Source organism: Pagrus major, chromosome 22 (assembly GCF_040436345.1).
Source record: "Pagrus major chromosome 22, Pma_NU_1.0".
Lineage (NCBI taxonomy): Eukaryota > Metazoa > Chordata > Actinopteri > Spariformes > Sparidae > Pagrus > Pagrus major.
This window is the reverse complement of record NC_133236.1, coordinates 9,531,367-9,656,758: the sequence shown is the minus strand read 5'-3', so window position 1 is coordinate 9,656,758 and position 125,392 is coordinate 9,531,367. Positions and strand designations below refer to the sequence as shown.

At 39.2% G+C, this 125,392-nt stretch overlaps 12 protein-coding genes across 14 annotated transcripts; 5 read left to right on the top strand and 7 right to left on the bottom strand.

Moving 5' to 3' along the window:
• Window positions 1–17,772: 17,772 nt before the first annotated feature.
• On the bottom strand, window positions 17,773–23,510 carry LOC141017610 (uncharacterized). Its single transcript, XM_073492315.1, has 9 exons — window positions 23,362–23,510; window positions 22,254–22,574; window positions 21,835–22,116; window positions 21,544–21,645; window positions 21,352–21,441; window positions 21,221–21,249; window positions 19,857–19,913; window positions 19,501–19,566; window positions 17,773–18,618 (listed from the first exon to the last, which is right to left on the bottom strand). The coding sequence occupies exons 1-9, from the start codon at window positions 23,465–23,467 to the stop codon at window positions 18,493–18,495; spliced, it is 1,179 nt and encodes a 392-aa protein (XP_073348416.1). The 5' UTR covers window positions 23,468–23,510; the 3' UTR covers window positions 17,773–18,492.
• Window positions 23,511–25,920: 2,410 nt separating this feature from the next.
• On the top strand, window positions 25,921–32,052 carry LOC141017607 (cytochrome P450 2K1-like). 2 transcript variants are annotated; one of them, XM_073492312.1, is made up of 10 exons: window positions 25,921–26,070; window positions 26,526–26,927; window positions 27,053–27,215; window positions 27,895–28,044; window positions 28,129–28,298; window positions 28,426–28,605; window positions 29,285–29,426; window positions 29,531–29,715; window positions 30,280–30,421; window positions 30,506–32,052. In XM_073492312.1, the coding sequence occupies exons 2-10, from the start codon at window positions 26,733–26,735 to the stop codon at window positions 30,706–30,708; spliced, it is 1,530 nt and encodes a 509-aa protein (XP_073348413.1). In that variant the 5' UTR covers window positions 25,921–26,070; window positions 26,526–26,732; the 3' UTR covers window positions 30,709–32,052. The 2 variants fall into 2 exon arrangements, with proteins under 2 accessions (XP_073348413.1, XP_073348412.1); XM_073492311.1 differs by lacking the exon at window positions 25,921–26,070 and having other exon boundaries at window positions 26,357–26,927.
• Window positions 32,053–34,543: 2,491 nt separating this feature from the next.
• LOC141017609 (cytochrome P450 2K1-like) lies at window positions 34,544–40,506 on the bottom strand. Its single transcript, XM_073492314.1, has 9 exons — window positions 40,226–40,506; window positions 39,950–40,112; window positions 39,703–39,852; window positions 39,451–39,611; window positions 37,067–37,246; window positions 36,035–36,176; window positions 35,593–35,777; window positions 35,281–35,422; window positions 34,544–35,191 (listed from the first exon to the last, which is right to left on the bottom strand). The coding sequence occupies exons 1-9, from the start codon at window positions 40,430–40,432 to the stop codon at window positions 35,004–35,006; spliced, it is 1,518 nt and encodes a 505-aa protein (XP_073348415.1). The 5' UTR covers window positions 40,433–40,506; the 3' UTR covers window positions 34,544–35,003.
• An 8,298-nt stretch (window positions 40,507–48,804) lies between these two features.
• On the top strand, window positions 48,805–53,780 carry LOC141017608 (cytochrome P450 2K1-like). The gene is made up of 9 exons (XM_073492313.1): window positions 48,805–49,082; window positions 49,196–49,358; window positions 49,457–49,606; window positions 49,698–49,858; window positions 51,034–51,213; window positions 52,242–52,383; window positions 52,641–52,825; window positions 53,008–53,149; window positions 53,239–53,780. Exons 1-9 carry the CDS (start codon window positions 48,876–48,878, stop codon window positions 53,424–53,426), a joined length of 1,518 nt encoding a protein of 505 aa, XP_073348414.1. The 5' UTR covers window positions 48,805–48,875; the 3' UTR covers window positions 53,427–53,780.
• Window positions 53,781–55,342: 1,562 nt separating this feature from the next.
• On the bottom strand, window positions 55,343–65,467 carry LOC141018024 (uncharacterized). Of its 2 annotated transcripts, XM_073492874.1 has the most exons (7): window positions 65,346–65,461; window positions 64,036–64,356; window positions 63,203–63,526; window positions 58,224–58,343; window positions 57,949–57,974; window positions 57,468–57,539; window positions 55,343–56,899 (listed from the first exon to the last, which is right to left on the bottom strand). In XM_073492874.1, the coding sequence occupies exons 1-7, from the start codon at window positions 65,389–65,391 to the stop codon at window positions 56,792–56,794; spliced, it is 1,017 nt and encodes a 338-aa protein (XP_073348975.1). In that variant the 5' UTR covers window positions 65,392–65,461; the 3' UTR covers window positions 55,343–56,791. The 2 variants fall into 2 exon arrangements, with proteins under 2 accessions (XP_073348975.1, XP_073348974.1); XM_073492873.1 differs by lacking the exons at window positions 55,343–56,899; window positions 57,468–57,539; window positions 57,949–57,974; window positions 58,224–58,343 and adding exons at window positions 61,817–62,660; window positions 62,805–62,833; window positions 62,925–63,023 and having other exon boundaries at window positions 65,346–65,467.
• Window positions 65,468–68,484: 3,017 nt separating this feature from the next.
• LOC141018222 (uncharacterized) lies at window positions 68,485–73,290 on the bottom strand. Its single transcript, XM_073493143.1, has 7 exons — window positions 73,181–73,290; window positions 72,062–72,382; window positions 71,246–71,566; window positions 70,780–70,899; window positions 70,511–70,536; window positions 69,816–69,887; window positions 68,485–69,241 (listed from the first exon to the last, which is right to left on the bottom strand). Exons 1-7 carry the CDS (start codon window positions 73,224–73,226, stop codon window positions 69,134–69,136), a joined length of 1,014 nt encoding a protein of 337 aa, XP_073349244.1. The 5' UTR covers window positions 73,227–73,290; the 3' UTR covers window positions 68,485–69,133.
• A 930-nt stretch (window positions 73,291–74,220) lies between these two features.
• On the bottom strand, window positions 74,221–77,662 carry LOC141018224 (uncharacterized). The gene is made up of 6 exons (XM_073493144.1): window positions 77,565–77,662; window positions 76,439–76,759; window positions 75,607–75,930; window positions 75,328–75,426; window positions 75,208–75,236; window positions 74,221–75,063 (listed from the first exon to the last, which is right to left on the bottom strand). Exons 1-6 carry the CDS (start codon window positions 77,608–77,610, stop codon window positions 74,992–74,994), a joined length of 891 nt encoding a protein of 296 aa, XP_073349245.1. The 5' UTR covers window positions 77,611–77,662; the 3' UTR covers window positions 74,221–74,991.
• An 8,541-nt stretch (window positions 77,663–86,203) lies between these two features.
• On the bottom strand, window positions 86,204–97,761 carry flvcr1 (FLVCR choline and heme transporter 1). The gene is made up of 10 exons (XM_073493284.1): window positions 97,060–97,761; window positions 96,236–96,380; window positions 94,261–94,401; window positions 93,575–93,642; window positions 91,206–91,309; window positions 90,422–90,532; window positions 88,577–88,682; window positions 88,369–88,480; window positions 87,960–88,027; window positions 86,204–86,287 (listed from the first exon to the last, which is right to left on the bottom strand). Exons 1-10 carry the CDS (start codon window positions 97,759–97,761, stop codon window positions 86,204–86,206), a joined length of 1,641 nt encoding a protein of 546 aa, XP_073349385.1.
• Window positions 97,762–100,569: 2,808 nt separating this feature from the next.
• Window positions 100,570–101,749, top strand: spata45 (spermatogenesis associated 45). Its single transcript, XM_073492426.1, has 2 exons — window positions 100,570–100,810; window positions 101,730–101,749. Exons 1-2 carry the CDS (start codon window positions 100,570–100,572, stop codon window positions 101,747–101,749), a joined length of 261 nt encoding a protein of 86 aa, XP_073348527.1.
• Window positions 101,750–104,155: 2,406 nt separating this feature from the next.
• Window positions 104,156–108,446, bottom strand: tatdn3 (TatD DNase domain containing 3). The gene is made up of 8 exons (XM_073492425.1): window positions 108,319–108,446; window positions 108,008–108,040; window positions 107,393–107,466; window positions 106,809–106,893; window positions 105,824–105,886; window positions 104,794–104,903; window positions 104,370–104,425; window positions 104,156–104,292 (listed from the first exon to the last, which is right to left on the bottom strand). The coding sequence occupies exons 1-8, from the start codon at window positions 108,373–108,375 to the stop codon at window positions 104,156–104,158; spliced, it is 615 nt and encodes a 204-aa protein (XP_073348526.1). The 5' UTR covers window positions 108,376–108,446.
• Window positions 108,447–108,550: 104 nt separating this feature from the next.
• nsl1 (NSL1 component of MIS12 kinetochore complex) lies at window positions 108,551–112,385 on the top strand. The gene is made up of 6 exons (XM_073493219.1): window positions 108,551–108,761; window positions 109,961–110,033; window positions 110,175–110,299; window positions 110,828–110,882; window positions 111,491–111,558; window positions 111,638–112,385. The coding sequence occupies exons 1-6, from the start codon at window positions 108,573–108,575 to the stop codon at window positions 111,884–111,886; spliced, it is 759 nt and encodes a 252-aa protein (XP_073349320.1). The 5' UTR covers window positions 108,551–108,572; the 3' UTR covers window positions 111,887–112,385.
• A 917-nt stretch (window positions 112,386–113,302) lies between these two features.
• Window positions 113,303–115,752, top strand: batf3 (basic leucine zipper transcription factor, ATF-like 3). Its single transcript, XM_073493498.1, has 4 exons — window positions 113,303–113,418; window positions 114,052–114,156; window positions 115,055–115,099; window positions 115,275–115,752. Exons 1-4 carry the CDS (start codon window positions 113,350–113,352, stop codon window positions 115,416–115,418), a joined length of 363 nt encoding a protein of 120 aa, XP_073349599.1. The 5' UTR covers window positions 113,303–113,349; the 3' UTR covers window positions 115,419–115,752.
• The last annotated feature ends 9,640 nt before the right edge of the window (window positions 115,753–125,392 follow it).

Genomic DNA, 125,392 nt, shown 5'->3' with positions numbered 1-125,392 from the left:
CCCCCTCTAGTCAAAAGGCATTTGACAGCAAATCCTGGAAATGAAATGTGATAAAAGAAAACATTCTTAGTCCTTTTTAAAAATCATCAGGATAAAATGTAATATTACCTCCAAGATACGTCACATTAATACATTTCCCACAGAGATAAACAGTGTATATTACTCTTTAAAACATAATAGGTTAATTACGGTGTAAATAATTTCAATTATGTAACAATAACACTTTATAATAAGGGTAGAAATCATATTCTTGAAGGGTAATGCCACCAATTTTACACATTAAAGTGTGCTTACAGGTCTTAGGGAGCATTACTGCATATGTGAAACAAGTAGTATAAAGCCTGTTGTGGCTCCAGAGGAAGCTGCATGTAATCTGATAAATTGTCTCCAGTGATGCCGATCAGAAATTTCTTAGTTTTTATACCACAATTCTACTCTCAACTATTCCTCTTCTTTTTCAAAACCAGTTATTTCTTGGATAGCCATATTTTGATTTCATTTAGGCATGCCCTGAGACACCAGCAACCACCAGTTAGGTGGTTGCTGGTGGAATAGATAGAAAAATAAAGCAGCACAGTAAGAAAAGAAGAAAAACCATCGGAGCATTTAAAAAAACTGATTCAACACTACGACATATATACATAGTAGACTAACTCTGTGGAGCTTTAAAAAAGTAGTTAATATTGTTAGATATGTAACATACAGTATATTTAATGACATGTACTGTAACTGATCTTCTATTTGTTTGGTTTGTTGACAGTGGCGTAGAGGCTGCTGGGATCAGCAGAGCCTCCAGTTGAACAAGAGGAAGCTTTCACAGCGCTGTAGGTCACCGCATCGCCATCATTATCATCATTGCCCCGAATCTGAGAAATGAAGGGGGAACAGCAAACGGATAAACAAAAAGACAGCGTAACATGGCAGTGCTACATGATGGAAGATAACACAGTGCAAAATATCCAACTGTGATACTTAACCTAGTCTCTACACAGCAACTCAGTGCAACAAACCAACATATTTCATTCTCGTTCATTCATTCATGACCAACACCAGTATAACTAATCAGACAGCTTACCTGGACTTTATTGTCTGTCTTCCTCGTGTAGCTGATGGAGGCGTAGTGAACACCATCTTCAGGGTCAGCCTACACAGAGAAGACAACATGGCAGCTCAGTAATATGTAGATTTACACTGACTCACTCTCATGCTGTTATTCTGACCTCAGCTCGACCTTTTTGGAGATGTGATGTTTACATGGAGCATGAGACCTGGCTATTTAAATCCTTGTGTATGTGATCAGAACAGTATTGAAGTTTCTGATCATCCGCCTGCAGGTGTGTCCCGACTGTGTTCAGTATGAACCAAGACGAGGTGTTTACATGTCACAGTATCCTGGTTTCTACTCCAGGTGTCTCAAAAACTGGGAGGAGAGCTTATGCAGGTTTCTAAAAAAACAAAATATGATGTCTTACAATTGCAAAACATTATCAGAATAATCCAAAAAACACCACCATAACATCATAACAGGATACCAGTCGGCATGCTGAGAGAGTGATGACCCTCATTCTTTTCTATTCTGGTGTTCAGTTGCACCATTTCCTTCCCCTTTTTTCTCTCTAGCAGGAGGGTGAGAGTTGATCTCGTACAGTTATATTTTGGAGAACAGAGACAGATGTCAGTGATCTCTGTGCTCAGAGTGCCCTGACTGTTTTCTGGAGTCACTGCAGGGTTTGAGGTCAGCTCCTGGTCAAACACAGTCTGGTTACATTTGGTCAAAAAGCATCTTACAGTTCAGTTAATGCCAGAAAAAGCTCAAAACAAGCCACACATGTGCAATGTAATACTATGTATGCATTACAGAGTATCTGTATATGTTTTATTATCCCAGGTAAAACATGTTGTGGTGATTTTCATGACTCTTATTTTCTATTTAAGTCCAGCAGATAAATTCCTCCTTTCTTGACAAAATGCAGTCAAATACAACAATTAATACGTTGCTATGAAGCATATAACGTTCCCTATGTTTTCACTCTGTCAGAGAGAAGTTGGCTCAACTTTATTGCTCTTCTAAAAGGCTGAAATTTTTCTCATCCATGGCCTGATCAGCCTGGAGAAAATCTGGTAATCTGCACCAGCCATGTTGTATTGGTAGTCAGTGGCAATCTACTGATTCAGTCGTGTAAATATGAGGATGTTTTTGTTCAGTCATCATTATTATTTTGTTTCAACAGCTACATGGAACCACAAAACACTAGTTTGAGCTATAATTGTATAAATATTGTCTAAAATTCATTTTTCAAACTCACAGTCATGTCGTCCATCCCTTTTTCGTTTGCTGCAAAGACAAAAGAAAGACTCGACCTCAGTCTCCAGAGTGAAAACAAAATAAATAATAATAAAATTTGCATCCTGTATTCTCACCTTTAGTTCTCCTCCATCTCATGACTGCAGCAACAATTATCAGGACTGCTGCGACACCCACGAATACAATGACGTACCACCACCAATCTGGAATGAAAATCAACACGTCACAATTTTTTTCCATGCAGTTATGAAACATTCACTTGCTATTTTTCTTAATCATTACAAAAACTGCACCAACTTTTCTCCATTGTTCTAATCGTTGGCAGTTTGGTTGTTGCTGCCGTTGTGTCTTCAACTGGAACTGACGACAACAGACTGGTCAGGTGTAAAATACTTCTTCTCTTAATGTCATGCAAAAAACTTCAAATTGTAGTTTATTTTTCACAGAAGTGATTTTAAAGCTTATCATATTCTCACCTGTTTCCTTCCCTGGAGATATTCGGAAAGAAAGACAACAAGAGGAAGATCACTAGTTCAGTATTGTGTTCTCACAAGATGGTTTGAGCTGAAAGCATTATAATGTAAATACTCACCAGTTACAACATACAGAAACACAGAAGTTTCTGAACATTTTTGTCCTGCACTGAAATGTCTGCATGTGTATTGACCAACATCATTAATTGTGACCTTCTTTATGACCAGAGAACACTTCTCTGTGACACTCAGTCTGCTGGCTGATCTGGCGTCTTTCTGAATCTGCCCATATTCGAACAGCGTAACGGTGCTTTGAACACTGAAGAGCCAGGCGGTGCTGCCACAGTTATCATCCGTAGCATTTTCACAAGTCAAAGTGACTTCATCTCCATCTCTGACACTGATGGAGAGACGGAGTGGTCCAGTTACAGCTGCTGAGATGACCAGAGAGAAATATTACAGTCAGAGTCAGAAATTGTATTGCATTACAGTTACTCCCTCTAGAAGAGAAATGTCACAGTATATAGAAATTATGAGAAAATAAAAAATCGAGGATAGACAATAAGAATGTATCAGTACCTGTAATCTGGAGCACGTTTATCAGTAAAAAAGAAATTTGAATCCATCTGAATTCAACCATCGTTCTTCGTCCCTGTTTCTTGCTCACTCTCTTGACTTCAAGATCTTCCTAAGGAGATATATATAGTGTCGACTTCCTGTGATTAGTGAGGTGTCACCTCCTCATAGTGACCTTCTTCTTTCCCCTGATGTCAGTTGCTTTATTAGTCAAATGTGAGCTGTATGAACAAGTCATGGTGCAGCCGGTGACATCACCTTTGCAGCAGGAGAAACAAAGTGACTCTAAATGTATCTATATCTATATCAATATCTATATCTATATCTATATCTATATCTATATTTCACAGTTTCCACCCTGTCACTTGTTTAACAGGGCTCTCATGGTGGAGATACGAGATGTCACAACCCACTTCCTCTCTTCCTCCACTTCCCACTTCATCTTTTTTCTTTTAGTTCCAAGGAAAACTAAATGTTCAAATGACACTTTTTTAAGTGTCATTTTTTTAAAGGTGCAAAATGTAAGAATTAAAGTTGAAAACTAAAATTATCAGTAGAATGTGAAGAAATAACAGTTTTGACATTATGACATCTCTGTTTTGTGTTGCAGAGATATCTACTGAAGTTAGCATGCTAACCAGCCAGCCCCTGCCCATCCCGTGCCAGTCCAAAGCTCTTGTTCTGGTGTCTTTAACACCGACATCTCTGGTGCTCCGAGTTCCCAGTCTGGACTGCTAGCTACATGGCTAACTGAGCTAACCAGCTAATGGTAGCTACGGTTAGATGGTTAGTTAGCAGTTTCCCGAGTGAATGTCCCGACCCCCTTTTTGTTGTTGGTATGAATTCAAAAGACAATTGTTACACATAGCACCTTTAAATATATCACGATATCACGATGAAATCTCCCATGTTTATCACTTGCATTAAGACATTGTTTTTCCTCAAAAGTTATGTTTAAATATGCAAGTAAGGCATTACTAAGTTAAAATGCACCATTTTGCATAAAACTCCAGAACAGAAATCTGAACATTGGATAAAGCTGGGATAAAAATTCATGTTTAATTTGATGACATGTTAAGTAGAGTATTAGTAGAGTCAAATGTTTTTACAGAGGGAGTTTTGGATATCTCTTTTTATCACTCCATAAATCAGAAAATACTGTCAACAGCCATGTTTTTATGTATCAGAGGTTCTATAAATCTGGCTACAAATTATGTATGAACACACCTGTTTATATAAGACTTCACAATATAGATTATAAGAATATAGATAGGGCTAAAATTGGAAAGTTTGGTGTATGTGAGTGCTGCTGAGTTGGAGACTCATTTTGAGAAAGTGACTTTCAAAGATATGAATGTATTAAAAAAAATGTACAATGAAAACATATTGTAAAAAAACATCAAGCTAATGGATATCCTCATTAAACTGATTACTTACATTATGGCAGTTATTTTTTGTGTCACACGTTTTCTTGTATTTTATGTTTACATATGCAAATGAAGCTTCATAATTAAATACAGTATGTGATATTTTTCATAAACTGCAGGTGGTGTTTTCACCTGATGTGTCTTTCCTTGAACAATTGCAAGGATACAGAAAGAAGTTTTCAAATAATCTTTAAATATGAACACATTTATTGTATTTTTTTGTCAGGATAAATAAAATGTACAAAGCATAAACAATGATACAAGAACTCAACTCAATAAAAGAATGATAGCTCTTTAAATAACCCTCCCAGTAATGATCCATTTAAAGGTCCAGTGTGTAGGATTTAGAGGCAAAAACTGACATACATTAGTATAATCACCTTCACCGGCTGAGACAACAGGTGTTGAGTTGCTTACAATCGGAAACCTCACCACTAGATGCCACTAAATCCTACACACTGGGCCCTTAAGTTCAGTGGGTATGGAGTTCCACTTATTGATCCACTGAACAGAAAAACATGTGTGACCAATGGATGGTTTACAAAAGAACAATTCACAGTTCCAGGCGTTACTGAGTCAAAAACCCTGAGAGGTACAACCAGGTGCATGAGCACCTTAGGTTTCTGGTTGGACAGACAAACACCTATCACTGAGCTGAATTAGGGCTTAAAGCAAATTTGCAAAGGAAAATATATAAACATTTCCTTATATTGTTAAGAATCCAGCAATATGAATGTCAGATATTTACTTCTACTTTTTCCATTGTGCTGTTTGTTAAGCTAAGACACTCCATTCTGGGCAGAAAGGTCCAATCCTAAGAATGATCATAACAATAATTGTAACAGAAAAAATATTGTTACATGTTCAAGTAAGAGCTGGACAATTACGATATTATTAAACAAGTATTTACAACCAGACGCAGAAGTTTTTGTCTTTTCTTCATGTATCGGAGAGCATGAGGTTTATATACAAAAACATAAATAAATATTAAATGCTCTTCAGGATTTAGGCTGCATATACAACGTTCTAATACAACACAGTATGAGTGAATAATCTGACTTGAATCAATGCAATGATATGAGTTATTATTTCTTGACGGTGGCGTAGAGGCTGCTGGGGTCATCAGAGGGTTCAGCAGAAGAACAGGAAGCTTTCACGGTGCTGTAGGTCACTGCTTCATCTTCGTCATTATCACCTTTACCACAAGCCTTTGAAATAGAAAGAGAGGGAAGTACGACACATAAACTACACAATAGAGTTCAAAGAAGTGTCTCTAATTGATCATGCGCATGTCTTGAGTAGTGGTCAAAGGGGCGGCCGTAAAATACTCCCTCCCTGCAGTACTATCAAAGAACAGCAATCAATGTTGGGTTTTCACCAGCAGTAACAGCAGAACAGGGACAAAGCAGGAGAGAAACTAAACTTTAAAACACAAGGAGTCATTCAGAAGCTAGATGTCACCCCAGCTTGCTTGGAGGAGGGGCAGGTTATCTTTGGACCTACTCCAGAGAAGGTCCACCTCTGGTGTAGCTTGGCTCAATTGGTAAAACTGGCAATGGAAAACCAGATCAGTGCAGCACAGTTTGACTGGCAATGGCCAAAAGTGCCTGTGGAAAAGCCCCACTAGTGCCAGCTTCTGGTCAAATATTTCAATTTCTCTAATACTTTTGACCAAATACTAAAACTAATGACATTACCATCAGCTGCATGTGTTTCTTCCTAATTAGCAAATATTGATAAGATACTGTTTGATCATGGCAAAAATTACACCTGCTACAACAGCATGTTAGCGTCTCATGCATGTGGTTAGGATGCTGCATGATGCATTCAGCTCAAGTCCCACCAGTTTAGCCTACCTGGTGTTTACCGTTGGTCATCTTGGTGTAGCTGATGGAGGCGTAGGAAACACCATCTTCAGGTTCAACCTACACAGAGGAGATAACAGACCGCAATGACTGCTCAGTTCAGAGTGTGTAATCAACATTAGTTACATAATCTTCTCTTTTTTTCTCATACCGCTACATTTTGGAGAAGAAACTATGAATAATAGTGAGTGTAACTTTGCACTGTGTGATCTCACCATGTCCTGACTGGTTGCTACAGAAGACTGAGTCACTGCCGGGGTTAACTTCTGACCCTGGGAAAACACAGTCTATTACAGTTTTCCATTTACATCAATGGATACTTATTATAGCACATATGGTAACACTTCATAATAAGGTCCTTGTACTAAGTGTTAATGGGTAAAATAGGCAAAAGCTATGACAGATTATGAGACAACAGGCCCCTGGGCATATACATTGTTTCATTTCTCTAGTTATGTGGCCCCTTGTAGTTGTTATGTGTCTTTTTGTAGATGTGTGTCTCATTGAAGTTGTTCTGTGTCTTTTTGTAGTTGTTTTTTTTGTCTTTTTGTAGTAGTTCCATGTCTTTTTTTTAGTAGTTATGTGTTCTTTTGTAGTTGTTTTGTCTTTATATAGTAGTTATGATTTCCCTTTGTAGTTGTTTTGTGTCTTTTTGTAGTATTGTGTCTCTTTGTGGTACCTTTGTGTCTCTTTGTTGTTGTATGTCCCTCTGTAGGTATTTTGTGTCTTTCTGTAGTAGTTTCTTGTCCCTTTGCAGTAGTTGCGTGTCCCTCATAGTCCTTTTTTTGTCTCCTTGTGGTAGTTGTATCCCTCTCTATAGTACCTTCCTCTCTTTAGTTGTTTTGTGTCTCTTTGTCATCATTTTATGTCTCCATGTAGTAATATAATGGACTTTTGCAAAGATATTTTAACAGCCAGGGTCTGTAACCAGTTGGCCTGTTTAATAGTTTAATATAAATGCTATTATTATTATTTATATAAATAAGCATGTCATAAGAACTTATAATGGCCTTATTACCTAACTGATACTTATTACAAGGACCTTTATATAAAGTGTTACTGCACATACTGTGTGCTTGCTGTGAATTCACATATCAATCTTGCTGAACTTTGCTGTTGCAATAGTGTCAATTAACCTCATAACGGTATAAACATTTGGTTATTAAGGTTTCAGACTCACAGTGTTTTCGTCCATCTGTGTTTTGTTCCCTGAAAAGACAAAGTCGACTTTAGTTTCCACTCTAAAACTACAGGTTTATCCAAATGTCATGTAATAACAGTGTCATCTTAAAATGCTCTCACCCTTAGCCTTCTTCCATCTGATGACAACAACAGAGATTATTAAGAGCACTGCTAAACCCACAGCCACGATGATCCCCCACAACCAGACTGGAATGAGAATAAAAACGTTATATTTTGACTGCCAACTAACTAATAACCAGAGAGAGAGAGAGACCAGGAGAGTAACCTACCTGGGATACCAGGAGAGTCATCTTCTTGCTGTGTTTTAGTGCCATCCTCTGCAGATGAATATGGCATGAAATAATAAAACACAACATATAGTGATAAACTACCTCATGTTTAGTGCATGAAGAGTCTAAATGAGAAATGATAATATAATCTTAACACTTAAAATTCATTCAGTACACAAAGTGTAGCTACCTGCGCTAATATTCCACAGCAGCGTTTGTCCACTCTGATAATCTGTCACTTCACACTCAGGTAACTTGTAATAGTTTGACTTCTGATTAAGATGAGGAGTTTTAAATGTCACCCTGGCAGAACAGCCAAGCCGTACTGTCTCCACTCCATCCATATTATCATCATACAGCCACTTCACTGTGTGTCCACATCCAGTATATGTCAACACAGAGCAGGTCAAGATGTCTGTATCATTCGCATGTAGTTTCTCCACTGGTGAAGATGAGACAGAAAGACAACAAGAATAAAATTAACTTCATCACTGTCATCATTAGTTTTGTAATGTTTAGTATTTTGACAAAACAGTACAAAACAGTTTAATCTAAAAACATTAAGATTTAAATACTCACCGTTAACAACAGACAGATGAACCAGAGCATCTTCGCCTTGTTGTTTTCCTGATTTGTCGTACTGTCTGCAGCTGTAACGACCAACATCCTCCACTGTGACATTTTTAATAACCAGAGAACAGCTTTCTGTCACCATCAGTCTGTCTGATTTAGATTTGGGAATCTCACTTTTACTGATCCGTCCAAGATTAACCAGCTGTTTCGCTGATGCCCCGTGATAACGAGTAACAAGCCAAGAAGTACTGTCACATTTGTCCTGATGTTTGATCACATTGTCACAAGGCAGAGTGACTTCATCTCCAACTCTGGCAGTGACGGAGGTGTCAACCAGTCCAGTTACTGCTGTTGAAGATGAGAGATAAGCATGAAAAATTAACTCTGATAAGAATACATGTGAGGATAATGTTAAATATAACAAACAAATGCAAATGTTCCTTATACAAGAATCCACTCAACACACAATGTTTGAAACAGACAGAAAACGTTCCATAAACACTATTAGTGATGTTTTAGATCATTGTATTTGTTCTGTATATCCTTACCTGCAAGCAGGAGTGGCAGTATCACAAATAAAGATGTTTTAATCCATCTGAATTGAACCATGTTGCTCCTCTCTCGATCTCTTGTTCCCACGCCCTTAACTGTCAAAATGTCTGAACTAATGCTTCTTTAAGAGAGACGCAGCATTTACTTCCTCTTATAAGTAAAGTGTGACTTCCCTATAGTGACCAAAGAACCTATGAAAGAAAGATAGACCACTGTGTCACTGGTTTCTGTGCACTTATCGCAGTGGTAAAAGTGCAATTGCTTTATCTGTCCCATCTCAGTTTCACAGGCTATTATCTGGGTGATGGAGGCATCAAGCTAATGTCTTTTCAAGGTATTCAAGGTTAGATTTAGGCTAGATTAGTTATTTCCTGTTTTATTTTGTAGTTTTATCCATGTGTCATGTTTTGCCTTCCACTTCCTGACTTTGTGTTATGGCGACCGGGCATTAGGTACCACGTGTGATTTGATCACAGCAGAGATAAATGAGTCATTTGCCAATTTTCTGAAGCGTGCTCTTTCGGGCATTTACACATACAATGTAGATATGTTGGGTTTTATTCTGCTTGTCCGTGCATCTCCCATAAACTATACACAACTGGCACCAAAATCTGACTCCAAGTATGATGATGATATTATGTCCTTTCATTCTTTCAGAGGTTCCTTGACAGTGACCTTTGGCTCCCCTGCTCCAGGCCTGAAAACCTCCTCCTCCTGACGGCCCAAAGCTCTTGGGCCAGAGGTGAAATCAGCTCTCCTAGTCAGCTAGCTAATAGGACTGCTAGCTTTAGCTGCTAACTATACTAACTAGCTGTAACTGCTCACAGAGCTAGCCAGCTGTGCCACCAACTGAGCTAACTAAAGTTATTTTTGGCTATGTTCGATGCAGTGGGTGCATAAAGGTCAAGCAGGAGACAACGAGGATTTTTTTTCAGCTGTGAGTCATGCAAAGCTACTCTAGTTGAGCTCACACAAAAAAATCCCCCCCAGAGTCTGATAACTGTAGCAGTGCAGAGGTGTTGGTTCCTCATTACAGTTTGTTGTTGTTTCTAAGAAATGAAGAGGAAGTGTTTTGACGTGAATGTGGGTACGACAGCAGCAGAGCTGACCAAATTTGGCTCTGTAGAACAAACAGAGATGTCTTTGGTGCTCTCTGAACCTATGTTAAAAACATATCCTTAAAGTTTTGGGGTTTTGGTTGCTCAGCGCTGCATCTTTGTTGCTTCACCACTGTCTTCTTTCTGGCAGTTTCACTTCCTTCACCTCTTCAGACGCATTGCATTGATGTGAATTTAGCATGTTTGTTCTCATGTGTGTGATCAAATTGATTTAATTGTTTTTCAGCGGTGTAATGGTTGGCTCGGTTGGCTATGTGAGCTCTTTTCCATGTCAGTAGTCCTGCCAGAAAATAAGGACATTTTTCTATAGGCCTCACTATCATGATGTGATCTGGCTGTTCACATGTAGTTCACAGTCATACCAATGGTTCTGACTTGTTTACCCGGTCTGCAGAATAAAATGTTGTATTATCAGTATTGCATGTTTTTGCAAACCATGAATATGTTAAATTTGTACATTTCATGTGCATCATATCAACATTTCTAGAATATGGATCATAGTACCTTCAGACTACATGCATATGAGCTGACTTTTTTTATCAGTAGGAGGAGGTGATGGTGGTGATATGACAGCTACCAAGATGGCTGCCACCACTATTAGTTTCCTGCTTCAACTGACAAGACTGTGGCAACAAAACTGGGTACTTTTACCAGAACTGTGGGACGTTTGAGAGGTGAAATTTGACAACAAAACTGCATATTTTTAACATTTGGACATTTTCCAGCTGTCTTTGTTGAAAGAGAACTGGATATTTTAAGCCTAAGTCTAAATGTAAAGAAAGTCTATACGCAGAAACGTACAATACCAACATTTATTCCATTCCACTCCATTTCATACTTCTCTATTTTCTCGATCTTGCAAATGACATTTCAACCCGTTAAGGAATAAGCCAGATATTTCAACCAGGTGTAGCAGAAAGACAAAATGATAAAACTATGCATCTTCGCACTGGTGTTGTCCTACTGTCTGCATCATCAACTGTGACATTTTAAAAGAACAATTAGACTTTGCAGGACAGTTACAGAATTTAAGAAATAATGAACAAAATGATTTTTCCTCTAAAAATATATTTACCTTGCACACATGGCTTCAGTTTGACAAAACACAATGCATGAGAGGCTGCAAAGCACACTTTTATTTGCAGAATATTTCACTCTCAGTTATGATAAAGAGACAGCTCATTGAAACCCACACTATAAAATGTACAAAAGATAGTAAAAACCTCAGGCAAAGAAAAACCTTCAACAGCCATTACAAAAATCTTGTCTAAATAGTTAAGCGGGAAGAAACAGTTAAAAATGGTTTTGCCAGGGTTTATTTTCTCATTTTCTTGTTTTTTCTGACTTGATACGGAAGTTGCTGAGGGGTGAAGACAGAGGCAGAGCGGCCATCAACGTTTTCATAGCACACTGTGTCATCGTCTTCATCATGATGCACCTGTGAAGAGCAAAACAACGATTGAGTCGAAAAAGTGCCCTGAACTCCCAGATGATATTTAGAAACTGAACAACAAATCTTCAACTCACAGTGTTGTCATCAGGCGGTCTCTGGTTCCCTGGAAAATAAAGCACAGAGTAACATTTCAGCTCTAAACTGACAGTTTGTGTTCATCAGTCCAAACAAATGTTGGTGTGAATTTTCTCACCTCGAGCTCTGATGAGAAGAACAGTAATCACAGTAATTAGGACGAGTTCAGCCACACGCAGAACCAACATGATGTAGTCGACAGCAGAACAATCTGTACGAGCTGTGGAGCAGAAACATCATGTCAGAGAACAAAGTTATTAATGTGAGAGAGAGATTATACAAACAAACAACATTGTTGAGCCACTACCTCGTAGTTCTGTTGAAGCATCATCAGTTGTCGTTGGTGGTTTTGTTGTTGTTGTTGTTGTTGCTCAACAAACTGTTCAGTACAAAACTTGTGTTGTGACATGAAAACTTCAAATCCATAAAATACCAACATTTTAGCTTTAGATAAAAAAGAGCAGGCACACGTTTTCATTTTCCAGTTTGAAAGACTGTTATCGTGATGACATATATATTATATATAACATAACATATGCTGTTTTTTTTAACATAGCTGCTGTGGAGCAGGAAAAAGTGTTTCTTCAGTCTGTATAATTTTACTACGCTGCTTTCTGACTTTCTTGTGCCGTCGAGTTTGATGTTTTTGTTGTCACGTCAGGATGAATTGATTTGAAACAGCTCATTACAGCATATTCACCTGGTTTCTCACCTGAAGTCTGAGAGCTGAATGTGAACAGCTGAACTTGTTTAGTGTAAATGTCCGTCACTTTACACATGAACAACTCGAGATGGTCGGACTTGTGATCAAGATGTAAACTTGTGAGAGTCACACTGGCTGAAGCGTCGGACTGTGATGTTTTTACATCTTTGTTGTTTGTATCCACGTCATGATCCACATGCAGCCACTCGACTGTGTGTCTGTGCTTTTCATATGACGTCACAGAGCAATTTAACGTTACCTCATTGTTGTTTTTATGTTCAGTCACTGGTGAAGATGGACATATATTGAGAGAAAGACATCAAGAATGAAATGAACTTTGTCACTGTAATCATAGATATTATAATGTTTCAGTATCTTGTTTTAGCAACAGTTTGAGCTGAAAATACTATGATGTAAATACTCACTGGTAACAACGGAGAGATCAACCCCAGCAGGGTCAGCCTGTCTTTGTCCGTATTTGTATTGATGGCACACATATGTACCAACATCCTTGAGTGTGACCTTCTTTATCATCAGAGAACAGTTCTCTGTAACACTCAGTCTGTCTGATTTATCTCGGGCATATTCACCAATCTGCCCAAGTCTAACCAGCTCTACTGCTGGTGCATTTCTTAAACCCTTGAAGACCCAGGTAGTACTGTCACATCTTTCCTGATCCTGTATCACATTTGTACAACACAGAGTGGCGTCATTTCCATCTCTGACAGCGATGAAAGTTGCTTCTCCTGTAACTGCTGTGGAGGAAGTGAGAGAAGAATATTAAGAAAAAATATTGTTGTATTTGATGGACTTGCCCTCTTAATAACACATGGATTGAATTACATTTTAATAATAATAATGATTATAAACTTTATTCATCAAGTGCCTTTCAAAATCAGAGTTGAAAGGTGCTGTGCAATGCAAACATCGAGGACAAGATAGAGATTTCAACCGGAAAAAAATATTCAAACAAATAAAAACTTCACATTAAGACAGAACATAGGGCAAATACACAGTGGACATTTTTAAGCAGCTTCTTAAAACTGATCATTTTTAAAAATTGTCTTACCTGTCAAATGAAGCAGCAGCATCAGAAATGACGACAATTCAATCCATTTGAAAAAAGACATTCTCCTGCCAGTGTCCGTCAGATGTCTGTGTCTAATCGCTCCTTGGATGCAGAAGTTAAAGTTGTTTTTTTTTTTTAGATGGGCGTCACTTACTCATAATGATGACTTTGTTCCAGAGAAAGGAAGTGTTTTTTGTGTGTGTTGCTCTGCCTGTTCTCTCCTATTTGTTTTAAACTTTGGGTGCAACATCTCAGAGGTTTGAGGAAGTGCTGCAATAAGACTAAACCGAGGCTTCACTGTGGTCCAGCCGTCACCTCCTACTTCCTACGAGCTTGTAGCTCCTCAGTGATCTGCCCTGTGGTCCCTGTGACAAACGATTATGGCTTCTCACATTTAGGCTATTCTGCTAACACAGCCCGGTCCATCTCACACAACAATGCTGATCTTTTACATGATCGTGAGAAAAAATTGTGAAAGGCATCAAGACCGGCAAAAAACAGTTTGGCTGGTTGAATTTTATTTGTGCCTTGTGCTAAAACCAAATTTAGCTTATGTGCATAGCATTGGATGAATAACGCGTTGGGGCAGTGCGCTTTCACTAAAGCCTGCACGCCGCCGTGCTGTCCACTCATACAGCTTGCTCCATCGTAAGTCTGACAAATTAGTTTGTTTGTGGGGCTGTAGTTTCCGATGGCTGTCATCACAACTGATGTTATGGCTTTTGCATCTCTATCTGCGCTAACATCATAAAAGCCTAGAAAACGTTCACACACATTGCCTTTCTCATTTACACATCTGATTATGACAGTGAGTTGGCACTTGTTGGATATGTCTGACGTGTCATCCACTTGTACAGCAATAAAAGGGGACTTGTGTATTTCTTTATCAGTCTCATCTTGGATAATGTGAGTGATGCTTTCGATGATGTCATTTTGTATGGTGTTTGACATACCGCTGAAGACTGTTGACGAGCCCAAGTGCTCTGCAAGAGTGTTGTCAAACTCTGCAAAAGCATGCACCAACTCCACAAAACTGCCCATGTTTGTGCTGCCAGTGGCCTCATTGTGCCCCCTGAATGCTTGCTCTTGCCGCGCAAGGTACAGGGCTGCAACGATGAGTCTCATTAAAATATCCTGTCTTTTCTTCACCTGCTCATTGTGCTTCTTCGTGCTCAGACCTCATTAATCCTGACGCGTCCAAACAGCTTCAGTTTCACAGCACAGTCAATGTGATTTTTTGATTTGCCATGCCTTTCAATTGCCCGAGACAGGTTGGCAAGGTTGGTGAATCCTGTGGTAACCCAGGGATTGTTCAGAGAGCAGGAATCCTTGTCAAAAAGGAGACAGGGCCAGCAAAATAGCCGCTGAAGAGTGGCGCTACCAGCTAGCCACTCAGTGCGGACGTAATTCTCCTCATTGAAAGTCCGACAACCTTTCTTCCTCTCAGTACGGAGCTCTAGTTTTGGTGTTGGCCTGCTGTCTGATTTAATTCAGAGTTGCTGCTGTAGAGTCAGTTTAGTAAAATTATTTTTTACTAAATACTCCAAATCTCGACTCTCCATAATTGCGCTTAATAATTTTGCTAGCCTACCAAGATGTCAACACAAATCAACAAATCTTCCGTTATTTCGTTCAATGACATTGATGCTAACATACTGTGATTTGATTGGCGTGATGCCAACGAGTTCGCGGCTTCCCTTGACACTGTCCTGACTAATCACAGGGGAGCAGTGTTGTGACAATAGCCTCACCTGATTGGTTAATCATTCTTTTTTTTTCACCAAGGGAGGCCAACTCAGCTTGGCCTCCTCACAGACAACAGAGTGCAGTACCATGTCACATCATAAAGCGCTCAATGACTAATGAAGAGAGACGAGGAGGAGACGACAGAGACACAACACAGAAGGATTACGTAAACTGTTAAAAAAGTGGATGGAATTAAATGTGAAACCTATGTAAATGCATATGTGAAACCAATACACATGCTCATTGAAACAAAGGGGATTACATGTGAAACCTATGGGATTGTATGCAAATCCCATGTAAATACCTATGTTAAAGCCATACAAATGCCCATGTGAAACCTCATGCAACCCACTTAATGTGAAATTCATGTTGCAGTATGTGGTAACTCACTGCAACATGCAGTAACATAACTTCTCTTTATGTAATCACGTCATGTCATCACATGTGGTGGTTTTTGTGTAAGGATGCCAACAAGCCTCTCAGTGAACATCTCCGAGGCCATACGCAGCCTCAGAGAATGACGGAGGTCAGTTACTGTACCGAGGTGATTTATGGAGTGTCCTGATGGACAGATACACGGAGTACTGACTAGCACTAACTGCTACTTAATGTAGCTGCTGTTGGTTAGTCAGTTGGGTTAACCGTGCACCTTCCTATTTGCTGACTCAGCCAGAAGCCAAACTTGGTACTGTATTCCCTGTCGTCATACTGGCCTTTGTTTCCCTTCTGTAAAGCTAATTTAGTGCTATTGACAACTGTAAATGCCAATCAATATCTGTGACAAGTCCCTTTACACGTCTTGCAGACAATCCTTCCACTGCCACCTTCCACCAGGTGAATCAAGAAGCCTCCCCGAGGATCAGACTCCCACCTGGATCCAACCTGAATAAAACAGAATGACACACGAAACAATACAGTGACATTTAATATGTTGACAGGCTTTCCAACACGCAGGCTTACATTGAGAGCAAGTTCAGGCGCTCATCTATCAATAGGTTTGTGATGTTGCTGTCCATGGTGCTGAAGTGGATGTCTCTCACCTCGAGTGTTTACAGAAACATATATAAGTGTACTGTTTAGCTTTAATAAGACAAAGTAATACTATAGATGCCATGTTGCCAGCTGGAAGAAAAAGAAGCCCCACCTGTCTTTTGACCATGATGCCAAGATGACTGACCAAAACTCAGAACAAACAACAATTCCTGACCACAACTTTCAGACCAAAACCTAAAACAGTTCCATGAGAAAGTGCTTGCTGTCACTCCCCAAAACACTGAAATCTCCTTTAAAAACTCCTCTTCTAACCTTTACGAGCACATCAAAATAAGTTGCACTTGCTGTAGGTGAAACCAATGTTAACTAACATTAGTTATGTTCATTTTTCACATATAGTGATAATCTTTGATGTTATAAGTGAAGTTAACTTATATTGTAGCTGGTGGTCTGTTGGGCTTTTACACATGAGAAAGCAGTTATGGCAACTTTACGTTAACGATACTTTCATGATTCAATTCAATTGCTCAAAAATTATGAAATATTCAACTATTCAACTTGCACTTTGATTAATTAAAAAAAGTAAACCAGGGTTTATATTTACTTTTACTTTTTTTATAATAGAAATTTTAACTTTTATGGGAGTACTTGTACTTTTACTTGAGGTGTACAGATTTGCAGTACTCTAGCCACCATTGCAGATTCAGGTAGACCTTATGATCGGTTCATTTCCCAGAAAATGTTCTTGAATAAACAGCTTAAATGACTAAAGAAAGAGAGAGAAAAATATTGATTTGTTGAAAATGTATGAATTGTGTGGTCGACTGTGATTTAAAGTTTCCAGCCACCCCCACCGAAACTTCCTACCCACCTCGACTATCACAGCCAGAAAGACAATTACCGGTCGCTGCGAAGATGTCTTGCGGACGTCACAGATGACAACAGGTATGCATTTATTTCCTAAAGTGTTGTGAATTGAATTGAGTCTGAATTTTCACAATCTTTGTGTTTTTTTTCAATTATATTTTTCTGTGAAGCAGCTGATTACGTGTCTGTCATATATCATGTATGTTTTTGTGTATTTCTAACAGAAAAAATCTGAAGATGTGGAAGTTCCAACCCACAGAAGAGGTAAGATAACGCCTCATTCAATTTTTATAACCTATTTATATTCACTTTATTTCTTAGGAAATACAGATATACACTAAATTTTTTGCCACACTTTTCTAAATATTGTGTAAAGGACAAGGATAGTGTCATAGATTCAGTCTGGGGCTGCACTAGACAGTCAAAAATCATTTTGGGATTATTTTGATTTTGATTGTAAATATATTGCGATGATTTTAATTCAATTTCAGATTAATGAGAATGATCATTTTTGCAACACAATTTTAATTTTAATTGAAAAAAATGACTAAAATCACAATGATGTGACATTTGTTGGAGTTTGTACAGAGCAAACGTGTTTTCTTACATCTAAAGAAATTAGATTTGTAACCAGGGCATCTCTGCAGCAAGTCAAGCTAAAGAGCATGTGTTACGTTATCTGAATGAACTGATCATGTAGCTGTGTCATGTCAGTGTCACTGCCAACACATTAGAAGCAACATGTTGGAAAAAACTTACAGCTGATACACTTAACAATGAAAACAAATACAGAAGCATTAAAACATAAGCCAACAGTTGCACATTCATCCCTGAGCACAGTTAAGCACCTGACTGCATGCTCATCAAGCTAAATCCATCATGTTTTATTCTTATTTAAAGAAGCACAGCAACAAGACACGTGACCACTGGGTTATTACTTTGTCTACTTACACACTAGCTAACCTATTACTCCCCCTTCTGGACAAAAATATTTTTACAACAATACAGCCTGGAAATGATGATAAATATTAGACATCCAGTATCATACAAGATGTGAACGGCAGGATTTCAATATTGCAGAACTTAGAAATTTCCCAGATTGGTTAAGTTTTAAAGATCTGCTCATTATGGATTAGACTGACAGCTTCCAGATTCCAATATTCACTCCAAAACCAGTCGGTGAATATTGAAAGCTGGTAAAATGGTGCTGAGTTACTGTGGTCTCTTATTTCTGTGGTTTGTTGATGGTGGCGTAGAGGGCACTGGTATCATCAGAGGCTCCGGCAGGAGATGAGGAAGCTTTCACAGTGCTGTAGGTCACCGTATCTTCTAAATCATCGTTGTTTTTCACCTGAACATGAGAGGCAAGAGGGAAACGTCACCACAAAAATTGTAGAGTACATTTAACACAGGCTATGGTCAGACTGCAGGTAAATCAGATTCTTAAATAAATAATATACCTGGGATGATTTTTGTGACACTGTCAACGGGATATTGAAATGTATGTATTCAAACCAAAACCATGGCTTCTGAGCATGAATCTCCAGACCTGATGTTGATTCAATCAACATCACATGCAACAGGACAATGTTGACTTATATTTATTTTAAAGAAATACACCTCAGAAAAAGAGCACTTTCTTTCTCCGAGGTCAAAACGGCCAGTCCTCATGCCCCCCTTGAGGACTCCATGCACACGTATATGATGCTCTGCTAATAGCAGCGTGGTCCCTGCTCAGCTGCAGATACACTTCTGTCACTCTGGGCTTGCTGTCGTTCTTGTGTGTCATGACACATAAGACAAATCTGATGTGAGCAGCGAGAGCATCAGAACTGAGACGCAATCCAATTTGAATCCAATGTCAAACCACCTCCAAATGTTTGTTTCTCTGGATATGCCAAAAAAAAGAATTGGGCTAGTCTTTGTATTTAGCTACAGATAAAGTCAATGTGACAAAACTGAACTGGACATGAGCTCTTAAAGGTCTGATTTTGCTGCCATCTGACAACTGAAATAGTATATAGGTTGGTCGGATGGTGGCGGCAGAGGTGGGGTGAAAAGTGGTCACCGACAAAACACAGTATTCTTCCTCTGTGGACTATAAAACTGTGGATCTGTAAGATAGCAATTGCTTATTTACACATCCAGCAGTTACAGAGCAACACAGGGCTGTAATTATATTATATATTGGGGGATATACAACATCACCAGTACAACCAGTCAGACAGCTCACCCAGGCTCTACTGGTGTTCTTGGTGTAGCTGACGGAGGCGTAGGCAACACCATCTTCAGGATCAGCCTACACGGAGAAGACAACATAAAGACGGCTCAGTAACATGCAGATTTACAGGTAAACTGACTCTTAATGACTTTTTTCTGTTTTTGTTACTGATCTCTGGATGTTTTTTCTGTTTGACTGTTTCTCCACATCACCAAACATTTCACACTTATAACTTCCTGCTTCACATAGTTCTGTGTTTTTTCATGTGCATCTCCTTCCTTCCCCTTTCCTCCCTCTTTTGCTCAAGAGTTACAAACATGTATACGCACTGAGTGTGACTTTGTACAGGGTGCAGGGTGTCATCTCACCGTGTCCTGACTGGTTTCGGGAGCAGACTCAGTCACTGCAAGGTTCAAGCTCTGACCCTGAACAAACACAGGTCACATTTCCATGAATAGAAAACACAATTTGTTATATGTATATGTATAATATTATATTAATACTACTTAAAACATAATGTATTTGTTGAAAATATATGAAAAACATATATTGGAACAACATGGTATATTTGTTAATTCATATAGACGAAATTTCCTTTGATATGAGAAAATACAATGTATGTCCATTATTAGATATATATTTCAATACATACACACATTTCATACATAAGCCTGTGTCAGCTCTTCATATCAGTCATATATGTAATAACAAGGTGAAAATGAACTCCTGTTCATCAACACATAGTTATGACTAATTAAACTAACAAGATATTAGTAATATCTCTTTCACACTGGCAAAAAAACCTGCTAACACTTGCTAACATCTGGCTTTTGTCTTCAACGTGAATGTGCCCATTTCTAAAGAAAAAAACACATATACAGGTTAATTTTGGTGTAAAAGTGGTATAAGTGAGCTTTACAGAGTTGAGATAGTTTTTTCCACCTACTTACAGACATGCTAAGCTAAGCTAATCGTCTCCTGACCCAGCTCCACACTACTCATCTAACTGTCTGTGTCATGGTCGCCGGTTATCACTGTTTTCTTTTTGCTATTTGTTCATTTTAAATAAGGAAAAAGACTCCCGCACTCTGTCCACATCACTTGCAATCAAGTTTTATGACAACAACGCCTCAACACTTAGACCTTCATCAGGTCATCTTGGAGGAAGGTTTAAGTGCCGAGGCGTTGTTGTCATTAAACTTAATTGCAAGTGAAGTGCACAGTGTCTTTTCCCTGATTTTGTCGGCCTTCGGTCTTCTCCTACTTAAGGTGTGCACAAGCTGCACATTCTGTTCATTTTAAATAAAAAAGAAAGTGAAAAAGTGTATTTACCAAACTGCTGAACTTTTCATTTAAAAGATATGTTTCCACTTGCAACCTTTTTGACCTTCAGTACATCACAGTCAGTACTAAATACTCTTTTGCTCCTTTGCTCTGCAAGGTTTAAATTGTTGACCTAGAGCCTGACCCACACTGGATATCTGGGGCTGATGCCAATACTGATAATACATATAGTGGCTGATTTTCTTATATATAGAGAATATATACATAAATACACACACATTTTTTGCAATGGTTCTGCATATGTGGGTAGCAATAAAAAGTAAGAAAAAAGTTGCACATATTGGACAACATATACATATATCAACACTGACATATCTGTGAGAGACCCATAAAATCGGCCAACTGATACATTTTAATAGCAACATTTGATTATTCAGTTTTGACTCACGTTTTTTTCATCCATCTGTGTTTTGTTGCCTGAAAAGACAAAAGAGAGTCAAGTTTAGCTTCCACGGCGAAAAAAATCCAATGTGTTCAAAGCTTCTCGTTGATTAAAGCTTCATCTGTAAATGTTCTCACCTTTAGTTCTCTTGCACATGATGACCATGACAGTGATTATTAGAAGTGCAACTACTACGCCTATCGCCACAATGATGTACAACAACCAATCTGGAAAGTGAATGAAAACATTAAAAGCATTAAAAAACAGAAGAGAGTTAACTCTTATAAGAGAATATCTTCACCCACAGCCAAGTGCTGGTTCATTCATACCTTTGGCTTCAAAAGCTCTGTCACCATTGATTGCAGGATCTGTAATTTTGCTGGTTGCAGTTGTTCCTATTGATGTTGTTGGTGCTGTTGTTGCATCTTCACCTGGACGATGAAATAACAAAACCCCAAAAAAAGTGTACGGTGAGAAAAAAACATCATGATTTACAATCTGGAGTAACAAAATGTAAAGGAATGTAACCATACATCTTTAAAACTATGTATTTGGTATATTAAGACATTAGTTTAAGGTGATTATAAACAGCTCATAATAATAAATAAACATGATCTCACCTGGTTTCTCCCCTGAGGACTGACGGCTGAAGCTAAATGTCTCCACGTTTTTACTCTCAAGATTAATCACCTCACACTTGAATAACTCACGATGCTTTGACTTCAGCATGGGAGAAGAGTCAGAAAATGAATGAGTAACTGAGCACTGTGGCTGTGAATCGTCGTTGTGATCTTCGTCCACATTTTTACCCTCATACAGCCACTTCACTTTGTGTTTACACACTCCATATCTCAACAAACCACAGTTTAATTTCACATCATCCAGGTACTTCTGTTCAGTCACTGGTGAAGATGGAAATAATTGTGAGAGAAAGACAACAAGAGTTAAATTAACTTCATCACTGTGATCATAGCTGTGTTTCAGTATATTGTTCTAACAAGACAGTTTGAGCTGAAAACATTATGACATAAATACTCACTGGTAACAACAGACAGAAAAACATTAAAGTTTGTATGCTGTCCTGATTTCTGACACTGTCTGCAGGTATATTGACCAACATCCTCAGCTGTGACATTCTTCAGAACCAGAGAACAGTTCTGTGTAACACTCAGTCTGTCTGATTTAGCTCCGGTGTGTCCTCCAATCTGCCCAGAACTAATCAGCACTACTGTTGCTGTGCCTCTTAAATCTGCAAAGAGCCACTTGATATGGTCACAGCTGTCATGATCATTGTTCACATTCTCACACGACAAGGTGACTTCATCTCCAACTTTGACAATGGCATCGTGTCCAGTCACTGCTGCTGAAACAATGAGAGAGCAAAATGAAAAATTAGGTGAAATACAAAGATGGCATTTCTTCTGACAGTGTGAAGAAAGTTTAAAATGGGGCTTAAGTTTGCAAAGTTTATTCTGTTGACTTATTAGACTAAATGGGTTTACATCTCCCAGCTGAATCTACAGGGGCTATCAGAATGCTGCCTCTTGTGGTACAAAGCGGTATTACACTTCAGGGTGAGCCGGGGCTAGCTGGTTAGCATGCTTACTTCAGTAGATAACTCTGCAACACAGTACATAGACGTGTTTGACATCATGTCAGTGTTAGTCCATTTTCCCATCTTATTTTAAACTCAAATTCTGGCCATAACTTACAAATTGGCCCTTTAAAGGCCGTAACCTCAAAATTAGTTTGTTTTGCACTCTGAGCTGGAAATCTACCACTTACACACACACACACACACACACACACGCACACACACACACACACACACACACACACACACACACACACACACACACACACACACACACACACACACACACATACACTCACACACACACTAAACTTTCCAGTTGTCTTATCTATATTCTGAAGGTTTACAGAGTTTGTTCACATATCATCCATAGCCTGATTTGTAGAATGTTTGAAACAATGGCAAAAGATGTTTTAAAATGGCTTTTGGTGATTAGTTCAATCTTTTACCCCATTCAAGGATCTCCCCTAAAATCAATCTAATGTATTTATGTAGTATTACACTATAAAGTTATGTTTCCTAATCTGTCTAATATTTCTATATGCATCCTTACCTGTAAACTGAAGAAGCAGTATCAGAAAAAAAGACATGTTAATCCATCTGAATTCAGTCATCCTCTTTTTGAGAAGGGTCTCTGAACTAAAGCTGAAATGAAGCATCTTCTTCCTGTGACTGTGTCACTTCCTCATTGTGATTCTGCTTTTTCTCTCTTTTGTAGGCGGAGCATATGAGCTTTTAATTTTGCCTAATTTCTGAATTTAAAAAGCCAAAGTACTTCTTTTTTTTTAAACTAAAACTTTACTCTGAGAAACAGTGAGGGTGTCAGACGCCACAGCAGCCTGACCCACAAATATCTTGTGAAAATGGAGCATGGAGGATAGAGAAGTGGTGGGAAATGAGATGAGCAGGGAGAGTTGAGGAGATTTTTTTCTAAAGATGCAGCAGCACAGGAGGAAGCTGTGGTTTGGCCGTATCCTCAGCCCTTCCGATAATGTGGCGAGAACCAAACTATTTTTACATTTTTTTTTTTTTTTACACATTTTGAAAGTATAGTAAAGTTTTTAAAGGGATAGCATCTTGAAAATCTGACAATTTGAGTCCGAACATCTACTGTAGGTGTATTAAATACTGTAGATATGTTAAATACTGTAACTATACAGAACTTTCCCAGGTGAGCTAATTATCAGCTTTTTTATATACTATCTTTTGGTCATCATACCTTCAACAAGTAGGCTAATGTTCCAAGGTTGGATTTCTGTAAAGACACACTGCTGTTGAGTTTTTCCAAATTGATTTTTTTGTCGCTTTGAGCACCACAAGCTGAGGGCCGTCTAGTTTCATTATATCGTAGAGAAGGCAGACAACTATATGGACAATATCTCCAAAACTCTGCCACTCACAACAAAACAATCTAGATGGATAAATAGCACTGCAGGTAAGAGGGAAACTATGTATTTTTGACCTTGGGGTGAACCTTCACATTTTTAAAAAAAGATTAATGCTGTACTTCTTATATGTTTTTTATGGAAAGACAGATTAAGACACCATGGTGACATGTTATAATCAATGTACATAATGTGTTTGTTTATTAATGTATGATTTATGGTGATGGAATGTAACCAAGTACATTTACTCAAGCACTATGAGGAACTTTTAAGTGTTTATGAAACAGTCTCGTGATTCCTCTGATAATTAAAAATGATCTGCACCAGCAAACGAGACCATCAGCGAAAAGACCGCTATTTATATAGAGTTATTATTAATGCCTGTGATCTTTACGTACAGCAGCCGCTGGTGTTGTACCGCTTTTGTCAATAGGGGGCGCTAGAATTAACAGAAACTGGACGTTTCTCGAAGTCACTTTAAGTACAGTTTTGAGGTATTTGTAATTTATTTGAGTATTTCCATTTTCTGCTGCTTTAGACTTCCACTTCACTACATTTTGGAGACAAATACTGAACTTTTTATTCCACAACATTAATTTGAACTTTAGCTACTAGTTACTTTGCAGATGCAAAGGTCTTATTGGCAACTGGCTAAAAAAACTGATTTGATAATCAGCAGACCCATAGTATACCATACATACATACTGTTAATATAAGTTTAACTCACTTTTACTTGTACTTTCGATATAACATTTAATATCTCCTTAAATATTTACTCAAGTACTATTCGTATGTTACTTTTACCTTTAGCAAAATAATAATTTTTAACGATATCTTTACTTTTACTCATGTATGACCTATGGGTACTTCTGGTAACACTTGGTTTGAGGCTTTTACCAGGTGTTTATATGTCTGTCTATCCTAAATAACAAGGCAATAGTTTAAAAAAACCCGTCATGTTTTACCATCTGCAGGAAAGGCACAAGACACAAATATACTTTGTTTTTACACCCACAAACAGCTCATCATAATCTGACCTGATGTCTCATTTGAGGACTGATGGCTGAAGGTAAACTAGTCCCCTTTTCCAGCGTCTTTGTTCACAATTCATGTGTCTGCACAGAGCAGGACATCATCTTATCAGAGCCTTTCTGTTCAGAAACTAGTGAAAATGGAGATATTGTAAGAGAAAAGACAGAAGTTAATTCTTAACTCAATGTTTGATCACAAAAGACTTTGGTCATTTAGTCAACACTCTTATGCTAACTGATTTAGACCAGTGGATTATTGATTCTTCAGTATTAATGATTATCAGAAGTCTTAAACAGGGCAGAGTTCAGTGATCAGATGTCACAGTGGCCTGGAACAACGGCACTTTCCACATTTGTAGACTGCTTGCCTGTAATGTTTAGTTTCACAGAAAGATAAATTGAAGACAGTGTTTGTATAATTGGTACCAAATGATGTCGTCAGTTCCAGAAACATTCTGAAGAACTTACAGCAATTGGTTCATTTTTGGGAAGTTATAAGACCCATAAAATGAAGTAAAAATAGAGCAAAGGAGGAGGAAGCTGCGGTTCAGAGGGGAGTTAAAGGAGTTAATTTGTTAATTTTTTACTCTCCATGATTTAGTATTACGTCTGTATTTTCTTGTCTTTAAAAAGATTTATTTTATTCATGAGTAATATAATGCAAACCAAACTGGTGTGTTTGCTCAAGCAGGCGGTCATGTAATAGCAGGGGGCAGTGTGAGACCTTGTTTTGATGCCGGGATTATATTTAAAAGCACATGTTCCACTGTTTCACCTCATAACTGTGGAAGACTCAGCCGAGACAAGCCACGTCTCCCTGCGTCATCTTCTTTTCCTGTGTTTCAGGTTAGTAATGTAAAAAAATGCTAATCGTAAGATGTTAGTTTGAGCCGCACGTCTCCACAGTTTTGGTTAGAGGTACGTATTTTTCTGGCTCCTTTAGTTATTTCTGATGTAAAATACTTGTGTTTGAAACAGTGTGTGTAATTTTATTCACTATTACTGTTCCATGCAAGTCCAAGTGATGGTTTATAGTATCTGTCAGTGCATTTTAAATTAAATCATAACTTTATTTGGAGATAAAAGTCCTGATTTGAAATTGACACAAAGACAAAAAGTGTTTATTCTGGGTTTTGTAGCATGGACAATGTGTGTAGAGAGACAATACATGTGCAGTAACAGTAAATGTTGGTTAAATGAAGAATAAAACAAAGGTAAGATGTAAATAAATGATATATGCGAAAGCCTCAGCCAAGGCAAGCCGCTTCTCTCTGTGTCATCTTCTTTTCCTTCTATTTCAGGATACATTCTGCTGCAGTGCGGTAACACAAAGCTCCTCAAAGAACAAAAAGCAGCAGGGCGGTAAACATTTTTTGGGAGCACACATAGAAAAACCCTTTGTTTGTCCTTCCCTATTCTTCACTCGAACACAAAAGACATCCCTCTTTCCAAAAACACTCACAGATCCAAAGCCTTCACTAACAACTTCAGAGCAGTTTTTTAAAGTCATGGCGATAGCAGATCTTTTGCTCCAGTCCTCCAGTTCTGTCTCCCTACTGGGAGCTCTGGCGGTTCTGCTGCTTGTCTACATCATCTCCTCCTCCAGCTTTAAAAACAGGAAGGAGCCTCCAGGACCAATGTCACTGCCTATACTTGGTCACCTCCTGCCACTGCTCAGAAAAAACCGCAAAGCATTTCTGGAGGTGAGGCAGTGCTGTCAGAGAAGCTTTCTTGTTGGATAGTTTGTTGTTTCTGCTCCTTTAGGCAGCTCTATAACCTTCTCTGCTTTTTTTTCTGACTCTTCATGATGTCATGCCCTTGCTTGTAGTTGTCCAAGAAGTATGGATCAGTGTTCACCATCTATCTGGGACCCAACAAAGTGGTGTTCTTGGCAGGATACAAGACAGTGAAGGCAGCACTTGTCAACCATGCTGATGTGTTTGGAGATAGACATCAATGGCCGGTTGAACACAATATCAATCAGGGATATGGTGAGGAAAGAAGAAATAGTTCCTAAAATCATTTTCTTTTTCTGTATTCTTTTAACTACAACCCTGATTCCACAAAAACTCGGGACGCTGTGTAAAACATTAATGAAAACAGAATGTAATAATTCCTTTGCAAACAAAGTGTGTTTACTGGCAACAGTTTTACGAAGAGTTCCTGAACTCATGTAGTAACCTCCTTCATACAGTCGGGTGTTTCACAAAGTGGTGAACCTCGTCCCCCTTCATATGCAAACCAGGTAATTGGTGGTGTGTTTACAGCCATTTACAATAAATTGTGGGGATGGTCAGACGGCTTGTGCACGTGCGTAATATTTCAGGATGATTGAGATGTGTGAGGAAAAGATGCCTGGGAACACACTTTAATGGGGTTTTCTAAATCTGTTTTGTGTGTACACACATTTCCACCCTGAATATACACAGAGTTTCATACATTTGGTCCCTGGTGTTTTTAGAGCATTCTACAACTTCCCCAGTCTTTTGTGGGCCCTGTCCCTGTTAGAAACATGTTGCTGGCATCACATTCAGAATAAGCAGATATTTACAAAAAACAAAGAAGTTGATGAGGTAAAACAACAGAAATACTGTCTTTGTTACTGTCTCTGTGTCTTCAGTCTTCAGCTGTCATTTGCGTTTCTAACATATGTTGTTTATTTCAACTCAGGTATTATATGGTCCAATGGACATTCATGGAAACAGATGAGGCACCTTATCTTGAATAACCTGAGAAACTCTAGGATGGGCAAGAAGGCGTGGGAGGACAAAATCATTGAGGAATGTGACTACCTCATCGAAGTCTTTAAGAAATTCAAAGGTAAATGTCTTTGTATTATAATAAACAATATGAAGATTATCTGTAAAAAACAAACAAAAGAAGTATCTTTTTTTCTGTTTGCAGGAAATGCAGGAAAAGATTTTGATACAACCCCACCAATATACGATGCAGTCGCTAATATTCTCTCCTCCATGGTCTATGGCAGCAGATTTGAATATGGAGATCCAGTGTTCACAGCCTTGATAGAACGCACAAGGAGATACATGCATCTTTTGTTCTCCCCTTCAATGCAGGTATCATTTTATATTTTTGTGAAGACTTTAACAAACGTATGAAATAAATAACACCTACAAAAGAGAAAAAGTTCCACTGGTCACTCTCCAAGTAAAGTCTATGTTAAATGATGCCAATCCTCGACAGTTGTACAACCAGTTCCCGTGGCTCTACAAATTGTTTGCTAAAAGGACAGAATCCCACAGATTGGGTGCTGCCAATGTGAAACAGAAAATGGAGCTGTGCCGTCAATTGAAAGAGACCCTCGATCCGCAGATGTGCAGAGGCTTTGTGGACGCCTTTCTGGTCCGAAAGCAAAATCTGAAGGTATGAAAACATACAAACACAAACACTAAGTCTGAGGTTACCAAACCGGACACTTTCCTCACCGTTGCTGCTCCTTCAGATTCTGTCCGTGAAAATAAACGTTCCCAGGTAGGCTGAGCAGTGTGATACCCAGATAATTGGAGCGCACCCTCTGGTCCCTCTTTCTGAAAATGGGAGCCACCAACCCAATCTGCCATTCCTGATACTGTCCCCAATTTCCACACAGCACTGGAGAGGCGTGTCAAACAAGACAGCCCAATAATGTCCGGAGCCTTTAGCATCTCAGTGCAAATCTCATCCATACCTGGTGCCTTTCCACTGAGTAGCTTCTTGACTATCTCAGCGATCTCTGCCAGGGATATGGGCCAGACTTCCCCCAAGTATTCAGACCCTGCTTTCGTCACAGAGGATGTGTTCTGCTCTGTTCACTGCTCAACAATATTCCCAGTCTGGGTCAGTAGTTTTCCTCCCAGCTGAACACTGTCTGGGCCAAGATTTCAAATTGTGTTCTCTGCTACTGAATGATACCAAACACCATAAATGAGAAGTATAACACATATTTCTTAACAAGTGGGCAATATACATTGTGAATCCAGGTGTAAAATGTTATGAATGGCGATCATGTCAGAAATATCACCTACTTCCATGTAGAACTGCACTGATGGGTTCTTTCCCGCAGGAATCTGGGATTACCAACAGAATCTTCAGCAAAGAAAACCTTGCGCTGACAGCTATGAATCTGTTTAATGCTGGCCTTGATACAACATCAAATACACTGAGATGGGGACTTGTGTTTATGGCCAAGTATCCAAAGATACAAGGTAAGGAGCTTAAGAGATCCACAAATTCAGAAAAACAACATACAGTCCAAGCCACACATCATTAAAAATTGTCTTCATTAAAACAAAATCTTTTCATCTCCAAGACCAGGTCCAGGAGGAGCTGAGCAGGGTGATCGGACATCGTCAGGTTAAGCTCGAGGACAGGAAGAACCTGCCCTTCACTGACGCTGTCATCCATGAGACACAGAGACTGGCCAACGTCGCGCCCATGGCACTTCCTCACAAAACCAGCCAAGATGTAACCTTTCAGGGTTACTTCATTAAGAAGGTCAGACATAATAATACACACAATATCCTCTGTACGCATCTTCATGATTCAAAACAAAATGTGACATCTTTCACATGTGGGTCATTCCATGCCAACTCACTGAGGGCCTCCCAGTTCATGTCATGAACTTGGCAACATGTTTTCATTTAAATAGTTGTGGTGAGTGATTACAGTAAACAAAATAATAACTGGAAGTCTCTCATTTTCTCTCATTTTCAAATTTGCAAAGTCACTTTCTGGCAACCAAACTTTTGTCCTGTGTAGCATTAATGTAGCTCTGTCACTTCCATAAGTTATTTGGTCCTGCATAGAAAAACTGCGTGGCACAGATCTTGTTAAAAAATAGCTTCAGAGCTAAAAAAACCCACACTTGTTGGGTTGAGAATACATATACGTACAACGAATCACAAAAATGCTGAAATTTAGCTCTGACAGCCAAAGTTAAGAAATTCATAACTAAAAAAAGTACTTTGAGCACAGCTATAGGATTTTGCATTTTTTCAATAGAAGTTTCAACAAGATTTTTTTTAAGAAGAAGCTTTAAAATGTTTTTGTTGTCCATAGGGGACCACAGTGGTTCCTTTCCTGACATCTGTCCTGTATGATGAGAGTGAGTGGGAGAGCCCATACACCTTTAATCCTGCCCACTTCCTGGACAAAGATGGAAAGTTTGTCAGGCGAGACGCCTTCTTGCCTTTTTCTGCAGGTTTGTGATATGAGGCATTTCTTCATGTGAGTCTTTAGCCTTCTGGCAGATGACCTGAAGCCTTTCCTTTGTTCTGTCTCACAGGCCGCAGAATTTGTCCTGGAGAGAGTCTGGCCAGGGGGATGCTCTTCATCTTCCTCACCACCCTTCTCCAGCACTTCCGTTTTAGTCCTCCTGCTGGAGTTTCAGAGGACAAACTGAATCTGGACACATGTCTTGGCCTCAGCCTCAACCCCTTATTTCATGAACAGCCGTCCCCCGTATGTGAGGAGGGCTTGAAAGTTTAAAAAGGATTTTATCAGAAGCAAAAAATATTCAAAACCGCTGATGTAACTTTTAACTGGTTATGAACAGACTCAACTTAATACTGATCCCTGTTAATGACCTACATAAGTGAGCGAGACCATCGGCAAGAAGCTATTTCTGAATAATTTATATAGTTATTCTTAATGCCTGTAACCGAGGAAAGCATCTGCTCTGTAGTCTGGTAGTATTGTAGACAAAGACTACTTCATTCAGTCCTTGAAACGGGCTGGTATTCACCTGTATGCAGCACTGGCACTTTTTTGTGATTATGTTCTTACATATGAGCATTCCTCACAAGCTACTCAATTCTGCTCTCTTGTGGAAAAGTTGGTTAAAAAAGCATGTAATCTTATATATACACCACTGTATTACACATATGTTTGAAGGAAGCATATACTCTTTAAAAGTAGTTACAATATATACAGGAGACTGTCTGAGGAGCTGGGAAAAACAGGATTTTAATTTCTTAATTTAATCTTAATTTTGTATTTATTTAGTACAATCTTCAGGTACTTCACTTGAGTATTTTCATTTTCTGCTACTTTATACTTCCTCTCCACTACATTTATTTGATACATTTAGTTACTAGTTACTTTACAGATTCATATAATTTTATTGTTTATTTACTGTTAGTGACGTGTTACCAATCAGATATTGTTGTAGGCGGGACACTGTGTGAGAGGATGTTGCCAAAGTAACACATTTTTAAATTAGTTTATTTTATTGGCAATCTGACAGAAAAATCACTGATACCGATAATCGGAAAATGCTGCAAATGCCCTGATAATCAGTCTACGCCTAAATGTGATGGCCTCGAAAATTTCAACCACTACCCCTTGTAACTCTGTTCTGAGGGGCAAGGGGAGCATTCAAAATGGAGGGATAGGGATAAAAATTGGAAATGGGACTGGGCCTAAGAGTGTGTGACAGAAACATCTATCACTGATGTTAAGTGAAACTTAATGAAGTACTGAACTATTAGATGCTGGAAAAGCAGGATGTCAGCATGTCATGTGAGCCTCAAATGTGTGGCTAAATGTCCGAGCACGCTCCCATCAGGATAGCTCAATGCCAAAACATGGAACAAGGTAATTAAGGGAACAAATTTAAATGGGAAACTCGGAGAACAGGAAAAAACAACACCTGCTTAAAATGGTGGGACAACGGCATGTTGCAAAGAGATTCAGTGATGCACACAAGGCAGTCTTTCTGAACTATAAAAGACTTAAAACAGATGTTAGTTTTTCATTTGTTTGTTGAACATCAATTCGATTTGTTGTAATTTTGTACTTTGGGTTACAATAAACCTACAATGGTTGACTGAAGTGCCACCTCTTTCTCTTCATTGACTCTTGTGTGTCTTGACTCTAGTTTCAAGTTGCGGTCAGATCAGGAAACCAAGAAAACACCTCCATACCCTCCATATCAACAAACAGGAGCTCAAGGCATCCCAAAGTACCTACTTCCTTTTGGCGCCCATGTTAACCAGTTTGGCTGTTCTGACAGAACGTGCCATGGCACTGTGCTCTGCAGCCAGCTCACAATCTGCAGTGATGGTTTCAGCTGTTCTATTCTCTGTGTGCTGCGAGAAAATATGCCAAGTAAACCCACTGATAATTAGAAATAGTGTCACTGCTGTTTACATATTTATTCCTACGCATTGTCAGTTGTGTTGAAATGGAGAGCATGAGAGAAAAGCAGACACACTTGTACTTGCTAATGGCTAAGCCACTGCCTACAGAGACTCATACATGTAACAATATGGGAGCCTTGTCCTGTAAAGCAGAGATGTGAAATCAGAACCAGCTTGTTCAGTTGCCAGAGGAAGGGCTGACCAAAAAGATTTGAATGGGATCGAGTACACAATTATCCTTGGTCAAGAAATGTTTTTGCAAAACCAAGAACAAAAAACTATAAAAATACAAAATATGAATAAAAGTACAAACTAAAGAAGCTCTTGAAACACAGGCAGGAACAGGAAGGACACAGGAAACACAGGACTGAACGGGACTGAGACGCACAAAAACAGAACAGACGAACTGACAACGAGAGGAAGACAAAGACATAAATACACAGGGGGTGATTAACTGATGGGACACAGGTGAAAACATATTATATCACCTGTTGATTAAAGCAACGGCGTCAAAGTGAAATTGTAAAAAACACATTCTGCTCTCCCTTTTTCTCTATCCTCCTCTCTGCAACGATCAAATGTTTTTGTCATGAGATGCTAATATCACATCTTAATTGCTGCTTAATTTGTTTATTCCTTCAGCTCAAAGGTCTCTGGTCTGGAAAATAAACTGAACTCATGCAGAAAAAGAATAAAACACGACACCTTATTTGTTAATTTTCAAACATTTATTCACCTTACTGTCTATTAGGATAGCCCCATTTTATAATTATATTGTTTCCACTGTATCTATTTTTCTAATTTCTTTTTTGAATCCATCATTTTTATTTTTATATTTTATATTTCTTGTGTGTTTGTGAAACCCCCCTGGCATTCTGTATCCATGTTTGTAGCTTGCTCTGGTACTGAACATTACATTAAAAAATTAGTTTAGTTTAGTTCACCGTTCAAAAATGTGAGCCCGTTCAATGGACAACGCTGCCCGAAGACACTTACACGACATTTATTTTGATTTGATTTATGTATTGCTCTGCATGTGATGGATTATCTGTGATGTCAAACAGGGTGATGAATTCATTTTGTAAGTTAAAATAGGAAGGATGAATGTACCAAATGACACAACAGGAGCATCAGAGTACAATGCAATTCACAGTTACCAGTCAGGTTAAATGTTATGATACATGTTATATATAGTTACATTATCTACAGTATGTGTGTATTGTTATTGTTGTGCTATGATTTAAATACCATGCATTAAACACTAAAGGTTGGTGTAATAAAACTATTTCCCTAAAGATGAAGTAAGAGTCAATAGAGTGCGGTAGTAATGAGTCCTAAAACCCTGAAATCAGTTAGCATTTTAGCACTTCTGGTTCCCTTGTCTCAAAGTCATTGAGTTTTTTGAATGGGGTTTCAGTTAAATGTCTGAAATGTATTAATTATAAAGCGATACTTGGTTGCTAACAAGTGTCTAAATGAGACTACAGAGGTTGTCGGGGAAATTAAATGTCATCACAGTGAACACAGAGTCTCATCTACTCACTAGTCCATCTTTACAGTCCGACTTTAGTGACAAACTATTGTCACTAAACTAACTCTAACTTGTAGATTGATCAGTTTATAGAAAATGTGTATAGTAAGACGCTCCTCCTTTTCTTTTTGACATTTTCATCTGACCTTGCTGATGTTTATTTGCATCTATAGATTGTTAACGCAACAGGGGGCAAGCAAGGCCATTGGTCAAACAAATTTCCCAGCAAGCCTTCCTTCGTAACTTTTGGGAAGAAAATTGTGATAAAACAGTTTTCAGACATTCCCAAATAAAATAAAATATAAATAGATACAAAACAGGTTGTAACTCAAAACCAACCATAATAGTGAAGTAAAACCAGGGAATATGGTCTATATAGATGCTAGCTTGCCCCATATAAAGGGGTTGATATAACTGGAACTTTTAATCCAGTTTGTTAATGGTAATGAATAGTAGAAAGGTAGAGTGTAGGGCGGATGAAAAGGGAAATCAAGCTGGCCCAACAATGTGCTGGCCCAACAGGAATCGTCCCTGTAGGCCAGATGGCCAGCACACTATTGGCTGTGTTGAAGATATTCATGACCGTTGCAATGCAGGTGTAACCCCATCTTTCTGGTTCTATCTCAGCAGACTGAAGGGACCACTCAACAACTTCTTTCAGGTTCAAGGCATTTATTTCCAGCACAGCTGTTAGACTAACACATTAATGTGGTAGGTGGTGATGGTGAAACATACAGTGCAGCTCCAGCCCTCTAGTTCAGATCGTCAGCAGGCAAAGGGGACAAGCTGACGACCTCCAGTCTCTTTAATTACCACCACCGCCACATAAGGGCGCTCTAATCAAACAAATAAAAGGAGCCTTGCATAGATTCAGATAGGAATTAAAGCTTTCCCCAAAGGAATTAATATAGCAAAATAACTTTATTGAATATATAAGGAATACTGAATGAACATAGGGATGAATTTTGATGAACTTCAACAATCTATAATAACCCTGTTACACATGAGTATTACACTTGATGAATTACAATCTCCTCTTTTGCATATGACTACGATTAATTTAATTTAATTTAATTTAATTTAATTACAACATTTTCAAGCCCTCCTTCTCCTCACACACAGGAAACAGCACACAGTTCATGAGGTGAAGGGTTGAGGGTGAAGCCCACACGTGGTGTCAGATCCAGTTCATCCTCTGAAACTCCAGGCGGAGGAGTGAAACGAAAGCGTTGCATGATTGTGGTGAAGAAGATGAAGAGCTCCATCCTGGCCAAACCCTCTCCAAGACAAATCCTTCGACCTGCGAGATAAAAAAATGAAGAGTGTGCAGGTGAGGCTAACTGCCAGGAAACTGATCATTGACAAGAAATAATGCCTACGCTCACAAACCTGCAGAAAAAGGCATGAAGGCATCTCGCTTGACAAACTTTCCATCTTTGTCCAGGAAGTGCGCAGGATGAAAGGTGTATGGCTTCTCCCACTCACTGTCATCATATAGGACAGATGTCAGGAGAGGATACACTGTGGTCCCCTGGAGAAATGCAGGAATGTAAAGGCTTTATTAAATTATCAGCTACATTCTGTTAAAGATTAGTATGAGGAAATAAAAGCCCAGGTTAGCCCAGGATGTTCACCAAATTAAAAAAATTTAAATATTAGTTGAGTTTGATCTTCCTTATTAGTTACTTAACTCAGTCTGACCTTTTTAATGAAGTAACCCTGGAAGGTGACATCTTGGCTGGTTTTGTGAGGAAGTGCCATGGGGACGATGTTGGCCAGTCTCTGTGTCTCATGGATGACAGCGTCAGTGAAGGGCATGTTCCTCCTGTCCTCGACCTGCACCTGACGACTTCCTATCACCCTGTTTACCTCCTCCTGGACCTGCTCTGTGAAATGAAAGGAGAGTAACGGCAAAATTAAAAAGGAATTTGCCTTTCGCTAACACGCTAAACATAGCTCAACATCTGCATGGTGTCATTGTTCATGCTGGCATGAGAACATAAGCATTTAGGTCAAAGCACTGCTGCTGCTGTGAGCATTGTCTTGTTTTTTGTTTGTATTTTGATTATTTTTGTATTGGTATGGCACACAGTTTGAATCAGATGTGTCCGTATTTGAGATGTACACAACTTCTGCTCCTTACCTTGTATTTTCGGGTACTTGGCCATAAGTAGAAGTGCCCATCTGAGTGTGGTTGCTGTGGTATCAGTGCCAGCAGCAAACAGATTCAGGACTGTCTCCATTAGATTATCGTCATTGAAGTGACTGTTAGTCACCTCAGATTCCTGCAGGTAAAGATGCATAAATCAGTTTACTTTACTTACATTTAGAGCTGTAATGTTTCATGTATTTGTGCTATTTCTGCTTGTCGGAGGTCACGGTCAAATTGCAGGTCCATGCAGATTACATACTAATTTTTATTTTTGGCAGGATGGCGAAGGCATGATCCGCCCTACTCTGCCTCTGATTGGCTTATCCTGACATTCTAACCTAATCTGCCCCAGCACCCTTGAGTGGAGAGAGTCACGACAAAGGAAGGTCAAAATGCCGATCATCATATGATTCATGGAGACTTCAGATAGTCAGATACCATGGCATACCATACCAACCGAATAAACCACACAGACAGGCAACCAGGAGTGGACTGCCCAAGTACCATCATTCCACGCATGCCAAAGTTAGTCATGGGGTTTCTTCAAGGTTCTGTGCTCGGACCAATACTATATACTAGGTATAATTGTAATATACTTCCTTTTGGGAATATTATTATAAAAAAATCCATAAATCTTCATTGTGATGCAAACGATACACAATTATACTTGGCAATTAAACCAAATGACACTAATCAGTTATTTGGTTCCCTTTCAGCTGAATGGAAACACATCAAGCGTCCCTTACCCACATTCAACATCATCACTCAGACTAAAAGACATGTTTAGTTATGCATTTGTCTTTTTTTTTTAAGTTGTACCAAAAATCACAGCAAACCATGACTCACATAACAAACTTTGCCACAAAACTCCAAAAACTGTCAGAATACATTTAAAAGTTCTCATATTACCACATCTCAAACATAAACAAATACATTCAAATATGAGGTTTTAAATCCAAGTTATAAATAAAATAAACAGTAATATAAAATTTGAAGATAGATGATATGATAAGATGATAACACCTCCAGATTTTGCTTCTTAGCCAGAAAGGCGTCTGCAAAGCCTCTGCACATCTGTGGATTGAGGGTCTCTTTTAAATGACTGAAGAGCTCTAAGTTCTGTTCCTTATTGAAGGTGGTGATTTTCTGGATTTCTCTTCTGTTGCCAACCCATTGGAAGATCCATGGGAAGACGTTGTACATCTGTAAAAAACAAAACAAAAAAACAAAACAAAAACCTGCTATATACTATAAAGACAAAAATGTACTAACATTATCAACAGAATGTGAAGAAACAACAGTGTTGACGTCATGTGAAAGACCAGACATCATTCAAACTTGACAGAAAGGATATAAAACTCAGCCAAACTGTCTTTCCACAATCACGTTGTTCGAAAATAAATCCTCAATTCAAAGAGTAAGATGTCAAAATTTCCCAGCTCTACGTGCTGTTTTCACCCCGCAAGTGCCGACTCCCTCTTTCCACTACCACTTCAAACCATGATGTTTTCCAAACCCTAACCAAGTGGTTTATGTGCCTAAACCTAACCAGAGCATAAGCAGAGTGTTGTGACATGAAAGAAATAGAAAATTGAACCAAAAGAAACACAAAGAAACATTCCATTTTAACTTATCTGTGGTTATATAGAAACTTATGAAGCTAACATTTATTCTGGCGTTTGAGTTGCTTTCATCTCTATCTCCATCTTCATCGCCAGACTTATAGTCCTGGTCAGAGCCGCTGTTAATCACCTCTGTACTGTATCCCCTGTTGTCAACCTGGCTTTGGTCTGTCTGGGAGGTGTGTTCAGTCTCAGTTGGGTGCTCAGCAGTGTTCACTGGGAAGCTGCTGAGCCCAGTTGCGTTGTGTACCGTGTAAACACCAACATCCTCGTGGTCCCTTGTTGCTGGCTCCCAGCACATTAGGTAAGCTAATGGGACAAATTTGTGCATCTGACCTTATCTTGGGTGGTTTTATGAGAAGATTTCTGCTGGAAAACCTTTTGGATCATCATTTGGATTAACCTTTAGGTCATACAGTATAAAAATGCTCAATTGTTGAAGCAGTAGTGTGATGAGCTGGCCTAGGTTGGGGCAAATGACTTGTGAGGGCAACCAGGGTGTGCGTCGTGTGTATCATTAGTTTTGCTTTATGGCTTTTTATATTCGACTTAGTGGGCCCTATTTAGATGGTCCATAGCGCATTGTCTGAAGTGCATCGCACTAGTGCATTTAGGGCAAGTCCAAGTCCATTTTGCTAGTTAAACAGGCGGATAATCTGGGCGCAAAGTGCAACGCACGGCATAAAGAGGTGGTTGGGCGGAACATAAATCAAACCAATCCGAGGGTTGTCTCCCATTCCCTTTAAAAGCCAGGTGTGCCGGGGTCATTGATTATGTAAAACTCGAGACTTGTTTCCTTTAATAACTACAGCTTTTAGTTTTGCTAATTAAATTTGCCATTTTATTTGTTACAGTGACATGACTGGGTTCATGAAAATGTTTGAAATAACTAAAAGTAGCCTCTCAAATCCTAAAATCAGAGTGTATGCACGGTGTGAAACTGCCTGTATAGGCGCATCTAATGTGTCCTTTAAATAGCAGGAGGCAGACTTCACTTTTGACTTTAGACCAGTTTTTTGGTTGTCTAGGGCGCAGTCGTTTTCTGCTGCCTCAAGATAGCAATCTACCGTCAGTGCCCCTGACCGCACCTCATTTTAAGACCAACACGCCAAGGGGCGCACAATTGGGTGCAAGTACATTTGCTATTTACACAATGTGGGCCCTGGGCGTGAAAATGAGTACTGCATCAGTCTGACACTGGCAATGACACTTTGCACCGCTTTGCGTTGGGTATAAGATAGAGCCCAGTGAGTTTATTGTTTTCGGATATCTAAAAGAATACTTCCACTTTTGGTTAGGTTTAGGCACTTACACTACTTGGTTAGGTTTAGGCATTTACAATTCTTGGTTAGATTTAAGCATTAACACTACTTGGTTAGGTTTAGGCCATTAAACCAATTGGTTAGGTTTAGGCACTTAAACTACTTGGTTAGGTTTAGACATTAAACTATTCAATTAGGTTTATGGAAAAGGTCATGGTCTGGATTACGTTAATAAGTCAACGGTCACTTTTGGTTTCGCAGGTGACAGGAGCAGCAATGATCACCAAAAATAAAAATCATCTCTGTCTCAGATGAGAATGTGCATCAAGCACAACACACAAAGTTTTTAGGGAGTCCTGTCAGTTAATGGGGCCAATAAAGACAATAAAGGACCAAAAGATAGCAACAGCAAAAGTACAGTGAACATCAGTTGGCAGTTATACTGGTGATATTATCTTTACACATGGCACTTTTAATATTAAAGTCAGTGCGCTGAAGCTTCCACAAAAAGAGTCAATGATACCTGTATCGATGGGGAGCCCGCAAGTTGAATTCTTTTGTTTGTTGTATCTACCATAGATGTAAACCTTGGGTCATGGTAGTCAAATCTGTTGCCATAGACAATGGAGCAGATGATATTAGAGACCGCATAGTTTATTGACTGGGTCGTATCAAAGGCTTCTCCTTTAGAATGGGAAAACAAAAGCAAATTAGCATAACATGAAATAAAATAACAACAAAAAGGTAACTGACTTGACAAAAATAAAACATTTACCTTTGTGTTTCTTGAAGACTTCAATGAGGTAGTCACATTCCTCAATGATTTTGTCCTCACATGCCCTCTTGCCCATTCCAAAGTCTCTCAGGTTAGTCAAGGCAAAGCGCCTCATCTCTTTCCATGTATCCCCATTGGACCATAAAACCCCTGAGATTAAACAATAATCTGGGTTGAGATGACAAACATTTGCTCAAAGGTAAACAGAACAAGATAATGATTTGCTCTTTTATTTTTATTTCCTTACCATGTCCTTTACTGAGTTCATGCGCAAGCACAAAGTGATCTCTGTCTCCAAACTCTTCAGCGTAGTTGACAAGTGCCTCCTTCACTGCCTTGTATCCAGCCAGAACCACCACTTTTTGGGGTCCAAGGTAAACAGTGAACACTGACCCATATTTCTTGGAAAGCTAAAACAGTAGTACATTGTCTTTATGTTTTTTTTCATTTGACAAACTCATGTAAAGGCAGAAAATGTTGTATAAATATTGTATAAGTATTTTAATTCCAGTCTCTTCCTCACCTCCCATAATGTGTTGTAGGGCTTTTTAAGGTCCAGCTGCAGCAGGTTACCGAGCAGGGGAAAGGGTTTTGGTCCTGGAGGCTCTTTCCCATCTGCCTGGGAGCTGAAGCTGGAGGAGGAGATGATGTAGACGAGCAGCAGGACCACCAGAGCTCCCAGCAGGGACACAGAACTGAAAGACTGGAGAAACAGATCGAATATCCCCATGATTTTAAGACAAATGTTTTGACGTTGCTAATGCACCGACAAAGTGTGGTTCCCTATGAAGCATTTAGCTCTGTGAGCATTTAAAGAATGATTAGTACATTTTATGGCAGGCAGATAAGGGGAGGGTCAAAGGTCCGATCCTCCAGCGGAAACAATATGTGTTTTTCTACGTTAACACGCACATTTGCGCACGAGGAACAGATGATGGACATCATTGAACATCACCTCATTTAAAGAACAACAGTCTGAAACTAGCAATGACACTTGGCACCGCTTTGCCCCGAGCGTAAGATAGGGCCCAGTGAGTTTATTGTTTTTGGATATTTTAAATAATATTTCCACTTTTGGTTAGGTTCAGGCATTAACAGTACTTGGTTAGATTTAAGCATTAACACTACTTGGTTTGGTTTAGAGATTAAACCACTTGGTTAGGTTTAGAGATTAAACTACTTGGTTAGGTTAAGACATTAAACTACTCACTTAGGTTTATGGAAAAGGTCATGGTCTGGATTACATTGATAAGTCAACGGTCACTTTTGGTTTTGGAGGTGACAGGAGCAGCAATGATCACCAAAAATTAAAATCATCTCTGTCTCCGGCGAGAATGTGCATCAAGCACAAGAATAAGAATAAATGTTAGCTAAGTATGTTTCCGCAAAACATAGATAAGTTCAATTCATTCAGGAACACTCTCGTCATTGATTAACACCATTTATTGCAAAAAATGACATACAGTTAGGCTTGGCGCTGAAGGCTCCGCTCCAAAAGCTCCCTGGATTTGACGAGCAGCATGCTAAGTCACTCCAGGGAGCGCAATGAATGCCCCCCGCAGGAGTAGATCGAAGCAACTAGATAAATTGGAAGCCATTTTAGACTCAGACTAAGCAGGTGGAGGCTGGGGTGGTGGTGGCAAGCTTGCCGGCAGCAGAGTTGTGGTGCAGCAGTGTTGAAGGAGAGATCAGTGTATGACAGCTTAGATTTAAATAGATCGCCCTATTTCGAAAGAATGGATATGATTGGTCTGTGACTGATGCTGATCTGATCAGCTGGCTGTCAGCTGACTACAGCTGGGGCTTTATTAATTCCGTGTCCTGCATGAATTTGCGCTATGCTTCATAATTAACGTTTCTTTACGTTACAATTTTATGTTTGTTTAAGTTGAATTTTCTATTTCTCTCTTATCACAATGCTGTGCTTATGCTCTGGTTTGGTTTAGACACAAAAACCATGTGCTTGGGGTTAGAAACCATAGTTAGGTTTAAAATTCCTGTTTTGGTCACCACAAAAATGTCTCTTTGATCACTGATAAAACACCTGAAGATGGTCTGACCAGCCGTGAGAAACACCCAGCTTTGGTTACCACAAAAATGCCTGGAAATGGTCCAACTTCCTGTGAAACATAGCCAGTTTTGGTTGCCAAAAAAATACCAGGATATGGTCTGACTTCCAGTGAAAAAGAGACGGTTTTGGACGCTAATAAGAAAGCCTGGAGATGGTCTTACTTCCAGTAAAAAGAGCCAGAGTCTCCCATTTGGCAGCCTTGTAGCTTGTAATAACGGCACCACCGCCACATGCACCTCCTCATGTGAAAGTTCGCTAATAATCATATAATGTGAACATGATATGCCACGTTTGGTACAAATGTCAACATTGTACACGTGTGGTTTGTAGAAACGTCAACTGGTAACATTATATCCTGGTGACTGGGCTGGACATTAAACGTGGTGAGGTAGTAAAAGAAAAGACAATAAAACTTTGAAACCTCACAGTCCGAACTGGAAACTACTTTTGCATGGATATTAAAAGTCAAGCAGTTATTGGGTCATATGCTGTGTTTCTAAAATTTGAACAAGAGAAGAGATGTGAGGTGGTTTGGAAGCTTTAACTCCATTCAAAGTCAATTCAACTTGAGCAGTGGTCAAAAGGTCATGATGATGCAACCTGATGATGCAGAATATTTCTGCATTCAAGTGCAGACATAAAAGCTGTATGAACAATATTATTTGCAGTTTAAAATGACTAAAATCTATGATTAGGAAAAACTGAAAAATGAAAGTGGATTTTATTCCATCATTGATATTGAACCTATTCATTGCTCGCACTACATGGAACATAACTGTACAAATTATAATCTACTATCATGAATGTCATGAAGTTCTCTTCACACACAGGAAACTGCACACAGTTAATGAGGTGAAGGGTTGAGGGTGAAGGCCACACGTGGAGTCAGATCCAGTTCGTCCATGTTAATCTAAGTCTGCAGAAGCCCCAAGATCCCAAATTTGGGATCTCAGGGTTTCCAGAGTATTGGGTAACGCTGGACAAGCTGTATGGAGTCACTTCATGTTATTTTTCAGTTGTTATTCATGTTTTAAAACAAGTCCCCAGCTATTTCAATTGTTTAGCAGAATGCTGCAATGCTGTTCTGCTGTGAAGCTCCAGAAATGTTTTGTGGACTACAAAACTTCTCTTGACTTTCCATCAGCATGGGGGTGAGTATCCAAATCAAAACTCTCATAGGCTTTCTGTTGAGGGAACCAAGGCAGTGCTAACTTCGGGGTTAGCCTACAAAGATACGTCATCCTTACACGACTCTATTTGGGTCCTCTTTTGCCAAACATAACACCACATCTTACTCAACCATAGGAATCAAAACTGGGGCTTTACATGTCTACATATTCAAACAAAATTTGAGAAATCTTACTTCTTAGATCATAATATCAATGAGCATAATAGCAGTTTTTATAGATATGCTTCCTGACCTCCAGATTTTGCTGTTGGACCAGAAATGCATCCACAAAGCTTTGGCACATCTGAGGGTTGAGGGTCTCCTTCAAGCGACTGAACAGCTGTATGTTCTGTTGCCTGTTGTCAATAAACATCCTAAGTTTCTTTCTTTTAGCAATCCATTTACCATTTCAAGGGAACCAGTTGTACACTTATTAGAGATATATACATATATCAGTATGTGACACAGTTTTATCAGTTAAGTTAAGGTAAAAAAAATCTTCAACTCAGTTACTGAATTGTTGCATTACATATATTGAAATCACAATTGATCTTAATAGCTATATTAATAATGTTAATGAATATATGAAATGATATCTGTATTGACAGGGAGTCTGCAAGTTGAATATTTCTGTTATCTACCAGGGACACAAATTCTGTCATCATATTAAAATCTATATTGGAGACCGAACAGTTCATTGGCTGGGTTGTATCAAACACTTCACCTGCAAGGAGTAAAACAATAAAAAGAAAATAAAAAAAATTCACAAGGACTTATGACCTTCTTTTGAAAACCCAAACTGTTGCTTGTTACGCAGTTGGAAAATATGAGACATTAACCTTTAAACCTCTACTTTCAATACATTTAAAAAAAGATAACGACAATCCTGGTAAATGTCAAGCTTTACTGAGTCATCTATTGCTTACAGTACCTCAGCATAGGGGCAAAGATCACCACATCAAAGGTTTATATTAAACAGTCCTTTAACTTGTTGCCTGTCACCTTTCCTCCAGTAATGTCTGCTTTTATTCTTATCTAAATAACCTGTAACAGCAAACGAGACCATCAGCAAAAAGACTGCTATTTGTATATAGTTATTGCTGCACATCACCAGGGTTCCGACTCTGGCAAAAACTGCATGAGGTCTCTTATTTGCAGAAAAACGGAACAAAAAACGAGCTGAAAAACAAAGTCCAAGCAAAAGAGCTGGCAGCAAAAACGGAAGGAGCAGGCAGGCCAAAAAGGAGAACAAAAAACTATAAAAATACAAAATATAAATAAAAGTACAAACTAAAGAAGCTCTTGAAACACAGGCAGGAACAGGAAGGATACAGGACTGAACGGGACTGAGACGCATGATAAAAACAGAACAGACGAACTGACAAAGAGAGGAAGACAAAGACATAAATACACAGGGGGTGATTAACTGATGGGACACAGGTGAGAGCAGGAAAAGGTCGGGAAAAAGTCAAAGTGAAATTGTAAAACCACATTCTGCTCTCCCTTTTTCTCTATCCTCCTCTGCAATGATCGACTGTTTTTGTCATGAGATGCTAATGTCACATCTTAATTGTTGCTTAATTTGTTTTTTCCTTTAGCTCAAAGGTCTCTGGTCTGGGAAAAAAAACTGAACGCATGCAGAAAAACAATAAAACAGGGCACCTTATTTGTTCCGATTTTAAACATTTATTCACCTTACTGTCAATTATTGTTTCCAATGTATTCATTTTTATAATTTCTTTTTTTGAATTCATCATTTGTATTTTCATAGTTTATATTTCTTGTGTGTTTGTGAAACTCCCCTGACATTCTGTACCCATGCTCTGGTACTGAATACAAGAAAAATGTTTAGTTTGAAGTTCAAAAACCTGAGCACCTCTAATGCACAACGCTGCCCGAAGACACATGCAGGCATTTATTTAGATTTGATTTATGTATTGCTCTGCATGTGATAGGTTATCTGTGGTGTCAAACAGGGGGCTGAATTCATTTTGTAAGTTTTTTATGTGTTAAAATACGAAGGATGAATGCACCAAATGACACAACAGGAGCATCAGAGGACTTTAAAAATGCAATTCACAGTCCATCAGAGCTTCCAACTTTTAACATTATATGATACGTTATATATAGTTACATGATACATGTACGTGTGTATTGTTAATGCTGTGCTATAATTTAAATGTCATCACTCATGTTGCATTAAACACTAAAGGGTGGTGTAATAAAACTATTTGCTCAAAGATGAAGTAAGCATCAAGAGAGTGGTGTAGTCTGTAGTCCTAAAACCTGGAAATCAGTCAGCATTTTTGCACTTCTGGTTCCCTCGTCTCAAAGTCAGTGTTTCTTTAAATTGGTCTTCAGTTAAATATCTGAAATAAGGTCTGTGGTTACCAGATGCTGAAGATATTTACATGTTTTGTTCTACAACTTAATCTTAATCATTAAATGTCCCAACAGTTAATCATAAAGTGCTTACGTGTCTTAAAAACGGCGGTTGCTAACAAGTACCTAGAGAGACCACAGAGGTTGTCGTGGACATTAAACGTCAACGAAACGAACACAGAGTCTCATCTACTCACTAGTCCGTCTTTACAGGCCCGCTAACTAGTTACAAACTATTCTAACTGTAACTTTACAACTTGTAGATCGATCAGTTTATAGAAAACCTGTATAGTAAGATGGTTAATGAGGGTGACGTTAAAGTCATGCAACCGTGATGTAAAGCCTAACATTAGCTTTTTACTTATAGAGATTTAATTTACATTTCAGAAATCGCTGAAGTGGTGTTCATCTGTGAAGACTGTCTTGCTGAACAAAAGTATCATAAAGAGATTATTTTCCACAATAATCCAAAATCCAATTCAAAAGTCTCATAGCCTTTTTTTCACCACAGTGATGCTAACTTCTGGGTCAGCCTACAAACATACATCATACCACTCTATAGACTCCAGCATTTGATTGGCCTCTGAAGATTTTCTCAGCACTTAATGAGTTGTCAGTAAGTGTTACTTAAGATTGATATGATCTTGGTCATAAAACTGAATCAATACATATCTCTTGGATAGAAATCTGCTCCTTGACCAGATGCTTTCACACACAGAGAATAATAAAATAGGGAGTTTAGATAAGAATAAAAGCCGACATTACTGGAGGAAAGGTGACAGGCAACAGGTTAAAGGACTGTTTAATATAAAACCTTTGTTGTGCTGATCTTTGCCCCTGTGCTGAGGTACTGTAAGCAATAGATGATGACTCAGCAAAGTTAAAAATTTACCAGGATTGTCGATATGTTTTTAAATTTTTATTTAAGGTAGAGGTTTAAAGGTTTAAAGGTTAATGTCTCATATTTTCCAACTCCATGACAAGCTACAGTTTGGGTTGCAAAAGAAGGTCATAAAACCCCATGATTTTAAAAAAACAAACTGTTTTACTCCTTGCAGGTGAAGTGTTTGATACAACCCAGCCAATGAACTGTTCGGTCTCATATATAATCTGCTCCATTGTCTATGGCAGAAGATTTGAATATGATGACACAGAGTTTGTGTCCCTGGCAGATAAAACTAACAGAAATATTCAACTAGCTATGTTGTTGCCATACCATCTCCTGGTGTTTTTTTGGCAACCAAAACTGGCCATGTTTCACGGGAAGTTGGACGATTTCCAGGCATTTTTGTAGTAATCAAAACTGGGTGTTTCTCACAGATGGTCGAACCATCTTCTTGTGTTTTATCGGTGATCAAAACTGGCTCTTTTTCATGGGAAGTGGGACGTTCTCTCTCTCTGACATTTTGTGGTGAACAAAACAGGAATTTTGAACCTAACCATGTTTTCTAACCCCAACCATGTGGTTTTTGTGTCTAAACCGAACCAGAGCATAAGCACAGCATTGTGATAAGAGAGAAATGGAAAGTTCAACTTAAACAAACATCAAATTGCAACGTAAAGAAACGTTAATTTTGAACCTATCTATGTTTTGAAGAAACATACTTAGCTAACATTTATTCTGGAGATTGGGTTTACCTTTTCTTCAATTAATCCTTTAAAATTTGTACTCTCTTTTTCTGACCCAAATACAATATAAACAACTAGAAGAGTGCACTCAGATCTCTGCCAGGTGTGTCTAAGGGTGATGAACAAGGGGGTGCAGGACAGGCTGTACACTGGTCAGCCATGACAGGTGAGGTGAAAATCTTTGATCATCTCGTTACGATGCCATGTTCTGCAGGAACATTTTGGGTCCACTTTGACACACTGCATTCACCCAAACACCATCGCAGGCCAAATACACCACATCATGGTAACTGCACTGTCATGATTGGACTTTGTGGTGGCCTGTTTTTGTGGTTTTGTTTCTACTTTGTTTTTCAGAGGTGCATGGTGAGGCTGGGCATGTTTTTTTGTGCTGGCCGGAAATGTTGCCGATTCACACACCTGCAGCACATTGGATTAATCAGCACCTGCTCTTATACCCTGGTCTTCCCTCTGCACGCTGCCAGATTATTATCGCCAGCTCCAGTGGTGCTTGGTTTTTTCGCAGTGACTCTAGAGTTTGTGTGTCTGAAGTTTTCTTAGTTTCACTCGCTAGCGATCTTATTCAGCTTCTCTTCCATTCCAGTGTGATCGGACCATTTCTAGGGACCCGCTCCTCAACCACTCACCACCCAGCCTCCCGCACCTCTGCCACCCTGCTCAACCCTGATGACCTGAGCCGGCTACCTGCGTGACTGTGAGACTCCTCCGAACCACCTGCCTGCGCCTGTGCTCACCAGCCTGTTGTTTCATCGTGTTTAATAAATTCACCTTTGAATTCAGCCCGTTACATGCACTCCTTGATGGCAGTGGTACTCCTAGCAGGACAGTGCACACTGTCAAACTGCAAAAACTGCTCAGTAATGACCAGAGGAACGTGACAACAAGGTCAAGACATCACTATGGCCTTCAAGCTCCCCAGATCTCCTCCGTGGGAGGAGGTGGAACAAGTCCACCTAGCAACCCACAGGACTCAAAGTTTCCACCAACGCCCTGGTTCCAGATTGCACGAGCCCCCCTGCCTCAACTGCTTCATATAGAGCTGAAATCCTGTCCGGCGTCTCAGTTAACACAGCCCAAAGTATACTGGAGCACATGGGTCAGGACAACACATTTTTATTCAATGACTAACATTTAAATGCCATGTGTATTTTCATCAGAGTGGACATGGCAAGCAGAGAAAATTTTTAAAATGGAAAGACGTGAAAAGAGTGACCCATCCAGTTTTGTTCTCTGTGAATCATGAGTCATATCAGTCCAAATGTCTTCTTCTGTTTTGTAATTTGCAGAAATAAATCCAGCTTTCCTTTTTTTTCTGTGGTAAAAGTGACTGGCTTCTTCTTCAGGCTCCTTGTGTCAGGACTGATCTTAAGAAAACGGCTTTAAGTGTTTGTGCTGTAGTCTCATGGAATCTTTAAGAACTGAATTCTCTTGTATCACTTGCACGCTTTTGGTCTTTCCTTAATAACCGTCCACTATCGGTCTCTGGTTTGCTTTTTGTTTGTTTGCTTGATGTGTTCATGCTCGGCATCACTTAAAATAAGAGCCCCCCTGAAAAGATTTAAGCATTGCCTCTTTATGAGTAAATTAAAGTTAAAAAACAAGTCAACATTATGATATTATAGAAAAGTGTCATGAGATGACTTTTGTTGTGAATTGGCGCTATACAAATAAAGACTGATTGTGAGCACAAGTATGAACATATCCTCTCAGACTACAAACAGTGGCCTTAAAAGAGCTCAGTGCAAATATTGACTGGTGTTCATCAACCTTTGTCCCTCCCCTTAGTCTGGCTGCTATAAAATTTATTAATCATTATTCAAATGTTCACAGAGCTAAATGCTCCATAGGGAACCACACTTTGTCACACTTTGTTAGCAACGTCAAAACATTTGTCTTAAAATCATGGGGATATTCGATCTGTTTCTCCAGTCCTTCAGTTTTGTGTCCCTGCTGGGAGCTCTGGTGGTCCTGCTGCTCGTCTACATCATCTCCTCCTCCAGCTTCAGCTCCCAGGCAGACGGGAAAGAGCCTCCAGGACCAAAACCCCTTCCCCTGCTCGGTAACCTGCTGCAGCTGGACCTTAAAAAGCCCTACAACACATTATGGGAGGTGAGGAAGAGACTGGAATTAAAATACTTATATAATATTTATACAACATTTTCTGCCTTTAGATGAGGTTGTCAAATGAAAAAAAACATAAAGACAATGTATTACTGTTTTAGCTTTCCAAGAAATATGGGTCAGTGTTCACTGTTTACCTTGGACCCCAAAAAGTGGTGGTTCTGGCTGGATACAAGGCAGTGAAGGAGGCACTTGTCAACTACGCTGAAGAGTTTGGAGACAGAGATTGCCTCCAGATTGTGCATGAGCTCAATAAAGGACACGGTAAGGAAATAAAAAATAAAAGAGCAAATCATTTTCTTGTTCTGTTTACCTTTGAGCAAATGTTTGTCATCTCAACCCAGATTATTGTTTAATCTCAGGGGTTTTATGGTCCAATGGGGATACATGGAAAGAGATGAGGCGCTTTGCCTTGACTAACCTGAGAGACTTTGGAATGGGCAAGAGGGCATGTGAGGACAAAATCATTGAGGAATGTGACTACCTCATTGAAGTCTTCAAGAAACACAAAGGTAAATGTTTTATTTTTGTCAAGTCAGTTACCTTTTTGTTGTTATTTTATTTCATGTTATGTTAATTTGCTTTTGTTTTCCCATTCTAAAGGAGAAGCCTTTGATACGACCCAGTCAATAAACTATGCGGTCTCTAATATCATCTGCTCCATTGTCTATGGCAACAGATTTGACTACCATGACCCAAGGTTTACATCTATGGTAGATACAACAAACAAAAGAATTCAACTTGCGGGCTCCCCATCGATACAGGTATCATTGACTCTTTTTGTGGAAGCTTCAGCGCAGTGACTTTAATATTAAAAGTGCCATGTGTAAAGATAATATCAACAGTATACCTGCCAACTGATGTTCACTGTACTTTTGCTGTTGCTATCTTTTGGCCCTTTTATTGGCTTTATTGGCCCCATTAACTGACAGGACTCCCTAAAAACTTTGTGTGTTGTGCTTGATGCACATTCTTTTTCACATTTCACATTACACTCACACAGAAACTGCATGTATGTATTCAAGATTTTATTTCTTTTAAGTCAAAAAAATCACACCAAATAAAAACTGAAGAAAGAAACAAGTGATAAATGAAAAATACAATATAAATAAGGTATTGCACGAACATATTAAAGAATATTCTATTTACATACAAAATAAAAACAGTGAACATGAAAACAAGTGACATAAAATGAATTCAAAATGTAATATAAATAAGGTATTGCACAAACATATTAAAGAATATTGTCACTCTGCTGTGCTGAGGTAGAGGACAGGAACACCTGATGCTGTGTCACTGGGGGTGGTGGTGAAATATTTTAAAAGTGCATCTGAAGAGTAGTATCTGAGATTCATTCAACTTTATCATCATTGCAATGAAATTTAGTCTAACCAGAGTGCAAAAAGCAGTAAAGTGCAGTGAAATAAAATATATATATATATATATATATATATATATATATTATATAGCCTATGAATGATATGGGAAAGCTAAGGTATGGAGTATTAACAGTAATACACTTTAACTGCACTTTAACACTGTAAACGTTAACAAACATAAACTGTGACACAATAAACCAAAGGCTTACAACTACCCTATTACTTATAAAGAGGATGGAAAAGCTCTAGCTATTTACTGATCATTAAACAATGCTACTATTGTCCGAAGTAAGCTAGCAAGTTAACACTCTGCTCCAACAACAGTAACTACGATGCATTAAACTATTAATTTCATTCACTTCATCACATTGACTTTACTGTACCTCTTTCTTTTTAACATTTTTCTTCCTCTTCTTTCCTTCTTTTCCTTCCCTGGGCTCCAGATGGTTTCAGTCTTTTGGACATTGTGGTTCTGCTACAGTATCAATAAATCTCTCTCTTGGTCTTGGGGTCACGGTCTGGTCAGATTCAGAATTTTTTTGTCTGTTTGTTTTTTACAGATGTACAACGTCTTCCCATGGATCTTCCAATGGGTTGGCAACAGAAGAGAAATCCATAAAATCACCACCTTTAATAAGGAACAGAACTTAGAGCTCTTCAGTCATTTAAAAGAGACCCTCAATCCACAGATGTGCAGAGGCTTTGCAGACGCCTTTCTGGCTAAGAAGCAAAATCTGGAGGTTTTATCATCTTATCATTTCATCTATCTTCAAATTTTATATTACTGTTTATTTTATTTATAACTTGGATTTAAAACCTCATATTTGAATTTATTTGTTTATGTTTGAGAGCATGTTCACCATTAAGTGTATCGATCTACATACCACTTGGATTTTTTTTACCCAGGGTGGCAAAGGCATGACCCACACTACTCTGCCTTTGACGGACTTGCATTCGTCCCTAAATAGCATAATTGTTGTGGCCCAGATCTGGTCAACACAGAGACATTCATTCGGCCCACATACTGCGTCGAATGATGGCACTTGGGCGGTCCACTCCTGTTTGCCAAATCCGAGCCACAAGCAGGTCATGCTATGGCCACATCTCAACTAAGAGCAAACCGAACAAACCAGAACTGGCCCAAAACTGGGCTGGATCGGGCCCAGACGTGTCAGTTGTGGTTTATTTGGTTTTCTTTTGGCTGACATGTGGCCATGGTATGGCCTGCTTGTGGCTCAGACCTGGCAAACAGGAGTGGACCACCCAAGTGCCATCATTCCTTGCGGTATATGGGCTGGATGAACATGGTCTAGGTACAAAGTGTCACATAATCTCTGTTTACTCAAATGGACACTTTTTTTTTAATTAATGGTGGATCATGGAGCCTATCAGTTGTTCCTGTTAGCTGCATATACCAGCAGCCCAGTAGTGGAAATCAATCAATAAATAAATCATGTATTAACTACAAACTGCCAAACATCGAACTTTGGTACCTCTGTATTCATGCATTTAAATTGCCCACTTAGGAACTTCATAGAACTATCTGAAGTGTCCATGAATCATATGATGATCGGCATTTTGACCTTCCTTTGTCGTGACTCTCTCCACTGAAGGTCGCTGGGGCAGATTAGGTGCCTTCGCCATCCTGCGAAAAAGAAAAAAATAATATTAGTATCAGGACAATGACCAACAGTTCAGCACAAATACATGAAATGTTACAGCTCTAAATGTAAGTAAAGTAAACTGATTTATGCATCTTTACCTGCAGGAATCTGAGGTGACTAACAGTCACTTCAATGATGATAATCTAATGGAGACAGTCCTGAATCTGTTTGCTGCTGGCACTGATACCACAGCAACCACACTCAGATGGGCACTTCTACTTATGGCCAAGTACCCGAAAATACAAGGTAAGGAGCAGAAGTTGTGTACATCTCAAATACTGACACATCTGATTCAAACTGTGTGCCATACCAACACAAAAATAATCAAAATACAAACAAAAAACAAGACAATGCTCACAGCAGCAGCAGTGCTTTGACCTAAACGCTTATGTTCTCATGCCAGCATGAACAATGACACCATACAGATGTTGAGCTATGTTTAGCTTGTTAGCGAAAGGCAAATTCCTTTTTAATTTTGCCGCTACTCTCCTTTCTTTTCACAGAGCAGGTCCAGGAGGAGGTAAACAGGGTGATAGGAAGTCGTCAGGTGCAGGTCGAGGACAGGAGGAACATGCCCTTCACTGACGCTGTCATCCATGAGACACAGAGACTGGCCAACATCGTCCCCATGGCAGTTCCTCACAAAACCAGCCAAGATGTAACCTTCCAGGGTTACTTCATTAAAAAGGTCAGACTGAGTTAAATAACTAATAAGGAAGATCAAACTCAACCAATATTTTAAAAAAATATACTTTGTTTTTAATTTGGTGAACATCCTGGGCTAACCTGGGCTTTTATTTCCTCATACTAATCTTTAACAGAATGTAGCTGATAATTTAATAAAGCCTTTACATTCCTGCATTTCTCCAGGGGACCACAGTGTATCCTCTCCTGACATCTGTCCTATATGATGACAGTGAGTGGGAGAAGCCATACACCTTTCATCCTGCGCACTTCCTGGACAAAGATGGAAAGTTTGTCAAGCGAGATGCCTTCATGCCTTTTTCTGCAGGTTTGTGAGCGGAGGCATTATTTCTCGTCAATGATCAGTTTCCTGGCAGTTAGCCTCACCTGCACACTGTTCATTTTTTTATCTTGCAGGTCGAAGGATTTGTCTTGGAGAGGGTCTGGCCAGGATGGAGCTCTTCATCTTCTTCACCACAATCATGCAACGCTTTCGTTTCACTCCTCCGCCTGGAGTTTCAGAGGATGAACTGGATCTGACTCCACGTGTGGGCTTCACCCTCAACCCTTCACCTCATGAACTGTGTGCTGTTTCCTGTGTGTGAGGAGAAGGAGGGCTTGAAAATGTTGTAATAAATCAAAAAAAAATTCATCCCTATGTTCATTCAGTATTCCTTATATATTCAATAAAGTTATTTTGCTATATTAATTCCTTTGGGGAAAGCTTTAGATCCTATCTGAACCTATGCAAGGCTACTTTTATTTGTTTGATTAGAGCGCCCTCATGTGCCAGTGGTGGTAATTAAAGAGACTGGAGGTCGTCAGCTTGTCCCCTTTGCCTGCTGACGATCTGAACTAGAGGGCTGGAGCTGTACTGTATGTTTCACCATCACCACCTACCACATTAATGTGTTAGTCTAACAGCTGTGCTGGAAATAAATGCCTTGAACCTGAAAGAAGTTGTTGAGTGGTCCCTTCAGTCTGCTGAGATAGAACCAGAAAAATGGGGTTACACCTGCATTGCAACGGTCATGAATATCTTCAACACAACCAATAGTGTGCTGGCCATCACCACATTGTTGGGCTGATCACAAGCTTTTGCTTGCACCAGCTTGATTTCCCTCTTCATCCGCCCTACACTCTACTTTTCTACTATTCATGACCATTAACAAACTGGATTAAAAGTTCCAGTTATATCAACCTCTTCTATATATGGCACGCTAGCAGATATATAGACCATATTCCCTGGTTTTACTTCACCATTATGGTTGGTTTTAAGTTACAACCTATTTTTTAATCTATTTATATTTTGCCTTCGGCTATGGGAATGTCTGAAAAATGTTTTATTGCAAATAAAAAAGATGTACTTGGTTGTTTTCTTGAAGGCTTGCTGGGAGTCTAGTGGGAGGCCGCCGCCGAAGGCTCGAACCCTCTGGAGGCCAGAGGCAAAAAGCGGGAACCCTCTGGAGGCCGGCAGCGAAGGCTCAAACTCTCTGGAGGCCAGAGGCAAAATCATGAATAATGGGCCGATCTACCTGTTTTATTGGCCAAACATTCTAAACACGCTAAATAAATAAATAAATGAATAAATAAATGAATAAATAAATAAATGGTCATTCAGCCCAAAAAACCTAAGGCCCACTGGGAAATGCCTGGTATACGAGATGGCCAGTCCAGCAGTGGAGTTTGCTAAAGTCAAGCCAGGTCAGGGGGACCAGGAGGTTGGTCCGAGGGGCACAGCAAGTCCAGGGGGCAACCAGACAGTCGTGAACAAGGGCAGACACCCCCCGGATGTTTTCATGACTGAATAAACTAAATAAACAAACTGACCTTAAAGGACAACACAATTTTGTACCGTTGTACTTTGTTTATATTTGGCGGACCCTGCCACCTTTCTAGCTTCAAACAGTGTTCAGGGACCTTATTATCCTCTGAGAACAGCTTGTTTATTCAGTTATGGAAAAGATGATTATTTCTGAGTTTGTTTATTTTCTGTTGTTAAGTTAAGTTTGTTAGTTTCCTCATTAATATTCTAAATATAAAAATTCTGAATTTGAATTTCTTCTCCGAAACAACATAGTGCCCCTTTAAACATGACAAAGCAGTTATTTAGTCAATATAATATAGATTAGTTAATAAATTTGTAAACATATCCATGAATGGAAATCTTTTATTGTATATTAAAGATTGCTGACATGCTGCATTGCTGTTTCCATGACACTTGTGATCCTCTATACATATTTTTCTGTTTGTATTTTTTTTGTTTGTGTGGAATGTTTTTTTTTAAAGAGATATCTTATATTTAGGGTCACAACATTTAAATTTACCATGAAATGTGCACATTCATCTTATAATTGTTTGTGTTTTATGATGTTTTTGATGAAGTATCTGAAACGTTTTGAGCTGGTTGCTCCGATGAGAGCAACAGGAAATGTGATGCAAGAGCTCTGACCCAAGAGGGAGGAACATGAAACTCTTTCTTCCTTAATCTTTTAAAAACACAACCCATGTCGACACACAATGATTGGCAGACTTATTTATAATATTACACTTTGGATGAAACGAGTTGGACTCCAGTGTGGGAAAGGCCAAAAAAAGTTAAGTGCAGGAAGAGGATATTCTTAAAAAATAAAAGTAAGCACATTAAAATTACTCACTGCCTTAACCAATAACACAGTAGATAACTAGACTAACATACAGTTAATACTGAATTTGGGCACTCATCTTCAACTTCTAAAGAAAATTCCAGGTTTATTATACTGTATAAATAACATGGGCTTATCACAGCAGTGCTAATGCAATACCTACGGAAGCCCTGAGGGGCAGGTGAAGACATTAAACTTGCCACAGATCATGTGTATAATGACTAAAGGGATAAAGCCAGGTTTCCAACAGTTGTACCCTGTCTGTGTCATGATGGCATTTTGAAAATAAAACATAAAAAATCACAAAAGTACTGTGCTCTAACAGCTGCAACTGACAGTAACCATTATAACCATGAACTATGATGGAACATAGAAAGGTTCATATATCAGAATGAGGCCGTTAAATGCTACTGCTTGATCTGACATGCTGATAATACACAATATTCCACCCACGACACTGACGGCAGATTAAAGCCAATTGTAACACATTCTTCGCCAAAAGAAAGACACTGACAGTGCTGTGACACACCCTGCTAGCACCAAATAGATGTATCTTGTGTTTAGAGTGCATGGGGAAATTAAAATACCCCTGTAAGAGCACATGAATGTTTTAGTCCTACTTAGAACATGAGGTAGAGGTGCACTTCAGCATCTTGTGGTCAAAATGAACTGAAAACTTGGTATCACACAAAAAAAAACACAGATCACAGATCAAGAAAATAATTGAGGAACCAAGGATAGAAACAGTTCAGATCAAACTTGGAAATGGAATGACATAAAAATAATCTCATTTGCCATAAATTCCATATATGACACAAAAAACAACAACATAAAAACAATAAGTAAGGCTTAAAGCCTGACCTGACAATGCTAAATCCCAAGTGAGAATACATTTGGATCCCACAATATGCTCACGAAAAGTGTGCAAATTAAAATCCCTGTTACAGCGAGAACTTATTCCACTATTCAGTGCGATTACTTTTCTGGTTGAAAAACAGAATATTGACTGAAATATCTGGAAAAACTGAAATAACAATAAGAATGCTCTGTACCTTTTTTTCTTGTCAAAAGTTATGTTTGTTAACTTGATTATCTATTGTGATAAGAACACAAAACAAAAAAACAATCATCCTGCCAATTCTGGGCTGAGTAATGGACCACAGACTCCTCCTACCATCAGTGCAGCAAAGCTAGAAACAAATACTAATACTTAAACATTTGATAAGAACACTGCTGCACAAACTGTCCACTTTCTATCAGACAGAAAACACTCTGGTAGTTTTTATGACTACGACATTATAACTGTAACTTTCATTTCCTCTGATTCATTTTGGTTTGCTGACATAGCTATAGAGGCAGCTGGGATCATCGTCTGCTTCTGTCTTCACTGCAGTCTTGACTGTTGAATAAGTGACTTCCTCTTCCTCTTTGACCTGTTTGACACAAATTAGATGTTTTACATCATTTACCAAAACATTTATAGTTCTGGTAAGTCACTGGTTGTTGGTCACACCAGGACCATATATGAACAAAAATGTTTGTCAGGGACTGAAATGAGAAGATACCCTACACTGCCGAGAGTATATGAACACTTAACATGTACATCCATATGTTGGACTTTGTATTGTAAAACCACGTGCACTAGTGTCCTGTCCGGTTCATCCTAAAGGTGTTGGACGTGTTTGAGGTCAGTCAAGTTTTTTCACATCAAACTAGGAAAACCATGTCTCTGTGGAAGTGACATGGGAGCGTTGTCATGTTGGAAGAGCTGCCACAAAACTGGAAACATTCAATTGTCTGAAACATAATTTTAGTCTGTAATAAAATTTAAGATCAACACAAAATAAGTGAACACGTACTTTGGGCCATGTAGTGTATGAGTAATACATCAGCATGTTGATGAAATACTTTCCATGATGGTGCTGCAGAGCCGACTTAAGATAAAGTCTAAAAATAGAAAACCACAGCTGAATAAATACGTAGCTGTTTTAAGTCTCTCACCTTTTTCTTGTTCGGGGCCTGTTGGATAGTGTGGCTAACAGTGGCGTAGGTCAGATTGCTCTCTGGCTCATCCTGAGTGCAAACAACACAATGATTCATGAAGCACAAACAGGTACAATTAACTTTGTTATTACAGTAAAGACAAAAAGACTTTCTACATCGTTGTAATATAACTGATAACAATAAGCATGGGTGTACATCATTGTAATTTTACCTAAACTTAATTGGGTTTAGATTTCACTCAAATGAATAATGCAGGATTATTTTTAGGAGAGATCAGTTAGTATTCCCGCATCATGAGACAAGTCAAAGACCAGTGAACCACTGATCAACTTGTTCTTGTACATCTTTTTTAACCAAATCTAAAATAAGGAAAGGTAAACACACTATTATTTTGTAGAGAACATATAAGTACAATATTTTTGGTAGTTAGTTTAATTGTTATCTTTATTGTGATTGTGTCACAAGACATTTTACTCACAGGGTGTTGGGCTGATTTTTGATCATCTGGAAGAAAAGGTAAAAATTCAAAGATTAGTTATTAAATATCATCATTCTGTACATTTTACACATTATCACATAAATCTTAACAGTTCCTTTATGTTTGTTGTCCTGGTTAATGTCAAGTTGTCATATAAATGTCAACTTTGCAATAAAAGTGACAAAACTGACCAAATGACACTTAATGACCGTCATTAACATTCATACAGACTCCTTTATGTTCATGTGTTACTGTATTTACTGTGGTTTACTGACCGACTGACACTTTGGCTCTCTTCCTGTGTTTGATGAGAACAGCAGCGATAACAACCACCACGACCACCACACCGCCCACTGCACCCATGATGATGTAGGTCTGTGGGTCAGCAGAGTGATCTGTAGTGAGAGGACAGCAGTCAGCCAGAGAAGTGAAACTCATGACACAATATGTAAAAATATGTGACCTCTCCTCTTAAAATACACAATCTAATGATTGAGTGATTTACAGGATTTATATGTAAAAATAATCAGATACAGATTTTGATTTTCATCTTAACCTAACATCACTGTTCTGTCTGTAGTCAGCTTCTATCTCATTCAGCTCTGGTCATTAGTTTCCTGATCAACAAACTAGCAGGTGTGTAGAACGTTCCATAGAAATGTGCATATCTTTAATATGGTTGTCATGATAATACTTTAATTCCAACATGTGAAACTTTGAAAAACCAACATGTGAAACTTTGTATCATCTTACCTGAAGCAGATTCGTCTGACTGATCGTCTCCTGTGAAGACAGGTGTGTAGTCAGCTTCTATCTTCACATTGTTCTCATCAACCACCAGACAGGTGTATCTCCTGTTGTGGCCACTCTGACGCTTCACAGTGAGAGAAGACACACAGTTCTTCTGTCCAAGGAACTTGTACCCTTCACCTTCACCAAGCACCAAGCAAGTTCTTGTCTCATCCATCCAGCAGATGCTGATCTGTTGACATTGATGATCAGTGTATCTGAACAGAGAGCACTCTAATGTGACTTCACTGTCCCTCTTTGGATCAGGGTCTGGTGGAGATGGAGAGACTGACAGAAAACAAGAGATAACTGTTCACTCAGTGTGAAAAATGTTTGGAGGACTTTACTACAAGGTCTGAACAAGTTTCTCTTCATCTTTTGTCTTCATTGTTTTACTGCATTAAAATATGAAGGTGTACTGAAATAAATGGAATCAAGACCTTTCAGTGTTGTTTCAACAATACAAATGACTTCATAAAATGAAAAAGTGAAAGCTGTAAAGAAAATGTATGAGCAGATTGATCTGTACATCTCTGTAAACTGGGGGAGGGGAACTTTTTACATGAATGACGGAGCAGGAGCTCTGTGATCATCTTAAAACAGTGAGGCATTCAGTTCACTTTGAGTATTATGGACATGATCTTCTCTTCTTTAAATGGAAGGAGTGTCTCCATATCGACTGGATGAATGATGGCTGCTCATCACTGTTCACCTTAATAAAGACACTGACAGACACCTGTCTGTCTCACTGGTTGCCCCCCTCTAAAAAAGAAAATGAGACTCACTTGTCAGAACATTTAGATATGTATATATATCTGTATGATAACCATATTCCCCCTGCCGGCAGATGTAGCGACCAGCATCATCAGCAGTGATGTTTTTAATGATCAAAGAGCAGGAAGTGCCCAGACTCAGTCTGACAGCTCGGACAGAGCTCATCTGAATTTTTCCTTTCGAAACCTCAATGAAAGTCTGAGACCGATCTCTGTTGTAACCCCATGACACAGTCGAGCATGTTGGATCAGAGGATGATGCTCTACCACAGGACAGGATGGCATCATGTCCAGCTCTGCTGTAGAGATGGATCTCTTCTCCACTGACGCCTGCTGGAAAGAAAAGAACACATGTTCTGTAAGAAATGACACATTACATATAAAATATCTGCATGGGGACTAAACAGTTAACAACAGTTAACAACTATGAGGATTTTATTTTATTTTTTAATCAACAAAGAATTGACAAAGATTGTCCAGGTCTGAATTGTGACTTTACATTTACAATGACAGAGAGGGAGTGTGTCACCCTCGGCCCTCTAGTGGTCGTGTTCATATAAGAGAGTCATTTTCATTTATGTCTCAGTTAATCAGTGAGTTGTGGCCTCTTTAGGATACAGCTCACCTCCACTGTTAAAACACAGAAAAAACTCTTCTCAGTCGATCAGAATAAACAAAGACTGACTCTGATCAAATAAAATCTGCACATCTGATGTTATTGACTTTGTTTTGTGTTATGTGCACTTTTATCATCCTGGTCAAGCCATGTCGTATCTGCATCCAGTTGTAATGTGATTACTTCAATATTCTTTCACATAGGTGGAGTTTAAAGAGAGCAAAGAGAGCACAGAGAGCAAACTGACTATTTGATCATCACTTCCCTGTTCTTGACATCTGCATATCATGAGTCTACATACTTTTAACAATGTAAAAATGATTGACTCATAATTATTATCCTCGTCTCACACAACCATTGGCTCATTTACAAACCATAGAGTTTATCAAAGTTTATCAAAGTGTTTGAAAGCAGGAAAACAGTGACTTGGTCATTTTCCACACTACCCTTTATATAATAGGAATGAAAATTCCAAACGTCTGTAAAATCCTGATCAACATTTAAATAAGAAAACAGCTTTACCTTCAAACTGAAGCACAAAAATAAAGATTAATCCCAGCAGAGACATTTTGTGTCCATTCTCTGTCAGCAGGCGGACGTCGTGTGAGGCTTTTCTTCTCTACAGCAGATCTGTAGGTGATGCTGCAGTTTCCTCTTTGTGGTTGATTACTGTGTTAAAATAACTTGAGAATTAACACCCGTCCTGCCAGACAAGAGAGTTAGACTCACGTCACTTCTGTTTCTTCTAAACAGACTGCACATGACACACTTGTGTGTCACAAACTGAAGTTGTGTCAGTTTATAGATTACAAAGAAATTCCATTTTAAGAGCATCTGACTTCCTGGCTTTGACAGACTTCTTGAACAAACTGACTCAAATAGAGCTAATGCAACTCTACACATGTTCCAGGAAGCGATTCCTCAAATATACACACATTGTTTGTGTTAATACACTTTATACGTCTTCATTTTCTTTTCCATGGAGTTGTGAAATATGATCAGGTGAAAAGCTTTTATCTCCAAATGTCAAGACTCAAAAGGAAATCCTCTTTTGGTTTGATGATGGTTATTTGGTGTCAACCAAAGGAATTCAGTGAGATTTTTATTTTTAGTCTGAGTAATGGAAATGTGTTCAGTTCCATTCTGTCATTTCTGTGGTGCAACCAAAACAGGAAGTGAAATATTTAGTGAGAAACAGAATGACAAAAGTAAAGCTGCGTTCCATCACCCATACTACCATACTATTTAATATGCCAGGAGAAGATTGAGTTTGTCCCAATACAAAGTATGTGAAATGCAGTATGCCAGTAATACCAGGATGTCCTACTACGTCCGGTTGTATTTTGCAGTATACGACCCACAATCCTCTGTGCAGAGGACAATACGTAACGGTGTGTCATGAGAATATAAACAAAGCCCAGAGAGCACCAACATTTGACAGCTCACTGACAGATGACAGACACCACAATGACACATGAAAGCACATTAAGTGTAAGTACTATGTTCTTTGTACTCAAAAGTTTGTGTTGAGGCTGAGACAGATATCGGAGCAAGAGGGTCAAAGTTCAAGGTGCATTGTCATTATGAAGTAATACGTCCCAATTGTATGTATACTGCATGCAACAGTATGTACTTTGTAAGGCAGCTGCAGTACGTACTGAAAGGAAAAAGAAGAAGTATGTAGTCAGGCTGAATGCTCACAGCAGGGTTGTCTCATATGACTTTAATATTGATGGTGTAGGGACAGATACAATATACACAGACAAACTGAAACAGCTGTCCGATGAAGTATCACAGTGTTTGTAGCAGATGCTAATTCACAACACCCGTCCATAGAAGGGCTTTTATGAAAATAAGAAATTCAAACATTGTGATAAAAAAGGCATTAAATCAGGTTCAGCACAATACAATGAAGTTCATGTTTAAAAGCATGACAGTGTTTAAAGAATCTGGGACATTTTCCAGCCATGTGACTGGAAACAACAGCAGATATGTTTAATGAGATGTCGGGACAATTTGCAGCTGTATTTGAGGAAAGAGAGCCAGATAAACCAAACCACGATGTTTTCCTAACCCTAACCAAGTGGTTTTTGTGCCTAAACCTAACCAGAACATAAACGCAGCATTGTCACGACATAAAACTGAAAACTGAACAAAGAGAAAGTCAAAGTGGCTCCATAAAGACATTTAAAGTTTCAACATGTTTGTGGTTTTGCAGAAATGTACATTACCAACAGTTATTCTGGTGACTTATCTGAAAAACTCTGATTAAATTGTGAATCTTTTATCAACTGAAACTACAAAACATCTGCTTGTTTTTGGAACAGAAACAGTTCAAGTTTTTACATCATTTAAGCTGTAAAATGAACAAACAATGTATCCCAAACATAGAACGATCATTTTGACTCAAAGCTTGGGTTAGTCGTGAAAGATGATGTTGACATTGGTGTGGAAGCTGCTGATCAGTCCAGTCTGGTCGCAGCAGGACGTGCTTCATCATTTTCATAAGTGACTTCGTCACCATCCGTATGCACCTGAGAAATACAACACAGCAAAGAAGATTGTGACAACGTTTCTACCAGAGAGTCTGCAGCCTCTGTGCTCACAGAAGGAACAACAGACTGAAATTAAAGTTACATCTTTCATTTTACAAATCATATTAGTTGTTTTTTACTCACATTGTCATTCTCAGGTGGTTTTCTGTTCCCTGGGGGAGAAACAATAAAAAGGAGCATTAAACATTTAAAATATGATTTATATGAACCAGTTCTATAAAATCATGGTGTGGATTTCCTCACTTGTGTCTCTGATGACAAGAACAGTGATGACAATCATCAGGATCAGTCCTGCAACTCTCAGAGTCAACATGATGGAGCTCAGAGGGACATTTGTGGAATCTGTTGAACAGGATTTTAAAACAACATGTCAGTTAATAAATAAGGACACTATTTAACCCCTGCAGGACAAAATAACCATGAAGTTACAAATGTTCCTCTTGTGGAAATATTTCATCTTCAACATGTGAAACTTTGAGAGAGTATCAGGCGAGCTTTGTATCTGCTGCATGTTATCTTACCTGAAGCAGATTCGTCTGACTGATCGTCTCCTGTGAAGACAGGTGTGTAGTCAGCTTCTATCTTCACATTGTTCTCATCAACCAGCTGACAGGTGTATCTCCTGTTGTGGCCACTCTGACGCTTCACAGTGAGAGAAGACACACACTTCTTCTGTCCAAGGAACTTGTACCCTTCACCTTCACCAAGCAGCACAGTTCTTGTCTCATCCATCCAGTGGATGATGATCTGTGGACATTGATGGAGATGAGTGTGTCTGAACAGGGAGCACTCTAATGTGACTTCATCATCCCTCTTTGGATCAGCGTCTGGTGGAGATGGAGAGACTGACAGAAAACAAGAGATAACTGTTCACTCAGTGTGGAAAATGTTTGGAGGACTTTACTACAAGGTCTGAACAAGTTTCTCTTCATCTTTTGTCTTCATTGTTTTACTGCATTAAAATATGAAGGTGTACTGAAATAAATGGAATCAAGACCTTTCAGTGTTGTTTCAACAATACAAATGACTTCATAAAATGAAAAAGTGAAAGCTGTAAAGAAAATGTATGAGCAGATTGATCTGTACATCTCTGTAAACTGGGGGAGGGGAACTTTTTACATGAATGAAGGAGCAGGAGCTCTGTGATCATCTTAAAACAGTGAGGCATTCAGTTCACTTTGAGTATTATGGACATGATCTTCTCTTCCTTAAATGGAAGGAGTGTCTCCATATTGACTGGATGAATGATGGCTGCTCATCACTGTTCACCTTAATAAAGACACTGACAGACACCTGTCTGTCTCACTGGTTGTCCCCCTCTGAAAAAGAAAATGAGGAAAATAATGAGACTCACTTGTCAGAACACTTAGAAATATAGATATATCTTTATGATAACCATATCCCCCCTGCCGACAGGTGTAGTGACCAGCATCCTCAGCAGTGATGTTTTTAATTATCAAAGAGCAGGAAGAGTCCAGACTCAACCTGACAGCTCGGACTGAGCTCATCTGAACTTTTCCTTTGGAAACCTCAGTGAAAGTCTGAGACCGTTCTCTGTTGTAAAACCATGTAACATTAGAGCATGTTGGATCAGAGGATGATGCTCTGCCACAGGACAGGATGGCATAATGTCCAGCTCTGCTGTAGAGATGGATCTCTTCTCCACTGACGCCTGCTGGAAAGAAAAGAACACATGTTCTGTAAGAAATGACACATTACATATAAAATATCTGCATGGGGACTAAACAGTTAACAACAGTTAACAACTATGAGGATTTTATTTTAGTTTTTAATCAACAAAGAATTGACAAAGATCGTCCAGGTCTGAATTGTGACTTTACATTTACAATGACAGAGAGGGAGTGTGTCACCCTCGGCCCTCTAGTGGTCGTGTTCATATAAGAGAGTCATTTTCATTTATGTCTCAGTTAATCAGTGAGTTGTGGCCTCTTTAGGATACAGCTCACCTCCATTAAAACATACATACAAAATGGGTGGAGTTTAAAGAAAGCAGAGAGAACACATACATCAAATAATCTGTTTGATTTATGTATATCACTTATCACTTCCCTGTTCTTGACATCTGCATATTAAGCTGAAGTCTATACATTGAATAATTGTAGTGGGTTGGAAATGCTACATGTTCAGTTTTTTTTAGGTAAACAGACACCCGCGTCATTTTCTGTAAACATTTGAATTATCTATACAGACTTTACATCAAGTTATTACACAAACTAGTCAGTAGATGGCGATCTGGTGCTACTGTGGATCCACTAGGGAGACTGCAGCTACATGCTCTGCTCATTTTCTGCTCTCAGAAATAAACGAGCACTGGCCTGAGCATGAGGCTTACTTTGCTCCTCTCTCTATCAATCCACTGAAAATGTTTTATTGGCTACACAGTGCTTCCTAGCCTGTGTATCCTTTGCTACTGGTCTGGCACCGGTAACATAATCTATCTGAATAGTATTGACTCCTAATTATTATCCTCGTCTCACACAACCATCGGCTCATTTAAAGGCCAGAAAGTTCAACAAAATGTATTAAAGTCACTTAAAGCAGGAAAACAGTGGCTGGGTAATCTGTCTCACAAGCCTTTATCTAATGAAAATTCACCATTTTTGTAAAATACTGATCAACATTTAAATAAGAAAACAGCTTTACCTTCAAACTGAAGCACAAAAATAAAGATTAATCCCAGCAGAGACATTTTGTGTCCATTCTCTGTCAGCAGGCGGACGTCGTGTGAGGCTTTTCTTCTCTACGGCAGATCTGTAGGTGATGCTGCAGTTTCCTCTTTGTGGTCGATTACTGTGTTGAAATTACTTGGGAATTAACACCCATCCTGCCAGTCAAGAGAGTTAGATTCACGTCACTTCTGGTCCTTCTAAACTGACTGTACATGACACACTTGTGTGTCACAAACTTAAATTGTGTCAGTTTATAGATTACCAGGGTTACCAAGTTTAACCAAAAGTTTGGACTGAGACTTTTGGGGTAGGGACCTTCAGTCGCTGGCAAAAATGGGGCCGTTTGAATCCAGATTTAGAGTAATATCTCATTTTAAATCAACATTAGGATTAGGCTGTTGTGACGTCATTATTTGGTCTTAACCATCAATTTTTGCTCATTTTCTCACTGTACCAGCTGCTCTCCCTGCCCTGTTGGCCTCTGTGTGCTCTCTGCCTCTCTGTCTTTACTCTGAACATACCAGTGAACATGCAAGAAACATTATCAGTAAATGAGTGACTAGAAAGATGTTCATACACATAGTCTACATTAAGATTAGACTGTTGTCATGTCATTATTCAGTCTTATTCTGTCATTATTCAGTCAGCCCCTCTCCCCCGACCAATTATTTTTGTAACTTAAAAAACAGTTTCCTGCAATTTTACATATTGTTCATAATGGACCAGCATCAGTAGAAATTAAAATAATAAATCTGATCAAACAAGAAAAATTCAGACAAATTATCACTGCCCAGAATGAAAGCAGGTCTTTCTGCTTCTTCCCTGACATCTTTGAAACACGTCAAAAAATAAAAAATATGTCCAGTGTGTATGACCCACACAGTCTCAAAAACTAGCTACTGTCCTGTAAATCCCCTTAGCTCATAGTATCAATTAGCTCACAAGCAAATAAGTGCTTTCTGTATTAAAATCTGTTTTGTGAATCCAATCTGACACTCGTTTGGAAATGTACCGGTTTGGAATGACAAGCTTCAGATGTATGTTAGTGGTTTTGAAACCCAATCAAACCCACTAACATACATCTACTGTCACATCTATCTCATTAAAGTCAATAGACGTCTTGTTTTTACATTTATTAACAATATCAATCATTTCTTTCTCTTCCACTGCTGTCAGAAACGTAGATCTGGGATTCCTTTCTATAGGATTATCATTCATTTCTTCAGCTGTGTGCCATTTATCACATGATCCATATTATAATTTTCATTATCATTATCAATAAAACACTGAGGACAACCTATTTGTTTAGAACCATTTCTAATAATACTATTTAATATATTCCATATTCTTTTAACATTATTTCATTATCATCTATTATTTTACTGAAGTAGTCCTTCCTACATCTCCTCATGATATCAGTTAACTTATTCTTATATTTCTTGTACTTATTTTCTCCCCTTTAGTTCTCTGACTTATGAAATCTTTGTAGTTTTCTTCTTGCAGGTGTTTTGTAATCTCCTGGTGATCCATGGATGATCTCTATATTTATGTTTTCTGCAATATTGTTTATGGGACAATTTGAATCATATAATGATCTGAATATTCTTGAGAACGTTTCATATGCACTGTCAGTATCCTTTTCCTTATATCATATTTCCCAATTTGTGCCAGTAAATGGTGTTTTAGTGCGTTCATTGACTCCTCCGTCCTCATTCGTCTGTATTCTGGTTTCTTGACCGGGTGATCTTCTTTGTGTTTAATGTCATAGACTGTAAAAACTGGTAGATGGTCGCTGATATCGTTGATTAATAGTTGGCTCATTGTATGGTTTTCTATGTCATTAGTGAATGTGTTGTTATAATTTGGTAAGGAGATGAGGACCCAAATGCAGCAAACACACGGAAGGCAGGATTTATTAAACAAAAGCTGAATGATACACAAAAACCAAGAGTCCATGGAAAACCAAGACTGAGTCAAAAGGACAAAAAGACAAAGTAGCAACAAAACAGCTGAAACAAAGTGCAAACAAAAGCAAAGTACAAATCAATGAAAACACAAGGAACAAAAACCAGAAACATACCACGGGGAAACACTAGGAGACACTGGAGATAACACGGGTGAGAAACTCAGGGTGGCGACAGGAGAACACAGAACAAACTGACCAAGACAAGAGGGAGCACAAAGACTACACACACACACACACACACACACACACACACACACACACACACACACACACACACTAACGAGGGGATGAGGTACAGGTAGAGCGAGGCGGGACAAGGACAGGTGAAGTAAAGGAATGGAAAAACACTGGAAGGAGGGAAAATCACACAGAGACAGGAACTGAAAAGCAACACACAACACATGAGGGCACAATTTCAAAATAAAACAGGAAATAAGAGAACACAAAAACCAGGACCATGGCATATGTTATCTATGAAAGTGGCACATTGGGATGTTACTCTACTGGGTCTGGTAATTTTTGGAAATAGGCTCATAGTGTACATTGTGTTGATGAATTCTTCAGTCATTTTTTGTTTATTTAGAGTCAACAGATCAATATTGAAATCCCCAAAAATGAAAAGTACATTCGACTTATTTTTGGAAACATTTCCTCCATCCAGTCCCTGACAGATTCAATACTAGACCCTGGTACCCTATATATACACAACTAATTATTATACTTTTGTTTTTCTCTCTGCAGATGTTTAGTTGTTATACTCTCTAATAAGTTGTCCACCACAGTTGTCGTACATTCTAACAATATATAATTCAGGTTTTTGTCTACATTCATAGCCACTCGTCCTCCACTCTTATTTTTTCTATTCATATAAATGAAATCATATCCGTCTCATTCAAAGTTTCTTCCTTTATCAGGGTTGATCCAAGTTTTGACTGTAAATTGTGGTGACTATTTAAGAACGCATTTTATTAATCTAGAAAAATAACATAATTCATATCAAAATGAGGTGGTGCTTCCGCTTCAGTTGACAGATGGTCATTATTCAGCTCACAATATTTTCTGAATGTTTGCAGCCTGTCCTGCTAAAGTCAATGCATGAAACTTTGCAGCTCTGACTCTGTTTCAAACATGAAAAAAAAAATCTCCTGAGAGAAATTTCTTTACTCAGTTTCAAACAAGAAAAAATATCTTTTTCTCCTTAAAACAAACAAACAAAGAAACTTTCACCAATTTCACACATGAAAAAAAATTCTCCTTGTTTTCACAGATGACGAAAATAATTAAGGGACTAGCGAGAAAAAACAATTTAGATCAGACTCAGAAAAGGGATCACCAGAGAAAAAGAAATCACACTTGCCAAAACTTTCATGAATGCCACAAAAAACAACAACATAAAAACAATAAGTTAGGCTTAAAGCCTGATCTTACAATGATCAAACCCAAGTTGAGGCACCATTGGATCCTACAATATAAAATTCCTGTTGCAGTGAGAACTTATTCAAGATGTTTTTTATCATTGAAAAACAGAATACTGACTGAAACATCTGGAAAAACTGAAATAACAACTAGAATGCTCTGTGCCTTTGCCACCAATTCTGGTTAATAGACTGTGTCTAAGTAATCATCACACTCCTACTGTCAGCACAGCAAAGCTACACAAGCTAGAAACAAATACTAATACTTAAACACTTGATAAGAACACTGCTGCACAAACTGTCCACTTTCTATCAGACAGAAAACACTCTGGTAGTTTTTATGACTACGGCATTATAATTGTAACTTTCATTTCCTCTGATTCATTTTGGTTTGCTGACATAGCTGTAGAGGCAGCTGGGATCATCGTCTGCTTCTGTCTTCACTGCCGTCTTGACTGTTGAATAAGTGACTTCCTCTTCCTCTTTGACCTGTGTGACACAAATTAGAGGTTTTACATCATTTACCACAACATTTACATTTATAGTTCTGGTAAGTCACTGGTTGTTGGTCACACCAGGACCATATATGAACAAAAATGTTTGTCAGGGACTGAAATGAGAAGATACCCTACACTGCAGAGAGTATATGAACACTTAACATGTACATCCATATGTTGGACTTTGTATTGTAAAACCACGTGCACTAGTGTCCTGTCCAGTTCATCCTAAAGGTGTTGGACGTGTTTGAGGTCAGTCAAGTTTTTTCACATCGAACTAGGAAAACCATGTCTCTGTGGAAGTGACATGGGAGCGTTGTCATGTTGGAAGAGCTGCCACAAAACTGGAAACATTCAATTGTCTGAAACATAATTTTAGTCTGTAATAAGATTTAAGATCAACACAAAATAAGTGAACACATAGTTCGGGCCATGTAGTGTATGAGTAATACATCAGCATGTTGATGAAATACTTTCCATGATGGTGCTGCAGAGCAGACTTAAGATGAAGTCTAAAAATAGAAAACCACAGCTGAATAAATACGTAGCTGTTTTAAGTCTCTCACCTTTTTCTTGTTCGGGGCCTGTTGGATAGTGTGGCTAACAGTGGCGTAGGTCAGATTGCTCTCTGGCTCATCCTGAGTGCAAACAACACAATGATTCATGAAGCACAAACAGGTACAATTTAACTTTGTTTTCACAGTAAAGACAAAAGACTTTCTACATCGTTGTAATATAACTGATAACAATGAGCATGGGTGTACATTGTGTAATTTTACATAAACTTAATTGGATTTAATAAAAATCACATGATCTTCTCAGTGTAAGTCACGTATCTGTGTTACTTTACATCCACTAACATCAATGTTAAATCCTGGACTGTTCAGAGAAACAGTTTTACTTTGTTTATTTGTTTTTTTTTTCATCATTCATCTGACAGGGACCTGCCAACCAAACTCTAAATATGTGGATTTATTTCACTAAAAATTGAGCAGATATGCTGATTGCAAAGATTTTACTCAAATGAATAATGAAAGGATTATTTTTAGGAGAGATCAGTTAGTATTCCCGGATCATGAGACAAGTCAAAGACCAGTGAACCACTGATCAACATGTTCTTGTACATCTTTTTTAACCAAATCTAAAAATAAGGAAAGGTAAACACACTATTATTTTGTAGAGAACATATAAGTGCAATATTTTAGGTAGTTAGTTTAATTGTTATCTTTATTGTGATTGTGTCACAAGACATTTTACTCACAGGGTGTTGGGCTGATTTTTGACCATCTGGAAGAAAAGGTAAAAATTCAAAGATTAGAATATCATCATTCTGTACATTTTACACATTATCACATAAATCTTAACAGTTCCTTTAAGTTTGTTGTCCTGGTTAATGTTAAGTTGTCATCTAAATGTCAACTTTGCAATAAAAGTGACATAACTGACCAAATGACACTTAATGACAGTCATTCACATTCATAAAGACTCCTTTATGTCTATGTGTAACTGTATTTACTGTGGTTTACTGACCGACTGTCACTTTGGCTCTCTTCCTGTGTTTGATGAGAACAGCAGCGATAACAACCACCACGACCACCACACCGCCCACTGCACCGATGATGATGTAGGTCTGTAGGACAGGAGAGTGATCTGTAGTGAGAGGACAGCAGTCAGCCAGAGAAGTGAAACTCATAACATATGTAAAAATATGTGACCTCTCCTCTTCAAATACACAATCTAATGATCGAGTGATTTATATGTAAAAATAATCAGATACAGATTTTAATTTTCATCTTAACCTAACATCACTTTTCTGTCTGTAGTCAGCTTCTATCTCATTCAGCTCTAGTCATTATTTTCCTAATCAACTACCTGGCAGGTGTGTAGAACGTTACATAGAAATGTGCATATCTTTAATATGGCTGTCATGATAATACTTTAATTCCAACATGTGAAACTTTGAAAAACCAACATGTGAAACTTTGTATCATCTTACCTGAAGCAGATTTGTCTGACTGATTGTCTCCTGTGAAGACAGGTGTGTAGTCAGCTTCTATCTTCACATTGTTCTCATCAACCACCTGACAGGTGTATCTCCTGTTGTGGCCACTCTGACGCTTCACAGTGAGAGAAGACACACAGTTCTTCTGTCCAAGGAACTTGTACCCTTCACCTTCACCAAGCAGCACAGTTCTTGTCTCATCTATCCAGCGGATGATGATCTGTGGACATTGATGATCAGTGTATCTGAACAGGGAGCACTCTAATGTGACTTCACCGTCCCTCTTTGGATCAGCGTCTGGTGGAGATGGAGAGACTGACAAACAAGAGATAACTGTTCACTCAGTGTGAAAAATGTTTGGAGGACTTTACTACAAGGTCTGAACAAGTTTCTCTCTATCTTTTGTCTTCATTGTTTTACTGCATTAAAATATGAAGGTGTACTGAAATAAATGGAATCAAGACCTTTCAGTGTTGTTGCAACAATACAAATGACTTCATAAAATGAAAAAGTGAAAGCTGTAAAGAAAATGTATGAGCAGATTGATCTGTCCATCTCTGTAAACTGGGGGAGGGGAACTTTTTACATGACTGAAGGAGCAGGAGCTCTGTGATCATCTTAAAACAGTGAGGCATTCAGTTCACTTTGAGTATTATGGACATGATCTTCTCTTCCTTAAATGGAAGGAGTGTCTCCATATTGACTGGATGAATGATGGCTGCTCATCACTGTTCACCTTAATAAAGACACTGACAGACACCTGTCTGTCTCACTGGTTGTCCCCCTCTAAAAAAGAAAATAATGACTCACTTGTCAGAACACTGAGATGTATGGCTATATCTGTATGAGGATAGTCCCCCTGCCGACAGATGTAGCGACCAGCATCCTCAGCAGTGATGTTTTTAATGATCAAAGAGCAGGAAGAGTCCAGACTCAACCTGACAGCTCGGACTGAGCTCATCTGAACTTTTCCTTCTGAAACCTCAGTGAAAGTCTGAGACTGATCTCTGTTGTCGTAAAGCCAGTCAACATTAGAGCATATTGGATGAGAGTATGATGCTCTGCCACAGGACAGGATGGCATAATGTCCAGCTCTGCTGTAGAGATGGATGTCTTCTCCACTGACACCTGCTGGAAAGAAAAGAACACATGTTCTGTAAGAAATGACACATTACATATAAAATATCTGCATGGGGACTAAACAGTTAACAACAGTTAACAACTATGAGGATTTTATTTTAGTTTTTAATCAACAAAGAACTGACAAAGATCGTCCAGGTCTGAATTGTGACTTTACATTTACAATGACAGAGAGGGAGTGTGTCACCCTCGGCCCTCTAGTGGTCGTGTTCATATAAGAGAGTCATTTTCATTTATGTCTCAGTTAATCAGTGAGTTGTGGCCTCTTTAGGATACAGCTCACCTCCACTGTTAAAACACAGAAAAAACTCTTCTCAGTCAATCAGAATAAACAAAGACTGACTCTGATCAAATAAAATCTGCACATCTGATGTTATTGACTTTGTTTTGTATTATGTGCACTTTTATCATCCTGTTCAATCCATGTAGTATCTGCATCCAGTTGTAATGTGATTACTTCAATATTCTGTCACATAGGTGGAGTTTAAAGAGAGCAAAGAGAGCACAGAGAGGAAACTGACTATTTGATCATCACTTCCCTGTTCTTGACATCTGCATATCAGGAGTCTACACACTTTTAACAATGTAAAAATGATTGACTCATAATTATTATCCTCGTCTCACACAACACATTTACAGACCAGAGAGTTTATCAAAGTTCATCAAAGTGTCTTAAAGCAGGAAAACAGCGACTTGGTCATTTTCCACACTACCCTTTATCTAATAGGAATGAAAATTCCAAACGTCTGTAAAATCCTGATCAACATTTAAATAGGAAAACAGCTTTACCTTCAAACTGAAGCACAAAAATAAAGATTAATCCCAGCAGAGACATTTTGTGTCCATTCTCTGTCAGCAGGCGGACGTCGTGTGAGGCTTTTCTTCTCTACAGCAGATCTGTAGGTGATGCTGCAGTTTCCTCTTTGTGGTCGATTACTGTGTTAAAATAACTTGAGAATTAACACTCATCTTGCCAAACAAGAGAGTTAGACTTACGTCACTTCTGTTTCTTCTATACAGACTGCACACGACACACTTGAGTGTCACAAACTGAAGTTGTGTCAGTTTGTAGATTACAAAGAAATTCCATTTTAAGAGCATCTGACTTCCTGGCGTTGACAGACTTCTTGAACAAAAAGACTCAAATAGAGCTAATTCAACTCTACACATGCTCCAGGAAGCGATTCCTCAAATATACACACATTGTTTGTGTTAATACACTTTACACTTCATTTTCTTTTCCATGGAGTTGTGAAATATGATCAGGTGAAAAGCTTTTATCTCCAAATGTCAAGACTCAAAAGGAAATCCTCTTTTGGTTTGATGATGGTTATTTGGTGTCAACCAAAGGAATTCAATGAGATTTTTATTTTTAGTCCAAGTAATGGAAATGTGTTCAGTTCCATTCTGTCATTTCTGTGGCGCAACCAAAACAGGAAGTGAAATGTTTGGTGAGAAACCAAAAATAGAAGGATGACAGGGATCAGTATGCGACCCACAATCCTCTGCGCATCTGAAGATACGTAACGGTGTGTCATGAGAATATAAACAAAGCCCAGAGAGCACCAACATTTGACAGCTCACTGACAGATGACAGACACCACAATGACACATGAAAGCACATTAAGTGTAAGTACTATGTTCTTTGTACTCAAAAGTTTGTGTTGAGGCTGCGACAGATATCGGAACAAGAGGGTCAAAGTTCAAGGTGCATTGTCATTATGAAGTAATACGTCCCAATTGTATGTATACTGCATGCAACAGTATGTAGTTTGTAAAGGCAGCTGCAGTACGTACTGAAAGGAATAAGAAGAAGTATGTAGTCAGGCTGAATGCTCACAGCAGGGTTGTCTCATATGACTTTAATATTGATGGTGTAGGGACAGATACAATATACACAGAGAAACTGAAACAGCTGTCCGATGAAGTATCACAGTGTTTGTAGCAGATGCTAATTCACAACACCCGTCCATAGAAGGGCTTTTATGGAAACAAGAAACTAAAACTTGTGATAAAAAAGGCATTAAATCAGGTTCAGCGCAATAGAATGAAGTTCATGTTTAAAAGCATGACAGCGTTTCAAAAATCTGGGACATTTTCCAGCCATGTGACTGGAAACAACAGCAGATATGTTTAATGAGATGTCGGGACAATTTGCAGCTGTATTTGAGGGAAGAGAGCCAGATAAACCAAACCACGATGTTTTCCTAACCCTAACCAGGTGGTTTTTGTGCCTAAACCTAACCAGAACATAAACGCAGCATTGTCACGACATAAAACTGAAAACTGAACAAAGAGAAAGTCAAAGTGGCTCCATAAAGACATTTAAAGTTTCAACATATTTGTGGTTTTGCAGAAATGTACATTACCAACAGTTATTCTGGTGACTTATCTGAAAAACTCTGATTAAATTGTGAATCTTTTATCAACTGAAACTACAAAACATCTGCTTGTTTTTGGAACAGAAACAGCTCAAGCTTTTACATCATTTAAGCTGTAAGATGAACAAACAATGTAGCCCAAACATAGAACGATCATTTTGACTCAAAGCTTGGGTTAGTCGTGAAAGATGATGTTGACGTTGGTGTGGAAGCTGCTGATCAGTCCAGTCTGGTCGCAGCAGGATGCGCTTCATCATTTTCATAAGTGACTTCGTCACCATCCGTATGCACCTGAGAAATACAACACAGCAAAGAAGATTGTGACAACGTTTCTACCAGAGAGTCTGCAGCCTCTGTGCTCACAGAAGGAACAACAGACTGAAATTAAAGTTACATCTTTCATTTTACAAATCATATTAGTTGTTTTTTACTCACATTGTCATTATCAGGTGGTTTTCTGTTCCCTGGAGGAGAAACAATAAAAAGGAGCATTAAACATTTAAAATATGATTTATATGAACCAGTTCTATAAAATCATGGTGTGGATTTCCTCACTTGTGTCTCTGATGACAAGAACAGTGATGACAATCATCAGGATCAGTCCTGCAACTCTCAGAGTCAACATGATGGAGCTCAGAGGGACATTTGTGGAATCTGTTGAACAGGATTTTAAAACAACATGTCAGTTAATAAATAAGGACACTATTTAACCCCTGCAGGACAAAATAACCATGAAGTTACAAATGTTCCTCTTGTGGAAATATTTCATCTTCAACATGTGAAACTTTGAGAGAGCATCAGGCTGAGCTTTGTATCTGCTGCATGTTATCTTACCTGAAGCAGATTCGTCTGACTGATCATCTCCTGTGAAGACAGGTGTGTAGTCAGCTTCTATCTTCACATTGTTCTTCTCATCAACCAGCTGACAGGTGTATCTCCTGTTGTGGCCACTCTGACGCTTCACAGTGAGAGAAGACACACAGTTCTTCTGTCCAAGGAACTTGTACCCTTCACCTTCACCAAGCAGCACAGTTCTTGTCTCATCCATCCAGCAGATGCTGATCTGTGGACATTGATGATCAGTGTGTCTGAACAGGGAGCACTCTAATGTGACTTCACCGTCCCTCTTTGGATCAGCATCTGGTGGAGATGGAGAGACTGACAGAAAACAAGAGATAACTGTTCACTCAGTGTGGAAAATGTTTGGAGGACTTTACTACAAGGTCTGAACAAGTTTCTCTTCATCTTTTGTCTTCATTGTTTTACTGCATTAAAGTATGAAGGTGTACTGAAATAAATGGAATCAAGACCTTTCAGTGTTGTTTCAACAATACAAATGACTTCATAAAATGAAAAGGTGAAAGCTGTAAAGAAAATGTATGAGCAGATTGATCTGTCCATCTCTGTAAACTGGGGGAGGGAACTTTTTACATGAATGAAGGAGCAGGAGCTCTGTGATCATCTTAAAACAGTGAGGCATTCAGTTCACTTTGAGTATTATGGACATGATCTTCTCTTCCTTAAATGGAAGGAGTGTCTCCATAATGACTGGATGAATGATGGCTGCTCATCACTGTTCACCTTAATAAAGACACTGACAGACACCTGTCTGTCTCACTGGTTGTCCCCCTCTAAAGAAGAAAATGAGGAAAATAATGAGACTCACTTGTCAGAACACTTAGAAATGTAACTATATCTATATAATGAAAACTGTCCTCCTGCCGACAGATGTAGCGACCAGCATCCTCAGCAGTGATGTTTTTAATGATCAAAGAGCAGGAAGTGTCCAGACTCAGCCTGACAGCTCGGACTGAGCTCATCTGAACTTTTCCTTCTGAAACCTCAGTGAAAGTCTGAGACTGATCTCTGTTGTAAAACCATGAAACACTGGAGCATGTTGGATCAGAGGATGATGCTGTGTCACAGGACAGGATGGCATCATGTCCAGCTCTGCTGTAGAGATGGATCTCTTCTCCACTGACGCCTGCTGGAAAGAAAGGAACACATGTTCTCTAAGAAATGACACATTACATATAAAATATCTGCATGGGGACTAAACAGTTAACGACAGTTAACAACTATGAGGATTTTATTTTAGTTTTTAATCAACAAAGAACTGACAAAGATCGTCCAGGTCTGAATTGTGACTTCACATTTACAATGACAGAGAGGGAGTGTGTCACCCTCGGCCCTCTAGTGGTCGTGTTCATATAAGAGAGTCATTTTCATTTATGTCTCAGTTAATCAGTGAGTTGTGGCCTCTTTAGGATACAGCTCACCTCCACTGTTAAAACACAGAAAAAACTCTTCTCAGTCGATCAGAATAAACAAAGACTGACTCTGATCAAATAAAATCTGCACAGCTGATGTTATTGACTTTGTTTTGTATTATGTGCACTTTTATCATCCTGTTCAATCCATGTAGTATCTGCATCCAGTTGTAATGTGATTACTTCAGTATTCTGTCACATAGGTGGAGTTTAAAGAGAGCAAAGAGAGCACAGAGAGCAAACTGACTATTTGATCATCACTTCCCTGTTCTTGACATCTGCATATCATGAGTCTATATACTTTTAACAATGTAAAAATGATTGACTCATAATTATTATCCTCGTCTCACACAACCATCGGCTCATTTACAGACCAGAGAGTTTATCAAAGTTCATCAAAGTGTTTGAAAGCAGGAAAACAGTGACTTGGTCATTTTCCACACTACCATTTATCTAATAGGAATGAAAATTCCAAACATCTGTAAAATCCTGATCAACATTTAAATAAGAAAACAGCTTTACCTTCAAACTGAAGCACAAAAATAAAGATTAATCCCAGCAGAGACATTTTGTGTCCATTCTCTGTCAGCAGGCGGACGTCGTGTGAGGCTTTTCTTCTCTACAGCAGATCTGTAGGTGATGCTGCAGTTTCCTATTTGTAGTTGATTACTGTGTTAAAATAACCTGAGAATTAACACCCATCCTGCCAGACAAGAGAGTTAGACTCACGTCACTTCTGTTTCTTCTATACAGACTGCACACACACACACTTGTGTGTCACAAACTGAAGTTGTGTCAGTTTATAGATTACAAAGAAGTTCCATTTTAAGAGCATCTGACTTCCTGGCTTTGACAGACTTCTTGACCCAAAAAGGTAATCCTCTTTGGTATCATCCCCCCGTCCTTCCAAAGTACAGAATCACCTTATATGTTTTTTTTGTTTGTTTGTTTTTTTCCATTCTGTCATTTCTATGGTACAACCAACAGAGGAAGTGACATGTTTGGTGAGAAACCAAAAACAGAAGACCAAGAAGAAGAGCCATGTTAGCATCTTTGTTTAGCATGTTAGCATGCCCATTAGCAGGAAACACAGACACAGCTGGGGATGATGGGAATGCCACCAGTGTGGTACTATGCTGTGTGTTGTAAAATGCATACTGTGGTTATCAAACTCTGAGTTCAACTCAGTAATCATTTTTTTGAATGCAAACAGGACACATTGATTCTCCATGGTGCTGCTGGAAGAACTGCAGAGTGCTACGTTCTCAAACAGTCTGGAGACAACAAAAGAGGAAAGAATGGAAGATATGAGAGATATGTATGTTAGTTTTTGCTGCTTTCACGTTAAGCTGCAAAGTTAGCAGAGAAACTGGGTGAAGCCTCCTGGACACCAGCCTCTCCACCCTCACCCTCTTCTGTCACGACTTCCTCTACAGGAGTCTGATGTGTGGTCTTCCTCTTACAGCCCACAAACCTGTGCCAGCAGGAAGTCCTCTTAGTCTCCCTCTTTGGAGCCTCAGGCGGGGTTGAGACTGTGGTGGTAAAGGTGGGAGGAGTGTCGGGACCACAGGGACCTGTTGTGGGTCCTTCTCAACAATGACACTGTTAATGAAGAGAAAATACAGATGATTATTCAGCTGTATAGTGGAGTCAAAATGCCACTGATATCAATCAAAAGTAGACTGAATGAGGGCAAAGTGTACTGTGCTTCAGTACAATTAAACTTAAAAACTTGGGTAATTCGATTTTCTGTTACTTCATACATACACTCAACTACACATGTTGTTTCATTGATTTGTTAACGTGTAACTCTTGCCAGAATGCAAACTAGGCTTTTTTGTGAATGTACCTGAGTCAAACCTTCGTGTAAAAGCATAATTACGACGCTGATGCTACCATACAGCTGCCCCTAGCACGCAATTGAAAATGATTTTGACCCGAAAACGAAACTACGGTAAATCTTAAAAGTGGCTTTTCATTGTAATTATGCTTTTGGCGAGAGCTTTAAGCCCTGTTCACACAGGAGTAGTATTACCAGGGGACCTGCTGGGATTTTTACCACCTCACGTTTTTGTTTCATATCTATTCTGTATTTAAATCATATTCACTGATATTATCTCCTGGATATGATGTCAAGGCTCAGTGTGACATCACAATAATATATACACCGCTGCATTATCCATTCATTTAGATCAAGTAACAGATGCTTTTCAGCTCAACTTGCTGCAGAGATGCCCTGCTTACAAATCTTGTTTCTTTAGATTTAAGAAAACATGTTTCTTCTGTACAAACCCCAACAAATGTCACATCGTCATGATTTAAATAGTTTTTTCAATTAAAATGAAAATTGTGTTGCTAAATGATCATTCCCTTTAATCTTGAATCTAATTAAAATCACAATCTGCTGACAATCAAAATCAAAATAATCACAAAATGATTTATGACTATCTAGTGCAGTGAATCTATGACACTATCCTCGTCCTTTACACAATATTTAGAAAAGTATGACAAAAATGTTAGCATATATATGTATTTTCTTAGAAAATATATAAGATACAAAATATCATTCAGAATAAAATGAGTAAGTTACAATAATAACATGAGGCGTTATCTTACCTCTTCTGTGGGTTGGAGCTTATCTTGTCTCCAACTTCCACATCTTCAGATTTTTTCTGTTAAAAATACACAAAAACATACATGATTATATATGACAGACACATAATCAGCTCAATGTGCACACCATCAGTTTAGGAAATAAATGCATACCTGTTGTCGTCTGCAACGTCTGAAAAACATCTTCGCAGCGACCGGTAATTCTCTCAATAATAAGCCCACTCATGGGTGGTTGGCATGTAAAATCATTTAGTATTTTTGAAGCTAAATCGTGCAGCGTTTCAACGTTTAAAACTATTAACATTCAAGACTTACACCCTGTTCACCTGGGTGGTGGTCCTATGAATGAACCACATGACTAACTCCAACTTTCTCCAGCCATGAAGTTTCTAGCTAGTGTCAAGACCCCAGGAAGAGCACCAGGCTTTGAAGCCGACTTTCATAGTGGCCTAACTGTGTAATTACAACATCATGTGATGCACTGGGGGCCAAAAAGACTTTTCCCCATAAGCTTACATTGTGAAAGAAGCATCCCAATTTCGAGCCATTCGGTCCAATAACATTTGAAAAGTCTAGAAAAGCTGCACAATTAAATTGTTTTATCTCCATTCAAGTTAGCCGAGTGCTAAACCCGAAGTTAGCCAGCTCGGTTGGCGGGAGTCTCTAGTGCGTACCCTCACACAACATGGACTATCGGGATATTTTTATCACCAGGAAGTCGAGCCATTTTGGCTTCATGTGCCACTGAGCAGCTTTCATAGAAATGAACGGGGCTCCACCTTCAACACCATGTCCAGGTTTTAATGTAACGTCCTTGGCTAGCGTGCGTTCGTCCTCGGCACCCATCCTCGGTCATTATCGCCTCCTGCTGGTACTGCACCTTTATACAGGCGTGTACTTTTTGCAGCTAGGTGGGACAAATGGTCACACTCACACGCTGACCTCTAGTTGATTGGCGAGTCTATTACAAGCTTCTTTCACAATGTAAGCTTATAGGAAAAAGGTCTTTTTTGGGCCACACTGCATCACATGCCAATGTAATTACACGGTTTGGCCGCTATAAAAAGTTGGCTTCAAAGCCTGGCGCTCTTCATGGGGGCATGACTAGAGTACCAGATGTGTATTATGCTGCATTCATGTGCTCCTCAGATGATCCCATTTTCCAAGCTGGGAAGTCGTTCTTATGAATTCGGTGTGTTCATGTGTAATGTTGTGTAATGTGTGTTCATTGTGTAATGGCTATACAACACATGAGTTTGGTAAAAGTTTCTTACCATTAATCCAACTTTTACTCTATCCACCAGCGTCATATACCATCAACTCCTGTACCGACATTTTCTCCGACTCTATAAACACTATTTATATTCTTGGTTAAACTTCTCATTATGGAGTAAAGAATGATTTGCACAGTGTAATGATTAAAGAGAAATGACAACATTTGCATTTAAATTGGTTCCCATGAAAGATTTGTTCCCAGAAGAATGAAGGCTGGATTTACGGCACAAAGGACGTTTTAAAAGTATCTCTAAGGTAACGACAGACGAACTAACGTGATGATGTTTGTTCTATTCATGAGAGCTGTTGACAATGTGTAAAACAGACTAACTAAGCCTTATCCTAGAGGAAAGCGCAACAGTGCATGCTGTTGGGAAAATACACAAATGAGGCATTCAGCTTGTGTCAGTTTGACCTCTGCCATTTAATCGTTATGTGTCACATAAAAGTTGCACTGTGAACTACAAGCTGTCCTTCGTCCACAACCATGAACACATCCTGCAAAACAAAAACTAATTTATACGTTAATGTAAAATAAGTGATTCAAAGACCAGTGTAGTGGTTACAACAGAGATGATTTCATACACAAATGGTCTCAGCAGCACTCACAGTACCTGGTACATAACATCCTTTCTTGATTTCACAATGGAGACAATGGGAGATCTGATTCTGAAGACATTTTTCAGTTGGGTTTCATCAAACAAGCTGAGTTCTCAGTATGTTTTAGTCCAGATAACCATTTGTTGTGAGTGCTTTTATTATTTTACTCAGTGCTATTTCCTAATAATTTATTCACAGATTAATAAATAGCCGAACATGATGAGAAAAATAAATTATATGAACATATGTCAAGACTGTAAAAGTTCCACTTATAAAAATGAGAGAGAAGTTAGACCTTCAATGGCTAAGAGCCAGAAAACAGAGAAATACTTTGAAACCAAATAAATATACATAGTTTTCTTTTTATACCAAACAGAAGTTAAACAGAATATTTAACAGTGGTTTGTAGAAACATGCTACCATTAAAGGTATATTCAGAAAAGTAAAGAGAAAGTTCTGGCAAAAAGTAAAATGTCTCTCTGCTGATGTTGACTTTGTAATCATTCTTTAAAATAATGTCATCGCCAAACGGTTTCTTTAAAAGTTGGCAACATTCATTCACACATAAATAAAAACAAAACATTTATAGTTATAAATGTGTAAAGAAAGCTACAAAACCACAATTCCTTCTACAAGTCAAACTTTTGTACGACATAAATAAAATGAACAAACCGATCTGTAAATCACTTATAATGTCAATCATCTTTTCCTGTTACAGAAACAATCACTCTTGTGCTTCTCTGTCCACTCTGCTTGCTTTGTTACAAAAACCACAAGATGGCGCTATTCTTCCCTTCTCACAAACAGCAGCTGTGACATGCAGATTGTGTGTGCGTAACAACAGACAGCAGTCGACATTAAAAACACATTTTCAGTCATGCATCTGAGTATAAAACTTGAAGTTGTGCGTCTGTTTTGTTTTTGTGCACTGAACTCTGTACTTGTTCACATTCTGTTTGGTCCACTGTCGTTTGTTTAGTGGGGAAACACAGCAGCGGCAGCAGCACAGTCGTGTTGTTGAGAAGCTTTTTGTACAAGCCAGTCATGTCTTCTATTCTGTTTTACTGCAGTTTTCTCTCTCATGTCAGTAACACTTTATATATAGGTCCTTGTAATAAGCATTAAATAATAGGAAAATACAGCCCTTGTAAGTCCTTAAGATAAGACTATATAAGCCTTAATAATACATAATAATAAGTCTTTAGGTTAATCATCATCAAATGTTCATAATAGCACAATACACATTAATTGTTAGATTATAAGACATTTATAAGCAATTATAGGCAACTTGTTAACTTTATAAACTGCTAAGGAACATTAATAAAAACCTTATGAGCTCTTATAATTATATAATAATCTTAACAAGGCAGTTAACGGTTAACTGTTAATAAATGCGAAACAAAGTATGTATTCATCTTCATAAGGCAACACAAAGCTGAATAATGTATTAATAATGGCATAATAAGTTAGTAATTTGGGTATTTTTGGAAACAGGTTTTTTAAGAAAAAGGTCTCTGTCCTGTTTCAGCACCATTTCAGAAATAATCTCTGTCTATACATCACATTTGAAAACGTATATCCCGTACCCATTCATGTACACTGGGCGGGAGGAAGCAGGAAGCACATTGTATACTCTGGTCGGTTGCTAAGCTACAGAAAATGCAATGAACGAGGCGAGAAGCACGACCGCTCTTCACAGTGTCTTCTTGGATAATTTGTCAGCAAAACATCATCAGCAGCCGTTTTTGTCTCTTTTTCCCATCGCTGTATTATCAGAGCATGTTTGTGTCTTCCTAAATATAAAGTTAAACAGTAGAGCATCCATTTTAATCAACGTACGAACACGCACCTTCAACATCCTAACACAAACTCAGAGTTCAAATTTGCCAGTGATGCTACGAACACTGATAAACGCGTCTGCCTCATCGTTTTCTTTCTTTCATTCGTTTTCGACTTTCTTAACATCTAAAACGCTGTTTATGTGCAGAAAAAGCTTTGTTTTAAGAAACCTTCAATTAAAGCCTCAATTGAACTCAATAAATGTGCTCAAAATGCTGTAAACAATTGTAAGAAACTCATAAGACTTGCATTGACCTTCTCAAGTGTCTATAAACTGTAAACAAGTTTCCTGTAAGTGCGTAGGAATGTTTTATAAACTGACGATAAACATGTAGATTTTAACACTTATATAGTCTTATTTATGTTAATAAACATCTTATAAAGGACTTACAAGGGCTCTATCACCTATTAACTCATGCTTACAAAGAGCCTTATAATTATGAGTTTGAATAAAATTCAATAATAAACCCCATTAGAGCCGGTCTGTAACTTGGATTAGGACAATCACATGAATCATAAGCACAGTGCTTTGACTCTTGGGCATCAGTCATGTCAGGGCGCTATCACAGAAATTAGACCTCTACTTTCTCCACTTTAGCCAACAAGAGTTTTGTCGATAGAAGCGGACTCTTGATGTACTCCTGAGTCAGCCGGTGTGAGTCTCCTGTTTTATCTGTGAGACTCGTGTTTAATGCCTTTCCTCTGTCATCTGTGCGGGGATGCAGCGATCAACCGATTTCACCAGCAACAGCAGTTTGAAAACGTCACAGTTTTGTCAGTGTTTCTGGGTAGTGACAAGTTACACTGGAAAAATGCCACTTCAAAAATAAGTACAAAACAATGAATACAAGGTGTTTCTTGTTTGCAATAAGTAAAGAATCTGCCAGTGGAACATGTGAAGATTGTCTACAAACAACTTATCCCATTTATCTCACAGAAATGCTTCTTTCTAGGTGACCGAGTCTTCTATTAAGTGTAATAAGATGGTTTTGAGTAGAAATTAGACAAATATACTTGGTAAGGGAGTTGGTAGGGAATTTAAAGCAACATTCTTTAACTTTTTTTTACCTTAAAATAAAAGCTTCAGAGTCATTTTGATGGTGCAGTGTCTTGTAATAGGGTGAATGGTGTCCCTGCCCCTTCTTTCTGCACTATGTTACATCCTTATATTCATTATCGTGTACTTTATTATCTGGTTACTGCATTACGTCTGTTTCAAAAGGCAGCAACTGTTAAAAACAAAGAAACAAAGAAATGTTGCGGGGACAAAATACAACAAAAATTAATAATGCTCAGATCATTTCATACATCTGTAGCGTCTTAGAATGAATGAATGCATCGTAGTCACGACACCGGCGTTTCTCAGATTATAGTTGTATCCTCAAAATCTATGATTAGATTTCCACGCGGTCAGAGTCAGTAAAATTGTGCGTCCTGCTCGGATCTCTCTTGAATGGCAGTAGCGGAGGTTGTACCGCCAACTGATTCTAAAGCGTTTTAGGCGACTTCACTGACATTCATCACAGGGCAGCCGACAGACAGGAGTCACACTGCTCTCTGTTTTCTATCACCCTCCTCCGCCTCAGTCAGAGTTAGTTTTAAGATTTGTGGTCATTTCTAGACTCACTTTTATAGTTTACATCCAGCCTTGCTCCGTGTACTACAACAAAAAGCACGAGAACGATCCGGTTCGGTTTTTAGGGGGCAGCCCTTCTACATTCCCTCCCCTTCCCTCAACTTCCTTTGTCGCTTTGTGGAGGCGACTAATGGGAAGGAAAAGAATGATGGACCTTCTAAATGTTTGAACTCTTTTCTTCTGAATGGAATGACTCGCCATCCCAGGTTTACTAAGCGTTTAGGCAAAGGTAGCCACAATCGCACTGAACTTAACTGTTCGTGGGTCCCAATATATGAAAACCTGTGTCAAAAATGAAGTTGCAAATAAAAACCTGTGAGGATTTCCAGATTTAGACGGTGTCAGTTGAGTGAGCTCAGTTACTTTCATGTACTTTTTTTAATCGTCTAGACCTCAGACTTGCTGCTACATCATCCGCCCATTCTTTTGCAGACTAAACGAACCAGGCAAAATGATCTGCGACTGCTTCTCGGCCTGGCTGATTGAAAAATAACATGATTCATGTTGATTATCTTTGTCCGAAGCAGCTTCACAGGAGATTTCAGATGGTAACTAACACAGCCAGTGTCTTGTGTAGAGAAGAAATGAAATGAAGGACTATTAACAACATTTACAATGTTTTACAGTCCAGAGCGTGAAAGTATAATTCAAGTAAACTCAGGAGACGTTGGCCCTGTGCAGCGGGCAGTGGCTGCAGGATGACTCTCTAGTTCGTCCTCCCAGACACCTGAAGACTCCGACCCGCTGCTGCGATCTGTCAAGAATCAACTACAGCAGACCAGGTGATGGTGATCCAGGATTTACATACAGATACCAACGCAGGAGCGCCATGCTTCACCTACGATACAAATAAAGTGCGGCGGATTTTCTTCTGCATACTTTTTTTTACCGATCCATATCTTCTTTCCGAGAGGAACCACCAAGTTCTGTCAACGGGAGGTAATGCAGAGTCAAACAGCTTCAGGGGGAGCGTTGACCAGCTTTGGTCATCCCTTCTGGCTTAATTCCACTGTAGATTGTGAATGTGCTTGATTAGACTCGGATCTCATCCCGAAAATCCAGCTGTCCGATTATCGAGGAGATTATACTTGGGAATAAAATTCAAGTGCACCTTTAGGTTCTTCACATAGACTACAGTGCCAGCACTTGTCCCAGGGAGACCTTCTCAACTGTCCTACGATCCGGTGACTTGGCGGCGTCACAGCGAGGTTTCATGGGAGAAGCTGAACGAGGGTTCCAGCTTGACGCCATTGCTTTTCTCCCCGGGACAATCAGTGGGAAGCTAGGAGAAAGAAATGGAGAGAAAGTTAGACGGGGATCAACAAAACGATTTCCTCAAGGATTTGTTGGAATGGACTAACATCGGGTTTGATGAGTCAATGACACGGAAACAAGCTCCAAGCTTCTCATTTCTCAGTTCATACTTCCTCGACTTAACATTTCAAAAAAAGCTAAGTGGTCATCAGACGACAGTCGATGGGTTCAAAGATTGTGTTCTGGAACTGTTTTGTCTCTTTTGCTCTCAGTTTACCTGCATGCAACCAAAACACATTTTGTCTACACTACTTGGACTACAGAAGGAAACCAGAACGCTTCTGATACCAACATTTTCCCCTTGCCAACAAACTCTGCACTCATATGGAGATACGTGTTTATAGAGTTTACTATGTGGATCATTTTATATGATTAAAGCATTGTTTAAAGTATTATGAAGACAGATTAATCAACTCTGGTGTCAACTGTTTTTAGTCCAATCCTCAGTGTATTTCTTTATATTACCACCAGATGGTGCCAAATGAAAACAATTTTGAAATCCAGCATTTGTTTTATTTAAGTGGTGAAAATGAGACAGTGCTTGTTTAAAGGCCACAATTTCTGTGAGCAGAAAGACTTTAGAGACGGAACAACATCGAGTTTAATCGCAAATCGCACTGAAAACACTCACATACGTACAAAAGTTGATCGCAGTGAATTTCCACCATCGGGATAATCGTGAATATCCTCACGAGTGACTGAAAAAACGATGATTGTTGTGATCCTTTGACCAGGATAATTGAGATATGAATTTTCATATTGTCCTCTTCCTTCTGTAAATAAACTTTCTATTTCGAATCTCATCTCGCAAACCTCAAACTTGATTGTGACCGCTGAGCTCAGGATGAAGAGGAAGTGTTTGTTCAATCGCCTTCTCAGAGGGGCACTTCAGCGGTGACTCAGCAGGACGGTGGGAACGTGAATTAAAGGCTGATTGAAGACTCGAGACGAACAGAATTAACGGCCAAAGGCTGATTTGCAGGGCGCCTTCAGAAATCATTACAGATAATCAGCCGGTGGTGAGGTTAGATTCAAGAGGGGGACAGATTTAATAGCTGTGTGTTCAGAGGAGAATTTGTGAGCCTGAACAGAAACACAAAAGAGACTTAATGTCCACGCTGACAAGAGGCTCTGTTCAGGGAGAGCAGAGAAAGGTTCAAGAATCTGTCTCGTCATAAGATCACACCATGGGACGTCAGTAGGAGGAAAAACAAAGAGACACTCAGACTCCGTGCTGTCCTCTCTAAAGGGCACTCCATGGGGACGCAGAGGGACATGTGATATATTTCTTAAAAATACAGTTTTCCATGAAATCCCTCATCTAGAAAGTCAACAAATATACAAAAATACTTTAAAAACTTTTCACTTTCTTGTCAGATTTTTGAAACCTGAACTGAAATAAATGTCTCTTTAAAACTGCTGAAAGACTGATGAATAATGAACAATATATAATGACAATAATGAATACGCACAGAAACATTCTGCAGTTTAGTCTACTCGTGCAGAGCAGCCAAAGACTTTGGATCTACTGTAGACCTTTGGTTTTGTGTTGGGTCCAAGAAGACGGACATCACATCACCCATAGTGTGTGCTTCTGTGTGTATGTCTGTATGTTGCTGTGTGTGTTGCTGTGCACTCACTGCTTGCAGGTGGTTGCTGTCTGCTCCCATGTTGACGTTGTGTCTTTTCAGTTCCGACTTTATTAAGGCTGAAACATAAAACAAAGAAACAGTATATTTATAACTAGAAAGGCCCTCAGTAGAGCTTCCATTACCCAACAGTCCCCTCTGTACTCACTGATAGATACCAGACACCTAAATGTTCATGTTCAATCATTTGGTTGATAACAGAAATGGATCGCCAGTTAACCTTCACTTTCCCTAAATTGTACAGTGATAGCGTCATTAAATGCTGCAATCTCAACGATTCACCTGATAATTTCATTATGGACAACTTGAAGATCGATCATGATCTTAAATCGTCACATGGTCCACCTCCGTGGCTAATATTTAGCGGTACGTGCACAAATGAATCGTACAAACAGCCTACCAGTGAGCAGTATCCCCAGGAAGATCCAGACGCAGAGGAAGAGGTTTCCAGCCAGAGGAGAGTACACTGTGGTCAGTTTGCCCTGAATCAGAGTGAAAATAATCCCAAATATCTGCACACAAACACAAACACACAGGTCAGGAAACATTACAGTTACGAATCAGCCCCTTAAGAATTGAATGCAACACGTTTGTGGTGTCTGTGATACCTGAGCGAAAGCATTGAGGAGTCCTGACGACGTCCCCTCAGACTCTGGGTAGGTGATCTCCACCGCAAACTCGAAGCCCAGAGGAAGGTAACCTGTCATGAAGAACCTGAGACACAGAAGGACGTTATCCAGAGTTTAGAGACTAAATCAAGTCGAATAATCTGCTTAAATGTGTGATTACAGCCAAACAAACCTCACACACATCTAAAATACATCCAAATACAAAAGTATTTTATCTGTCACACATTTTTGTTCCTTATTTTAAAATCCAGACGCAGAAAACCTGATCCAAATAATTTACACCTTCCGTGTTTAGCTAATATTCACATGTTCGTATCATATGGCTCTGGTTTTGCAATTAAAGAGAAATAACATTAATCCAACAAATTACAGCTCTGACACCCTGGAGCTTTAATATTTAAAAGGTATTGGAATGTGTGGTCTTGTGAAAGTGCACTTTATTTGTTGCTGAATGTTTATTTATATATAAACATACACACAGTGCCTGTTTCATAACTGCAGCAGCTGTGTTTTAACCTTAAACAACAGAGAGACAGACAGAGCTCACACCCCGTGTCCTGCAGATTTGTTTTGAAAGCAGAATTGTGCAGCTGTGAGAGTAAAACTGAAGGGTGATGCAGCCTAAAACTCAGATGGTTTAATACATATATTGAGGGTAGACTGATTATTGGCCTGGCTGATTATCGGGGCTGATATTCACCTTTTTAAAAAATGTTTATTATCTGTATCTGTGTTTTTTGTGTCCGATTGTGGATAAAATGATTTTAAAAATGTTCTACTTCAGCTCTGATGCAGCATCCTTACATGTCACAAGTTATACCCTATCAATGTAACTATAAATGTAGTGGAAAGGAAGTATAAAGTAGTAGGAAATGGAAATACTCAAGAAAAGTACCTCGAAATTGTAATTAAGTACAGTACTTGAGTAAACTGTTGTTAGTTACATTCCATCGCTGGTTATTCTCAACTCTCTCTTTGATTACTAATTGGAATGATCAAATTTAAGGAGGATGGTACTGCACAGTTATTTTAAACCATTTCTTAACTGAATTTAGAGAACAAAGGTAAGTGCTGTTAATGGACATAAAGTATGACGGAGATAACTTTTTGTGGACTGTGCAGAGTTGTTTGTCTTTACGAGCCTCTGACACAACCAGAGATGGTTTACGAGAGGATGTGTAACATGTGGAAGCAATTAATGCCCCTGCCCCTCCACTGTATGATCACTTTCCAGCTCAAACCCGGGATTACATGATAGTGTGCAGCCTGGATAGATGAAGTAGCTATTTGATATGCAAACAACATGAACACACCGTCAGATCCCGTTTTCAGAAATGCATCAAGGCGGCAAAGACAAGATGGCCCTGCAGTCAAATATCACTGTTTTTATGTGCTTGATAAGATGCTCTACTCTGTGTTGACTTTGATGAACATAGACCTGCATTTGGCATATCAGTTTCATCTTTTCTGAACTGAAATATATTTATCATATGATTAAATAGTCATATAAAAAACGGCATAGCACAGTAAATGTCAGCAACATGAACCCAACTGAGCAAAAACATCCAAAAGAGCCAGAATGAAAGTTAGTGTGATGAAAGAACTTCTTGTGGTTCAACTTGAAGTTTTAATTTCATTTTGTGGATTAGAACCCTGAGCCTCAAACTCAGGAGTCTGCATGAAGCTGACGTCTAAAAAAGACATCACAATAACTCAGGGTCTCCAGTGGACGTCTTTTCAACGCCTTCAAAGATATTAAATTGACGTCTTTTGGAAATGTTTTTGCTCATTGGGGTATAATTCAGTAAATCAGGACAGTCATACCCCAGCGCTCCAGCAGTGAAGAAGACCAGGTAGATGTTGTTGAGGTCCAGAGTGAAGGTGAAGACCACCATGCCCAGAAACGACAGGGTGTACACGATCAGAGTCGTCATCCTGTGAAACAGCAGCACAACCACGTCAGAGGCAGTCGATTGATTACTTTGATTGACAATCACAGAAGAAACAGCTCTTATCTCTGATTGGTGACTATCTTCTACGACTTCCCACATTCTGATTCCTCCCACTTGTGAAACTATGGCAACACATTAAACTTGAGCACTGCTGACACAACAACCCGACAGGTTTAGGCGAAGTCAGGATTCCAGTTCTCTCTCTTCCTCCACCCTGATCGTCTCAGGTTTCATTTTACTGCATCTACTCTCCACGCTGGAGGATTTATATTGTTCACACAAAGGGGCCAGTTGTATGAAACAACTCTGATATTACACTTATACACCAAAAGTATGTGGACACACCTGTCTGGGCCTGTTCCTCGAGCGTCAAAACTAAATTATACCCTTTTTCTACTGGTCAAAAATCCCACTTAAACCTGCTACGATCAGGCTTTTGTGTGCAATGGGAATATGCACACTCTCCATTTACACCAGGGTCAATTGACTCTGTAGTAGACACGGGTTTTTATCACTTCGGCTCAGCTTTGATCTAAACATAAGACCTGGGTGAATGCGCTAAATTCCGATGTCAATGGGTGAATGGTTGTTCCCCACCACATACGTGCTCCTAAGTCTCCCATAACCCCAGGGAGAAAACTGCATGCGTCACCTACTTGTATGTCTTCGTGTGGTCCAGCCACAGGCCACAGAGGATGGAGCCGACCATTCCCGCAACAACCAGAGTCAAACCAATTCTCCCAGCATTCAACTCCTGGTTCTGAGGAGAGGAGAAGAGAGGAGATGGTATATGTTAATAAATATACTGGCATTTATAAAGTTCTTTTCCCGTTTTCCGACTACTCAAAGTGCTTTACAACACTTTCACCCACTCACACACACATTTATACATTCATGGCAGAGGACACACAAGGTGCCGACCAAGGATGTTACATTAAAACCGGTGCTGACATCATCAGGAGGGATACAGTGCTTCCTGTCCAAAGAAAGCCATGATACGTCTCACACAATTTGGGGTTCAGTATGTTGCCTGAGGGTACTTTAATGTGCAGCTGGAGGATCCGGGTATCAAAAACATGACCTTACGATTAGTGCAAGACCCACTCTACCTCCTGAACCACAGCCGCTTTAGTGGAAAAGTCCAAAGTCCAAATGATACATCAGCCACCTGACATTATCAGAATTATATCATATGTCTGATATGAGCCGATAAGATAACTTAACTGTTACAGAACATAATGGGGTAAAAGATGCTTGAGGTAACTGAAGCTTACTATTTCAGTGTATCAATGTCATTTTGGACAATGAGAGTTTATTGCTCACCTGAAAATTCAAAATCAAATGCCACATTTCAGGGATTATTATTAGTAATATTAGAATTACTTTACTTCCTGCAAAAATCTGGTATCATTCAGGCTGTAAAAAATACAGCTGAGTGAAAACACTTTTGTGCACCTTTGAACTCATCAAATCTGCAGAGAAACAGAAAAGTTCCTCTCACAGGTGGGTGAACTATAATCCAGTCACATGTTCTTTAAGTGTGTGTGTATGTATGTATGGGTGAGGGGGGTTGGGGGGAGTCAGGGATTTACGGTGGTTCTGGTGGGAGAGGGCTGTTAAGTCATCTGACAGTTCAGCTGGGAGAGTTTTATAAGTTCATGCAAGGGTGAACATCTCTCAGCGTGTGTGTGTGTGTGTGTGTGACAGAGAGTGTGTATTGCTAAGAATAGCAGAAACTGAATGAGCGTCAGCCTTCCTTCTAGTTGGTGTGTGAGAGAGTGAGAATGAAGTGCTTCGGAGTGAATGAATCAGTCTTTCACGGCATCATTTTGCTTCCCGTGTGTGTGTGTGTGTGTGTGTGTGGACAGTGTTGTGGTGGGCAGCAGGCATGCGTGAAAAAAGCTAATGAACTCAGACAATAAGCTCATGTCTCGTCAAAGCCATCAGAAGTTTCTTTGTTCCTCTCTCTCTGTTCTTCTTTTTCTGTCCACCATCAAGTCTCCATCCATCCACCTATTATTCTGTACGGTTTAATACTTCATGGTAAAAAAAAGACAAAATGACAACTAAATGGCGCAGAAACGTTTTTAAAGGAGCACTACGTAGTTTTGGAGAGAAAATTGAAACTCAGAATTTTAATATTTACAATATTAATGAGGTAATAATACAATTATTTATTTTTTCCATAACTGAATAAACCACCACATATAAACAAAGCAAAACAGTTTTAGACTGTGTTGTCCTTTAAGGTCACTTTGTTTATTCAGTTTATTCAGTCATGAAAACAAAGACAGTTTGTTTATTTAATCCCCAAAACTAGATAGTGCCCCTTTAAGTACGGCTGAGGAGGGAACGTTGGTGTGATGAGTTAGATAAGATCTGCAGTATTTGACACAGGTTGTTCCATTATTAAGTTGTTCGACCTGTTTTGAGTCTCGTTCTTGCAGCCTCAACCTTTAAAACCTGATCATAATTCAGAGTCGGAACAAAGATAAACAGCAAACTGTTGTATGGAAGACAATGGCTACAATACTGCAGCTGATGCACCTGAGTCTCAGGCAAAGATCCAGGATCAGGATCCTTTTCTCACTCACTGACAGACGAGACGACCCAAATATGAACAAACACACCCTGAGCTGATAGATTTACGGTCAGAGAGAAACATACACAGAAGAAAACAGTTAGAGATAGGTGGCAACGACCAAATCCTACAAGAGCAAAGAATCTTGCTTTGGACCGTAGCAAAACAGAAATGAACCTCCATTAATAAACATGTTTGTTACAAGAGACAAAAAAGTAAAAGTTTAAAGTTAATACTACTTCAGTACTTCAGTTGTTTAGGAGAATGCTGCGATGCTGTTTTGCTGTGAAGCTCCAGAAATGTTCTTTTTTGTGTTTTGTGGACTACCAGACTTCACCCTTGCATGTTGGTGAGGAGATAGTGACTGAATTTAAATTTTTTTTTTGTGAACTATTCCTTTAAACAGTCTATTTTCATTCACTCCTGGCTGTTTGTGTTTTTTACCTCATAGCAGGCCGTGATCATCTGGCTGAGAAGTGTTGAGACTGAGTAGAAGGAGCCGGTCATTATACCTGCAGGCAGACAGAAACAAAGAGGCCGGGGAGTGTGTGGTTAGAACGTTACTGTAGAAATAATGTTTTTAAAGTCACTGTTTCTAACCACAGCAACACATGTATTCATGTTATTGACGAGTGAATTTGCTGTCATGCAAGTAGCTCTGTCTAATCCCGCTGTGTGTCTAGCTGTTGTGACTTGCTTTGAGTGTGTCGAGAACAGAAAAAAACTAAAGTGTGTGTTGTGCTGTCACACACGGAGGAGTCATGTGAGGCAGCATGTGCCGTGAGACGGTCACACTATAAACATGAGAGCGCAGAGCTCAGCCTCATTCATCTGCTGAGGCCCTAATGACGTCTCCCCAGGGGAAATGTTAATTCTCTGGATTGTTTTGTGAGGATTGTGGGTGTTTTTAATAAACGTTAAGGCTCTGAGGGTTGAAGGAGCAGGTTGACAACTCACAAATTAAAGCGTGGGTGCTGGCACGTAGGTATAAACAAGCAAGAATGCAACAAAAGAGAAAGTTATGGTAAAATTAATGTGTGCCTTCGTCTTTTCTTGTAGTCGTTCAAAGTTACTCTCTGGAACTGAGGGTCCAGAAAATGCTTCAGAAAATGAAGGTCTTTCATGCTTACCGTAGGTGACGAGCAGGAGGACAAAAGCTTTGTTTTTGACCAGGTTGAGGATGGACTGTTTGTAGGAGTAATCTTCAGGAGGAGTGTCTGGGAGGACAGCCTGGGCGTGACTGGGAGGGAGCTTGGGGCGGTCCGTTATCACTGGAGAAGACACAGACATGGTTGTTTGGGTTAGCTTGCTCTGCCTCTTATTTGTCAAAGAGTGAAATAAAAACATGATGTTCTCTTTGAATGCGCAATGAAAACAGTCAATACCACAAAAGATAAGGAAACGGTGATCTAAAATGTGTGGTGTGAGTATTTCACCCTCTCCACACACCACTTAACCAAAAATGTTCCTCTCCAAACCATGACACATAGTTAATTCGCTTAAAAAACTAACCCTCAACGGTGGGTCTGTCTAATCCTATTCTAATCTTAATCCTAAACTCAAGACTTTATCTGAAACTGGTCACTTACAGATGTAAGGAGCAGCAAAATGTCCCTACTGTGGAGGGTTTCAATCCTCATGAGCAGAGATGGAACGTAATTGTAGTACAATTTTGAGGTATACTTGATTATTTCATTTCTAGTTACTTCATACTTCTACTTGTTGTGCTTTTTACTTAATTTCTACATTTGATTACTTACAAGTTAGTTTGTAGACTGTGTGCTGAATCATGATAACAAATGATCAAAATCAATACAGCAGAACCAGATATATCACCTTTTTCATTCCACACATTCTTCTTCCTTTTGATAACCTGCCTACATTACCCACAATAGCACTTCGCCACTGAGTGACATCACTGGAGGCATTTTTAGCAGCTTCCTTCTGGAGACACAAAAGGCTTTAAACTACTTTTTCACATATGCAGCAGCACTCCCCAAGACCTGTAAACACACTTTAATGTGTCAAATTGGTGGGGTTACCCTTAAGTAGATTTGATATGTTCTTATTTACTTAAGCACATTTAATATCAAATACTTTAAAGATGCTATATGTAAATATTGGCCTAATGTCGAATTCAAACTCTGCTGCTAAATGTAGCTGCTGTTACCTAGTGAGCTCAGCTAACAGTGCAGCTATCGACTACGTACTGGGAGCTCGGAGCACCCGAGAAATGCTGGCGTTGTTTACTATCGGCCTGTCACCTCTTGAGGTATAGAATGTCTCGGCGCTAGCTGGTTAGCATGCTAACTTCAAAAGATATCTCTGCAACAGAATACATAGACACCTTTGATATAACATCACACCTGTTATTTCTTCACATTCTGTTGATTTTGTTAATTTTTTAAATATTGCCTTGAAGACGTTTACTCAAGCACAATTCTTATTGTTAGCTTTCACTTCTACCACAGTAATATTTGAACACGTTATATAACAATCAGTGGGTTCCCCGGGTCAGGGTCACACACTGGCTCCAGTTTTTATGACAATAAACACAATAGAGTATTAACTATTATTGAATTACACAAAATATACAAAATATATAAAGTGTTTGACTAGTAACTGCAAAAACCATTGCTTAATAGAATACAATAGAAGTAGGACAAGTGCAGAGTTAACTAAAACTGAACTAAAATAGAATAAAGTAGCAGTGGCAGTGACACTGAGAGTAATATTGGCACAGATACTGAGGAGAGGTAGTGAAAAAAAAAGTATTATTGCACATGATATTATTACGTTGATGATTACGTGCAATATGTCTTTTTTTTAAAATCGAGTATGACTTTTGGGTGCTTTTTACAACACTGCTTTTGAGGGCACACAGACACACAATACACTAACACACAAACACCTCTGTTGATATGTGCAGACAGAAGTGAGCCTGTGGTCACCTCACATGACTTTCAGGGTAACTAAACCACAAGTCTGAAACTGGAACAGATGGCACAGAGATGGCACACAGTGTGTGTGTGTGTGTGTGTGTGTGTGTGTGTGTGTGTGTGTGTTGTGTGTGTGCTGTGTGTTGTGGGTGTTTGTGGTGTGTACCTATAACTGTGAGGATGAAGAGGCCCGTGGAGACCGCAGCGGTGCCATAGAACATTACGCTGATGTTGTGACCCATCAGCTCTGTGTCGTTTTTCGTGTTGGGAACCAAAACTGGAGGCAACAGGAAGCCTATGGCTGTTCCCAACTAGGGGCGAGAGACACAGAGAGACACAGAGAGAGAGAGAGCGAGAGAGAGAGAGAGAGAGAAATACTGTTAACAGACACTATTATTGTTTTATACAGTCTCTAATCATATTACACATTTAATATGAGTGTTTGGTGATAACATTCATCAGTATTACTCAGTTCATTATGTTCTGTTATATTGTGTTGACAAATCTCCTCAAAAGCACTTCAGATAAACACAGATAAATATTTCCGAGTTTGTATTATTACCCTGTTATTATATAAATATTAAATGGGCACTATGATAGCAATGATATTAATGAGTATTAACTCAGAAATATGTTTTTCCATTACTAACAAATGAGCTGTTCCCAGAGGAAACTAAGGTCTCCAGAACACTGTTTGAAGCTAGAAAGGTGGCAGGGTCCGCCACACATAAACAATATCTAACATAACATATATTTGAAATTGTGTTGTCCTTCAAGGTGTGTGTTTGTTTATTTAGTTCGTTTGCTCAGATCTACACAGATCACCTTTAAAGGACAACACATTTTCAAACTGTTTTACTTTGTTTATATTTGGCGGACCCTGCCACCTTTCTAGCTAGTACCCCTTTAAATGTATTCTCCCAAACTACAAAGTGCCCCTTTAAACCCAGGAAAGATATAACTCATGTCATATAATGAAATAACACTGACCTGGTTCCCGAGCACGGCCGTGGCACACGCGGTCGAAACCTCCCGCGGTCCGAACCACACCGAGGCGAGGCGGGACGGCAGGCCGAGGATGAACACCTGCGCCACGGAGCAGACGACCTGCGCGGTGACGGTGACTCCGAACCGATCGGGGCTCACGCTGGCGCACTTGAACCAGGCGCCGGCGCAGTTGAGGCCGGCGCCCAGCAGGGCCGTGATCCGCAGACCCTTCCGGTCCAGCAGCCAGGTGGCCGGGAAGATGAGCGGCACGTAGGCGACCATGTAAACGATGGAGAGCCAGTCCACCTTGTCGTAGGTCACCCCGTAGTACTGGGTGAACACGTTGGCGATGATGCTGTACTGGATCCACTGGTAGGCGTTCACTAACGAGTACAGGCTGAAGATGGTGAGCACGGCGAACCGGCGCCGGTACAGCCTGGTCTCCAGCCTCTTCTCCACCGCCTCTGCTCCTCCTCCGTTGGGCAGCATCGCCTCTCTCTCATCCGCCGGCACCTCCTTCTCCTTCTCCTTCTCCAGCTCGAGCTCCCGCTCGGTGTCTGTCTCCCCGGCCCGGCACGTCGGCTCCGCTCCGTATGTCGGCTCGGCTGCTCCCTCCAGCTCGGGACTCTTCCTGCCGACCGTGATGTCGTCAGGTGCGCCGGCATCCGCGCGTAGATGCTCCTGCACGAGCTCGCCCGCCACCATGATGCCTGCCGGGTAGTTCCTCTTCTTTACTCCGCTGCTGAGAGGAGAGACGGCAGCTAGGGGCGAGGCAGGAAGCGAGGAGACGCAGCACAGAGCGGTTTCCTCATTCGGGTACTGGTGGAAGCCGCTGCGATGCTTCAAAGAACATGAAAGACTAGAATATGAACCAGAGGAGGACTACAGATATATTACAGCTGAGTACTTGAACGCGTCCTGCTCATCCTCTGTCCTCTGTCCTCTGCCTCTGAAGCAGCATGCCGCCTCTCTGGTGCGCCTGCTGTCTCCGGGTCCCTCTATCTTTTGTTCATCCGACGCTGACACACGGCCTTCCGATGCCAGTGAGCCAATGGTAGCGCAGCTCCAGCCTGTAGTATCTTGTACTACTGCCCGAGTGTGGGTGTGTGTGTATGTATGAATGTAATCGGTGACCATGTGGAATCCCATGATGCAACAGCCTGTAGAGTGATATCAGCTGAAGTAGACTCTCGCATGTTGACCTATTAAAACCAATCATTTTATAGTGAATGTGACATTACTCTAATAAAAAATAAAGGATTAGTTCACCCAAAAATGAAAAATCTCATATCTACCAGTGGTGGACTCGTGATGTTTGAGGGGCAGGGGGCGGAAAAATAAAAAGGGCACCAGCTTTATGTGGTGGGCAGTGTTGGGGGTAACTTGTTACAAAGTAATCCTAAAGCCAAGTATACACTGATTTTAGTGTGAGCACATTAATCTCGAGCTTGGCTTTACATCGCAGACCATTTACTTGTACAGTATGAGTTGGAATTAACATTTCTAACACTGTACGGCATATGCCCAGGTTTAGAGTACTCAAATTACTTTTTTGTTGTAACGATTAAAGTAAGGCGTTTATCTTAGCAGCTACAGTGAAATGTCTAACAATCAAATAAAAACTTCAAATCAATGAAGATGACAAATATTAACTTCTGTGCTTCCGGTCAGCTCCTTTCATGCCTGTAATGTTGCTGCTTTGTCTGCATTATCAGCCAGTCCATATGTTCAGGCTGTTATCTGCTCTAATCCTAATCATCGTTTGACCCAGTGGGACTCAACACTGCAGCAGGTGCAAGCTGCAGGTAGAACCTAAATGCACAGGAGATTCAGACTTATTACTAAACAACAGTTTTTCCCAGTTTTTCATTTATGTCTGCAAAAAGAAAAAAATATATTGTGAGGGAAATTCTCTATTGTCCCTTTATTCATTTGATACATTACTCTTGCCTACGAAACTTAACAAGCATAGAAGATGTGTTAAGAGTGAAAACATTGTGTCTATGGGCCTCCCTGTCTTGTGACAGTTTTATGGTTTCAGAGCATATGTGATAGAGAGGGTTGAAAAACCTAACATAGATAAGACAACAGACTCAAGAGTATTTTTGTGACCTTTCCGTGTAACCTCTCCTGGGGATATGTGTTCTGACAATGGTTGATGTATGAAACATAAACTATGGGATGTACGTGTATGTTAAATTTATGTTAACCAGTGGAGAAAGTGGAGGTAATGGGAGTGTTATTGTAACCTTGTGACTTCTACAATTGTGTGTGTTGGTTTTCTACTACAAAGGATGAGAAGAGACTGCCTCTCTTCAGTCAACATCTATGCGCTGCTGATGTGTGACTCTTGCTTGCAAGCAATGAAGAACTTCTAGAAAAGAAATATTGTGTTGAACTTGGCATGTGACCAACTCTCATCTGCACTAGACAAGCGACTGGTTATCAGTTGCCACGACAATATCAAAACCCTGTGGACTTGGCCATTTTTGACATATTAGTGACATTCACACCAGGATAGGAAGCCGCATTTAACTTCCCTCTCTTGTTGCACCATGCAGAAGAAATGTGCTCTGATAAAGTCTCCTGTGTTGATCAGAGAGAAAATCTTCCAATTTCAAATTGGGCCACTTCATTCTGAAGGTTGGGAATGGCTGCTATAGTTAATGAGAGGAAACAAGATTAAATACTAGTCCAGTAATTGTATGCACTTGCACCTTTTGCACATTAAATCCCGCTGCTGTATGTAGGTCTGTCTCAGGAGGATCAAATAACCTCTGACTGCAGTGTTGCTTTGGTTTGAGAGGAGAGGAGTGAGGAAGGGAGCTCTCACTCTGTGTCTGTTTTCAGGTACCAAAAGGAAAAAAAACAATTGCTGCCACTGGATCATGTGATAAATCCTGTCTCATGGTATATGAAATAATACATTCTATATTTGGCTCCATCTGGTCTAAAGTCTGTAGTTTATAAAGTAGTCGGCATTTGTAGGCTTATTAAACGTGCAATGTGTTGGAATTCTAGCTTAAACATTCAAAATGAAGATTGGACCAGTGAGTAGATGAGTCTCTGTGTTCGCTGAGATGATGTTTAATGTCCCAGACAATCTCTGTAGTCTCATTGAGACACTTTTAAGACACGTAAGCACTTTATAGTTAAATTGTGGGACATTTAATGATGTATTTTATGTCATAAAACAAAACATAAATATCTTAAACCTGTGGTAACCACACACATTTAAGGCATTTAACCAAAAAACAGTTAAAAAATTGCAAGTGCAAAAATGCTAACTCAATTCAGATGGTTTAGGACTGCACTCAAATGAACAGGACTTTTGGTTGCTGAAATTCCGACAGAGTAACTCATCCTTCCAAACATTAAAGATCTTTGGTGGCCAGGTACTCTTCCTCAGGTGTCCTGTTGCTATGTAAACAGCAGCATCACAAACAGATACACTTTGGATAATTTATAAAAGGAAAAATACACCAAACAACAGAATATAAAGACAGAGACAGAATGTCTGGACCTGAGGAGCGGACTCTGCTGGAGCAGAACCTGCGGAGGGAGACATGGTGTCAGGTGGAGATGAACCCCCGGCAGTCCTGGGAGAGGACCGAGAGGAGACATTACCGGAGTCACCTGCGGTCCAGCCCGGTGCTCCTCACCGCTCTGACCGCCGCACCGCAGCGCAGGGCAGCCTGTAGCGAGCGGCCGCCCCCAGCCAAGCTCCCGGAGAGAAGGCACTTCGAAGAGATCTGTAAGAATTGTACTTAAACACTCCCTAATGTCTCCACGATGGTGGTGGTTTATCGCAAAGTGTGTCCATTTACAATATTTCATCATTAAAACCTGAAACTACAATCCTACAAGGACTACTTAATGTTTTTAATTATTTTATAATCATTATTTCATGCATTACTCATGATGTAACTTTAGGTGATGCTGTGATATTTATTTGGTGTCTGTATGAAAGATATGTGACTGTATTTCTTTTTATAAACTCAGTGATGAGAGAAAGATGTTGGAAGTCAGTTGGGTGACACTTTATGTCAGGGTGCAAATATTAACCATGAACTAGTTGCTGCTGCATGTTAGTAATTATTAGTCATTATAAAGCACTTATTATGCATGGTTATATTCTACAACTACCACTAACTAAGAGTTTCCCCTTAATAACCTGGTAATTACTGCATATTGATAAAAAGGAATTGGAGGTAGAGTAGTGGTAGTAAAACAAGAAGTCATTCTCCTTTAATTATTACTTTCCTTTAATCAAAAGTAATAATTATGGTCTATTCTTATGCAGCAAAACACAAAACTAAGTGTTAATAGTGTCCAAATAACTCTAAATTAAGTCTTTATAACTCAGAATACAAATAATACATTAGTAGTTTCACACTTATTTATTAAACCTTTATTTTACCTGGGATATTCCAACTTTTAGATATTAGAAATATCTTTTACAAGGGAGTCCTGACCAAGAGAGCAGCATATAGAGTTTAACATGAAGGAACAGACAACAAAGTTAAAAAAAACAAGATAAAATTTCACAGCAGAAAAAAGCAACGGATGGTCTGATGGTCTTGGTTCATGTCCTAATACAGTAGGAATCTCTTTAAAATGTTCAACGACAAAAGGATCAACCATTTCCCTCCTCCTGTTTTCCTCTCTTCCAGATAAATCACACCTGGTGTAGACGGCTGCAGTCTGATGTGACCCAACAATCACAAACAGGATCCAGCTATCATCACACACGAGTGTTGATCTCTGCCTTTTCTTTGTGAATGTTCCTGTCTGTCTCGATAAATAAACCAGTGTGTTTGTCGCCTGTGAATTAAAGTTGCTCTGTGAGTCCGAAACTTTGGTCCAGAGTGAAATATCTCAGCCCTGTGTCGCAATTGCCGCGACATCTGGCAGCCGGTCATGCTCGGGATAAATGTTGAGATAATATGAATTCTTGACTTTTCATGTCGAGTCACCAGCAGGTCAAAAGTTCCACTTGTGAAACACTTCATTTCATTAAATACCTCAAAAACTAACAACTATAATCCTGTCAGCCCTGTCTGTACATTGAGTTAAATGCTATCACAGCATGGTAACACGTTTTCTTTACCAACATTGTACATTATATGCTCATGCTGCTTGTTAGCGTGCTAAATTTCTGATGCTAAATAGAGCTGAGAATGATAAGCAGACTCCATTTAACGTTTTCCTCTGGCGCCACCTTCAGGTCAAACCTCTCATCTCAGAAACTTGTGTGTTGTACCTGAGTATTAGTGCCTGTTAGCTTTGGGGAAAAGTCTATAAGCATTTTGTGCGGTGACGAGCTGAACGGTTTGTGGCGACAGCTTGTCTCTCTGTGTGACAGTATTTAAATTAACTCTGTCACAGCTCCTCTTTATTGTAGACTGATTGAGTCAGGACAGCAGATTCTAGTGTTGGTAGGTGCACTGTAGACATCTAAAGCTTAGACATTATTATCAACGTAGTGTGCTCAGACATTACCGTCAGTGTCGGCTGGTGAATTAACCATTAAAGGTTATTAGTGAAGCGAAATTCATCTGGTCACCATCGGAGTGTAAGTGGAAGTAATTAATACATGTTTAAGAGTCTACAGGTTGAATGCATGAACATTTAGATGTCTAATTTTTATACGAAAGTGAGTTTGATTAAAAAAAGTAGCAAGAACGCTTTCATGGCACCTAGGTGACGGTCTTTCCCTCTAAAAGTGTGTCTGTATTTTCACTGTTGCTTTAAACCCTCCACTCGTATGAGTGCATTTTACAGCTGGATTCACTCTTCTTTGTCTCGCCTATGAAAATATAGGATCACATGTGACATAATCTGTAGTTGAGTCGGAAGGAGGCAAAAATGAACAAAGAAGGAAGAGGAAGAGGAAGACGAACAAAGAAACGAGTTGTAGTTTTTCTGTCAGCCCACATGAAAATAAGCCTCGGATATATAATTACTGATGTAAGCCAGTGTTCGTAACAAATCAGCCTATCACAATAAACGCTGAGTGACGTGACACTGTCAATGACGTGTAGAGAGGAAATGGTGGAGCATACAGGAAAACACATTCAATCCTTTTTGATTTTTCCAAAAGAGAAGTACAGTAAGCAATAACAGGTGAAACTGCCTGTTGATTTATTACAAATTTGATTATTTGATGCTGCAATCATGATGGTAAATATATCGCTCTAATCTTATCAAATGTGTTCAAAAATTGATGATGAGAGATCAATGTAATTATAAGCATCTTACTGATATATAACTTTAATTAAAAAAAATGTTTCCTTTCCTTGTGGCCTGTGAAATATCATTCTTTGTTGCATGGTTTTAGTATGTCTTTCATTAGAACATCCACAAGCAGCTCAAAGGTACGAACACTAGACGGCGGATGGATTTAACTGTTTTTTGGTGGTAATGAGGGAGAGAGAGAGAGTAAAGAGACAGACACAGTAGCAGATGCTGACAATTGTAGACATTAACATGTAATTTTTTTCTATGAGTAAGACATGAAGGCTACTTTGAGTGAATATAATGTGCCAGAGCGAATCAAAAAGCATCAAAGTAGAGCTTTAATTTGTAAAAACATTGTGGAGGAGGATCCTCTAGACTTCCCCCGGGCTGAGCCTCCAATGTCCTCAAACCAGAGAAACGCCCCTGGACATCAACAGTTTGTACAATAGTTTTTACCCATAGTGCATCATGTGTCGGTGAGAACATACAGTACAGCGTCTGTATGTTTTATACGTCTGCAGATGAGCCAAAGTTCAGTTCAAGTTTTATGGATTTAGCAAAAATGCAGACAAATGCAACAGCTGATCGTTCACATAGGATCAAAGATTATTTGTTTGATGATGCTTGCACTTATTTACACACATATTAACTTCAGTCGTTGACTTGAACATACAGTATGTTCCCTGAGGATTTACCCCAACTATATAATCATAAATGCTATGAGGTAAACGTAACCATAAAGTGTATCCTAGTGCTGATGATGGACGGAGTTAAATTTATGATGGACCAAAGGCTCAAAATGACTTCATGGCTTGTAAAATATATCATCTCAATATGTGTTTTCTGATCATCACATTCATCAAAAGTGTGAGTTCACACCTACCTGTTGGTTCCTGCACACAGCAGGTGGGAAGGAGAAGAAGTAACCGGCCCTCACACCCTCCAGAGCTACAGACGGCTTCCCCGCAAAGTTATGAAGCAGAGCTCGACTGACACCTGGCGGAGAAGAAGAAAAGTCGTACATGTTCTGCTGACATGTAAATGTAAACGGCAAAATGTAGCCGGACACCCACCTTGCTCCCTCATGGTCGCTATGGTGACCTTGGCAGCTGATCGTGAGTGGACATTCCTGTGCAGAAAGCAGGAAGTACGAAGAGTCATCACCGGCGTCAGGAGACAACTGATGGATTTTCACATGTAGTTTATTTTGATCTTCCTGTCTGCTGTCAGTCATGACCTCATTCATACTTCCTGGTCAGTGACTTGTGTATAATCACGTACTCTAATGGAAATGAGTCTGCCAAGTGGTGGCAGCACATTTTCTGATCATATGCTTCTATGCAAACCAGGTTCAAATGAAGTCAAAGCAGCCTCTTGGTTCAGCAGCAGGACTGGGTGTGTGTGGCTGTTTGGAATCATCTCTCTTCTAGTCTTATGTGTTATGTGTAACCTGCAGCTACAGTTGAACTGTATATTTTTTTATTCTGTGCAGCTCACACAGGTAGATCCAGCTCTGTGGCGATGTTGAGTTGTTTAATAAAGACGTTCATCTGGTCGTCTCTGTCCTGCTGAGTGGGAGCACACCACGGTGTGAAGTCCAAACCAATCTGGAAACAAAAGTGGTACGAGATATTATAACCTTATTAAGATGACACGGTGCTTACAGATGTATAGATGCACTATAATGTGTTCAGTGCAGCAGAAGCAGAGGGAGGACCGGACTGTTCTTCCAGCCTGATCCATAAAAACAACAGTCATGGAAACAGCAGTGTGGGACTGTTGACTTATCTCTGTGACGCCTGAAATCTGCTCCGACAAACACACATTCCTCACACACTGTATCTACAGCATTAGAGACACCAAGTACTGGGTGTGTGTGTGTGTGTGTGTGTGTGTGTGTGTGTGTGTGTGTGTGTGTGTGTGTGTGTGTGTGTGTCACTGATAAAATGATCGAGGGCCTTAGGTGATGTGGAGCAGAGGGTCAGGTGATGGGGGAGAGATACAGGCTGTCTGCTGTGTGGGTCGGCCTTCATTCTGTGTGTAATCTGTGTATTCCTGTTTTGTTTTGACTATCCAATAGTGTGCCAAAGGTTGGCATCAAGTAATCTGCAGCCAGACATGTTTGGATGTATCCCGTCAGGCGTAAAGCGATCCTTACAGTTCCAAAAAATGTTGATTTTGTCAATAAACTTCATCCCATGAGAGACATGCTGATGTCGACCATGTGAGGACCAATAATCAGTTTTCAAGATTGACATTGAGTACACTTTGTCCTGTCCTCTCTCCTCTGAAGGGCTGTTTGAGGGTTAAGACTCGGTTTTAAGGTTAAGATTAGAGGAAGGTTTAAGTTAAAGTGACAGTCAGGGGGCTGCGGGGTGTGTCGTATTAATCCTATTGTGGAATTAGACAAAGGTAGGAGCTTAGTTTAAGAGGAGAGTAAGAAGTGATCTGAAGTTGGTTAAGGTTTGGGTAATGGGCTGGGGGTGTACTATGTGTGTGTGTGTGTGTGTGTGTGTGAGCAGTCTACCTCTCCGACAGCGACGAGGTGTTCTCTGTGTTTGTAGAACTCTGGCAGGGCAGCGTCAAGGTCCTGTGGAAAACCCATCTTCATTAAGAGCTGAGCGATGGATTCAATTTAATGTAAACACCAAGATCTGTTTGTGATTTAATCCAACAGCAGCTATTTAATCATGAACACATGTTGTCGTATGTGGAAATCAGGACGATTAGCATCTTAAAGGAAACTCTACTCTCCGTTTCTTGTTTTAGTTTTGTTTGATAAAAATGAAGTGAAGCTTCATTAAACTTCTGGGATGCATAGAGACATAAAAATCAAAGCAAAACTTTTTTTCCCTAAATATTCTGGGTATTTCAGGTGGAAATGAGTAAAAACAACGATCTGTTGTCTTTGTCCTTCTTTGTTCTCATTACATCCACAAACTTTTAAGGACTTTTCAAGGTCACGGTCTGCTGGTAGCCTGACCAGTCAAAAGTATTAAAACTTCAGGAGTTAATCCTGGCTCAGCTGACCTGCTTTAACAAAGTATCAAGCAATTGGAAATGATTACATTTGAGCCTGCTGCCAAATGAACCCAGATGGATTATTGAACTGATAAAATGAGACTTGATGCTCTGAAGAGGATCAGATTCACACATTTCTTTACAACTTCATGTTAAACTAAAACAAGAGGATCAACTTTCCACTTGGTGTCAGATTTCCAAGAAAGTTTGTCTTTAAGGGGAACAGTTCACTATTTCTACAACCTCAAACCCCAGGTATCTGTTCTAATAATCAAACTACTGTGTAAGAATTATTGTATACATTCTTGTACTGTAAAGAATAACTTAATGGAAATAATAAATACACTTTAATCTCCTCCAGAGGCCTCTGAAACACACCCACTTTCTGTTTTTCCTCACCTGGACCCCCGCTGAGCTGAGCTGCTCATTTTCTCAGAATCAATAAAGTCAAATAATCAAAAGATGGAAGCGGCGCAGACTTGTTTAAATACCAGAGGCTTCACGCTGCGCTGCTCGGAGCCCCCGCCGCCCTGCAGTGGATGGATACCGAAACATGGAGCCACCAGATCTGGATAACTGTGAGAGAAGAATTCATCAGGAACACCCTGAATAATAAATACGATGCTGTCCAGCTGAGAGCAGATGTACGGGTCAATGCAAACATTCTTATCTTTACATTGTGTAACTGCAAGTACGTTTACACAACGTTTTCACTCACTGTCGGCACAGTCTGGAGGTTCTGGGACTTCAAAGATTCTTTTCACAAACTGATAAGCTGATATTATCGTTTGTAATGAAAAAAATAATAATATTACATCTGATACTATTTTAACCAGTCATCTGAGAATTCTTTACCCTACTGTATTTGTAATTTGCCTCTTTTTCATTATAGTTTTATAACTTCTCAACATTATCAAAACATATTTATAAAAGAAACTTAATCTCTGCCAAAGTCTTGTTTTTATGCTTGTACTGCACCAGCCCTTCCTGCATTCTCTATAAGAAAGCACACTGTTATGAGACAGATAGTTTGTATGTCCCAGGACTGATTACATAACACTGAAGACATACAGACCGTTCCTGCAGCTGCAGAACTCTGGCAAACTCTCCGACCTCTTCTGTAACTGCAACCAGAGTCTGTACCCCGGCCTGCACACACAAAGACACAGATCGGTACACACCTTTTCCTCTTTTTCTTCAGAGTTAAGGTCAGCCTAGTTACATACTCATCATAACACTGTAATGATATTAATGTCTTGTTTCACAATCTGTTCTGTGAGCAACCATGACATATATAACTGTATACTGCTCAGTCCAACAACAAAGTTTACAGTTTTTAAAACTCTAATTTTGTCAGGCAGCAGCTCCCAAGTTTAATTCAGTGTAACACAGGTCTAAATGCTGGATTGTAGGCAACTGGACGTGTTCCAGTTTCTTGAAGACGTTTCACCTCTCATCCAAGAGGCTTCTTCAGTTCTAACTAATTGGAGGGGAGCTGCAGAAACTCTGTAAGGACACTCCCACACAGAGTTTAAAAGCCTGCAACTCCCCTCTACCATTACCATGACCTGGATGACTGAGAACCTTCATCAACAGTGTAACACAGTATGCCCCTTTCAAACTGCTCTGATGAGGCACTAAAAGTAGCAGCCTATATTATTTGTCTTCCACAGATGATCTGATAACCGACCTCTGTGGTCCTCTGGATCACATCCTCCAGATCCTGCAAAGAAGAAACAGTTTATTGACTTGACAGCTCAGTGACAAGACACAGAAGTGGAATAAAGAAAGGCTAGCTCAGAAAATCTGTAGCTAAACTGTGCTAAGACTGTAAATGATAACAGTGTTTGTAATATGAAATATATTTGTTGTACATACAGATGATCTAATTAAGAATGAATATTTGTGATTAAAGTAATCTACAACTGATGTAACGAGGGGCAAATACTTTTGAATACGACTTTTAGTATTTTTATGTTGTTTAGTCACTTTAGTTCCTACCTCTTCGAACTCACGGGCAGATATATGACAGTGAGAGTCAACGAAGCCATATTCCATTGAAAATCAAAATAATAAGAGCTTAGAGCAGTAAAAACATTGAAAAACTGACAGTTTTGTCGCTCAAAACTCGGTTTACAGCTGGGCGGAACAACGTCTGCATGTTGTTCCGGGGGTACCGTTTGCAGTCGGACCAGGAAGTTATCTTCAATTCCGGTCTGCGTCATGAAAAAATATAAACAAAGTTGGCGGTAAAGATGGAGCCGGTAGAGAGTGAACCTTTACCCAGCGATGGATCGAATAAGGAATACAGAGTACAAGTAACGTCGAAGAAAAAAGTAATGGAGCAGGTTAAAAAGTATAAAGACGTTTTGAAGACAGCACTCGACAGACAGCCGGAAGTTGCAGAGGAGACGAAGCGAGTTTTATTGCAGGAGCTGCTGGCGGTGGGTCTGACTCATTATTTACACCTTAAAGTTACTAACTGTATATTAAGATAAATAACGGGTTAGCAAACTGTTCCTGTCAAATATCAAAAGACCACGGAGCCTTGTTTTATTATGGCTTTTGTGACTATACGTGCTAAGAGTTGTCTTTCCGTTGCTTGAAGAATTGCACACCAAACCCCATTTGAAAAATCTAAATTTTGAAGAGTGCTTTGCTGTTAACATTCATATCGCCAGCAAATACACTATACAGTTACTTTTAATATTGTTTTTAGATCAGCTGGTAATTTCGGTTTAAAGATGATAGAGGGCAGCACTTTTATTGAAGTAAAACCTCAACTTTGAAAATGTGTCATCCAGCTCGTTAACACACACACACACACACACACACACACACACACACGCCAATAAGAGTTCAAGTTTAAGGTTGTGATAATCAATTAATCAATCGAGTGACTTTTTAGGCTAAATATTCTCTAATTCTAGCCTCTTCTGTGTGAATTTCTTGCTTTCCTCTGTCTTCTTCAATTTCCCTGAGGGAACCTCCCAAAAGGATTAATAAAGTCGTCTAAGTCTAAGTCAATAGTGATGGTAAACTGCATTTCTCAGAGCTGCAATGATTAATCGATTAATCGATTAATTGCCAACTATTGAATCACCTGCCACCTATTTTGATAATAAATTAATCTGTTTGATCAAAGTTCAAATAATTTTTAAATGTGAATGTTGTTGGTTTCTTCCCTCATCTGTGACAGTAAACTGAATATCTTCCGGTTTGGGACAAATCAAGACATTTGAGGACTTCATCTTGGGCTTCTGGAAACACTGATCAATGTTTTTCACCTTTTTCTGACATAATATTGACAAACAACTTATCGCTTAGTCGAGAAAATAACTGTCAGATTAATTGACAATTAAATAATTGCATTGCAGCCCTAGAGTATCTTCTTTCTGTGTTTTGAACTCTTGTTCAGATGAAACAAGACATTTGATGAAATCACTTTTAGCTTCAGGGCAAAATGATCAGTAGATTGATCAAGAATAAAACAAATGCCTGGTTGCATCTTCAAACATGCAGCACTAGAGATACTAAGATACAGTTAAAAATATATTGCAGACACTTTGTTTGATGTGACCTGCTAATGGCTGTATTGTTTGCTAAAACTGTTCAGTAATGAGAAGTATTTGTATCTGTGCAGAACTTTGAGGCGGCTGTTCAGGACAATGTGTTGGTGAATGGACAACCATGGGAGGAGGCAGCTGATGATGAAGGTGATTTGCTGTCATACTCTATAAAATGTGTTTTAACAGCTTAAATTCTTAATCAGTGTAAAGTGTCGTACTAAATTCATATTGTCCGTCTCTGTTTCTTCTGTTTCTCTCTTCTTTTCTCTCCACTAACACCCTGTGCAGAGGATGTTGATCTGGACAGCCTGCTAGATGACACCATTGTTGAGGCCACCAGGAGGCGCCGTGCCTTTCCAAAAAAGATCCTGCCCCATGTGGTCCACTCTCTCAAAGCTGAGCGTAAAATCATGGTGGGTGTCACAGTAGCACTGCCCTTATTTAGTTCTGATACATGTACTGTGAAATGTGTTTAGTCTGAAACAGCCCAGTTTAATGGAAGAAAACACAGCTGAATGGGAGGAAAATGAGTGCCATTTTCCTCCCATTCAGCTGTGTTTACAGACAGTAGAACATGTTGAATGTTAGGAAACAGATATCCATCATTCCACAGATTGATGTTCAGTTTGATAAAAGACTGTTAAGGTTAATTTTACACATATTGTGGATTAATATTTAGTATTCATTTCTGAAAAGATTATCTTAATTTTCAAAATATTGACTTTCTATGAAGTAAGTTAAGTAAGAAAACCTTTAAATGTATTTGGTTAATTCAGGTTAAATGACCTTTCCATGACTGGAAATCTGTTTGGTTGAAGTGAAAAACATCTAAATGCATAAAGAGAAAATAGCAGTTGAAACAGACCGTGGATAAACTGCAGCATGCAGAGCTGATGTGTCCTGTGTCCACTTTTCTGACACCTGCTGTGTTTTTTGTACAGGGGCTGTATGAGCAGGCAGTCAAACCTCAAGAGGTGCTCAAAGATCCGGATCAAGGTTGTTACCTCTAATTACTTACACACACACGAAAACACATTTTTATTTGTGTTTCTGGTGTTTTCATGTTATGAATAGATGCGTGAGGACAATAACATCTAAGAGTTAAGAGGAAAAAATGTTCGAGCAGTGATTTACAGTGAAGTCTTTGTTCTGTTGAAGCTGTCATAATTTGTGTCAGTGTTGGTAATACTTCTCTCTGGTTAAAGCAATATTTTGAATACGGTTTACTCGCTCCTATGGTTACATATATGTACGTTAAGTATATACTGGACATTTGCTTCCTGTTTGATACTCAGGAAGAACTACTTCTCTTTAAGATGGACATTTGAAAGTTTCACCCCTCTGAACTGAAACAGTGCTTTTTGTTCACCTGAGAGTTTCAGCAGACTATGAACCCAAGACTGTGGTTAAAAATAGAGCAGCTGGTTATGGAAACATCATGGTCAATGTTACAATGACAAAACCAAATTTCCCTTCTCATAAAACATGTATCTTGACATGCTGTAGCCAACACTTGTACACTGAAATACTGTGTTATTTGCAGCCCTGTTATTGGTATAAAACATTCCCTAACCTAACAGCTGTTGTTGCATGTGTTTCACCAGAGAGCATCATGAACGGTTTGTCAGCAGCAGCTCCTGGGATGGTGAAACAGGCCATCCAGGTCATAAAGGTAACACACACATTACAAATGTACATTTTCTAGATGGATATAAATCGATGCTTTATTTACACAGCATTTTTTTCTGCAGTCTATCAACACTCTGCAGAAACAAGCTGAAGGCCTCTGTGAGATCCTCAACATGAAATCCAGTCAGGTCACTCTGGAGATCCACAGAGAAGTGTTCGGGTCCAACGGCCAATCAGACGCTCCCCTGCCTCCTGTGAGCGGAGCTTCGAGGAACCGGCAGCCAATCAAGAGAGCCGTAGAGGAAGCAGCAGCCGCTAATGGCTATGTGCCTCTCAGTAAGAAACCTGTGGGAGAGGATGAGCCGGAGTGACACTTCCTGCTAATACAGAACAGTGGAGATGATGGGATGTCATGGACTGATGTTTTATTTCTGCACAGTTATGTTTCAAGAAAAGAAAATGGATAGAAATGACTCTTGAGGTTTTTTCATTTTAAACATAAAGATTTTTCTAACACGTGTAGTAAAGCTAACCTGTAGTGCTATTTATCCATCTGGATTGTTTTGTTGTGAGTTTTTAAAGACATTCTGGTGCTCACAGCGCCACAAAAACAATTTGAAAAACTCAACAGCAGTGTCTCTTTCCAGAAATCTTGACCCAGTTACTCAAGATAATCCACGGAGCTTGTTAAGAGCAGTTTCATGAAGGTTCATGTTTGTCATTTCATGGTCACTTTAAGAACCTGTAAAGACATATACCAACAATATAATGTTTTTTTCTGTCTCTCCTGTACCCTTTTTAAAAGATAAGGCAATATTGTATATTTTTTCTTCTCGTCAACGAATTCTATAAAATAACCAAAAGCAACAATGCATCACTCCGTCTCTCAGAAACTCAATCACCAGAATAAATGTTAGCTAAGTACGTTTCTGCAAAACCACAGATAAGTTAAAATGGAATGTTTCTTTATGTTGCAACTTTACATTTGTTTAGGTTGAATTTTCTATTTCTCTCATCACAACACTGTGCTTATGTTCTGGTTAGGTTTAGGCACAAAAAAACACTTGGTTAGGGTTAGGAAAGCATCATGGTTTAGCTTAAAATACCTGTTTTGGTCGGCACCATCACGGATGGTGACGATCTGTCTTCCTGTGAAAAATAGCAGGTTTCGGTGGCCACATAAACAGCTGAAAATGTCTCCAGGTGTCCTCAAAAATATCCAGTAATGTGACTCCAACTGTAGTCAGCTTTTTGGCAGCCATGTTGGCTGTAATAACGCCACTACCTTACCTCTGCCTCCTAATGTGAAAGTCAGCTAATGAAAGCATTTAATGTTTGGTACAAATGTCAACCTTGGACATATCCGTGGTGTGCACAAATGTTAACTGTTGTTAACATTATATACTGGCGACTGGGCTGGTCACTCTCAGTCCAAGCTCATTTGTACTTACTGAAGATGTTAATCAAACAGGAGGAAAATAGTGAGATACTAGTCTACTTTTAGCCACGTATGTTGCTGTACAGTAGGTGGTGTATGTGTGGCTCAATCAAACCAACTGTCAGTCCATAAATACTTTGCTCACCTGTGGCCCCTCACAGTCATATGACTTACAGTTTGTGAACTGCCCTCGCTGCTTCTTCTAAAACGGCAGCGAAATTGAAAAATGAAAAGGAAGCTGAAGTGAAACTGCCGCCTGTTTTCTGTCTGGTTTATTTTAACCTCACTGGACTCGATGCCCAGTCTACAAATAACACTTTTTATTATCAGACAGAGTCGGTGTGCAGGACATTCTCCTGTTTTTCTAATTTTAATGCACCCTTTGAAAACCCTGTGATGTCAGACTGTGATTCTTCCTGCCATTCTCACCAGAAGGACTTTAACCACATCTGTGAAGGATGTGAGGTAAGATCACACTAACACGCTGTGTATTTATGTTCTAATTTTCTTATCATCTTGAAAAACAAGTATTTTTATCTGATGCAGCCTGATCCCTGCTCCAAAGGGAGGTCAAAGGTCAAGCCCGTGCTAGTAAACACGAGGGTTAGAAATGACATCTGGTTGTGCAGTGCACAAGTGCAATCTCTTCAGTCAGCCTTGTCCTCAAAATCAAGATTGTGTGTGACAGAGAGGAGAATGCTGACAAATTATAGTCTGTGTTTGCTCAGATTTAATGTTGAGATTTGAAAATCCAGTTGCAATGAAGCATACAAAACCTAGTCAAGAATATATTGTTGGAATAAAACTAAAATATAAAATGTAGCTTTCTGATTGAATGAATAAAAGATTCAGGATTCAACTGAGTTTCATGTAAAGGGTGTGTGGAGTCATGTTTTTCTACATTTTCCAACACTGGGTATCTACTCACGGTGTGAGGACCAACAACCTTGTGGGGACCAAAATTCTGGTCACCACAATGCTGTGAAATGTCAAAGATGATGTCCCAACAAAATGACTTCTAGATGCTCCCCTGATGTACCCGCTGTCTCTTAAAAAATATCCACAAAAATAGATTATGTGTGTGTTTCTATGTGTCAGGGCTCAGATGACGGAGACAGGAGGCTGAAGAGGCGAGAGAAGAACAGAGTTGCAGCCCAGAAAAGCCGGAAGAGACAAACACAGAGAGCTGACCTTCTGCATGAGGTGTGTGTGTGTGTGCGTGCATGCTTGCGTGCGTGTGTGTTTACCTGTCCATGCTCTTGCACTTCCACCTTTTCAAATACCAATAGTAGACCCTAGTGAGGACATTTCTTCTGTTCCTCACAGCTTCAAACGGCTGTTTGAGAGCTAAGACTTGGTTATACGGTTAAGGTTAGAATTCAGTTTGGGTTAATAGAGAACTCCAGCTATTCATGACTGCACTACCATAAATTTGGGGCACTCAAAGAGTAAAGATCAAAATCAAGCTGTGGAGGCAAAGACACATTGTTTGACGTCGATTATGCTCAACGTGAGATACTCGTACGGACATGGACGGAGTGTTCTGTCCTCACTTTACTTTTTGTCTGTATTTCTGCAGTGTAGCAGCGTAACCAATAGTTCAAGCGAGACATGACCACAGGACAAGAGGAAGAAGTTTTAAAAATGGCGTACCTTTTTGAGTAGAGGTTATGTGAGTCGGTGAGAAGTTTCAAACATCTGAATGATCTTACTTTAGTCAGGCACAGAGACAAACAGCTACTACCGACCGATTTGACTGAGTTGAGCCCTCTACTGATTGTATTGCTTAACATCCAGGCCGATGTGAAGGACGCATGGAAGCATGTGGGAAGTGACGGTTATATTGTTTGAAACGGATGTATCTATTGTCTCAACCACAATAAAAGACACCCCAGACGGTATTATTCGGGGACTGCAGAAGACATACAACTGTTTTCACTTCATGATTAGTAGTTCAATTTTTGATTTGAAATGAAATCAAGTAAATCTGCACCTAATGTAAAAGAATCAAAAACTCAAAGTCTAAACCTTCCTCTCTTTTATCATTTCTGCCTCTTCCTGCTCTCTTCTTCCATCTCTTCTTCTCTCCTTCCTCTTCCAGGCCTGTGAGCTGTTGGAGCAGAGGAACAGGAAGCTGAAAAGAGAGGTACCTCAAACTCTATTTATCTTGGATATAATTTGTCTCTGCTGGGATTAGACCACACATCGCCATGTCTTCTCTCTGCGTTCTTCTGTGATCACCACTGACTACACTACACTTTCAGAGTGGTTTATATAAGTGGCAATATAAAGTAAATCTTGCTTGTTGATTTTGTCCTCAGGTAGACTCTCTGTCTGAGGAGCAGCGCCGACTGACCGAAGCTCTCAGGGCCCACGAGCCCTTCTGTCCCATCATGCACTGCTCCTTTGCCTCCTCCACCTCGTCCAGCCTGCAGCCCGACAGCATGGCCGCCCGCTCTGTCTGAGGAGAGAAGAAATGTTTCTGACCACAGTCCAGTCTAACTTCTGAAGCTCCTCATTATGTAATGCACCAGTGAACCCCTAGGTGGCGCTGCTGACCATGATGAGAGCTAAAGCGGTGATGCAACAGGTGTGAGGTGCTGCTGAACTGTATTCACAGTGAAGAGCGTCCTCTGGTGGTTGCACCTCATACACAACAGCTCCGGTCCATGATGTGAATACAGTGACAGGTTTATTATTGTTTTTCTCTGCTGTATGAGTGCATGACTTTCTAATCACAACTGTAACAAAGAACCAAAGAGATATTTTCCTAAAAATGAAAATAAAACAAATGTCAAACAGTTGTGTGTGATGAGTTAATGTCAGGAGAGAAATGCGTTCAATTAGATCAATTAAAATAACACAATCAGTCTGTCCATTTTTACTCATTTTTCATCATCCACAAGATCACCAGTTAAACAAACCATCTAGAGCTTCAGGTTTCTAAAAAGTAAGTTGAAAGTAACAAAGTATATTAACCCAAGTACTGCAGGTCTAATTAAGTCATGTATCAAAATCTTTGCAGACAGGAAATGATGAGGCGCAGATAGAGAGCTGTGTCCACTCAATGTTTCAGTGATGACCTCATTTATCAATAATGTGGAACACCTGTTCTTGTTATTTTATTGCAAATGCTAATTACATTTACTTTATTTCTTACTTTAAAGTATAATATAGCTTGATATGTCAAAAACATGGCTGCTTTTGGCTTTGTGGATTTAATGACTTGGTAAATGGTTTGTTTGGCTTAACAAATAGGAGAATTGTCTCGACTCATAAAGAAGCACACCCACCTTCAGTTTTGTCAAAAAAGTTCCTAGATACGTGGTTTTGACCGGACAGCGAGGATATTGATTTTAAATACATATAAGGCCTGTGTGTCTTTTCAACCAATGTTATACGACTTCATTGAGTCTCTGGAACATGTTAGTATATTTTTAATATAGGATGCATGACCTCGATGAAAACCTGGCAACGTCCCTGTTTGTAGTGGAGTATTTCCACAGTGTGGTAACGGCACTTTTACTTAAACTGGCATTAGACCAGTTTTCTAATTCAAGTTATCATCAGGAAATCATCATCCAGTCACTTGCGGATGTGCTAGTGAACTGCACTTAAGGGAGCAACGCTGTGTTTCAAGTTGTTGGTCTCTTCATCATCTACTGATCCAGTACCTGCCTTAAACTGTTTTTTGATTGTGTGCGACTGCTGTGTATTGTGTGCCACTTTAAAAGGTCCTATTTGTCAGAAAAGTTGCTTTTTGAGTGTCATTCCCAACCCGACAAAGACTGACGCTTTGCTCCCGACCTACCGTCCCAAAGTGTCAATATTTAACAAGTTAAGACTCAAAAATCAACTTTTCTTAAAAATGGGACCTTTACATAAAGGATATACTTCTTCAATCAGATTATGTACTGGTTTATTTTGTTGAGGTATTGACATATTCCGCTAATAAACATTAGATTACATTAAATTAGAGCAGACATTATAATATTTTGATTTAATCTGTTAACACTTTATACTATGAAAATGTATAAAGTGGTAAATTTATTGTGAGTAAAATTTGGGTTAACAATCATTTCACTGTGAACAATTAATGAAATGCTTCATTAACCATCTATTTAAGGTCCTATTTGTGAGAAAAGTTGATTTTTGAGTCTCACTCCCAACTCGTCAAAAATGGACACTTCTTTATATTTCATCGACCAATGCGTACAAAAACCACAAGATGTTTCCTCTAAAACCACAGTGATTAATAGAACATTGTAGTAACTGATGAATGAAACCTGCAAAGCCCTCAAGTGTTTCCTGTCATTTTACACATGTTTCGCTGACATTGATGATTATGTTGCAAAACAAAACGTCTTCTGGGATATGACCTCATTTTACCAAAGCTCTTGAGGTCATCTGAAGTTGCAGACATGTCAGTATGGACCCATAGACGCTGTGTCACCTCCATCAGAGCAGAAACCTGTGGGGTTTTTTTACATTTGAGAACACTCACTGAAAGTAACACTTCCCTAATTTCACCACGATCGCATCAAATGTAATGCGCTCAGCAGTTCTCTTTCATTTTTCCTTCCTCTTCCACGCTGAGGTGAATGAAAAGTAAATCTTGATGTACAGGATGCTGACGCAAACCAACTGAAGTGGAACTGAAGCATTTCACTGCTCCAGACTTCTGGGAAACAGCGCTGATGATTATTCCTTTAAAGCCTTTTTATGAATTCGTGGAAGAAATTTAAAAAAGGAATAATAGATGGAGGGACACAACTTCTTCTTCTTCTTCTATGGGTGGTTATAAAACTGGACATATGTGTCAAAATGTTCTGAGGAAACAGTGAAAGAGGAGCAAAAACAGTCTACAAAGACAATATTAATTAAATAAAGATGCTTTTTGGGGGCATTTTTTTCCACCTTTATTATTCAGCAGAAGCAGACATGAAACTGAGGAGAGAGAAGGGAAGCAATACTGAGATTCCATGTTGATCGGAAATTTGTACGTCCACTCACTGACCCTGGAGCTACTGGTCACGGTTCTAAAATCTCATATTCACCTTATATATGTTTATATGTTATCAAGTGTAAGGTGTAAATAAGCACTTAAATTGCTGAGAAAAGGCCAAAACTGACAAATACTGTCTGGCCACCAAATATGAAGTGAAACTCAATTCAAACTGTATTTGCCACCATATTTATCCCACTTTAGATCTTTCTAAGCAGTAGGATTGCTACAAATAGCTGATTTCACTGAAAAGCAGCTTAATCTATGAACAGCTGCAACAAAGCAAACCATGTTTTATGTCATATTTATCTTACTTTAGTGGTAAACTTGCTTGAAAAAGCATGTTTCGCTAAAATACAGCTTAATATTTGTCCTGTGATGTATCAAACATCAAGAAAACATGTCATTCCAAATTCTTGGAATAGGAAATATAGAGTCTCAATTTGGGAAATTGGTAAAAAAAAAAATTGTTAATTTAATAATTTTCTAATGTTCAGTGATCATTTATTTGTCTTTCCACTGCATAGAATTGTACAAGAAAATACAAGTTGTTGAGATCAAAAGGAACATAAAATGTGTTCAGCTCATCCAGCAACATGGCCTCACATATGATGATGGTGCTCACACTCATTTTGGATCTCCTGCCACATATCTTTAGTGCTTTTACTGTTGAGGTCTCTCTCATGTCTCTGCTGACGTCTCCTCTTTGCCTCCTTGATACCAGCTTTCAGTGTTGCTCTCGCTGTGTTGTATGCTTCCTTGCACAAAAAACACTTAGAAAAACATCATGGTTTTGGCTGGAAATTCCTGTTTCGGTCGCCACAATTACAGCTGGAGATTACCCGACTTCTTGTGAAAAATAGTCGGTTTTGGTCGACACTAAAACAACTGGAAATTTCTCCAGGTGTCCTCAAAAATATCAAGCAGTGTGACTCGAACTGCGGTCGGCCATTTGGCAGCCTTGCTGGCTTGTAATAATGAAAAGCAAACATAATATGTGTTATGCTCATCTGGCGGCGTGGCCTCACACATGATGGGGGCACCCTGCTTTCGTAGCCTGTGATATTTTGAATCTCCTGCCACGTATCTTTAGTGCTGTTGGTGTTGAGGAATTGGTTGGAGGAATGATCTTATTGGCTTTGTGATCACCACATCACCAACACATTTGCTGAATGATACTGAACATGTATATTCATATCCCAATACTTTTGGCCATGTTGAATACACGCCATTATTTAATTAACTCTAAATGGTGCTGACTAAAACAGAAAGTGCCGCCTTTCACAACCTGAATAGACGTATTTATTATTTAAAGACTTAGTTTCTTAATGTCCAAACATGAAACCAGATTTGAGCTCATTTACTGTATTTTCATTGACTAAGCAGAGTGGAGTTGAGTCTTTTTTTTCTGTGGCTGAAGAAACTCGCCTGGCCTTGTATGTCAAACTCCACCCACGCTTCTCTCCAAGCAGGTTAAAACAACGGCTAAGTGTTTGGAGATTGTATTTGGTTTCACTTGTCCAACACCTACGATTTCCAGAGGAAATGAGCTCAGGTCATTTTCTAAATGAGCTCTGAAAAACCCACCATGATGACGGCACAGGTCATCTGGAAACACAGCCAATGCTGCAGGAAGTAACTCATCACTTAGAGTAGTTCTGAGGAATACAGTGGAAAGCCTACACAGACTCATGTACACAGTTAAACGCTGAGTAAACCAGATGTACAAATCATCACAAATACACACCTGCCACCCACCACCACATGCTTGTAAAACTGCCAGGCATTACATATTGTAGATTTGCATCATTAGTCTTGAGCACCCACATACTGTAAATATTCACTGAGTTCTGGTTTAAACTTGATTCAGTTCTTGGTAATTTCTTAGGTAGCAACAGTGTAACAGTGAAAACAATGAGGTCAATAGATTAGATCATTGAATACACTCTGGTTGAGTTCAGACAGAGCTCTGTGGTGAGGGTGTGTTGTTTCATGAGGTGAAAAGCTCAAGATTTTTGAAATCCTGGCTCCCACAGAAGCACCCGTCATCACTGAAACCAAAAAGAAGGATTTTTTTTTTTTATGTCTTGGACTAAACTAAAGTTTTCTAAAAGGTTTGTTTTGGTGCCTGAGCGCTGACCGGCCCGGAGGCACCTACAGATTTAATCCAATCCACTTTAAGTTTTGTCAGTGCAATCTTCAGACCTGAAAGGTGTTATTGATGACACTCAGCTACTAAATATGGCAATCTTGACCACAGTCCTGTTTTAACTTATATTTTCATATGTAGTAAAGTACTTATATGTGTCCGGTGTTGTACCAAACAAGATAGAAAAGATGTCTACCAGTTATCTGGATTAGAGTCTCAATTTCGCAAATCAGTTAAAAAAAACTAAACCTTTTTCATTGTACATCAGAATGTTTTTCATCCAAGGTTCAAGTTTAATTTATTTGTCATTTTACAACACAGGGTTGGACAAGTTGATGAGATCAAAGCAAACATAAAATGTGTTTGGCTCATCCTGCAGTGTGGCCTCACACATGATGGTGGCGTTCCTGCTTTTGTAGATTTTGGATCTCCTGCCACCTATCTTTAGTGCTGTTAGTGTCGATGTCTCTCTACTTTAAGTTTTGTCAGTGCAATCTTAAGACCTTGAAGGTGTTATTGAGAACATTCAGCCATTAATGTAGCATTCCATCTCTGCCCTTCCGCTGCATTCACGTCACAACACCGCTGTTGTTTGAATCATCTGCCCCCTCAAGTGTTTGCCAGTTTGTTGCACTAGCTAACAGTAACATTGCAAACATTGGCTAGCTAACATTCACATTGCTATTGTTAACATTTCGAATGCAACCTACCAACTATGCTGGGTGCAGACTGTAGAACTAAGCCATTTTTATGGGGGGTTTTTTCCCACAAACTGGCAACTACCAAGACTTTTGATCACTGACTAAACAGAGATACCACGTGATACCAAAGGTGTGTCAGAATTCTGACGCAGAGATAGACAAAACAATCATTTTGGACCCAACAAACTTTTTTAAAGTATTAATTCACAATCATAATAATGTTTTAAAGGAAAAGAGATGCCTTTATTCTGAACCTTTCTACAAGTTTAGTAGCTGTATTATTTAAAAAAAACAAACAATTTGTCTACATGAAAATGTTATCAATACGACCTTTAGAAATGAAAAGTTATTAAAAATTGGACTTTTCATCAAAGGGCGTAGCTGTAGCGGTGAAGCAAATTTCAAAGTTCCACCATGAAACAGGAAGCTGTTGCAACTTGAACATACATTCTACAGTCTGTTTCAAACTTCACCGGCCAGAAGACATCTACAGTACATGCCAATAATCAGTTATACTGTCGTCAAAGCGCCACCTACTGGCCACAAGAAATGACCGTTTCTATTCTTCGATGTACTGATCCTGTTAGCACTTTGACCAGATCCACTTCAAATTTGGTCTTAAGAGCTTGGGTACCTTGATGACGCTAAACAGGAAGTTGTTCTAACTCAAGTGTACATTGTTCAATTTGTCCAGCCACTTAAATACACTAGATTTTCCCCTTATATGGTTTCACAATAAAAGTTAATACTGTCTATCATCCTGCTTGCACGTTGACCAGATTCACATGGAATTTGGTCTGAAGAGCGTAAGAACCTTGATGATGCCATATTACAAAGTTTGTCAGTTTTCATCATACACCATCTCCATGGAAACACATTACTCACCATGAAACAGGAAGCTGTACAGTTGTACAAATTTTCACTGAATTTCACATATTTGATAATTGTGAAAAGAGATCTACATACAATAATATGCGCCCATTATGGGGCTGAACATGAGGATAAACATAATTCTCAGGGTTGCAAAATGATTGAAGAGGCTGCGTTCTTTTGATGCAGATCTATTGTTGGTACCAGTAAGTGTTGTGCCAGTTCACCTTGTACTCTCATGGATGTATCTGCCCTAAATCTAAGTCTATTCCTGGAGAGAATCAACTTTATGAGCATATATTCTTACTCTAATTCTCTTATAAACAGATAATTATTGCCACACTGAAAACAACATGATAGTGTGATCGAGAAACAAAAAATTATTGTACCTTTGTACTTTTACACTTTACATTTAATATTCTATCGTTTTTACACTTTGTCGTTGTAATTTTTGAGCAATCTCTGGCACAATAATTTCCTTATTGGTGGAGTTCTTCTTATCTTGTACAAATACTTCTGCAGAAGTGGAATGAATTGTTGTGTAATTTCCCTGGAAGAGTGAGCCCAGCAGTGCCAATGTATTTCATCACCAGACATATCAGTAGTTTATTATTAAGAGCTCTTCCATTGAAGAGTTAATGGATGACTTTATATGAGGCTTTGTGATGGGTGTCGTCACTGATACAATTCTCACTAAATTACAAATGATTTGAATGTTTTTATTACACATTATCTCACCGGATGTTAGAACGACATTCTCAGGCAGTTGCCATGAAAGTTAAGATATACAGTATATATCATTATATATTAAGATACATATTTTAAAATAAATGTTACTCTTTCAATTAATTTAAAATAATCTTTGCAATAAACAAATAGAACAATAAAGAACAAGCCAAGATTGCCAGTTGTCAGACTAATAACTTCACATCTGTAAATCAAAGTGATATTGACATTTGCGCTGGATTAACTTAAACATAATCAATCTCATTCCATTCAAACAAACACAATTTGTCGATTTTTACAGTTGGGAAGCCAGTGAGGGATCGCGACCTTGTCACTGTTGCTTGCACATTTACGCAGCGCTGACCTGGAACCTGACGCATCACGGTCTGCAGCTGCACCGACTGCAGGGGACTTTTTTGATGATTGATTCTCTGGCTTCCTGACCCAAAGCATACCTGACTCAATCACTTCTTTTTCTACCTCTTACCAACACGCATCTACAATCAGATAAGGCGCCAGGATAAAATGTTAGCAGTTAACATTTCTGCAAATCACATAAATGTCCAAATTTGTACATGTACCATATTGACATTTGTACAAAAAGTGTCATATCATGTTCCCATTACTTGTTTATGACTGTCATATCGGGAAGAGGATGGTGGTGGAGTTACAGGCGACAAGCGGGTGACCACAGTTCTATTCTGCGTTTCAATATTTTTAAGTGAGAAACCACTGGATGTTTTTAAGGGGACCTCAGGACAATGTTCAGATGTGTTTGTGTTGACCAAAACAGGTATTTTAAGCCAAAATATGTTTTCCGAACTATAACCAAGTGGTTTCATGTGCCTAAACCTAGCCAGAGCACAAGCACAGCATTGTGACAAGACAGAAATAAAAAAAACTCTAAGCCTATAAAGAAACATAAGCTTTTATCTTATCTGCGGTTTTGCAGAAACATGCTTTACCGACATTTATTCTGCCGATTGGGTTGCTATAAGAAAAAATAAGCCAAAGGGACAGAACAAATAACAAGGTTTTATCCAACTTAGAAAACTGCAGCAAGCCCTAAAAGTAGCCTAACATGCAGTAAAAAAGCCACACAAATTATGAGGTTGTAATGTTGCAACTATAGAGGTTTCTGTTACAGAAGATACATATCTGTATGTGTTTGCATTAATAGTGAACACAATTTATGATTAATACATCTTTAATAAACAGTAATTATTGATGTAATTAAATACCTGCCCTGCCCATGGTAAACCAGTCCAAATCCTTTTCCATAAAAGCCCCAAAAACAACCAATCTGGCAACACTGACTCTGAGTTCTGGTCTGCAGCAAAGTCGAGTTTTTAACTGAGTTTTTTTAAATGAATAAGCTAAATGTGCTGATGATAGAAAGAGAGCGCCTGTGGTATTTTAACAAAAAACTGGAGTCTAACAGAATCAAAATGCTCTTTGATTTGATTAGCAAGTTATGCGTAAATGAAGATTTCCCAGAACTCTGAGAAGTTTTTGCCACATTTCATGTAAAAATTGAGAAATCCAGAACCCTGGATGCCAAGTTTCCTCTGGTTTTAATCTGCTTTTCTTCCTCTTCAAGCAGTTTCGTGTCTTTATTTCCCTCCCCACCCAAAACACACCATTACTCATGTGAAACCACCCTCCTTGGACACTGTTGCAACTGATCCCTTGAATAGGTCGTTTGTGCATTAGCTCACACACTTACTAGTAATATTTTGCTGTAATTGACTCCGTGTTTGTTGAAACATGCGGTGATCTCTCTGTTCTCTTCATATCGGTAAATACAAAACAAGCTGTTCAAACTGCCCGTCCTGCAAAAAAGGTTCCTGGGGCCTCCTAACAAAAACTTAGTCTGAAACTCAGTTTAGGAAGACATTTAGGATTTTTGGTGCAACAGAATCATTTTTCATAACTGCAATTGCGTGAAGAATCTGGTGTTGGTTCTGTATGGCAATGACAATAAAGATGGTTAACAACATTAACAATGAAACAGTATGACTGAAATGCTACTCAACACTGATGTTAGCCTGTTGGAGAGCATTGACTCTGATGTTAGCCTGTTGGAGAAGCTAACATTGATGTTAGCCCATAGAAGATTTTTTGAAAATATGTCTGAAGTCATCTTCCCTAATCTTGGTGACTCAGTCTGTATTTCCTGTTGCTCCTCCACAATAAAAGCTAATCAGTGGTTTAGAGACAGGCTATTAAAGTGACACAGCAGCAGAGTTCACCACAGCCTCACCACCAGAGCAAATAAGAGCTTGCGAGCAATGTTGCATCATACTTTTGGGGGACAGCCTTCCATTCCGAAAAACCTCGATTGCGAAACCCCTCCATTCCGAAACACCCCCACCCAGAAACACCGCTGTTCCGACCCTCCCCCAAAAACACGCTGTTCCGACTTTCAACTTCAAATTACTTCCATTAGGGTTAGGGTTAGGGTTAGGGTCAGGGTTTCCCCAATAGCCTTTTCGGAATAGCGGGGTCTTTAGAAAAAAAGGGAAACCCTGCCATTACGAAGAATGGAAGTCTATTTTCGGAACAGCGGGGTTTCGGAAAGGCGGGGTGTAACCATGCTGTGGATGGGGATTGGTTGGCCCATTCCTACTTTACTTTTGCACATGTTAACTGTTCTCTGACCAAATCAATTTTATTATTTGGTTGAAAAACACTGAGTCATGCTCACCAACAGTACACAATCTCTTTGAGCACAGGATTTGTACCTTATTCTTGGTAAATACTCTTTGAAAGAAAGACTGAAAGAAAGACAAAGGTTTACTTCCATGTCATGGTGTGGTTTGTATTCTCCTATTTTATACTTCTTTTGAATTCCGTTCATTTATCATTTGTCTAATCTTTTTACAGATTTTTATAGCCTTTGCTTGATCAAATATCTCTTCCCTTCTTTGTTATATTTTTCTCTCTCCCTTGTTTCACCAGGATTGTGTTGCCTGTGTTCCTTCCTTT

Bases quoted from the DNA above. Each gene is read 5' to 3' on its own strand.
- LOC141017610 (XM_073492315.1), bottom strand. From the start codon at position 23,467: ATGCTTCATTTCAGCTTTAGTTCAGAGACCCTTCTCAAAAAGAGGATG. The intron at 22,117-22,253 runs GTGAGTATTTAT...CATCTTCACCAG, and splicing joins TTTTCTGTCTGTTGTTACCA to TGACTGAACAGAAGTACCTG. The intron at 18,619-19,500 runs GTGAGCTGTCTG...TCTCATGTTCAG, and splicing joins AGAACACCAGTAGAGCCTGG to GTGAAAAACAACGATGATTT.
- LOC141017607 (XM_073492311.1), top strand. From the start codon at position 26,454: ATGATATATGCGAAAGCCTCAGCCAAGGCAAGCCGCTTCTCTCTGTGT. The intron at 27,216-27,894 runs GTGAGGAAAGAA...ATTTCAACTCAG, and splicing joins CAATATCAATCAGGGATATG to GTATTATATGGTCCAATGGA. The intron at 28,606-29,284 runs GTATGAAAACAT...TCTTTCCCGCAG, and splicing joins TCCGAAAGCAAAATCTGAAG to GAATCTGGGATTACCAACAG.
- LOC141017609 (XM_073492314.1), bottom strand. From the start codon at position 40,432: ATGGGGATATTCGATCTGTTTCTCCAGTCTTTCAGTTCTGTGTCCCTG. The intron at 37,247-39,450 runs GTATCATTGACT...TGTTTTTTACAG, and splicing joins CGGGCTCCCCATCGATACAG to ATGTACAACGTCTTCCCATG. The intron at 36,177-37,066 runs GTGTTATCATCT...CTTTACCTGCAG, and splicing joins CTAAGAAGCAAAATCTGGAG to GAATCTGAGGTGACTAACAG.
- LOC141017608 (XM_073492313.1), top strand. From the start codon at position 48,876: ATGGGGATATTCGATCTGTTTCTCCAGTCCTTCAGTTTTGTGTCCCTG. The intron at 49,859-51,033 runs GTATCATTGACT...TGTTTTTTACAG, and splicing joins CGGGCTCCCCATCGATACAG to ATGTACAACGTCTTCCCATG. The intron at 51,214-52,241 runs GTTTTATCATCT...CTTTACCTGCAG, and splicing joins CTAAGAAGCAAAATCTGGAG to GAATCTGAGGTGACTAACAG.
- LOC141018024 (XM_073492874.1), bottom strand. From the start codon at position 65,391: ATGTCTCTGCTGGGATTAATCTTTATTTTTGTGCTTCAGTTTGAAG. The intron at 64,357-65,345 runs GTAAAGCTGTTT...TTTTCTTTCCAG, and splicing joins TTTTGTGCTTCAGTTTGAAG to CAGGCGTCAGTGGAGAAGAG. The intron at 57,975-58,223 runs GTCAGTAAACCA...CTTTTCTTCCAG, and splicing joins GAGAGCCAAAGTGTCAGTCG to ATGATCAAAAATCAGCCCAA.
- LOC141018222 (XM_073493143.1), bottom strand. From the start codon at position 73,226: ATGTCTCTGCTGGGATTAATCTTTATTTTTGTGCTTCAGTTTGAAG. The intron at 72,383-73,180 runs GTAAAGCTGTTT...TTTTCTTTCCAG, and splicing joins TTTTGTGCTTCAGTTTGAAG to CAGGTGTCAGTGGAGAAGAC. The intron at 69,242-69,815 runs GTGAGAGACTTA...TGTGTCACACAG, and splicing joins AGGCCCCGAACAAGAAAAAG to GTCAAAGAGGAAGAGGAAGT.
- LOC141018224 (XM_073493144.1), bottom strand. From the start codon at position 77,610: ATGTCTCTGCTGGGATTAATCTTTATTTTTGTGCTTCAGTTTGAAG. The intron at 75,427-75,606 runs GTAAGATAACAT...CCTGTTCAACAG, and splicing joins GTCAGACGAATCTGCTTCAG to ATTCCACAAATGTCCCTCTG. The intron at 75,237-75,327 runs GTGAGGAAATCC...TTTCTCCTCCAG, and splicing joins TCTTGTCATCAGAGACACAA to GGAACAGAAAACCACCTGAT.
- flvcr1 (XM_073493284.1), bottom strand. From the start codon at position 97,761: ATGGTGGCGGGCGAGCTCGTGCAGGAGCATCTACGCGCGGATGCCGGC. The intron at 96,381-97,059 runs GTCAGTGTTATT...TCTCGCCCCTAG, and splicing joins CGGCCGTGCTCGGGAACCAG to TTGGGAACAGCCATAGGCTT. The intron at 88,481-88,576 runs GTATCACAGACA...GTTTGTGTGCAG, and splicing joins TCCTCAATGCTTTCGCTCAG to ATATTTGGGATTATTTTCAC.
- spata45 (XM_073492426.1), top strand. From the start codon at position 100,570: ATGTCTGGACCTGAGGAGCGGACTCTGCTGGAGCAGAACCTGCGGAGG. The intron at 100,811-101,729 runs GTAAGAATTGTA...CCTCTCTTCCAG, and splicing joins AAGGCACTTCGAAGAGATCT to ATAAATCACACCTGGTGTAG.
- tatdn3 (XM_073492425.1), bottom strand. From the start codon at position 108,375: ATGGAATATGGCTTCGTTGACTCTCACTGTCATATATCTGCCCGTGAG. The intron at 108,041-108,318 runs GTAGGAACTAAA...TCTTCTTTGCAG, and splicing joins CTGCCCGTGAGTTCGAAGAG to GATCTGGAGGATGTGATCCA. The intron at 107,467-108,007 runs GTCGGTTATCAG...TTGTGTGTGCAG, and splicing joins TGATCCAGAGGACCACAGAG to GCCGGGGTACAGACTCTGGT.
- nsl1 (XM_073493219.1), top strand. From the start codon at position 108,573: ATGGAGCCGGTAGAGAGTGAACCTTTACCCAGCGATGGATCGAATAAG. The intron at 108,762-109,960 runs GTGGGTCTGACT...GTATCTGTGCAG, and splicing joins TATTGCAGGAGCTGCTGGCG to AACTTTGAGGCGGCTGTTCA. The intron at 110,300-110,827 runs GTGGGTGTCACA...TTTTTTGTACAG, and splicing joins AAGCTGAGCGTAAAATCATG to GGGCTGTATGAGCAGGCAGT.
- batf3 (XM_073493498.1), top strand. From the start codon at position 113,350: ATGTCAGACTGTGATTCTTCCTGCCATTCTCACCAGAAGGACTTTAAC. The intron at 113,419-114,051 runs GTAAGATCACAC...TCTATGTGTCAG, and splicing joins ACATCTGTGAAGGATGTGAG to GGCTCAGATGACGGAGACAG. The intron at 114,157-115,054 runs GTGTGTGTGTGT...TTCCTCTTCCAG, and splicing joins GAGCTGACCTTCTGCATGAG to GCCTGTGAGCTGTTGGAGCA.